Below are 144,179 nucleotides of genomic sequence, written 5' to 3'. Positions count from 1 at the left end.
GTAGAGTGCAGGTGGGAATGCCAAGAGCAGCATCAGGCATACCTAAAAATGAAGTGCCAACCTGGTGAAACTACAACACAGGACTACTTGCGTGCCAAACAGCGTAAGCAACATGCAATAGGCAGAGCTAAACGATTCCACAACTAACAGATCAGATCTAAGCTCTGCAGTCCTGTCACGTCCAGCCGTGATCAGTGGTGGACAATTATACAACTCACTGGAGGAGGTGGGTCCACAAATATCCCCATCCTGAATGATGGGGAAGCCCAGCACATCAGTGCAAAAGATAAGGCATTTACAAGAATCATCAGCCAGAAGTGCCGAGTGGATGATCCATCTCGGCCTCCTCCTCAAGCCCCCAGCATCACAGATGCCAGTCTTCGGCGAATTTGATTCACTCCACGTGATATCAAGAAAGGGCTGAAGGCACTGAATGCTGCAAAGGCTATGGGCCTTGACAATATTCCGGCAATAGTACTGAAGACTTGTTCTCCAGGACTTTCCGCACCCCTAGCTAAGCTGTTCCAGTACAGCTACAACACTGGCATCTACCCAGGAATGTGGGAAATTGCCCAGGTGTGTCCTGTACACAAAAAGCAGGACAAATCTAACCTGGCCAATTATCATCCTATCAGTCTACTCTTAATAATCAGTAAAGTAATGGAAGGGGTCATCAACAGTGCTATCAAGTGGCACTTGCTTAGAAATAACCTGCTCACTGATGCCCAGTTTGGGTTCCACCAGGGCCACTCAGCTCCCAACCTCATTATAGCCTTAGTTAAAACATGGACCAAAAAGCTGAATTCCAGAGGTGAGGTGAGAATGACTGCCCTTGACATCAAGGCAGCATTTGACCGAGTGTGGCATCACGGAGCCCTAGCAACACTGGAGTCAATGGGAATCAGGGGAAAAACTCTCTGATGGTTGGAGACATACCTAGCACAAAGGAAGATGGTTGTGGTTATTGGAGGTCAGTCATCTCATCTCCAGGACATCACTGCAGGAGTTCCTCAGGGTAGTGTCCTACGTTCAACCATCGTCAGCTGCTTCATTCTTCATTCTCTATTACCTTCTGTAATAGAGTTGATCTTCAGACAACTTTTCTTAGTGGAATCATTTAACTTTATTTACAAGACAGCAGCAGCAACTACACGTGTGCATCAAACTCCATAACCAAAGAAGAACTCTCCTCAAGACATTCCCTGCACTGCTAACACAGTGGTTTAGACAGATCATGTGATCTTATAACACAGGATTATTCTTAAAGCTATAGTTCTACATTTATCCAAACTATAATTACTAAACCTTCCTGCCATCAAAAGGTCAGGTGAGGATGTTCGCTGATGATTGCACAATGTTCAGCACCATTCGCGACTCCTCTGATACTGAAGCAGTCCATGTCCAAATGCAGCAGGACCTGGACAATATCCAGGCTTGGGCTGACAAGTGGCAAGTAACATTCATCCCACACAAGTGCCAGGCAATGGCCTTCTCCAACAAGAGAGAATCTAACCATTGCCCCTAGACATTCATTGGCATTACCTTCACTGAGTCCCCCACTATCAACATCCTGTGTGTTACCATTGACCAGAAACTGAACTGGACTAGCCATGTAAATACTGTGGCTACAAGAGCAGGTCAGGCGCTAGGAACCCTGTGGCGAGTAACTCACCTCCTGACTCCCCAAAGCCTGCCCACCATCTACAAGGCACAAGTCAGGAGTGTGATGGAATACTCCCCACTTGCCTGGATGAGTGCAGCTCCCACAACACTCAAGAAGCCCGACACCATCCAGGACAAAGCAGCCCACTTGATTGGCACCCCACCCACAAGCATTCACTTCCTCCAGCACCGACGCACAGTGGTAGCAGTGTGTAACATCTACAAGACGCACTGCAGGAACTCACCAAGGCTCTTTAGACAGCACTTTCCAAATTCACGACCACTACCACCAGAAGGACAAGGGTAGCAGATAGATGCGAATACCACCACCTGGAAGTTCCTCTCCAAGTCACTCACCGTCCTGACTTGGAAATATATCGCCGTTCCTTCACTGTCGCTGGGTCAAAACCCTGGAACACCCTCCCTAACAGCACTGTGGATGTACCTATACCACATGGACTGCAGCGGTTCAAGAAGGCAGCTCACCACCCACCTGCTCAAAGGCAATTAGGGATGGGCAATAAATGCTGGCCTATCCAGCAACACCCACATCCCGTGAGTGAATAAACAAAAAAAGAGCTTACTTAATGTTGGAGGTCAGTCATCTCTGTTCCAGGACATCACTGCAGGAGTTCCTCAGGGTAGTGTCCTCGGCCCAACCATCTTCAGCTGCTTCATCAATGACCTTCCTTCCATCATAAGGTCAGAAGTGCGGATGTTCGCAGATGATTGCACAATGTTCAGCACCAGTCGTGGCTCCTCAGACACTGAAGCAGCCTGTGTCCATAAGCAAGACCTGGACAATATTCAGGTCTGACTCAGCAGGTCTGGCAGCATCGGCGGAGAAGAAATCAGTTAACGTTTCGAGCCTTCATGGCCCTTCGGCAGAACATGAAGGCTCGAATCGTTAACTGATTTCTTCTCCGCCGATGCTGCCAGACCTGCTGAGTTTTTCCAGGTAATTCTATTTTTGTTTTGGATTTCCAGCATCCGCAGTAGCTTTTAGCTTTTTGTTTTAATATTCAGGTCTGGGCTGATAAGTGGCAAGAAACATTTGTGGCACACAAGTGCCAGGCAATGACCATCTCAAACAAAGAGAATCTTACAATTTCCCCTTGACATTCAATGGCATTACCATCTCTGCATCCCCTTCTATCAACATCCTGGGGTTAGCATTGACCAGAAACTGAACTGGACCAGCTATATAAATACTGTGGCTACAAGAGCAGGTCAGAGGCTGGGAATTCTATGACAAGTAACTCACCTCCTGACTCCCCAAAGCCTGTCCACAGTCTACAAGGCACAGGTCAGGAGTGTGATGGAATACTCCCCACTTACCTGGATGAGTGCAGCCCCAACAACACTCAAGAAGCTCAACACCATCCAAAACAAAGCAGCCCACTTGATTGGCACCCCACCCACAAACATTCACTCCCTCCAGCACCGATGCACATTGGCAACAGTGTGAACCATCTACAAGGTGCACCCTCCAAACACACGAAGGGGACAAGGGCAGCAGATGCATGGGAACACCACCACTGTAAGTTCCCCTCTAAGTCACACACCACCCTGCCTTGGAACTATGTCACCGTTCTTTCACTGTCGCTGAGTCAAAACCCTAGAACTCCCTCCCTAACAGCACCGTGTGTGTTCCTACAACACATGGACTGCAGCGGTTCAAGAAGGCAGCTCACCACCACCTTCTCAAGAGCAATTAGGGATGGGCAATAAATGCTGGCCCAGCCAATGATGCCCACATCCCATGAACAAATAAAAAATGTCTTCTGTCCTTTGTTATAAACTTTTCTTTTCAAATATTTATTGATTTCCCTTTAAATCTATTACACATTTTATGTCCTGACAACCTTCCATCTAGAAAATTCTCCAGAATTCTCACCTTGTTCCTTTACTGAATTTTACTTTATACCCTCCAGTAACCAATTCACCAACTAGCAGACATAATACTCCTCCCTTGACTTTGTCCAAATCCTTAACAAGGTTGTATGCCTCTATCAGGTCTCCTTTTCCCATTCTGTGTTCTAATTAAAAGAGCCCCAGTTTCTATAATCATTCTCCGTGAATAAAGCTTCTCAACACAACTATCATTCTTAGTCAATCAGTTCCATGCCCTCGCCAGATCCTTAAAAGCTTTTTAGGGTAGCCCAAAACTGGACGCAATATTATACATGCAACTATATCAATAATTTTTACAGGTTTACTCCTAACTCTTTTTGCCTCTGTACTCAACCTTCCTCTTCATAAGGCTCAGAATCCTATGAGCTTGTTTTTTAAGATTGCTTTATCAATTTGTGATGGGCGTGGAAAATTGCATGTAATTGAAATTTAAAAGAATGAGGTGAATGAAAGCAAAATTGGAGAATAGGAGGACAGAATTCTTAGAATTATTGAAAATGCTCAATAGTTGCTGTGAACCTTTGCCAGGATTAAAGGAAGAGAGTGAAGAAGAGACCAGCAAAAGTGGACAGAAAGAAAATCCAGGAGTCTGCTGGCAAGCAAGCCAGATGTCCCAGCACCTAATGCCTGCTGAAGCAGAGATGGTGCCACCTAACGCAGTTCCAAAGTGGGTGGTCCTGCAGGCCACTCTACCATCTCAATAGGTTAAGATAGTAACACACTTGTAAGCAGATGCAGGCCTGCTTGAGGCTACAGTTGAACAATATTGTCACCTGTTGTGCCAAGTCTATGCTGTAAGTTAGCAGTAGGCATCCTCACAGCAGATGATACAGCTCTGCATTTGGCTTTCTGCTGATCTGGATCTTGTGAAGACAGTTCTACGTAATCATTGACAGGTGGCAATGCCTGTTAGCCTGGTTGACAGCATTTTGGTGGGTGTGGCTAATAGGCTTGATGACTGATAATCACTCTGACATACCTTCTATCATGCAGTATCACTGAAAGCTTGACAGTGGTACAAACTGGGAACAATGTTATTCTCAGACAAGTTGGTGGAAGATAATTAAATTTGTGTCCAACATGGGGCCTAAGGGTATTCCTTGAGAAGGACAGTTGTAAGTCATGTTTCGTGATAAGGTAGGAATACTAAGCACAATATTAGTTGAAAGGTAGACTGGCATCCAAAGTTTAGTGCCAAAAGTTCCACTGAAGTTCAACTAAATCCAGATCAGGCACAAGAAAATTAAAATATCTTTCAAATGAGATCGCAGTAGAAGACATTCCAGACAACTTGAATTTGCATATATGTGTATTTTGCTTTCATTCATTCATGAGATGTGGGCCAGCATTTATTGCCCATCCCTAATTGCCCTTGTTCAGAGGGCATTTAAAAGTTAACCACATTGCTGTGGGACTGGAGTCACATATAGGCCCAGACCAGGTAAGGACAGCAGATTTCCTTCTCTAAGGGGCATTAGTGAACCAGATGGGTTTTGATTATAATCAGCAATGGCTTCATGATCACCAGACTTTTTAATTGAATTCAAATTTCATTACCTGCTGTGGTGGGATTTAAACCCAGGTCATTACTCTGAGGTTATGAGTTCAGTGACAATACCACTACACCACCACCTCTCCTTGTATATTCCAACTATCCCTCACACCTTGTGCTGTTCTATCTCAGGGCAAATTGATAAGCATCATGACTCAAAAAGTGTCATAGTCAAACCATGACAACTTCCACGGTCAGTGTCCAAGCTCACAAAATTTATGGACACCATTCAATCCAGAATCTGGTTGTCAAATTACTTTCAGAACAAGTCTGTCACCTTGTGACCCACTTTGTTTCTTGATTTTCTTGATGACTAGCAAGAACCCTTGGAAGTTCCTGAAAATTTGAAAGTGTATTGTAGTGTATGGTGTTTTAACTTTACTCTGAAGGTCACCCATGTGGTGTATCTGCAGTACGCTACTGAATTCGATTTATGACTTCGGCACAGGAAGTAAACACTGGGCTGTGATAAATTGACATTTGCTTTTTTATCTTGTCACTCACACAACATTGTGTTGGGTTCCACTCAGTTCCAAGTCTTTATCAAAGTCACTTCATCTAAGTCATAATTATTGTCATCAAAAGAAATATTTTCTCTCATGACGTTTTCTTCTGTAAAATGTTTTATTTCCCCAAGTGAAAGACAAACACCAACCAAATCACTGCTGGTAGCTATGTATAGAATTGCAATGACAAATTGTTTGCTATCTTCAGTGTTGAGAGGACCAAGTCAATAATTCTGTCTGTGATGTTTACCACCCAGGCCTCCTCTATGAGGCAACAAATTATCTCCAAACATAAGCATTGAGTTTTCTGTTTGGCCATTATATAGGAGCTATGCTAAGGTATTTGGATACCGAAGATAACTGGAAAGAGTGGCAAAAGAATGGGAAGTCTGTGAAAAACGTGGTGCTGTGCATGCCAGTCAGTAACTTGAAATCCAAAATTTAGTGATAAAAGTATCGTAGCCCTGATTGTCAGGTTGCAAAAGATCCACATCTCATTGCAGTCAGTTTACTTCACCTGAAGGCCTCTCCAACACTGGAGGAGCAAGGCTTCTAGTCCACTATAAAGCCAGGACTGGAAAACAATAGATGCATTGCATCTTATTCTGAAGTAAATCAAAATGTCTATTTGAAATTCTGTTCGGAATGCTTCAAACTTAATTGTTCATCTCCCTTCTGAAACTGCCAGAATAATGTTGTTGCCTAAAACACTAGGTATATGCAGAAAGTCAAATGCAAAGTTAAAAGTCACCTGTTGAGTTAAGATTACTGTAGCATATATGAGACAAGGCCCCTAGTTTGCCCACTGGCATCTTATACTATTTATTAAGATACCTCTTTGCTGTCAACAACTTCAATAGTCATTTTAGTGAGGTAATCATTTATGGCTTTTGCCTGTACCATTATCTAACTTCAATTTCAGATGAAAAAGTCTACATTAGGTGTCACATTTAGATGCAATGTATGTGTCCCACCCGATGGGTTCAATTTCCCTATTCAGGAAACAATGACAACAGAACAGGCATGAAAGCAAGAATAAACTTCCAAAAATATACAACTGAAATTATGAAGGCAATGGACCAAACATGAGCAATAGTAAAAGGTATCAGGAACAAATAGAAGCTCAAACACATTGCTCAAAAACTTTATTAAAAACTTTTTGCTTGCTAGTTGACCCACATTGGCTGTGCTCCTCCAATTTTGGCCTCTTTGTGCATCCCCGATTTTAATCACTCTCCCATTGGCGGCTGTACCTTCAAATGCTGAGGCTCTAAGCTCTGGAATTTCTCCCATAAACCTCTCTCCTTTAAGGCACTCTTTAAAATCTAACTCTTTGATCAAGCTTTCCGTCATTTGCCCTAACATTCCCTTATGCGGCTCGGTGTCAAATTTTGTTTGATAATGCTCCCGTGAAGCATCTTGTGGTGTTTTACTGCATTAAAGACGCTATATAAATGCAAGTTATTATTGTTGTTTCCTTTAGAATGAGCAAGGCCAGAGAAATTTTACCATGCGCATTTAAAGAGATCTTTTATCTAATACATTTTGGCCATCAATCATATATATATTTGTTCATTGGATGTGGGCATCCCCGACAAGACCAACATTTATTGCCTATACAAAAACAGAATTACCTGGAAAAACTCAGCAGGTCTGGCAGCATCGGTGGAGTAGAAAAGAGCCGACATTTCGAGTCCTCACGACCCTTCAACAGACCCTAATTGCCTTTAAGATGGTGGTGGTGAGCCACCTCCTTGCACTGCTGCAGTCCATGTAGTGTGCTACATGGAGACAGGGAGAGGGGCAAACCTGAATTCCTTTATTTTTCTCACCATGTCTGTAAACAGAGGTACTTTAATTTTTGAACTAGGCTGTGGCGTGTTTCCCCGACCCCTCCGTTTGTGAGATTACTTTTAAAGTGACTCACAGCAAACTCTCTTTAGGGTTAAATCAGAAGTATTGTTTATTCATACATTCAAACCTGGGGCACACAAACCTATGCCACAATGAGATATACACGTATAAGCACACAATAAGAAGATAGGAAAGAAGAGTTTCTACAATGATGAATAGCTTAAGAGAAAAATAACCACAGATGTGGATGTCAGTTCACATGATTGCCAGAGTCCAGAAAGTCAGAGTCCAGTGAGGACTCCTTCACGGAGGAGCTATGGTTCAGGCGGGTTCAGCTAGCTGAAGCAGGAGTTGCAGAATTCCTTTAAAGTTGACGGTGATGCAGTGGGATGAGGTTGGTGTGTAGAGACTTGGCCTGTTCAGCTCGCGATAGCAGGAATCTTTCAGACAAACAGGCCTTCCGAAGGCTTAGACTTGATGCAGGCTATTGCTTAGCCTGGAGTCCTGCTATGGTGTTTGCAGGCTGGAGGTTAAACAGCAGGCTGAGTTGTGAGTCTAGAAACGTAATATTAAAGCTTTCCAAAGGCCAGAAACTTAGGTCATGTGATGTTGCCCATTAATGAGTCAGTTGCAGGCTAACAAGCAGTTTCTATACCTCTGGTCAAAATCCATTGTTCACCTTAGGAGATAGATGGTGGCTATTAGTGCCTCTGCAGGTATAACAAATTTTGATGGCTCTCCCTTTGTTATAGGATCAGGTGGGGAGGCAGATTGGCTGCTGGTATCTGGTTTCGTTGATTGTAATGTGTCCTCACAATGAGAAGTGTGAGATCCCACAAGGATGAGGATTGATCTTTTGTCCTGTAACTGCTGTTAGAAGTTTCCAGAAACTGTAGCCTACTTGTGAATCATGGAAGACCATAAGACCATAAGACATAGGAGCAGAAGTAGGCCATTTGGCACATTGAGTCTGCACCGCCATTCAATCAGATCATGGCTGATCTGATAATCCTCAATTCCACTTTCCTGCCTTATTGATTAAAAATCTGTCTATCTCAGCCTTGAATATATTCAATGACCCAGCCTCTACAACCCTCTGCGGTAAAACATTCTACAGATTAACTACTCTCTGAGAGAAGAAATTTCTCCTCAATTCTGTTTTAAATGGGTGATACCTCACTCTAAGATTATGCTCTCTGGTCCTAGACTCTCCCACAAGGGGAAACAACCTCTCAGCATCTACCCTGTCAAGCCACCTCAGAATCTTATAAGTTTCAATAAGATCGCCTCTCATTCTTCTAAACTCCAATGAGTATAGGCCCTCTCCTCATAAGAAAGCCTCTTCATACCTGGGGTCAACCTAGTGTACCTTCTCTGGACTGCCTCCAGTGCCAGTATATCTTTCCTTAGATAAGGGAACCAAATTTGTTCACAGTATTCTAGGTGTGACCTAACTAGTGCCTTGTATAGTTTTGGCAATACTTCCCTATTTTTGTGCGCCATTCCCTTTGGAATAAAGGCCAACATTCCATTTGCCTTCCCCATTATCTGTTGAACTTTTATGTTAGTTTTTTGGGATTCATGCACAAGGGCTCCTAAATCCCTCTGTGCCGCAGCTTTCTGCAGTCTTTCTCCATTTAAATAATATTCAGCTCCTCTATACTTCCTGCCAAAGTGCATAACCTCAGATTTTACCACATTATATTCCATCTGTCACTTTTATGCCCACTCACTCATCCTGTCTATATCCCTCTTTGTGTCTTCCTCACCACTCACCTTCCCACCTATTTTTGTATCATTTGCAAACTTGGCGATAGTACATTCACTTCCCTCATCTAAGTCATTAATATATATTGTAAACAATTGAAGCCCCAGCACTGATCCCTGCGGCACTCCACTAGTTACAGGTTGCCATCCTGAAAATGCCCCCCTTATCCCAACTGTCTGTCTTCTATTAGTTAGCCAACCCTCTATCCATGCTAACATACTACCCCCAACATGATGGGCCCTTATCTTATCAAGTAACCTTATGTGCGTTACCTTATCAAACACCTTTTGGAAATCCAAATATATTACAACTACTGGCTCCCCTTTATTTATCCTGCTTGTTACCTCCTCAAAGAATTCCAATAAATTTGTCAGACATGATTTCCCCTTCATGAAGCCATGCTGACTCTGCTTGATTAGATTATATATTTCTAAATACTCTGCTATTACATCCTTGATAATAGACTCCAACATTTTCCCAATGACAGGTGTTAAGTTAATTGGCGATCTGATGCAGCCAACTTTTGGTTCAGCAAAGTCCACTTTTTAAGTAAGCAAAAAAGTAAGGTTTAATTTAAACAATTTATGATCCCTTTCGTGTCTTAGGGACATGACAAGTGTAGGTACACCCACAGTGCTGTTAGGATGGGAGTCCCAGGATTTTGACCCAGCGACGTGAAGGATATATATCCAAGTCAGACTTGTGTCTAATGTGCCTGTTGCCCTTTTTCTTATAGAGGGTGGAGTTGTGAGTTTGGAAGGAACATTTTGTCCCTTCAAAGGAACAATTTGTAGATGGTACACACTGCTGCCATTTGAGCACCGCTGGTGGAAGGAGTGAATGTTTAAGGCAGTGATGGGGTGCCAATTAAGTGGGCTGCTTTGTCTTGGATGGTACCAAGCTTCTTGAGTGTTGTTGGAGCTGTACTCATTCAGGCAAGTGGAGAGTATTCCATCACACTCCTGACTTGTGTCTTGTAGATGGTGGACAGGCTTTGGGGTGCCAGGAGGTGAGTTACTTTCCATAGGATTCCCAGCCTCTGACCTGCTGTTGTAGTCACAGTATTTACATAGCTGGTCCAGTTCAGTTTCTGGTCAATGGTAACCCCCAGAATTCTGATAATGGGGTTTCAGCGATGGTAATGCCATTGAATGTCTTGAGTAGTTAGATTCTCTCTTGTTGGGGATGGTCATTGCCTGGTACTTGTGTGGTATGAATGTTACTTGATTTGGAGATACTGCCACATTTGAGCATCAAGCTTCAGGCATCAGGCTCAAATTCCCTATTCATAAAACAGCAATAAATCGGACTAGAGGGACTGGGGGTCACCCTAGTCAAAAGTGAGGAAGAAGCTAATAAAACACTTTGGATACACAGGAGAAATGACTAAGGCGAGACCAGTCAGTCAACAATACAAATAAGGCAGATAACTATTATAATTACTCCAAAAAGACATGTTGACTGCCAATTTAATGTTCAGTAGCTGAGAATTTAGCATAGTACTAAAGGTTTTTCCCAAAGTGTGATTACCTTGTGGAATGCTGGATTCAGGAGAAGGTAATGGAGATCTATTTCTTACAACTCTAAGAAGGCATTAGACATCTCCCTGGAAAATAAATTGCTCATGGCATATGTAAAGTAAGAGAACATTTTTTATGGATAATAACTGGTGGATTGGTGCCTTGTGGAGCTCCCCCGATTATCTTTGGGTATCAGAGGATTTTTTGCTCCTGGATAAGCTGCAGCTCTGTGCGTTTTTTTCGTTTATCACAGGAGGTAGGGGAAGGGATGTATGGTGCCCAATAATGAAAGCAGTTGAAAGAAAGGGGTGAGAATGTTTGGATATATAAACCTAAACGCACACATTCTGCGTACCCTAGTCTGAATCCCCCAAATAATGGGCACCTAAATGCGAAGCCTGAGAACGGACTATTATAACAATGTCTAGCAGCTTGGTCCTCCTAAAGTTATCAAACAAAGTAAGGTTTGCAGTTTTGGGGCTATGTTACAATAGGAAAGCTATCTTTAAAGATGTTGTTTGTTTGCAGATTTGTGATAGGTGGACAGATTGTACGGAGGAATAAATAGTGCATAAAATATGTTGTGATGGAATCTATGGCTTGCGGGACCAATGGAGGAGTGTGCGTGAGTTATCTGAATAGATTACTTCTCAAGTGTTATATTGGTTGCACTGACCCTGGTTTCAAAGCTTGTATTTTTTGAAGGGGAAATTGAACCTTCAGGTTTCTGGGAAAACTGAAACTGGTTGAAACCAGACAATGAAACAGAGCTATCTGAGCTCATGTCATCCAGTGGTACAGTGCAGGCAGGCTGAAGAAAATGAAGGTGGGATCCAGGAGCTGACAGTAGGCAAATGCAAGGTTGCTGCAGCTGTATCTGTTACTTAAAGTAAATGACTGACCAGACTCATCCATACAGTGCACAGGGTTGTCACTAAGGGTTTGGATAAAGGTAATTCTGGTGGATCCATGCCATCAAGACCATCATGAGCAGATCTGGGGAGGTTTGCTATTTTGTTGAAGATTGTAGCTTTGAAGCTCAGGTTGATTGGGTGCTGCTGATGACAAGAATCAGTGACTAAATCTTTGAAGAAAAGGAATTGGAATTCTACCTGAGGAAGATCAGAAAGACTTTGTGCTGACATTGGTGTCATATATGCTGAGTGGACTGCCTAGTAAATCCATGAGGCCTATCTTTTTTGTATCTGCTATTTAATGTGTAATTTATAATATGTGTTGACCATGGTTTGTCTGTTAATTCATATTTAGTTTATGTGGATTTTGGTTTGATTGTTAAAGTAAACATCTCCACAGGGATCATAACGGTGTGAATATATGAGAGTACATGTGAAAAAAGGTTGTGGGAGAGAGACAGAGAGTGAGGCATATGGAGATGCACACAAAGAAATTCATAAACAGTGCATAAGGCAAAGTGGCAGAGAGTGTGAATGTGTGAGAGAGAAAGGGAAAGCTCTTGGATGAGATCAAGGGCTTGAATTTCTGCAGCAGTTCTCCTGATCTTCTGCTGTAACTTCAATGGAAAATCCATGAGTATCTCAACTACCTTCTCTTTCACTATGACTTGGGCAGCATCTTCATTCAGTACCTCACCCATGCCCCTTGTCTCCAAGTGTAAATTCCCTTTTAGGTCCCTAATCGTCCTCACTCCTCCTTTAGCACCCTTTTACCAGTAGGAGAGCTGGAAATAATTTAATCAACTTCATTTAAGTAGATCGAAATCTGTGTGACAACACATTCCTGCATGCAGTACCCAGTAAAAGCTAGCAACAATAATTAAAATATCAGCAGGCCAGTGCCTCTTTTCATCTGTCACTTCCTTGAAAGTTCTCTTTTAAAAGATCAAGCATATTATTGTACTCTATATTTTAAAGCAGCTAGGTCTGTGCCTGGTGAGCCCTTATTTAAATATCTACAATTGCAGGCGTTCCAAACACACAGAGGTTGATATGTGTCAGGTGCATTTTGTATTCAGCAAGCAAAGTGTTTTTTTTAAATTACATATTCTCTGTAGTATCTAATTATACCAATTTCAAAATCTTTTCACATAATCCTTTTGTTTACTGTCAGAACTACAATGATCTCAGGGTTTAGTCATCTTTCGATGTGTCAAATCAAAACCTTGGTTACTAATGCCTGTGTGTATACGGTGATGCTTGGGGATTTCAAACATATTGAAAAAGGATCTGATAACTGTTCAATAATAAACAGGATAATGTAATCTCTTGCTACTGCATAATCATAGAATACTAGTAAATCCATTACATAACTACCGATTTGCAGACCAGAATTTCCCATATGCCTGGAAGTGATTACAGGCTGATTCTATCCTCTTGCCAATTCACAAGGTAGTTTTGGATGAAGAAGGTTTTGGACAATTTGATTCCTTCTGAAATAAGTGTTTTAAATTAAGTACAGTTTGCCTAGCCAAACTTTCTGGCAACTCATTCAGACAGTTAATAATGCTCCAAGTAGCAGAATGTCTATCCTCAACCTGCTCTGCACAATTTTGAGACTGCATGCTTTTCTTGCTGGGTATATCAGAAAATATTGAGCCATAATTTGCACAAACAGAGCATCTAGCTACAGCATCTGCCATGAGTTTGACTTGCCATTGCATGGTCAGGTTTTTTAATTGTTTGAATGCAAATTGCTGAAAATGCAAGCTGATAATGTTGATCAAAGGAAACAGGGTATCTGGTCCTTGAGTGAACAGAGCAAGCAACTGCAATTTTCCTTAAACAATTACATTGAAAGATTGTGAAACAAATAGAGGAATAACACAAAAACAAGTATAGAGTGAGTGAATTCAGTGCCAAATCATTTACAGAAAGAGAGCAAAATAGACACGAAGAGGGAATTGATTAAGAGAGACAGAAAAAAAGTGATAGAAAGGAAAAGTTTAAAACATTTAGAATTTAAAATTTAACATTTATTTAAAAATCTCCATTAAAAATTGAAGGAATGATACTCCCAACTTGTAATAGTTAATTTTCGGTAAAAGAAAGGTGAATTGGCAATAATTAATGTGTATCTCATCATTATAAAAGATACTTAGACTTGAAATGACTTGACTTTACTCTCTGTAGCGAGTTTACTTTCTATCTACCACACAAGTACTGCAAATTCACACCACTCAATGCATTTCATTGGCCAGGTAGAAAGCAACGTGCTGTTTTCGTGAAACTAACAGGGGAGCGGTGCAACTTGGACAGCAAAAACTTGGTTTTTGCGTTTAACTGTGCATCTTCCCCATGCCTGAAGTTGATATACCATTTGCACATGAATAAGGAAATGCACCATTATCCTGACCATTGTTTTGACAGCAAAATCTGGGTCTACTTTCTCTATCTAATTAGGTAGTGTTAAACATCTCCATAAATGCTCCTCCAAACTATCTTGTTTCTGGGTCTGAGAAGGCCCAGTTTAAACTAACTATGTTTCATAGCTCATCCTTCTAACTCCAATGATCAGCTATATTATTGTCATCTGAACCACGTCTAAAGCCTCACTGGCCCTCATATGTGGCAATGAGAACTGTGTTCAGCACTCCTAATACACCCAGGAATGCTAAACAGCTTCTGTATGACTTCTGGGAACTAGAACTCAGCAGATCTGATAGTATAGCACCCTGTTCATATTGTTTAGTGCAATATCAAATTAATTAATGCTTCTAGGAAAGAGGTCTTGTGGCACAATGGGTAATGTCACTACCTCTGGGCTAGAAGCCCCAGGTTCCAATCCCACTCTAGGACTTGATGGCCATGGAAAGCACGTTTATAACGTGGCCAGACTGGTTGTCTGTCAACCTGTAAATCCTTCCAGTATGCCTATGGTAGTTGGTAAGGGCAGGAGAGTCTCCTGGTCAGCCATGCTTGATGTGGAGTGGTTTGCCTTAAGCTATAACCTCTAGCAACAGGCTTGTGGCCTATTCCAGGAAAAGCTAGCCATGGAACCACACATAAGTACATGCATTATCTGCCTCATGTGCCACTAGGCATGGGAGAGAGCAAAAGAAGAAATACTTCCAGGGCTCTTCCCACTTGTCAGACTGACGCTACATCTTTTTACAAGTGGAAATCAAGACTTGTTTATCTCGATGTACCCAACGAATTGTTAGTCTTTGGAATTCTCTACCCCAGAGAACAGTGGAGGCTGGATCACTGAATATATACAAGGTTGAATTAGAAAGATTTGTGGTCGACAATGGAATCAAGGGTTATAGAGGACAGTGGGGTCAATTCCACAATCAGATCAGCCATGATCTTATTGAATGGTGGAACAGGCTCGATGGGCTAAATGGCCTACTCCTGCTCCTATTTCTTATGATCTTATGGTCTGATAATGTAATGACAACACAATGCAAAACAGTAGCTGCTACTCCAATATAATAAAGGCTAAAAATGACAAAATAATTGGGGGAATTATATTAAAAAATGACATTACGTTTTTGAAGCAGCAGTATATCTAAACCTAAAGGAACCAACAAAAGCCACATGCATAATGACACACTGGGAATAAGAAAGGACACTGATGGACATTGTAGCACAGCTAAATAAGCACTATTGGATTAATAAATTAAGGGATGAATGGGTACCAATGATCAATACATTAATAGAAAAGTTGGCACCAGTAAGTTTATAAACTGATATTGCAGCAAGTGCATAAGAAAATTAACAAGATATAATGGAGCAGCAAGCATCAGTGGCTGATAAATGAATATAACTGGTTTGAGTGAATTAAATGGAGAAGTGGACAGCAATGAAATAGTAAATTAATACAGTGGTGGGCAACCAACAATTCAATAGATTAATGCTGCAATGGGCATTGCAAGAAATCAATGAACTAATGATGCAGCAGGCACTAGTGAATTAATGGAAGAGTGCAAACAACAAAAAATCAATAGGGGCACCACAAATCAATATGTTAATGAAGCAGTGGGCAGATCAAGAAATCAATAATTTAACGGCATGCTGGGCACCAGAAAACTAATACATTCACGAAACAGCAGGTACACAAACAAAACAATAAAATGAATAGAGCAGGAGGCCTTCAGTGAGGTATTGAAGTAAAGAAGCGACTAGCACCAATAGATCAGTGTTCATAGTAATCTTGGCAATCATAGAAAATTTACAACACAGAAGGAGGTCATTCAGCCCATGCCAGTACAGCAGGTGCCAGTGAATTAATAAATTAATGGAGGGCAGTCAATAGATAATGGAACATCTGACACACCAACAAATAAAGGGAGGAGTGAGCATATGTGAGCTCATCCTAGCTTGGCGAGCCCTAGATTTGACTTGTGTTGGCCATATCAACATTCTACTTTTCAAAGTGGTTTTCAAAATGCGATTGAAAGGATTCTTGCTGTTTAAAAATTCCATGTATGACTCAGCCGCCATGAAGGAACCTCACTGGAGGAAAACTCCTAGAGTTCTGCAGCTAAGCATGTTATAGTAGGGTCAGAGGTCATAGAGCTGAGGGCTGTTAAGTGGGCTGCAGACCTGAGGTAGTAACCTTGAAGGTGGTCACAAAGTTGGGTGGCCAGCCATTTACACCAACAGGGAAAACAGTCAGGGCTTGCAAGTCATAGATAGGCTGCAGGCCACAACTGAATAGCTGTGGAAAGGAAATCCTGGGGCTCCTTCATTTTGAGTGAAAAGCTGAAAATTTGGTTCCAAACTCTGATAAACAGGTGGGATATGTGGTGCGGGGAGGTGGTGGGGAGAGAGGAGGAAGACTGAAACAACTATGGAAAAACAAAATGGCTGTTGGAGTTGGGAGACAAAGCTAAGCAAGTGTGCCACTGCATCACCTAGTGGTTGGCGTCAGTAATTGCATTTTGGTAACAACTGTTGACATACTGATTGGCATTGCAATGTTTACATAGGCAGCTTCAACTTTAAATGTTGACATGTAAAGTGAAAATGAAGTTAAGAAAGAAATGTGGATAGAAAATGTGTGCCATAGGAAAACGTTTAACAATACTTCAAAGAACTCAATCAAGTTAACTGGACGTTATTTGTCTTTGACAAGTCTGTGCTGAAATATAATAATTATTATTAATTATTAATAGTTAATTATTTTCCAAATGCCAATTAATTTTGGCCCAGACTATTGTCTCTAAAAGTTTCCCCACCACTGATGTTTAGCTGATACGCCTGGAGCTGCTATGTTTCACCCTCTCCGCATCTTTCAATAACAGCGCAGAGGACTCCTTGTTGTTCGAGTGTGTACAAGCTGTAAGTGATTTTAAATGTCAGACTTTTAAGAGCTAAACCTACACTAAGGAATTTGATTATAGTGGAGGAAGGTTGTGTGCTGTTGCCCCCACTCTCTCAGCTGCTTTTGCATGATCCCAGAGGCGAGGAGGAGCCAAAGCTTTTGGGGAGAGCAGCTGCAATGGATGACCAGGCTTCTCGGCTTTCGCAACAGGGGTGTAACATTTAAAGTCTCCAGTCCTCTGGTACCACCCTGATTTCGAAGGAAGGCTGAAAGATGGTGCCCAGACTGCAATTTCAACTCTTACTTCCCTCAGAGCCTTAGAATGCATCCTATCTGTACCTGGTGACTTTTAAAAAAATTCATTCTTGGGATATGAACATCGCTTCTAAGGTCAGTGTTTTGTTGTCCATCCTTAATTGATCTCGAGAAGGTAATAGTGAGGCACCTTCTTGCACTGCTGCAGTCCATATAGTTTAGGTAACCTCATAATGATCTTAGGAAGGAAGTTCCAGGATTTTGACCCAGTCAAAGAACAGTGGCATAGTTTCAAGTCAGGATGGTGTGTGACTCCAATGGTAGCTTGCAGATGGTGATGTTCCAGTGTGTATGCTGCCCTTGATGGTGGACAGGCTTTGGGGAATCAGGAGGTGAGTTAATCATTCAGAGTTCCCAGCCTCTGACCTGCTCTTGTCACCACAGTATTTATATTTCTGATACAGTTAATGTTCTGGTCAAAGGTCACCCCCAGGATATTGATAGTATGGAATTCAGCAATGGTAATACCATTGAATGACAAGGAGAGGTGATTAGATTCTCTCTTGTTGGAGATGATCAGCGTCTGCCACTTGTGTGCAGCAAATATTACTTGCCACTTATCATCCCAAGCCTGAATGTGGTCCAGGTTTTACTGCATATGGACACAGAGTGCTTCATTAGCTGAGGAGTTGAGAATGGCATTGAACACTGTGCAATCATCAGCGAACATCCCCACTGCTGACCTGATGATGGAAGGAAGGTCATTGATGAAGCAGCTGAAGATGGTTGGACCTAAGACACTACCCTGAGGAACTCCTGCTGTGATGTCTAGGGGTGAGATGATTGGCCTCCGACAACCACAGCCATCTTCATTAGTGCAATGTGTGACTCCAACTGATGGAGATTTTTGCCCCCGACTCTCATTGACTTCAATTTTTCCAGGGCCACTTAATGCCACATTACTTTGACAAGTGCCAAGATTATGAGTACCTCCTCTTTATTTTTATTCTGTCTAATATCACTACTACCTCCTCGTTTACTGCTACATTTTTACATCCTTTTCTCTAGTGAAAACAGATGCAGAGCATCATTTAGTACCCCACCCATACCCATTGCTTCCATAACAACTTTTTGGTCCCTAACTCCATGCTCCCTTCCTTTGACCACCCTTTTACTATTTTCTTGTTTTTGAAAACATTTGGGTTCCCTATTGTGTCACATACATACTCATTCTCAAACTCTCAATTGGTTCCTTTTATTCCCTTTTTTAGATCTCCTCTGTACTTTCTATGTTCAACATGGTTCTCCATTGAATTCAGCATTTTACATTTGTTATAAGCCTCCTTTTACTGTTTCCTTTTAACCTCCATTTCTTTTGTCATCCTGGGGGCTCTAACTTTGGTTGTCATTCCTTTCACTAGCGTATCTATTCTGTACCCGAACCATCATCTCATTGAAGGCCTCCCATTGGTCAATTACTGATTTGCCCAACAATTTTTGAATCCAATCCACCTGGGCCAGATCCCTGTTCAACTCACTCAGGTTACCCCTCCGCCAGTTATATATTTTTACTCGATTGTTTCTTGTCCTTTTGCATGACTATTCTAAATCTGATAATGAAGACCAAAGACCTAACACACCAAATATTTAACCTTCATAACAGTAAAGTTGTGTTCTATAGGTGTTACATTAATCACAAATTATTTACAAATGATCCATAGGTATCTAGATCATGAAGTAGTAGCTGCCAAATTTTAATCTTTACACCTTAAATGATAAAGGATTTACAATATTCAAAGACTTCTGTAAAATTATATTTTCATTTTTAAACTATCAACCAGTTCAAGGAAATTCCTTTCCTCATGGTCTGATTGATTTTGTATGCTTTCTCCTCACAAACTGCTGTGGTGAAACAATGCTAATATTATGGTAATAAACTCAATTGTCAGGATTTTTATTACTGCATTAATGTTAAATCGTTCAAATGAAACACAATCTCAATTACAACACACTTAATTCTGCTGGTCCTCTTGTTTCTTACTCCCACCCTTCTATTTCATTCTTTCCTGTTCCTATTTTGTTTTTAATTTTAAGTTTACTTTTTAGTTGCCTTCCTCCTAGCTCTCATAATCTGGACTATCAACATCGATTGGTTGTGGCAAGTTTCAAAAAAATTTAGTATTGATTGGGTGAAACTGCCTTTCAGTTCAATCTCTTACACATAAAACACATCAGGGACATAGGACCATAAAGGACCAGAGAAGACCAGGGGCTCCATCTGGTCACTCCAATCATGGGAAATCATGTTTGACAAATTTGCGAGAGATCTTTGAGGATATAACAAGCAGAGTTGATAAAGGGGAACCGGTAGATGTAATGTATTTGGATTTACAGAAGGCATTCGATAAGATGCCACATAAAAGGTTATTGCGCAAGATAGGAGTTCATGGTATTGGGGGTAATGTATTAGCATGGATTGAGGATTGGTTAACATGCAGAAGACGGGGAGTCGGGATTAATGGGTCTTTTTCAGGTTGGAATGAGGTAACTAGCGGAGTGCCACAAGGATCAGTCCTAGGGCCTCAATTATTTACTATTTATATTAATGACTTGGAGGAGGGGCAGAGTGTAATGTATCCAAATTTGCTGATGGCACAAAGACAGATGGGAGGGAATGCTGTGATGAGGACATAAGGAATCTGCAAGGGGATATAGGCAGGTTGAGTGAGTGGGCAAAAAGTTGGCAGATGGAGTTTAATGTAGGAAAGTGTGAGGTTATGCACTTTGGTAGGAAAAATCAAAAGGCAGACTATTATTTAAATGGAGAGAGACTCCAAAAAAGTGCAGCACAGAGGGATCTGGGTGTTCTTGTGCATGAAACACAAAAAGTTACCATGCAGGTGCAGCAAGTAATTAAGAAGACAAATGGAATTTGTGCCTGTATTGCTAGGGGTTTGGAGTTTAATAATAGGGAAGTCTTGTTACAACTGTACAGGGTGTTGGTGAGGCCATGCCTGGAGTACTGTGTACAGTTTTGGTTCCTGTATTCCAGAAAGGATATACTGGCATTGGAGGCAGTTCAAAAGAGATTCACTAGGCTGATTCCTGGGATGAAGGGGTTGACTTAGCAAGAACAGCTAAACAGGTTAGACTTTTAGTCATTAGAGTTTAGAAGAATGAATGGAGATCTTATTGAAAAGTATAAGATTCTGAGGGGGCTTGACAGGGTAGTTGTTGAGAAGATACTTCCACTAGTGAGGGAATCTCGAACTAGGGGACATAGTTACAGAATAAGGGGGCACTCATTTAAAACTGAGATGCGAAGGAATTTCTTCTCTCAGAGGGTAGTGAATGTCTGAAATTCTCTACCCCAGAGAGTTGTGGAGGCTAGATCACTGAAAGTATTTAAAGAGGAGATAGATAGATTTTTGAAATATCGGCGAGTTGAGGGCTATGAGGAGCTGGCACGAAAGAGGAGTTGAGGCCATGGGCAGGTCAGCCATGATCTTATTGAATGGCGGGGCAGGCTTGAGGGGCTGGATGGTCTACTCCTGCTTCTATTTATGTTCTTACTTCCAGCCTCTAAGAAACACATCATATCCCACAATATGTCTTGTATTCCTCTATCAAATATTTAGCCAGGTACTTATCTAACTCAAAGTTTCTGATATAGCCAATCCCCAAGAGTAAACGCTTCTAAAAGGGTTAAGCAACCTTGACTTTCAGGTGCAATAGGAAAAAGAACTTGTATGTATGACTTAACAAAATTCCTAAGTGCTTCACACGCCAGGGAGTGCTTTTAACGTGTAGTCACTGTTCTAATATAGGGAAATGTAACCATTAATTTGCATGATCCCACAATAGTAACATGAGAAATGGCCAGATAATTTTTCTTTTTATTCATCATTCACAGATGTAAGCATTATTAGCAAAGCCAGCATTTATTGTCCATTCCTAATTGTCCTTGAGAAGATGGTGTTAAGCCAACTTCTTGACAACTGAATAGCTTGCTGGGTCACTTCAGTGGGCAGTTAAGAGTCAACCACATTACTGTGGAGTTACATATAGGCCAAACAGGTAAGGACTGCAGATTTCCTTCCCTAAAGGATGTTTTGTGACAATCGAGTAGTTTGATGGTCACCATTAGCTTTTCACCCCAGATTTATTTAATTGAATTTAAATTCCTCAGGTGCCATGATGGGATGAGAACTCATATCTCCAGCTCATTAGTCCAGGGCTCTGGGCTATTAATTCAACAAATTAACCACTATGCTACCATACCTTATGTGTATTTCAGTAATGTTGATTAAGGGATAAATGTTGAGTATTGCTGAAGATTTGAGCTAGCTATACAATAGCAACATGAGAGGCATTCACCACAAACAGGGTGCTGCCGTCAAGCCAAAAAGATGTCCTGCCTATCACACAAATGAGTAATGTGGTGTATGAATTTCAGTGTTGGTGTGATGCTAGGTATTTAGGCTGTAGGTCCTAAAGACTAGCTGATCGTACCAAACAACATGTCCCTTTGCCTGTTCACAACAGGCGAGGTACTGATTGTACCCAAACAGCCCGTGCTTGCAAAACTCAAAACATAGTTTCCGACATCAGATGTGATTCCATGCTTGGACAACATTCTCGAAACAATCCTGAGTGCGCTAAGAATTACGCTGACAACCAATTTAAGATTGTCAGTCAGGCTCTCAGTGTGGCTAACTTATGTCGGCTAGAAGTCACATATGTTAACATACAGAGCCCTATGCTTTGTAGACAGAAAGAACACACCGGGCCTTTTTCAACTAAACAAAATAGGCAACAGTCATTCTCTGGCTCATTCCCCAGGGCAATACCCTGACCAGAGTCAACTTGTCTGGTTTGAATTTAAATAAAGCTTGGCAGTTAACTGTCAGTCATCAGAATCCACTTGCCAACCAATCAGCACTCTCTTCTCATGCAGTATAAATTGTTGTTCCCTTTGGTATTCTTATAAATTGTCCTAATGAGTGCAGGATGTAAAGCTCCAACAACGTGTGTTTTTTCAGCAATACGCAAGTTTTGTACCACCAAACAACTATTTGGATAAGTGTTTGTCATGACACCAGGATACCTGCCACTCTTCTTACAATATCATTTGAAGATTTTATACACCTTTATCCAGTTTAACATCAGATTTTGTTTAACATCTATCTCATTCAAAATAAGGTCTTCAAAAGTGTGGCACTCTCTTAACACTGAAGTGACAGCCTAGGTATGGTTTCATCATATAGATGTGGGGATTACTAGATCATCAGTTACATAAAAGGCAATGTTGAAAGTGGTGCACATCGATTTAAACATCATGCTTGTCATTTATTATTGCACGATACATTTTGGAGCACACTTAATTCCTGGAAAATTCCAAGTAACAAGATAGGAGACCAAATACCACATCAGTTTAATTATTTTAGAAATATTCTTTGAAATATTCATGGTCCTGGGTATCTGTAAAACACTAACGAAGAGTGGAATCCAACACCATTTGTTGTTTCAGTTCATTAAATGATTTTTATTTTAACCTCAAAAATAATTACATCATACCACAAATCATCAGCTTTCATTGTCTTTGGCTAAATTTTATAGGCTTAATAATAATAAATCTATGCCTTGAAATAGTTTCTACAGATTATATCAATCAATCAAAATTCTGCAAACTTAAGAACTATTAATGCCATATAGCAATAACCCAAGCACTGCAGAAATCCATCTAAATCATCCATTATCACTGAAGATACACTTTAAGAGCCTTAAGATAAAAGCTGAAGCACAGAGGTTATATTACACAGCTATTTGTGTCACTCACTCAATCATACAGTTGAGTCACTGCAATGGTCAATCTTTTGCATTATCTGGAGACTATTAGCGGTGATAATTAGACAGACGACATGATGTCTGCGGAACTCATTTTCCTGCTGTACTGGACAGAACAGCATTTTTAGTGTGGAGAAATGCAGGCCAATTCTAACTGCACTGCCAGACTATTAGATTCAAACCCTGTCCACCTAATTTCCAAAAATCAAATTCTTGCGTATTATATAGCGTTATATACCTATTAATCCAATTCTGAAAATCCCATGACTGTAAAAAAATAGGAAGTTTGCAAAGCGCAATTAGTCAGAACGAGATGACATCATTGTATGACCAATCCTACTTGGATATCATGATTTTAATTAAAATGCAATTTTAGATATTCTGCATTTATTGCAGCACAATTTTTAAAAGAGATAGTGCTCCTAATTACATTAATGATTGAGTTGATCAGTAGACTCTCTGATGAGACATTCATGTGCCTTTAACGATACCGGCATTCACAAATCCTTTGACATCTCTTTCGCTGGTTAGGTTTGAGGTGATTTGCACAGATTGCAGGTGTACAAAATTATGAGGGGAATAGATAGAGTGGACAGGATAAAATTGTTTCCCTTGATGGAGAATTCTAGAACCAGAGGACATAGATTCAAGATAAGTGGCAGAAGGTGTAGGGGGGACATGAGGAAGAACTTCTTTTACGCAGAGGGCAGTGGGTGTCTGGAATTCGCTGCCCAAGTTGGTGGTAGAGGCAGAAACTTTAAACTCTTTTAAAAAGTACCTGGATCTGCACCTAAAGTGCTGTAAGAGGCAGGGCTATGGGCTGGGTGCAGGAAGGTGGGATTAGAAAGGGCACCTGGGTGTCCTCAGGCTGGCATGGACAAGATGGGCTGAATGGCCTCCTTCTGTGCTGTAACTTTTCTATGGTTCTAATGCAATTTGGATTTTAATTCACAGCTTTCGAATAAACCTGTTTATCTAATCCCCCAGCACAACACACAGAAGGACCAATGTTCAATTACAACTCTCTGAAATTAGGAAGACATTTCATATTTGCATGCAGAAATCTTTGGCTTTAGTTAGCATGTGAATTGCCTAGTCATAAGTATATTAGTTTATTAATTCATGGCATATGGACATTGCTGGCAAGGCCAGCATTTATTGCCCACTGCTGATTTCCTTCGAGAAGGTGAACCACCCTCTTGACAACTGAGTGGCTTGATCATACATTTCAGAGGGTAGTTAAGAGTCCACCACATTGATACAGGTCTGAAGTTACATGTAGGCCAGACCATGTAAGGATGTCAGATTTCCTTCCCAAAAGGACATTAATGAACAAGATGGGTTTTACAACAACCCCCAATTTCATGGTCACCATTATAAATACTAACTTCTTATTCCACATTTATTTAATTAAATTAATTTAATTCTCCAGCTGCTGTGGTGGGATTTTAGCTCATGTCTCACAGATCATTAATCCGGGTCTCTGGATTACTAGTCCATTAACATAACCACTATGCTAACCACTCAGCGGTAGTTGCAGATACAACATAGAATTAAAAGGAATGTTGCATGTCACTCAGCTATGGTCAAATTGTCATCTTTTTGAATATACAATTGAAAAACTATTACAGCGAGAAATGGGGAAAAATATGATGGGTTCAATATATAAACTTTAGAAAGAAGTGTCCAAAATCTTAACATTTCAAAGCCTGACAAATTCTGGACAAGCTCAGTAGCAAAGGAAAAATAAAAGAAGGAAAGTTCAAGAAATCAAAAGGTTGCACTACTACCAATAACTTATTCTTTGGTTCCTAGACACATGTTGGTGCTTATGGTAATACTTAAATCAATTCTGGAGGTTAACATTGACCAGAAACTGAACTGGACTAGCCATATAAATACTGTGGCTACAAGAGCAGGTCAGAGATGGGAATGCTGTGGAAAGTAACTCACATTCTGAGTCCCGAAAGCCTGTCCACAAGTCAGGAGTGTGATGGAATGCTCACCACTTGTCTGGATGAGTGCAGCTCCAACAACACTCAAGAAGCTTGACACCATCCAGGACAAAGCAGCTCACTTGATTGGCACCCCATCCACTACATTCAACATCCACTCCCTCCACCAGTGACGCACATTGACAGCAATGTGTACCATCTACAAGACGCACTGCAGCAACTCACCAAGACTCCTTCGACAGCACCTTCCAAATCCGCAACCTCTACCAGCTAGAAGGTAAAGGGCAGCAGACAAACAGGAACAGTGTCTCTCCAAGCCACTGACCATCCTGACTTGGAAATGTGTTGCCATTCATTCACTGTCGCTGGGTCAAAATCCGGAACTCCCTTCCTAACAGCACTGTGGGTGTCCCTACACATTGACTGCAGCTGTTCAAGAATGTGGAGCACCACCAACTTCTCAAGGGCAATTAGGGAGAGGGAATAAAATACTGGCCTAGCCAGCGACGCCCACATCCCATGACAGAATACTTAAAAAAATGATGTGCCTTCCTATGGAGAATGGGTGTTGATAATGCTGAGTGTTGAGAATGGACAGCAGCTCACCACCACCTTCTCAAGGGCAATTATAATTGCCTATAGAAATGAACAAGAAGATGCTGGCCTTGCCAGGGACACTCACATACCATGAAAGAATTAAAAAAATGATCTGGGCTAGCAATAGAGTGAAGCCTTCAGTACTGATGAGGGTGATAAAATTGGTGTAGCATTTGTCAGACTAAGATGATATAGCTACTCAGATGGAGCTGGTGCCAGGAGTTATTAACCAGTTTCTGGATTCAAAGTCTGGGTAAAATATCTGATGGTCACAAGACAAGGATGCAAATGCCGTAGCAAATTCACTAACCATGTTAGCTGGTGCATAAGGAATGCTGCTTGACCAGCACATCTGCATTTTAAAAAAAAAATGCTCCAGGCAAAACTTGCCGCTTATGCTCAAATGCCTATTTGAGTTTTAGGTACACTCAGCAGAACCAAAGATGCATCTGAGGAATGGAGAGCTGAGCTACATGTTGTAGCTTAACAGTGAATGAGTGAGTCATGCAAAGTCTTTGCGCTGAGTTTACAGTTTTATTTTGCTCTTCTGAAAAGCAACACAACCGTAGAAAACAACAATGACATAGCTGGGGGGTGCAAAAAGTTGGGGTCACTTCTGGTCCGCATTGTAAGCCCCGTTCACTATTCAGCTCCATTCACTTTAACTTGAACTGAATTTCAGTCAGGCAGTATAACTGGGGCTTACGTTCATGGGTCATTGAAAAGAAGATGTGATATTTGACTTTGAATGGGAAAAAAAGAATGAACTAGACTAAATGGTGATAGATTGGGAAACATTGATGTACAAAAGGGACCTGGGTGTCCTTGTACACCAATCACTGAAAGCAAGCCTGCAGGTGCAGCAAGCAGTTAAGAAGGCAAATGGTATGCTGGCCTTCATTGCGAGAGGACGTGAGTACAGGAGCAATGATGTCTTACTGCAGCTGTACAGGGCCTTGGTAAAACCACACCTAGAGTATTGTGTGCAGTTTTGATGTCCTTACCTAAGAAATTATATACATGCCATAGCGGGAGTGCAGCGAAGGTTCATCAGACTGATTCCTGGGATGGCACGATTATCATAGGAGGAGAGATTGGGTTGGCTAGGCCTGTATTCACTGGAGTTTAGAAGAACCCATGACCACTACCATCTAGGACAAGGGCAGCAGATAGATGGGAACACCACCACCCTCCAAGTTCCCCTCCAAATCACTCACATTCCTGACTTGGAAATATATTGCCATTCTTTCACTGTCACTGGGTCAAAATCCTGGAACTCCCTCCCTAACAGCACTGTGGATGTACCTACACCACAGCTCACCACCTTCTTCTGAAGGGCAATTAAGGATGGGCAGTTAGGGATGGGCAATAAAGCTGGCCCAGCCAGCGACACCCACATCCCGTAAATAAACAAAAAGAAATCTCACTGAGAAGTATAAAATTCCGACGGGGATGGACAGACGGGATGCAGGGATGATGTCTGTCTCAGGGGATCTAGAACAAGAGGTCATGGACTCAGGATACAGGGTAGGCCATTCAGAAGTGAGATGAGGAGAAACTTCTTCACTCAGAGGGTGGTGAACCTGTGGAATTCTCTACCACAGAACGCTGCGGAGGCCAAGTCACTGAACATATTTAAGGAGGAAATAGATTTCTAGACTCTAAAGGCGTAAAGGGGTATGGGGAGAGAACGGGAGTACGGCATTGAGATAGAGGATCAGCCATGATCATATTGAATGGGGGAGCAGGCTTGAAAGGCTGAATGGCCTACTCCTGCTCCTATTTTCTATGTTTCTATTAAAATAACAGCAACAGACCTGCATGAACCAAAATTAACGCATAGCAAGTGTCAGTGAGTTTAAAATGGAGTTAATGACTTTGCACTAATAAGCTGTGAACAGCCAATAACTCTATTCCCGGATTAAAGCTAAAATATTGGACCAAATATATTTTGTAACCTCTGAAGATGTTCGATGAGGTCTCACAAAAAAGATAATGTACTTTAAAGCAGGTGATATTAAAGGGAAATAGAGATGCATGGATTAAAGGATGATTAGGAGATAGAAAGCAGAATAGGAGTTAATACACTTTTTTTGGATTGACTGGATGTGGGCAGTGGTATACACCAGGGATCTGTGCTTGGATGTATTGATTTCTCTCTAATTTAAATGATTTGGACATTATATAATTATTAAAGTTTGGTGATTAAACCAAATCAGCCATCATGGCAAATTGTAAGGGGGAATGGAGGAGGATAGACGAATCAGCAAACTAAAACAATATGCATGTATTGCAGCAGGTAAAATGCCCCAAGGCATTATATCAGAGTGTAATCAGGCAAAAATTGACATAGCACCATTTGTGGGGTGGAAGAAGTAAATTGCTGTTTCACCGAGGAGTGGTGTTTGGGCTCTTTGACGGTAGGAAGGGAGGAGGTAGAACAGCAGCTGTTGCATCTCCTGCACTTGCATAAGTTAGTACTGTGGAAAGGGCACCTGGTGTTGTGGGTGATTAAAGAGTGAACCATAGGCAAGAACTTTCCTGTTGGCGAGCGGGGGCGGGGCCCGCTCACCGACGCGTAAAATGACGCGGAATGACGTAGAGCGGAATTCCCCAGGTCACCCCGCGTCATTTGCATTTTCAAGTCGGCGGGGGCACAGCTGAGTCAGCTGTGCGCCCGCCAACCTGTCAACGCCCTATTGAGGCCATTCAAAAAGCAAGGAAAGCAATTAGTGGATCTGCCCGTCCAACCTTAAGGTTGGCGGGAAGGTTGGGAGCCCTGGCGGCCACCTGAAAAAGCATGAAACCTCATCCACGGGTGGGATGAGGTTTCATGACCAAATTAAAAAATTAAGATTCACTGTGACATTGTCACTTGAGGGGACATGGATGGTAAATGAAATTTTTGAAAGAATAACTTCCTCACTTTGGGAACCAATCTCCCTGAGGCAGCACTTAGTCTCAGGGAGGTCAAAGTGCTCCTTCGCACGCATTCACGAAAGAGCGCACTTCTGCATTTGCCATTCCCCCCCTGCTCGCACAGGGAGCGCAGAGCGCTTCCGTACGGACGTCATGCTGGGTGGGTCTTAATTGGCCTGCCCACGAAAAATGGTGGCACGCCCCCAATTGCGGGCACCGATCGGAGGGCCGCCCCCCACCGCCCCCCACCCCCCATCCCACCCCACCAAGCCACCCCTCCCGCCTCCAAACGGGGAATGTTACCCATAGTTTCGCAGAGGAAACGGTCACTTCAGAATGCTAAAGGGGAGGGGAACAGATATTTAGTGAAGGATTATCTGTTGAATGTGGAGACTAGGGGAGTGGAAGTTGAGGCTAAGGCAAATTGTGTTGTGGTTCTGGAAGGAAGGAAAGGAAGGCTGGAAATGGGCAGACATATTCAGGAGTCCTGTCAACAATGGTTGAGGGGAATCCTCAGTTGAAGAAACGGGAGTACATGTCGGAAGCACTGGTATGGAAGGTGGTATCATTAGAATAGATTCAACAGACACAGAGAAACTTAGAGAATGGAAGTATGGTAAGAGGAAACATTATCAAGGTAGTTGAGGGAGTCAATGGGTTATAGCAGAAAACTTTCCAATGCTCTTCTGACCAACCTTCCTCTTTCCTCCCTGCATAAACTTGGACTCATTCAAAAATCTCGACTCACACCAAGGGAAGTTATAGTTGGGCACTTAGTAAAATACAAGGTAATCAGGAAAAGTTAGTATGGTTTATGAAGGGAAATCATGCTTAACTAATTTATTAGAGTTCTTTGCAGGAGTAACATGTGCGGTGGCTAGAGGGGAGCCTGTAGACGTACTGTACTTGGATTCCCAGGAAGCATTTGATAAAGTGCCACATCAAAGGTCATTGCAGAAAATAAAAGCTCAATGTAGGGGTACCATATTAGCCTGGATAGAAGTTTGGCTGGCTGGCAAAAAACAGAGAACATGCATAAATGGATCTTTGTCTGATTGGCAGGGTTTGTTGAGTGGGGACCCGCAGGGGTCTGTGCTGGGACCTCAACTTTTTACAATTTACATCAGTGACTTAGATGAGGGGAGATGACACAAAGATAGATAGGAAAGTATGTTGTGAAGAAGACATAAGGAGATTGCAGACGCATATAGAAAAGTTAAGTGACTGGACAAAAATCTCGCAGATGGAATATAATGTGGGAAAATGTGAAGTTGTTCACTTTGGCAGGAAAAATTAAAAAAGTAGAGTATTACTTAAACGGAGAACAACTGCAGGATTCTGAGGTGCAGAGGGGTTTAGGTGTTCTTGTGCATGAGTCTCAAAAAGTTAGTATGCAGTTACACATGTAATCAAGAAAGCTAATGGAATGCTAAACAAAAACAGAAATACCTGGAAAAACTCAGCAGGTCTGGCAGCATCGGCGGAGAAGAGCACAGCTGATGTTTCGAGTCCTCATGACCCTTCAAATGGAATACTATCCTTTATTAATAGAGGAATTGAACATAAAAGTAGGGATGTTATGCTTAAGTTATACAGGGTATTGTTGAGACCACATTTCGAATACTGTGTGCATTTTGGATCTCCTTATTTAAGGAAGGGTGTAAATGCATTGAAAGCAGTTGAGAGGTGGTTTACTAGATTGATATCTGGAATGAGTGGGTTGTCTTATGAGGATAGGTTAGACAGGCTGGGCTTTTTTTCACTGGAGTTTAGAAGTGTGAGAGGTGGCTTGATTGCAATATATAAGATCCTAAATGGTCTTGACAAGGTGGACATGGAAAGGATGTTTCCTCTTGTGGGTGAGTCCAGAACTAGGGGGCACTGTTTTAGAATTAGGGGGTCACCCTTATAGGTCAGAGATGGAGAGAATTTTTTCCTCTCAGAGGGTTGTGTGACTTTGGAACACTGCCTCTGAAGGCAGTGGAGGTGGGGTCACTGAATATTTTTAAGGCAGAGGTAGCTAGATTCTTGTTAGGCAAGGGAATCAAAGGTTATCGGGGGTGGATGGGAATGTGGAACTCGAAACACAAACAGATCAGCCATGATCTTATTGAAGGCGGAGCAGGCTCAAGGGGCTGAATGGCCTACTTCTGCTCCTATTTCATATGTTCATATGTGAAAGCTAACATACCATTTGCCTCCCTATTTACTTGCTGTACCTGTATGTTAACTTTCCATGATTCATTGGCAAAGGTAATCTGGAAGATGAGGAACTTATTTTTTTTTGTATGTAATTGGTAGGGTGGATAAAAGGGGGGTAGTAAATGTAATATACGTTGATTTCCAAAAAGCATTCAATAAGGTGCCACATGAAAGGTTAATACTCTAGATAAGGGCTCATGTGGTTTGGCAGGTGTAGAACAGTAGCATAGATGGAGAATTGGTTAACAGACAGGAAACAGAGAGTAGGGATAAAAGGGGCATTTAAGTTGGCAGGTTATAACTAGTGGAGTGCCAAAAGGATCAATGCTGGTGCCTCAGGTATTTACAATTTATATTAATGACTTGGAAGAAGAGACTGAGGCCAATGTATACAAGCTTGCAGAGCTAGGTGGGCATGTAAGCTGTGAGGAGGACACAAAGAGGCTGCAAAGAGATATAGACAGATTAAGTGTGTAGGCAACAAGGTGGCAAGTGGATTATAACATGGAAAGTGTGAGATTATTCACTTTGGTAGTAAGAGTAGAAAAGCAGAATTTTTTTTAAAAAAAGGCTTGAAACTTGTAAATGTTGATGTTCAGGGAAACTTGAAACATAGGAAGTTTGCATGCAGGTACAGCAAGCAGTTAGGAAAGCAAATGACATGTTGAGCTTTATTGCAATGGGATAAGGAAGTCTTGCTACAATTCTACAGTACTTTGGTGAGACCACATCTGGAGCAGTGTGTGTAGCTTTGGTCTCCATAGGTAAGGAAGTATGTTACTTACTTTGGCTGCAGTAAAGTGAAGTTTCACTGATTTTGTTCCTGGGATGAATGGGTTGTCCTATGATGAGAGGAATTATAAATGAGCTTATACTCTCTAGAATTTAGAAAAATGAGAGGCAGTTTCATTGAAACACAAGATTGTGAAAAGTCTCAACGGGGTAGACACAGAGGTTTTTTCCTTTAGCTAGGGAATCTGGCAGAGTCTTAAGATAAGAGGTCAATGATTTAGGATTGAGACGAGGAGACATTTCTTCACTTCGAGCTATGTGAATCCTTGGAATTCTCTACTCCACAGGGTTGGCCACTAAATGCAGCCTGACCAACAAATTATATAGGGTTAAAATAACATTTTTATTTAAAAAATGCCCTCAAGACCCAAGCTGGCATTTGGATTTGCCGCATTAATAGAACAGCTTTGTCAGAGTGAATAATTTTCCTTTTCCATTGTTGATATATACACTGTGTATATGCATATTGGAACAAAGAAGTGAAACGCATCACCTTGTATTTATAACTACATTAAAATCCATCTGCCATTTCTCAATTTACTCTGTTCAAATTCTTTGAAAGCTGTCATATTGTAATTAGGTTAGACTTTGCACATATGCTATCTTAAAAACTGAACATTTTTCTGGAGCTAAGAATTCTTCAAAGAGGAACAAAATAGGAAAAGTACTATGGTGTCACCATTTTAAGGAGCATAGAAACACGCCCTTAGAGTCTATTCCGTCATTCAATTAGATCATGGCTTCATATCTCAACTTCAGTTACCCAGCTTTATTTTATAGCCATTGATACCTGCACCCAACAAAATTCTATCAATCTCAGTCTTGAAAATTTCAAGAGACAAGCACCACAGTGTCTCAGGGGAACAAGTTCCAGATGTCCACTACCCAGTAAAAAAGTGCTGCCAGATTTCGTTCCTAAAATTACCTAGCTCTAATTTTATTATTCCCCCTTGTTCTGGATTCTTCCCACCAGAAATAATTTCTGTTATCTACCTTATCAGATTACTTAATCACATTAAATACTTTGATTATATCACCCCTCACCATCCAAACTCAAGGGAATTCAATTCAACTTTATGCAAACGATCCTTATAAATTAATCCTCAAAATCCTAATATAATTCCAGTGAATCAGCGCTGTTCCACTGCCTGTGCTTTGGTGCCCAAAACTTAACTCCACTCAGATGCAGTGTGACCAAGGCTTTGTACAATTGGAGTATTACTTGCTTTGCCTTGAATCGGGGAGGTGGTGGCATAATGGTATTGTCACTGGACTCGGGATCCACGTTTGAATCCTACCATGGCAGATGGTGAAATTTAAATTCAGTTAAAATCTGGAATTAAAAGTCTGATGATTACCATGAAACTATTGCCAATTGTTGTAAAAACTCATCTGGTTCACTAATTTAGGGAAGGAAATATGCCATCCTTACCTGGACCCAGAGCAATATTACTGATTCTTAAACACCCTCTTAACAAGAGCAGTTAGGGATGGGCAATAAATGCTGGCCTAGCCAGTGATGCCCATATCCCATGAACGAATAAAAAGAGAAATTCTTATTCCCTTAATTAAAAAACCTAATGGAATTTTATCTATGTTTTGTATGTGAACTAGCTTTTAGTAATTTGTTTCCATGGACACTTAAAATTCCATTGCTCCATCAGAATGTTTCTCATCATGAAAATATTCCATAGTGTCTTTCATTCCCCCCACATTCATCTGCCATAGTTTTACCTAATCATTTAGTCTATTTCCCTTTGTAACCTCCTCCTCCACTTATCCACAAACAACATATTGCATCTCCTAACTTGTCATCTGTAAACAATTCTAATTTCTTCATTGAGTCATGAAAAAAGCCATGGCCCCAAATCAGATTCTTGGGGAACACCATTCATCACTTCTTGCCCATCAAAGCAGGAACATTTTACTCCAATTCACAGTCTCCTATCTGCGTCAGACATAAACTACCCTCCACAAATCCATGCATACTCTCTTTGATCAACTAATACCTGTCTAAGAGCTGAGTCACTCTATCTTTGATGATAGATCCCACTAAGTTCCTGACGATTGATGTTAAATTACTGGTTTGTAGTTAGCTGGTTTCTCTTCCTCTTCCTTCTTAAATAATATTTAATTTTGAGGCTCAAACTATTATTCTGGGATGTGCAATGTTAATCCACCCATTCATATTTCAGTAGAACAGGACATTAAAAGTCAGTATTCCTAGTAAGGCCAAATACTGTATATGATTGGTTGATGGTTTCCAAGGAGGAATGTATATTGCAATAGCAGTTCAAGCTAATTAGGTAATGATATTTCCCAAGGATGTGATTAGGTGCCCATGGTTAATACCTATTGTAGAATTGATTACACACAGGTTAGGCTTTTGTGCAGATACATCACATCTACAATGGCTGCTAGGTGAGCAAGTTGCAAGCTGCATGAAATTTCTTTTCATTTGTAATCTCAAATACCATTAAAGGCCCTTCTTCAATGGTAACATAATACATTATACGAGCTGCCCATGAACATGTTTTAAATAAATCCATCCATTGCTGGTTGGATACTTTGGATGGCTCCAAAGTTTATTTATAGAAAAATAAAAGTATATAGTATGAGATGGGTATAGTAGCATAGGGGTTACGATACTGGATGAGTGATACAGATTCTTAGACTAGTGATCTGGAGATAGGAGTTCAAATCCTATTATGGCAGTTGGAGAATTTAAATTCAGTTAATTAAAGAAAGAAGGATCTGGAATTAAAAGCTAGAATCAGCAATAGTGACCACGCAGCTACAGGATTGCCGCAAAAACCTATCTGGTTCAGGAATGTCCTTTAGGAAAAGAAATCTGCTGTACTTACCCGGTCTGGCCTACGTGAGATTCCAGACCTGCAGCAATAAGGTTGGCTCTTAATTGTCCTCTGAAATAGCCTAGCTAGACACTCAGTTGTATCAAGCCATTACAGAAAGTAATAAAAAATAAAACCATTGGGCCATCCAGCGGGCACCAGAGATGGCAAAGACACACCCAATTCAGTCAACCCTGCAAAGTCCTAATCAATAACATTGGGGGACTTGACAAAATTGGGAGTTGTCCTACAAACTAGTCAAATAACACAATTACATTCTCAAAATCATATCCTTCATTCACAGTTCCAAACTATTCCATCACTATTCCTAGATATATGTCTTGTCCCACCAGCAGGGCAGACCCACAAAGGTGTCAGCACAGTGGTATATAGTCAGGAGAGAATTACTTTGAACCTCATGAAGTCTCATGGCATCAGGTCAAACATGGGCAAGGAAAGTTGATCCATCTACTGCCCTCATCAGCTGATGAGTCACCACTCTTCAATGTCAATCAGCATTTGCAAGAAACCAAGGGTAGAAAGGGTACAGAGTATATTGTGAATAAGCCACTTCAGCCCATCAAGGGTGGTTTGGCAGCACCAATACTGGCCGAGCTGGCTGAGTCCTGAAGGGCATAGCTGCCAAAACTAGGGTGTGGCAGTTGGTGAGAAGAAATGAAGGAAAAACCTACTTGATTTCGTCCTCACCAATCTACCCCTACATCTGCCCATGACAGTGTCACTAAGAGTGACCACTGCACAGTCCTTGTGGAGATGAAGGCCTGTTTTCACACTGAGGACACCCTCCATCATGATGTGCAACATTAGCACCTTGCTAAAAGAACAAGTCTAGAAGCTCAAAACTGGCATGCTTGAGGCGCTGTGGGCTATCACCAGTAGCGGAATTATGTTTTAAACCCACTCTGTAACCCTGATGGCCTGACATATCCCTCACTCCACCATTACATCAAGCCAGGGACAAACCCTGGTTCACTGAGAAGTGTAGCAGAGCATGCCAGGAGCAACAACAGGTGTACCTGAGAATGAGGTGCCAACCTAATGAAGCTACAACATAGGCTACATGCGTGGTAAACAGCAGAATCCTTATATTATAGATAGAGCAAGTGATTCCACAACCAATAGATCAGATCAAAGCTCTGAAGTCCTGCCACACACAGCCATGAATGGTGATGGATAATTAAATATCAGGGGGATGCTCCATTAATATCCCCATACTCAACGATGGCAGGAATTGCTCAGTGGATGATGCATCTTAGCCTCAAATCAAGATCCTTGCCATCAGAAGCCAGTCACTACACGTGATAGTAAGTGACAGCTGAGTGCACTGGAGATGGCAAAGGCAAAGGATGACAACATCCAGGCAAAAGTGCTGAAAATGTATGCCCCTAGTCTAGCTGTTCCAGTAGAGCTACAACACTGACATCTACCCAACAAATAGAAAATTGTCCAAGTATGTCCTGTTTACAAAAAACAGGACAAATCCAACCAGCCAATTACCTCCCCATCAGCCTACTCTCAAACATTGAAGTGATGGAATGTACTGCTGACTGTACCATTGAGTAGCATTTACAACCAATAACCAGCTCACTGGTACTTAGTTTGGATTCTGCCAGGACAGCTTGGCTCCAGGTTGAAACATAGGCAAATGAGCTGAATTTCAGAGGTGACGTGAGAGGGATTTGTCCTTGACATCAAGGCATCCTTTGACTGAGTGTGAAATCAAGGAGCCCTTATACAAATGAAGCTAATGAGAATCAGGGGAAAACTCTCCATTGATAGAGTCATACCTAGCACAAAGGAAGATGGTTGTTGTGGTTGAAGGTAAATCATCTCAGTCCTAGGACACCTGGAAGAGTTCCTTAGGGTGTTATCCTAGGCACAACCATCTGCAGCTGCTTCATCAGTGACCTTCCCTTCATTGTATGGTAAGTAAGAATGTTTGCTGATAATGGCAGTGTTAAGTTTAATTTGGAACCTCTCAAATAATGAAGCAATCTATGCCCACATGCAGCATTCAGACATGGGCTGATTACTGGCAAGTAATATTCATGCCACACACGGCAATGACCATCTCCAACAACAGTCCAACCACACCTCCTTAACGTATTACCACTGCCAAATGTCCATCAACATCCTAGGGGCCACCGTTGACTAGAAACTCAACTGGATCAGATGAGTGTTTACTGTAACTACAAGAGGTCAGAGGCTGGGTATTTTACATAGAGTGACTAATCTCTAAATCCCCAAAAACTTTGCACCATCTACAAGAAGCTAGTTAGGAGTGTAATGGAATATTCTCCACTTACCTGGATGGGTGCAACTCCACAACACTCAAGAAACTCAACACCATCCAGGACAAAGCACCTACATTCACTCTGCCACCAGCATACTGTGGCTGCTGTGTACACCATGTACAAGATGCACTGCAGTAACTCATCAAAGCTTCTTCAACAGCATCTTTCAAACTCTCAACCTCTACTACCTGGAATGGCAAGGACAGTACACACACCTGCAAGTTCACTGACTTGGAAATATATCACTGTTCCTTCATTGTTACTGGGACAAAATCCTGCAACTACCTAATAGCACTATGGGAATACCTTCGCCACATGGACTGCAGCGGTTTAAGGTTGTGTTCTTTAAGGGCAATTAAGGATGGGCAATAAATGCTGGCTTTGTCAGCAATACGCGCATCCCATGAACAAATAAAATGGGAAAGGGGCTGTTAGTAAAATTCAACGAGTCTAAAATGAAAGAAATGGTAATCTCATCGTTATGCAGTACCCGAACAACAGGGCCTTTAAAATAAAATACTTCTAACTCCAAAGCCATTTATGCATTCGCATGTGTGCAGTTACCAAGGATTTTTGTATCTAACAGGTTCTGTATGTCAATATCCATGGCAACCATACACTTATCTCAGTCATGGTTGCTTAAAATAACTATGCAGCTCATTACAAAATTCTGTAAGAATTATGTGCTGTATTTGCATGAAAACCAGCAGCAGGCCACAGTGGCTGTTAGAAATTCCAGATTACTTTGTTTTCAGATTTTCCTCCTCAGTTCCACACACACGTTTTTTTTCCAAATAAAACTTTATTCCTTATGATAGCCAAATACATGGATTATAGCAACTTCAAACGAGACAACTATATCAAACCTAGAGCTTAAGCATAGTTTTAAGAGGTTGTACTCGACAGTAATGGCGTTGCCTTCTCAGACAAGCTATATCTTGTCCGGCAACCCTCCCAATATTAAAAGAAAATAAAATAAGCAATAGGCTTTTTAAACAAAGCAATCTTGACTACTTTACAAACATTATTCAACTAATGGAGTTTTAGAATTTCTAAGGATTGAAAAATAGCAGCATATTGGGCAGCAACTGCAGTCTCATGGTGATGAATCATACAATATGAATGACTTTACCTGTGAACGTGCACAGCAGGGCTAATTTGTTTAAGTTGTATCTGATATCTTTTGGAAAGTAACTGGCCAAATAGAAGAAACTGAACAAGAGAATATTGTCTCACATGAGAACAACCAAGAGTTTTAGCCTGCACACTCTTTCCCCTTAGTGAATTTAGCCCAACCAGCACTCAAGGTACAGTCACTCTGGCGAATGTCATGCTTAGCAACCTGTGGAATAGAGATTTGGTATAGGTTGGTGGAGTCTTTTAAAACACCCAACATCAGCACAAATTCTGCAACTACATTTATTACTTCAAGAAATGAAATGGCTCATGAATAATTACAAGATTAATATCCTTTCAGATCAGTCTTGTTAAGATATGCATCTCCACATGAAAACCCATATGAATAGCCCACAAAAAAGGAACTTCCATAGAAATGCAACACTGAACAAAAATGGCACACAATGCATTCTTTTTTTAAAAAAGCACAACAGCAGTAGTACCATTAAAACAAAGAAGCATTACACACATTAAAGGAGCAAAGCTTCTTCAAAAACACAGCTACAGCAAAATACAGAGAACATATACAATAGAGACATAGAAACAAATGAATTTCAATACAGAAGAAAAATTCTGTGCGCATAACCAGTTCTTAACATCCAAACATTTAACAGTTGAATTAAATTTGTAAAGCTCATGATACCTTTGGAAGAGCTTAAATAAAGCATGCTAGTGGAACCATAATTATCCTGCTGCGGCCTCTTGTATCGAGATTGTTTCACACTACCAAATGCAAAAGCATTCTGAAGTTAGAAGTGTATGCAAAAGTGCAATAGAGTTAGTGGTGCGTACAATAGGACAGTAAACTGAATTATCCTAAACTCTAGCTCCTCTTTCATTGAAAGTCTAATACTTTACATTTAATAGCTTCATTATATATATCATGTACTTAAGTAAACAATGGTATTTCTCCTAGTATGCTGATAATAGGTTGAATAACTTTTTTGCATAGAGGATCTGCATTTTACTTGTAAATCAAACTAAAAAATGTGCATATGTTGTAAGCAAATCCTCATTACTTCTCAACGAGTCATCTTAGACCAACAATAATTAAATTGTTTGATCTGCAGGACGATTGAACAAATATTAAATTTTACTTGATTGTCTTTTAGCAGGGTTGGGTTCATGTTCTCTGTAACAACTCAAGTTGCATAGTTATGGATGCTCATATTTTTAAGTAATGCAATGTGCAGATTTCATTAAAAATTATATACTTCATGGTACAGTACTTTATTTGAGCCTCAAGAAAGATTAGCTACAAGATAATTGTTTTAAAACTAATTTTGTTTCTCCTCTGTGATCATGAATTTCTTCTACTCCCCACCCCCCCACTCATAAAAGGTTCTTGCATAATCTACCAATTCCCACTCCTTCAGTGGGGCAGCTGTAAGATTATCATGACCTAATTTCATGACTGCAGCCAATATTACCCTGCAGCTAGATGGTCCAAAATGTGCTTGTAGGTGGCAAGTGGCTTACTGGTATTTTACATTTGCACTGTGGAGGTGAAGTGAGATGAGGTACCCTCTAGCTCCCTGGACAAGAACAGCAAAAGATACAAGTAAATAGTAGCTGAGCTACAGTATTGACAATCCAGGGTTTTGAACCCATGGCCATCTAATTCAGAAGGCTAGCACGTTACCCACCTTGTGCTACTGGGCCACATTATGCAGCTGAAAATTTAGCACAGCACATGAGCATTTTGACTTCTTTTCAGGAGTCTCAAAATGTGCACCAAGTTACAAAACACTTCAGCTTTTGCGTTGTGTGAAACAATAAACTGAATTAAAGCGATGCAATGAGCTCTGGAGGATAAAGGATTTTGATATCAAGTATATAATTTTCCACTAGCATGGCCACCAGAAGTTCTGTTGCAGGGTTGCAATTACATCCATTACAAACCAAATTTTTTCTTTTTTACAATTGAGGTACTAAGTTAAAGGGCTAAGGCCCATCAGTACAGGACAATGGCAAAGTTGAAAATAAAGATGAGGAAAATTATAGAAAACAGCAAGTAGAATATATATAAAGCTTGGGTTTTAAAAGCCTGAAAATTTTAGGAAGGATGAAATTGGAGGGAGATGGGGAGCTCCAGTTTTCAAGCTGTTGCAAGAAAGTGTAATGTACATTAAAAATGTTAACTCATGGCCTGGCTATGGGAGTCCGATTTCTTTTTTTTTAAGATTTCCTTTAGTGTTTTCTGGATACATCATAATAAAAAAATGGTTGCATTGGCTAAAAGCAACATGGCTAAAATATATTTTTGAACTAGATGAAAAAACCATTGCCATTTAATGAAGAATATCTGAAACAAGTTTGAAGTCTTTTTTTAATTCTTGGCTTAATATAACCAAATATGCTATTCAGATAGCATTAATAAAGCTTCTGATGCATCAGTATTGTCCCACTCCCCTCCCAACTTTAGAAGTTGCATTCACAGGCACACTTTGTGTTTTGAAAACACACAACAGAAGATTATTATAACAACTGACAACACTTTTAGGCAACAAAACAAAGCTTATATTGTGGGTAATTTTTTCTGAAAATATGCAATATGATATGCAATATGCAGCCCCTGCATAGCGATGTCTGCAAAAACACATTAGCTTTAAAATAGGAAAACACAGAATGCAAAATCTGGTATGGTTAGGTTGATACCATTTTACTTAAATCAGACTCTCCCAGAGTGACATAATCCATACATATTATTTACAATGATTTTATATACCGTGTGCCACTTTTTGTTGAAGTCTTTTCCTTCAGGTTTGAAACAGTTTATAAAGCAGGCTCAAATGGCCTGAACTCTACAAATCTGGCACTTTGTTGTGAGCGTCCCATTCTTCCCCCGACCAAACAGAGCATTCCTTTCCTCATCTTAATTCAGGTACTGGTTTCCAAAGTGCCAGTTTGCTACACAAGATAAAGTCCCCATTTGTTTCTCAAACAAGTCGTTCCGCTTTGATATATTTCCTCAGTCAGGGTCAAAAAACACACATCACCACTGGATATAATTAACATTTCAATGTTCGTTCTTCAGCCTTTTTTATATCCCTGGATTTGCAGTATCCGACATTCCAGCTGGTAAATCATTTGAAGAATGTAAACAAGCACCAATAAAAATAGGCCCCGACATCCCCAAAAAGGAGATGGTTTAGCAGTCCTCAATTAACTTGTGCTTTCTTAAAAAGCACTTTAGGAATTTACATTCACAGCTCCAGACGGTTGCTTCTCCCAGTTAATTCTGTGGAAAGCTGAAGTCAGCTTTGCACACTGTTTTCTGAACAGGAGTCAAACTGAATCAGAGCAAAGGAGTAAGAGCCATTTCAATGACCTCATGTCCAGCAGTCAAAAACCAAGTGTTTAGCTCTCATCTTCTCTGATTAGCATGTACTGGATAGGCTAGTGTGACATTGAGGGAGTCATTATGCTGTACAAGCGATGTGTGCTGATAATGTAGCACCAGTTCTCTAAGTGAGTTGTACAAATTGTATGGCTCTGCAAATCCATATCCTGTGGGGGTTTTATTTATGACACAGTGTTTCACATCACCATCGACCCTACAAAGAAGGAAACAGACATTACCAACACTGAAATGCATCAGAAATAATAGCAAGCAAACTTTAAGAGCTTTCTTAGGGAAAAAAATACCTCCAATTTTGTTTTTGATCGAAAATATCACTGTACTTTATAGTTTTAGAAACATCACAGGCCATTACAGTATTTTGCTTTAATATTTGGTGCACTAAGGGATGAGGAATATTCTCCAACAAAAATAACAGTGATATTGCTATGAGAAAGGTTGCAACTTTAGACTAAACATTTGACCTTGGTTGAAAAGGCTGCCTTGAAAGTCAGTCTATGGGTTCACATACAAAGAATCATTACATTGGTGAAATACTGGAAGGGAAATGAGATGAGAAAATCGGGCGGAGACGACAATGGGAAAGGATAATAAAGATCTGGGGATATTAAAGATAGTTACAGAAATTGTCACAAGGGATCTGTTCAAATTGTTGGTTGAAAATTGTCATCTTGGTTCAGTTTGTAGCATTCTTGCCTCTGACTCACAAAATTGTGGGTTCAAGCCACAATCCAGGACATAACCTAGGCTGACTCTCCAATGTAACACTGAAAGACTGCTACGCTGTTGGACGTGGCCCTCAGATGTTAAATTGAGGTTTTGTGTCATCCAATGCCAAAATCTCATTGATATTTAGGTAATCTTGCTGTGTGCAAAATGGTTGCACGTTCACTTAAAAGCAACAATACTTCAAAAAATTATTTGTTGCATGAGAAGCACTTTGTTACAGGCTTAGTAGGGTGTTAAATTCCTTTACAAATGCAAGTTTTTTCCTTTAAATTTCTAGCATATCTGCTGCAAAGGATGAGTATACATACACAACAGAGCAAGCATAACATCCTGGCTTGCTGCTCTCTCGGACTAGGAATGTTCCATCCCGTTTTCCTCTCAGCAGACTCTCTGCACGAATCCTGTTAATATTCCCTACATTCCATGTTCGTTCTTCATGATGAGGTAGATCTTCATCATCATCTACCATAGAGTATTGGCTAAAAAAAATGGAATATTTTCAATTATAAAAGCAACAAAACACGTGGAAATGTGCGTAATCTTTTAGAAATATGAAATTGAAGCGACTTACTCTTCAGCGTTTTCATTTTTAATACCAAGCCACTCGTTGATCTTCTTTTGTCGAACACCCTTCTGTGTCAACCACCTTCAAAAATAAAATAAATGATATTACTTTGGGTGGGGGTGGGGATGAGTGTTATTGAACTTAAGTGCATTTTCTGGTGCTTAGAACACTTTTCTGACTTTCCATGCCTTGTTCCCTGACTCAATTAGCCATGACTGTAGATGTCTCCATTACCATAGTAAAAAAAATCTCCACACTGAACATGAAGAATTGTGTAGAGCTAAAACAAAATACTGCAAATCCGAAATCAACACAAAAAACTGCTAGAAATACTTATCGGGACAGGCAGCATCAGTGGAGCAGGAAGCAGAATTAATGTTTCTATTAACTGTTTCACCCGCTACAAGTACTGCCTGACCTGCTGAGCATTTCCAGCATTTACAGGTTTGAACACTCTTTAACTAGTCCTTTGCTTACGTAAGATACTGGTCTCTTGTCTTTCTTAATTGAATCAGGTCGGGTTTAATGCTGTTCATCCTTTTGTCAATTTCCCGATAATCAGCTGCTTGTTTCTTCAAGTCTTCTTCTAATCTCCGCTTGCTGTCAACAATTTCACTGATGCGAGACTTCAGCTTTTCATAATTTACCATAATTCTGGAGAGAAATAGTAAAACATTAGAAACACTGAATTTGAACAAAACCAGATACTTTGACATTAAACTGGTAACAACCAAATCTAGAGAATATACAACCTTGATAACCACAAAGAAACTGCCCCTCCACTACACTTTCTCAAACATATTCCACTAAAAATATGAACAGACAAACCTTAAAGAGACGAGTGCCAAGAAACATTGAATCCAAACAAAAAGGCATACACAAAGTTTTTATAAGTAAACGAAAGGGTATCAAGGGAATATGAACAGCTTAGAGAAGACATTTAGGAAAGCAAAGAGAAAGAATGAAATGAAAGCATTAAATCATCTTAAGAGTGAAATATTTTATATGCAGGTTAAGAACAAAAACAAAACGAAGATATGGATGGAGCCTCTAAGAGACAAGTTAGATAAACTCACTGGAGCTCATACTGAAATGGTATGAGTACTGAACAGATGGTTTGGCTCGGTTTTCACTTAAAAATTCTAATAAAGAAGGATGACAATCACAATAGCTAAGCTGAAAGAGAGATATTAGCGAAATGAGTCAAACTTGATGGAAAAATCCTCCACCCAGGAGGATCGCACCTGTGGCTACTCAAAAACTAGGGAGATTGCAGAATATCCATGTACAAAAATTCAACAGAATAGGGAATAGAGGGCTGGCATACAGGGTAATAATTTCTATTGTCAAAAAGGTGCTAGGCGTAATCCAGGAAACTAATATAGGCCAATTAGTTTAACAGCAGTGGTAGGAATGATACTAGAGTCTTTGCTAAAATATCAGATACAAAAAATATTCAATATGGATTTCTACAAAGGTCATGTTTAGTCAACCTTATTTAATTCTAAAAGGGTAGACAGGGCCATGCACTGGGTGTGATATACAATGACTGTCAGAAGGCTTTGATAATATGCCTCATAAGAAACTTGTAAACAAGGATTGTGCAGTCAGGAGTAAGTTAGCAGAATGGGTTGGAAAGTGACTACAAAATTTTAAAAATATCGAAGGTGGAGTTAAGGGAAATTTCTCAGACTGGCAGAAAAATCAATCTCTTCTTTGCCTCCACCTATCACTGGTCCTCTATCCAATTCTACCTGACCCACCCCCTTTCAACCAGCTTATATTCCACCTCATTTCTATATTTCTTAGTTCTGATGAAGAGTCATACGGACTCGAAACGTTAACTGTATTCCTCTCCGCAGATGCTGTCAGACCTGCTGAGGTTTTCCAGGTATTTTTGTTTTTGTTTCAGATTTCTAGCATCCACAGTATTCTGCTTTTATCTTAGAAAAATGGAAGGTGTGGTCTCACAAGGATCTGTGCTGGGACAACTTATTTACATATAATTATCTGGGCTCAGGAATTTGGTGTTCCGTATCAGAAATTGGGTGGGTTGTTTGGTGGGGGGCAAGTGGTGTTAACACAATCTGAAAGACCACCTCAACATACAGGGTGAATTAAACAGGTTTGCGTAATGGGTGGCTAAATGGAAAATAATATTCTATATAGCGAAGAAGCAATTTCTTTTGGTAGGGGAAATAAGGGAGTCCACTTATTCCTTGGAAGGTCACGAAATTAAATGGGCTAGAGAAGCAAAGACATGTGAATACAGATACATAAATCAAAAGAAGTAGCCACAGAAAATGATATGCCACAAAGTGTGCAAAGTAAATACTGCGATTCAATTTGAGAAGAACAGAATACAAAAAGTGCAAGGTAATGTTAAATTTATGTAGAACCTGGTTGGATAACATTTGAGTACTGCGTGCAGTTCTCGTCTCCATGCTACAGCAAAGATAATGAAGCAGATTTACAATGGTATTAACAGAATTTTGAGAATGCAACTAGCAGTTGTGCAAGTTGGGGGCTGGTTCTCTTCTCTGGAAAAGATGTTTTAGGAAATAATAAAGAGGTTTGATAGGGTGAATTGTGGGCAAGTCTAGAACAAGGGGGCATAAATACAAGATAGCTACCAATGGATCAAAGAAAGAATTTAGGAGGAATTTATTTTACATAGAATGATGAGAATGTGGAACTTGCTGCCACATGCAGTGGGTGAATCAGATGTCACTGATATATTTAAGAAATTCGATGCATATATGAAGGAGATGGAATAGAGGAATATAGGAGAGGATGGGAAAAAGTAACAAACCCAAGAGGCTTATATGGAGTATAAATGCTGGCATAGACCAGTGACCTGTTTCTGAGATTCTTACATAAAATCACACAGAACATACAAATAAAGGCTTTCATTTATATAGTGCTTCTCATGACCACCATATGTGTCAAAGTGCTTTATAGCCAATGAGGTGCTTTTGAAGTGTAGCCATTTTTGTAGGAAACAGCAGAAATGGGCCATTTGGTCCAACTTTCCATCCTGGAATTCATGCTTAATTCGAACCTCCTCCCACCCTTCATCTAATTTTATCAGCATACCCTTCTATTCCCTTCTCCCTCATACGCTTATCTAGCCTCTCCCTAAATGCATCTATACTATTTAATGCAGGGAATGGCTGTGGTAATGAGTTTCACATTCTTACTACTCTGAGTAAAGAAGTTTTCTTTGAATCCCCTACTTGATTTTAAGTATTATTTGGCATTTAATTTGCAAAATTAGAAACATAACATCTTTTACAAGACTCTGGAAATTAACCAAATAATGTAAAGTGTACACTTATGAAAATACTATTTTTTTTGATCCGTCTATGAAACTGAATAAGACTAAACCTCAACAAAATACAAACCTCTGGATCTCTTTTTCATTTCCTTCACGCCTGAATTTTTCAATATACTCCTTGCTGTACCTTTCCTGTGTTTGACACTGCTCCTCAAATATTTTGATTGTTTCATTAAATGCTTCAATAGCTGTCCTTTTCATTTGAATTTCCTAATTGAAGAAACAAATTAGCACATAAGAATACAATAACTTTTTAGTAAAGTGCAAAACGTTGTTTCATTTTACTGATAAAATGGATTGGATTTTAGTGAAGATAATTAAGAATTCAACCAAAAAACACAACAATGCATTCAAATGTTTCACGATGAAATGCCTTACAGAACTCACTTGAAGCAACCAGATTGGTGGCAAAAAAAACTCACTTGAGATGTTCTAGTACATTCTTCATAAAGTCTGTCGTACTCTCTACTCTTTTCCTGGTACTGAGTATGATACTCGTGCAATTTCTTGCCCACTGCATCAATGTTGTCCTCTTTTACCACCTGATCCTGAAGAAAATACAGGAAATGATGTGATACAAAATTATTGGCACTATGCAACAGTAAAAATCTAATTGATCCTGAAGATTATCTAATCTCAAATAGTATTATGTCTAGAATTCAATATTTATGTTTCCTTTATAACTTATAGTAAATCTAGGGCAACAAGTTGGTTATAATTTAAAAGAATAGGAAGCTCTCAAGCGAGTGCGGGCTTGAAAATCTCTGAGGCACAGAGCTGCCTCATGGAGATGAACAGTTTTAAAAATTAGAAATAAAGATTTTAAAAATGTTATAAAACATGACCCCTCATGTGACTCTGCCATCCACCCGTGCATGAGGTTTCCAAAATAATGCAATGGCTGCTTGGACTTTTCGCCTGCCCGCCAACCGTAAGGTTGGACGGGCAGCGAAAAATTTGTTTCCATAACCTTGTTAATGACCTTAATAGGCCTTTTAATTGTCGACGGTGAACTGCTGACTCTGGCACGTGCCTGCTGCTCGAAATATCATGCGACAGTGCATTGACGTTGGGACACTCGCCCGATGTCAATGCCTGTCATTTTACGCTCGAGCGGGTCAGGCGCACGCCTACCCACGTGCCGAGGTAAAAATCCTGCCCATAGTGTTCAGGAATCAGACTTTTCAACAATACACAAGGCCAACAGGCATATTTGCATTCAAAAAAAATTGATTCTTCCATTAATTAAACCAAAAACGCCAAAACATAACATACCTGTTGGAACTTGGAAACCGGGTACAGCAGTTTAACATCTAGCTTAGGGTTGTACTGTGCCAACGATTCATGACGATAGTGATTTATAAGCTCCACAACTGAATTGAAAGTCAACGGGTCTGAAAAGCCGTATTTGCCATCTCGATGAAAAATTTTGATTAATTTATTGTTGCCTCCTTTCCTGCAAAACAGTCACATTTTACAGTTCCAGGTGATAAATATTAGCATAACATTTATCAAGATTCTGCAAAGAATTCATAGCAAATGTTCATAAAATTTACCTCAGGGTAAGAGTATAGTCACCATGCATTTTTGTAGAAGCATCGCGAACTAAAAAGGTACCATCAGCAGTGTCCCGCAGTTTTTCATTGACCTCCTCTCTGGGGGGGAAGAAAAGGAAGGTGGTTCAATTAGACTACCTTCTACACAGCTCAATTCTGCATGAGGTAGTATCTAGCAAGATCATCTTCGAGTTCTCTGCCTGAAGGCAGGTCCTTGGCGATTATTTGCCGCATTACAGCAAAGTGCCATGCTTTTATTTACTACAATCTACCTCAGCTAGAACAGGGATCAAACCCTGTGCTGTTGGCATTAATCTGATCCACATGCTCGCCATCTAGTCAACTGAATCTAGCAAGATACTGGCTATGAACTTAGCAAGCAGAGGAAATACATTTAGCAGCATTTACATAAATCCTATTAGAAAGAAAACGCCAAATGCAAAGTTCCCATTTTGGAAATTAGTTTTTTTCCTGCTATAGTAGGTACTCTTCCTTCCCTTGGGAATACATTCTGAATCCAATTTATACTCCAAGGAAATTTTTGTATATATGTATAACTGCAAGCTACCAACTTTGTATTGCGTAGATTACTTAAGATTTCAGCTCAGAGATGGGCCATTTGGTCCAACCAGCCCATGCGACACTTAGCTCCACTTGAGCTTCCGCCCATCTTTCCTCATCTAAAATCGACCATTGTAACTCTCTATTCCTTTCGCCTGCATGTCTAGCTTCCCTTTAAAATGCATCCAACTTTTGCTTCAACCATTCCCTGCGGTAGCAAGTTCCACATTCTTACCACTCATTTTTTTAAGGAAAGAAGTTTCCTCTGAATTCCTTATTGGATTTCTTGGTGACTATCTCATATTGATGGCCTCTAGTGATGCTCTTCCTACAAGTGGAAACATTCGCCCTGTATCCACTCTGTCAAAAGCTTTCATAATTTTAAAGACCTCTATTAGGTCACCCCCTCAACCTTTTTTCTAGAGAAAAGAGAATCCAGCCTTGTCAATTCTTTCCTCATATGTATAGCCATGCATCAGTCCAATTCTGTTCTAACCTGACTCCAGCAGACATGAATGAAATCCTTTCAAAAGGTAACAATGAGTCGGTGAAAATTTCCTCTCCGATTTAAATATCTTTCAATTCTGTCCCTACTGACAACCACGCAGAAACTCCGCCCTCACTATTCAAATGATGAAATAGTTTCTGGTTTGCTGTTATTAGACTTCATGTTAAATAATTTTTCTGCCTTGCAACTCTGCTAGTTAGGTTAGGAACAAATGCAAACAATTAACTAGATATAGCTCTTGATTGGCTGTCTCAGGTGAACTGTCGTGCTTACTGTATTCTCTATACTCCTAAATGACAATAAAACTATCAAAGTTATAGACTTACCTTGAAATGTCTCCCCAGTACCATTCAGCATCCTGCAGAGACATGTTACTGTTTATTCCGTTATTAGTTACAGGTGTGGGTTTTGGTGGCTTTGGAGGCAAAGCTGCAGAGATTAAAAATAAAGAACACAATTTCAGAAAATGCCCAACATTTTCATGTTTTATCCTATACATGCTTTATAATTCTCTTTTGACATCATGTGAAAAATGTTTAGGTGAAACATCAAATAGAAGAGGGATTCAAAAGTTTCATCATCCATCAGGGAGCCAGAGAGAACTCACATTACTTCAACTGATTGCACTCAAAGGTCTAATTGCACATGCAGTAGTTAAAAGACTTTAGTGCATTGCAGTTGGCGGTAGCTAAAATCAGATTCTGTTCAACTTCACTAATGAAACATGTTATATTAACAGTACAAAGCTACATATTTTAGCAGCAAGCTAGAAATCTGGTTTTCTGGATTCAGTAGGTTGACCTAAAATACAATATAAATGCAGCAGCGGAACACATTCTTTCTGTAAGCATTCAATCTTAAGGAAATGCATCTTCACATAATATGGAGAAATAATCCATCTGCAATGAGGTCAACCATTCTGCCATCCCCACACCCACCTTTCCCTTAAGTTCTTCAGATCTGAAAAACTCTGAACACTGATGAGAATAAACCAAAAATACTGCAACCCCTGACAAATATATTTTAAAGATGTATGATGCTGTTGGTTGGTAATCAGCAATGTACCCAGTTGGACTTCAAGCACCAATCTAGCTTAATAAATGAAATATCCTGGATGATTATTACTAATCTAAAGGAATTTTCAAGTGGTGCACAAACTGGGTCAACCACAAGCATCTTTTTTTTAAAATTAGGTATTAATGAATACAGAGGTACCTAGATTGAAGGATCTTGCTCAGGCAAAAAGCACACTTTAACATAACCACTTTAACTGGTATTAGAAGACCAGCAGGAAATAAGGTCAATGATAATAATTATTAATTGGGTATTCAATTTACCACTATAATCAAAAGCAATCAAATCATAGCACATTTGGCAGATATATAATGGATATCTTAAAATCTGAAATTCTCAACATTTTTCAAATATTCTGATTTATCTTCGAGACAGCTTTGCAATTTCAAATTTATGGATATAATTTCCAAAAAGCTAGTTCAAAATATATTCAAAATCCATTTAAGTGCTGTAGTTGTGGGGGAGAAAATGACAATGAAAGGGTTAAGGCACTGCACTGAAAGCTTGCTCAAAATGCTGTTTAAATGAACCATACAGAACCAGATCCTACAGCCAATAAAAACAATACCGCAGGATTTTTTCAGCTTCAGTGGACATTAAACCTTCAAAGATTAGTCATTAATATAGACACATTACTAAGCATAGCCCAGCTCTTTACAGGATTTTAGCTGAAGCTTAAATATGGTCACTGGGATGTATCTCACACCAACCACAACCCTGGTCATTAAAAATGCACATTTAAAAAGTGATGGTGATTTCAGCTAATTCTGCTGAATGTGTATCTATAAAAAAATCACTTGCAAGTTTTCATAAATCAACTATTTGCACTCATTTCAACAATTTTTTATGCAAGTGATACTGATTAAAATCTAAATTTAACTCTTATTATTCCTGATTTGTAATAAAGCTAAATATTTAACTGAATAAGACTCTTCAAAAAATAATTCGTATTAATCAAACAGGTAAAACTAAAAGCAGACAGGGTAACCAAATATTCGAGCTTAAAGTGATGCAACATTTTGTCAATTTAGCTCCAGAAATATAAGATATACTTCAGGTCGTACTGCAGAAGTAATCCTGTATTGAACAACTTTCCTCTTAAAATTCACTCCTACAAACAAACTACAATTTCATTGCACAAGTGAACAGCAAATGCATATATACTGTTATAACAGTGTCAACTGGATCCTCCACTTGTCTCAATAAAATATCTTTATGATACTTTATCTAATAAAAGGTACAATTTTTCTGTGCAGACCTAGGGGCGTCATTAGAGTCAATACCAGGATCTAAAATCTGTTGACTCAGTATATAAATTCTTGAAAAATGCACAATTTTTACATTGCCACTTAACGTTTCAGGAAAATGCACTGTGATGTACCTTCCTGAATACCAGCCATTTACTACTAGCCCTATATAGCAAGGTAAAAATATCAAAATATTTATGGCAGCATTTATATAGATTTAAAGTTTTTGCCTCTATTGCAGATTTTCTTCGTCATCCGGCATGTTTGACGAGGATTTAAAAAAAAAGGCTAGTCCCATTTACTGTTAAATGGAGTTACAAGTAATGACTAAAGTACCCCCTACAGCTCTGAAGTTATCATATCCAGTACAAAGGGGGGGGAAAACGTTCCTCATCATGAACAAATGTGCTTTGTCTAGTCTGAAAATTTAAACGTTTAACAATTCTAGCCTTCAGCAATCACTAAAAAAAAAGGCAATTCATTGTCAGATTGCACACACAAATACCTACATTAAAACCAGTGCTGTTTTGATTTTGTTGTAGAATTACCTGGTGGATCCATTTCTATGTAAAACATCAAATCTGTGGCACAGTGAATTTCAGTTCTATGATAGTCTAATTCTAGTTCTTCCATATTCCAAACTGTGTTGCACATCAAGATTCAAACATTGCTGTTCAGGGTCAATCATAAGAAGAAATGCAGTCTTTTTATAATGGTGTCTTGGAATTCATTTTAAAACCTATGAAGGGCTGCACTGTAACCTCTTACATCATACACTACAGCCAATCCAATCAAGATAATGTCACCAGACCACTCCTGCTCATTTCCTATATTCAGTGGCTTTCAGTATCAATTTATGTATCAGTTCCAAAATTCAGTAAGTGGAAAAAAATTAAATTAAAACAAAAACAGATAACAGACTAAAATCCTGCAGAATAAGTTAACACTGATAATTTTCTATTTCATATCTAGTGCTTCCAGTTTGGTACATCCCACTTCTGGCAGCCTGACAAAAGCTTAACTGCAGCACGTAGGCTCCTCAATGCATCTGGCAATACACACAGCTAGTCCATTCCAAGAAGTTTTGACATTTAGAAAGATTTACACTATTTTAGGCCTATTTGAATCCTAGATGACATGTCTAATATGAACAAAATTACAGCACATTTAAACACACCCATGCATTGTTGAAAGAGTGTTAAAATATAAATTCCAGTTAAGCGAATAAAGATTTAGTCAAACAACATTTTTAAATGCACATCCACAATACTTTAAAGCTGCCATTATATCACAGATGCAGGTGAAACAGGCATCTAAATAGTATGATGCCCAACTGGAAGAGCTAGAAGAATAGAGCACCCTTGTCCCAACCAGCAGAAGGCTCTATACAAAAATGCTTGCATGTATGCAGAGCTCTGCTCTTGGAAGAACTAAACATTAGCGTTGAGTGGGTTGAAACATCCGCTTTCTCCTAATATTAAAAAGTTTACAAGAACATAGGAGGTCTAAACTAATGTGAAGCTTAAACAATAAGATGCACATGCCTTCATTTAACTCAACTCAGAAATTGGGTCAGAGACTTTCACTCTCATACTACCATTTTGTATCCCAAATCACCGTGGGTTAACAGGCAATATACCAACAGCCCAATATATTTATGAAGAACTTCCATGTAAAATCCAAGCATAACCAACTACACAAAATTGTGACATCATTTATAGCAATTAACAATAATTCAAAATATTTTTCTCGTAAAGAATCCTTTATAGATTATTTTCAAAAGTTTTCCAGCATTAATCATCTGTCTATTCTCAACAGTAAACAAAACACTACCTACACCACACAGACTGCAGTGGTTCAAGAAGGTGGCTCACCAGCACTTTCTCAAGAGCAATTAGGAATGCCCTGCTAATGACACCCACATCTCGAGCGAATAAAAAAAATTTGGAGCAAAACTCCAATGGGAGGAAAAGGAGGCATCCACTGCTGTTTGCACAATATGCAAAACTGAAACAAGTTTTTCCACTAAACGTGTAAATGAAGCACTTGATGCTTTCCTGCAAGTTTTCATATACACAGTATATTTAAAACAATTATTTTATTTAAAAATTTAAAGTTAAAAAACACCTATGTTTAAACTAAACTGTAATAAGCTAATTTGGAAAGGCACATTGTGATAAAATACTATGTACAAAATTAAGTCTCCTTACTTTTTACTATGCAGGTTAAAAAAAAGTTTTTAAAACTAGAAAAAATAGCTGGAGTTCCACAACTAGGGCAGGAAATTTTTATGCCTTCAGGGCTTTGCCAAAGGAGCCAAACCCTGGATCCATACACTTGTACAATCAGGTTAATGCTCAGCTCAAACCAGTCTAGCTTGCTGCGACACCATATGCTAAGCTAGCATAGACAGAACAAATGACGGACAGGTGATTTTCCACTGCATCTGCATGGTCTGGCCAAATGCCAGATATATGCTAAGCTAGGCACTGGGGACAGGGTCTGGGGGACAAAGAAAAATAAAAATCACATCTCATCTAAAAGTCATACTGTAATTCTGGAGGAGCAATTTAAAATAAATAAAATAAAGTACACATTCATAGACAAGCTTACATCTTGAACTATGCATCAATGTGTTTTTTCTGCTTCATTGGGTATTTTGATCATCTATTCTCAAGCAGATTCCTCGCGTTAGCTTGTGTAACTATGTAGCTCTGACAACTTGATATAATAACCAAAAGCTGATGGCCTTTTGCCTTCCCCAAGGCACGGTTTAGTGCTACAGAAGTACCACACTATCAACGTTGAAAACATGAAGGCCTGTATCTGAACATCGGGTTCTTGTGATTAGCTAGTCAAGAAATGCATGTGATTAATAAATGAACTCTTTGCATGAGTGTACAGATACCTTTGCAGAGCACAAAGTTAATCATTAAAAATGAACCCAAGTTCTGTACTCGCAGCACAGTCAGTGGTCTGCATTTAACTAATGATAAAGATCTCTCTTTAAACATTAACCTAGGCAAGCTCAAATATTTGCTGAGTTAGGGATTTCTATCGGGACAGGACGGGGGTGGCCGGGGGGGCGGGATGGTGGTGAAGAGGAGGAGGAGGACAACAAAGAGGAGGAAGACTGTAGATTAGAAATTTGGCTAACTTTCATTAATAAAAATCCAACTTGTATTTAAGAGGGAATTTCTAATACTGAAAATGTCAGGGCCTGTTTGAGAGGCACTGTAAACTTTCTTATAATAATCACTGTATCTGAACATAACATTACAGAAAGCAAACTACTTCAAGCTGCCAATGCAGGAAGCAGCTAAGCTGGTTCAGCGAAAATAGAATCAAAGCCTTCCTTGAGCTGCTTTCCTCCACTAGCAATCCAACTCAGAGCCTGACTCCATCTATCCCCTCAGGTCAGACTACAGGTGCAGAACAAAGGCGACTCTGCATTACATTAGACGGCTCATATTTCAGTCCTCAGTGTATTTCAATAATAAAAATGCCCACGTGGCAGGCAACCCAAAGTGCACAGACTGAAGAATACTTGCCAATCAAGAAATTAAACAGTTCTAAGTTGCCACACCAGAAAGGTTTTTTTTTTAAAAATTGCAGTTTTCAGTACAAAACTTCTTAATCTGTTTTAATGGCAAAACACAAATTGCCTGAGCATTTTACTCCCAACCAAAGACTAGTTTAAATTCCAGAGTCTCATTAGGAAAGTTTAACTAAGTCTCAATCTGCATAGAGATGGAGAATTAAACTGAATTTCTCAGGCTGGCTGACAGTAAGCTCATCAGCTTTAGCAAAGTTTAGGAAAAGTAACAAAACAGTGTTTAGGATTAATTTCTTTAATATTAAAATGTAACTATTAGAAACCAAAAAAGGCGGTTTATGGACTCATTACGCAATATGCACCTTTATAGTTTCTAATTGGATTCATCACTAACAATAATTAATGAATATTCACTTCTCAAACCATTAACATTTACTATCAAAAGATATGGCCTTTTATTCCACACAACACCACAGCTAAATGATTTTAATTCTAAAAGCACTACATTTGCTTTTCACAACAATTGAGGCCCATTCACGCAGGCTATTTGAATTCAATCTGAACTTGTGGGGATTCCTCTTCTGGTGAGTTCATGACTTCACAAGGCACAAAAACAAAGGCTTGTTCATTTAAAAAAAAATTAAATGCACATTCCTGGTACCAGCAGTCCATATTATGAGGAATAATTAAATTGGACTTATTCTCTTTAGAAAAACAGAAACATTGAAGTGACATACTTGACGATTTAAGGGAAATGGCAAATTTTACTGAAGGGAAATGTTGGGCAGAATTTTCACCTCGGCGGGCGCGCGCCCGACCCGCTCGAGCATGAAATGACGCGTGTTGATGCTGGGTGAGAGTGTCCAGACGTCAACGCGCACTCACGTGATAGTTCGGTCGGCGGGTGTGTGGGGAATCGGCAGTGCACCCGCCGACAATTAAAAGGCCTATTAGGGCCATTAAAGAATCAATTAACTTAAATTTTTTGCTGCCCATCCAACCAAGCGGTCTTTGCACTTTTTTGGAAACCTCATCCACTGGTGGGATGAGGTTTCCAACATCAAATAAAAATGAAATAAATTTTTTTCAAATTTCACTTATAACATGACCAGAGTCACATGAGGGGACATGTTTTGTAACATTTTTTGAATTTTTTTTTTGAAAACTCTTCATCTCCCTAAGCCAGCTCTGTGCCTCAGGGCGATTCTCATGCGCGCACTTGCGCGAAGCTCGCGCTCCCCACCCCCCCAGCCACTGAGTGCTGCCGCTCTTGTTTCATGCTGGGCGGGCCTTAATTGGCCCGCCAGCATGAAATCGCCTTCTGGCCTCAATCACAGGCGGCGGCGGCTGGCTTCCCGACTGCCCCCGCCAAGCCTGCCCGGCAAGGGCTAAACCCTGCCTGTTAACTCCAATGAATGGCTTAAATACAGCATTCTGGACTCAAGTTATAAGGTTTAGAGGAAGAAGCCTTCAAGCATCATAGTGGAGCAAGAATCTGTCTGCTTTTTCCCCTTGTTCAAAGACATCAAAGTAAATTCTAGCATTTTATTTCAATTTCAGCTGGCAACAGCTACTTTGGTAGACTAGGCATCAAACCAGGAATAATTAGAGAGCCACTCATAATTAAGTTTATTCAGAAAATATATTGCGAATTAAAGAACGTCCCAGAGCTCTATATATCACGTCAATCTTACTTTATGATTTCCACTAGAAAGCTTTAGAAAATATTTTTTATTTATATTAAAAAATGGCTTTAAAAGATAAATTTGTTTCCCCAGCATTCAAAGAGTAGGTGTTATGATGTACAAATAAAAACAATAGAAAGATAAATATAGTATCTGGGAAAGAGGTAGAAAGAATGGGAGTAAAATCCAAGATAGTGAATGAAATACACACAATATTTCATAGGGCTTAAGACCAAATTTCAGTTATGCATTTCAGAAATTATTCATTTACTGTAAAAAGGCTTTAGGATGTTTCAATGTGATAATTTAAAAACTCTCTACATCCCCATCCCCAAAAATGTAGGTTCTGTCCTAGATAGTGGAAATCCATTCACGTTTAAACTATTTTCTTTCTCTTGCAAGGTTCCTTATTGGATGCAATTCTTTAGCAACTTGCCAAAATTACCATTCCTCACTTCAGACTTGATGATGAATGTCAGCAGGCTCTCGAGCCATACACGATAGCCTGATCATGTCTTTGCTCAGTGTCCAAACTGACATATACTTCCTACAGGAAAATCACTGTATAACAATCAATCAGGAACTCTGGCAAATTTTCCCTCCCCTAAACTGGAGCAATGTATAGTCAGTTAACTCTGTACAGACCAGGTATCAAACTTCAGACATGGCTGGTTTGTATGGCTCAGACAGAAACCTGGCCTCAGAGCCATATGGAAGTCCTGAAGACATAACAATCACTTCAATTTTTTGTTCTGAATAAAATATCAAACATCTACACTACACAAGAACTCCCAATTGTTTTCCTACCATTATTGCAAATGACTTAACGCTTGGTGAGAAGTTTCATGCTTGAGCTTCATGCCCTTTAAAGTCGAATAGCCTGTGCTGGCCACTGACTAAGGTCAGACATGAAAAATGGCCCGATGGGTAAGGTTTCCAATAGGCTGTTCCTGGAATTGCAGCCAATAGAAATCAGCACCTTCCTGAGTGGTAGGAAAAATGCAAAGGACAAAAAAAACTACATATACATATTACCTCAAAGTCAACACATTTTTCTGCTTTAATATTCAGAGCCCTCTTCAGGATAAATATAAAACTTCATGTAAAATATAACAAGGTTCAAAGTTGCGTTTGTGTCCATAAATGTTGCCTGACCAGCACTTCCCATTTTCATTTCACATTTACAGCATCTGCAGTGTTTTATTTTTGTTCTAGGTTTGCCTAGAAGCTTTGGCTTTAAAGCTACAGGCCGTTATTGAACTTCTTTTGCATCTGCACAATCTCAGCCACTTCTACAATAATTCAGCTGTAGGCACCATGATAGCCATTCATTTTATTCTATTATTCCTTCCTATAGTAAATAGAACATAGAAGTTCACATTTATCCTTTAGGAATCTGAAGTTAAACATTTATTTGCAGAAAATCTAACATTGTTATACATCCTTTAGAATTCACACAACATGTTACAAGAGAAGGTACAAGCTATTAAGAGATGCCACCCTGAACTTCCTACAATGTTGACTATGCTTGGAAGGATTTGTAGTTGACAAGAAGTTTTTCTATATTCCACAAAATAAAAACTTACAAATGAATTATATCCTTAGTACTCTCCCAAGTACTTTACAGACAATGGGTTATTTTTTAAGTGCATTAGTTGTTACATGGCAGCCAAGTTAAATGAATGAATGAAACCAAAGAAGGTCAAATCTAGATACTAATGATCAATATGTTACTAATACTGGACACTTTGCTTGGGATAATGAGATTGATACATAAAATTGCTTGAAAGCCTATGTCTGATTGAGACCAACTACTTTAACGTGAACAAAATCTGATCTTCACAACAGGCTGACTAGAACGGGCACAGAAAGTCGCTTGCAGTTTAAAAAAATCCATCTCTCCTTGGACATCATTCTGACTTAACTCTAGCAAATCTTCTTTTCTCTCAACTTAGCTAAGGAGATTTCCCATGCAATACAAAAATCAAACTGTCAAAATGAATGAACTCTAATTATTCAGCATCTACTGTTGTGCTTTTGTTTAATGCACCGTACTAGATATCACCACAGGAACATGACATACCATAAATATTATGACATAGGCAATCAGTTGACCATTGCATATCTTACAGAACTGATTTAATAGGGGTTCTCTCTGTTCTAATCCAGAAACCCATCTAGAGTATAAAATGAGACGAAAGCAGAAGAAACATCTGTTGGAAACTAACTGATTATAACTGATGGCTCTGATCCTGGGCCTCAGCAAGTAAGGAGGGAAGAGATCAGATCACGCTTTGTGGTCTTAAAATTAGCAAACCTTACCTTATGTAGACCTCTACACAGTTACTAATTTAGTAAACAGGAATTCCAAACAGTTATAAACAAGTGCTTCAAAGAAGGCACAGTCACTACAAATCAACTTTCAAGCACAATACTGCCATGAACATTTATTTTTTAATATTCTCTTTATTGTGATGACTTTACAAGAAGATTGGGTAAATGAGTGGGTTAGCACACTAGTACACTGATTTTTTTTTTCTTTCACAGGATGCGAGTGTTGCTTGCAGGTCAGCACCTGTCACTCATCCCCTAGCTGTCCTCGAAAAGGCGGTGGTAAGCACTTCTTGAACCTCTGCAGTCCATATGGTGTAGGTACACCAACAGTGCTGTTATGGAGGGCATTCCAGGAAGTTGACCCAGCAACAGTGAAGGAACACAATTCCAAGTCAGGATGGCAAGTGGCATGGAGGGGAACCTGCAGGTGGTGGTGCTCTCATGCCTCTGCTGCCCTTGTCCTTTTAAGTGGGAGAGGTTTGGAAGGTGCTGTTGAAGGAACCTCGGGTGAGCTGCTACAGTTCATCTTGTAGATTGTACACAATGTTGCCACAGTGCATCAGTGATGGAGGGAATGAATGTTTAAGGTCATGGACGGGATGCCAATCAAGAGGACTGTTTTGTCCTGGCTGGTGTTGAGCTTCTTGAGTTATATTCATCCACACAAGTGCAGCATATTCCATCACACACCAGACTTGTGCTTTGTAGATGGCGGACAGGCTTTGGGGAATCAGGTGGTGAGTTACTCACTGCTTAATTTCCCAGCCTCTGATCTGCTCGTGTAGCCACAGTATTTGGATGGGATAAAAGTCTTATATGCTCTCTCTAGCCAAAAGTAAATTAAATTATTTTAAAGCTGTCTTTCCTAGCTCAGCACAACTGCAAACTCACTCAGGCCAAAGGGATAACTAATGTGGGAAATATGAAAGGGAACAAAAATACATCAATGCAGTGGCAAATGCTTTCCTGGGTTGGGGATTAAAACACATTTTTGGTGCAAGATTCAAACACTTACACCATACCAAATCCATGCGATGCCTGATGTAGTACTCCTTAATGCAGAAACAATGCCAATACTGGAAAACTGGCATACTAAAGGGAGGACGAGGCAACCATGGCTGACAAGGGAAGTCAGGGACAGCATAAAAGGTAAAGAGAAAGCATACAATGCGGCGAAGAGCAGTGTAGGGGATTGGGAAGTGACCAGGGGACTGGGAAGCCTACAAAGACCAACAGAGGACAACTAAAAAAATAAGGAGGGAGAAGATTAAATATGAGGGTAAACTACCCAGTAATATAAAAGAAGATTGCAAGAGTTTTTTAGATATATAAAGGGTAATAGAGAGGCAAAAGTGGACATTGGGCCGCTGGAAAATGATGCTGGAGAAGTAGTAGTGGGGAACAAAGAAATGGTGGAGGAACTGAATAGGTACTTTGTGTCAGTCTTCACAGTGGAAGATACGAGTAACATCCCCAAAGTTCAAGAGAGTTGGGAGGCAGAAGTGAGTATGGTGGCCATTACCAAGGAGAAGGTGCTAGGAAAACTGAAAGGTCTGAAAGTGGATAAATCACCTGGACCAGATGGATTACACCCCAGAGTTCTGAACGAGAGAGCTGAAGAGATCGTGGAGGCGTTAGTGGTGATCTTTCAGGAATCACAGGAGTTAGGGAGGGTCCCAGAGGACTGGAAAATCGCTAATGTAACCCCCCTGTTTAAGAAGGGAGTGAGGCAAAAGACGGGAAATTACAGACCGATTAGCCTGACCTCGATCGTTGGTAAGATTTTAGAGTCCATTATTAAGGATGAGATTTCAGAATACTTGGAAGTGCATGGTAAAATAGGGCAAAGTCAGCATGGTTTCATCAAGGGGAGGTCATGCCTGACAAATCTGTTAGGATTCTTTCAGGAGGTAACGAGTAGGTTAGACAAAGGAGAGCCAATGGATGTTATCTACTTGGACTTCCAGAAGGCCTTTGACAAGGTGCCGCACAGGAGGCTGCTCAGTAAGATAAGAGCCCATGGCATTAGAGGCAAGGTACTAGCATGGATAGAAGATTGGCTGTCTGGCAGGAGGCAGAGAGTGGGGATAAGGGGGTCCTTCTCAGGATGGCGGTTGGTGACTAGTGGAGTTCCGCAGGGGTCAGTGTTGGGACCACAACTTTTCACTTTATACATTAATGATCTAGATGAAGGAACTGAAGGCATCCTGGCTAATTTTGCAGATGATACAACGATAGGTGGAGGGACAGGTAGTATTGAGGAGGTGGGGAGACTGCAGAAGGATTTGGACAGGTTCGGAGAATGGGCAAAGAAGTGGCAGATGGAATACAATGTGGGGAAGTGTGAGGTCATGCACTTTGGTAGGAAGAATAGAGGCATAAACTATTTTCTAAATGGGGAGAGAATTCAGAAATCTGGAGTGCAAAGGGACTTGGGAGTCCTAGTCCAGGATTCTCTTAAGGTTAACTTGCAGGTTGAGTCGGTAGTTAGGAAGGCAAATGCAATGTTGGTATTTATTTCGAGAGAACTAGAATATAAAAGGAGGGATGTGCTGCTGAGGCTTTATAAGGCTTTGGTCAGACCACATTTAGAATATTGTGAGCAATTTTGGGTCCCGTATCTCAGGAAGGATGTTCTGGCCCTGGAAAGGGTCCAGAGGAGGTTCACCAGAACGATCCCAGGAATGAAAGGCTTAACATGAGGAACGTTTGAGGACTCTGGGTCTATACTTGATGGAGTTTAGAAGGATGAGGGGGGATCTGATTGAAACGTACAGAATACTGAAAGGCCTGGATAGAGTGGACGTGGGGAAGATGTTTCGATTAGTAGGAGAGACTAGGACCCGAGGGCACAGCCTTAAAGTAATGGGAAGACCTTTTAGAACAGAGATGAGGAGAAACTTCTTTAGCCAGAGAGTGGTGAATCTATGGAACTCATTGTCACAGAAGGCTGTGGAGGCCAGGTCATTGAGTGTATTTAAGACCAAGATAGATAGGTTCTTGATTGGTAAGGGGATCAAAGGTTACGGGGAGAAGGTGAGAGAATGGGGTTGAGAAACTTATCAGCCATGATTGAATGGCGGAGCAGACTCGAATGGCCTAATTTCTGCTCCTATGGTCTTAATACTGCTTCTCCTCATATGAATTAAAACAATAATAATCTGCTATCTTTAAGCAGAACTAGAGGCTTTTGCATACATGTACATTTTTATATTATAGGCACCAATATGAACTTAAAAACAGTATAGTACATCCTGCCCATTTTCAACTCACGACAGCAAACGTATTTTAAAAAACACGTTTAAGTGGACATTCCCATAAAATTGCAGAGCTATTAAAAAGATAAGCTTATCACAATCTGCAGCATGCCAAATCAGAGAATCAAAATTAATTCTGTTTTTGCTAAACATTGCCTTTTTTATAAATCATTTTTGGGATAAAGTAATCGTTAACAATTGTGGCATTTACTGCCCATCTTTAGTTGCTTTGAGAAAGTTATGACACAATGGGCTGGCTTGCTAGGGCACAGAGGGCCATTAATAGTCAATCATCTTACATGTGGGGCTGGAGTTACATGTAGGCTGCAGCCAGATAAGGTCAGCAGATTTCCATGATAATCCAACAGCTTCATGGTCATCTTTATTGATAGCTACTTTTTGTTTCCAGGTTTTTTGCCTCAAACTGCCCTGATGGCATTTGGACTCCCCTTGGGTTATTCTCCAGGACCTTTGATCACTAGCGCAGTAACATTACCATTATGCTACCATATCCTCTGAAAGCCTCCCAATGCAAAACTTCTATCCAAAATGTTATCATTTTAGTTAACAGCTAAGTTTAGTTAGATCTATTGCTTTATTTATACCATTTCTCAAACTAGATTTTATGGCGAAGTCCAAGAAGATGATATTGATAAAGTATTGCAAACTCAAGTGAAATTTAACACTGCCATTACACCACCACTTCCACATCAATGCAAGGTGATTTCAAGGATGCACAAATGCAACAGTGGTAGTACAAGGTTAGTGTGGTGCAGCAAGAGATATAATCATTTTGAGCAGGTAATTTCACATTGCTTAGACTTTGCACCAAGCAAAAATATAACTCCAGCCTAATAGGAAGCCACATTTTAACAGAACTTGGGCATTCCAACAGCTGTTCTAGGAATGTTATAAACCTGCCTTTTAAAATGTCATTATAAAAGTGAGGCTCCCACCTGTGGGGGGGCAGCTTCCCACAACAGCACAGCCAAAGTGGGAACTTGACAAGGGCCTTGAACCTATATCTTACTACCTACACAATCATGTTTTAGAAACTATCCAGCCCTTGATTCAACTGTTTGATTTTCAATTTAGTTCTTTCAATAAAGATTTGGGACAATTAGAGACGATAGATGCCATAGCGCATTCATCCAGAAGTACTTCAGTATGACCACATCAGTATCTAAATCAACTTATAAAACCTGAAATCATTTAGTAGTAAATTTCAATGCACTGATTGAAAATGCAGAGGGTTAAGAACATAAGAATAAGAGCATGAGAAATAGGAGCAGCAGTAGGGCGTATGACCTCTTGAGCCTGTTCCACCATTCAATAAGGTCATGGCCCTAACTCCACTTTCCTGTCTGCGCCCCATAACCCTAGACTCCCTTACAGATCAGTTATGAGTGATTTCAACATATCTACAAGTCTGTGGCCTTCACCCTGACAAGAAAAAAATCAAGAAAAATTCATAGGTGCCTTCCCACTCCACCCCTGATCAAAAATTAATAAGCAGTTGAACTCGTAAACCTCATGACTCCACGAGTTCGAATTTGGATCAAGATGCAAAACTTTATTCATCATCCAAAACTGAACAACTTTAAAGAAGTCAAAGGCTTCTCCTCTCCCACCTCTTCATGAAAAAAGAGGAGGGCTGAAGAAAAAAGGAATGGCAAAGCCCAGTAAGGGTTGTCCAGTTAGAGACAAGTTGTAAAGGACTAAACTACATGACTGAAATTCGAGGTCAGCAACTAGCTAATTAAAACACCTCGGCAAGAGTTTCTTAATGGAAGTCATGAAATAATTTTTCCCTCACTTTATACAGGTTAATTTATAAAAAGAAATGTACAAGAGAATATAGCATTGATATTTAGGGACTCCTGCATCTTCAAGAATGAAAGCAAACACTTAAGAATGCAATATCCCATATTTTAGGCAACTGATCATTTTTTAAAAAGCCGTATGGTATGCTGCATTTTTAATTTTATTACATAATCTCATAACTGAAGAATCAGTAGGCAAAAAAAATGGCAGTGAGCAAATAGGTTCTGCAGGATGTGCTATATTATACTTACAAGACTGAATCTAAATGAGACAGCTAGGAAGAGACCTAATCTTGGTGAGCCTTACTGGCCAGGTTCACATTCAAACCTTTATTCAAGGACACATTTAAAAAGTTATTTAAAAACCTGATCTTGCATTTAGTTCTTCACCAAAGGCATGAATAGAATGTTAGACAGCACACATGCATTAAAGAGTTGCTGCAAAACTGACTGAACCCAGTGCGGCAAAGCAAAATTTGTCCAGTATCAGTTCAGTGATGTTACTACATATGTTTGAATATAAAGCTTTCATTTTACAAAATATACCTGAACTTCAACAGTCATCTCATTTAAATGATATTTTGCAACTAAATAATTGCACACTTTAAAAAGAAAAAAAAATCTCGCTGGTACAAATAAAAGATAAATAATAATTCCAAGCAACGGTTCAGGAAGGGAAACCATTGCAGCTTACATAAACAGTCTAATTTCTTTAAGAACTGAATGATTTACATTTTGTAACTTCATTTGCTCTTATACTAAAGGGGAAAAGTAATCCTGCCTAGTTAGAAAACCACTCAAGCCAACATAAACTGCAAGTTATTTTTAACATTTAGTCAAGATGCATAGCTAGGTGGGATCTTACCTGGTGCTGGTGCTTGTGTAGTTTGTGTTTCTTGGCATTCACTGGCTATAAGTACTTCTATAATTTTAATGTGGTATTCGGGATTTGTATCTGAGCTAGATAAGCAAAGGTAAAAATTAATCCACAATCCAAATCATAAAGTTAAATAATGCAAATCTGAACCAAAAACATTTCCATTTTAAAAAACATATATTTCGAAAAGCTAAAAAATGTTATTTAGGCTATTTGGAAAAAGTACGTTAATTGTCCTATGTTTTACAAAATACACGAGTGCGCGCTTTAGGGAACAGTCTTACTGGTTGCATACATACCTTGCTGCCTGTTGTCTGAAAAGCAAAGGACTGAAGATTTCTGCCAATGTTCTTGCACTCAGGTTGTTCTTCCCAGAGCTTTGGCAAAGTTTGCAGAAATGCTTGATCAAATAATGAAGTGTAAGCCAATACTGGTGAGGCACATTATGGGACCGGATAGCTCTCCTTAGCAACTGTGCACACTCCTCTGTATTGAGTACCTCTACATTTAGAGAAATTAAAAATCATGGCTGTCAAGAGTGGAGCAACAGAACACCAACATTCAGCACTCTTGATCAAAATCCAGTACAGCTCAACATGCTACTTTTAAAGAAAAAATTAGACTACTGACAGTTAACAATCTGTGTCCGGTATAAGAAAACCCTTAAAAATGGTATTGTGGGCAGCTAGTGGAAAACTGTACGCATTGTGATGTTGACCACAAATACTTAGTATGTACTATACTATAGGTCTGCTACTTCTTGTGATGCAGGTGATTGGACAATTTATAGATACAGCAGATAAGAACACCAGCCACATCCTCCGTCTGCATAGTGCATTCATATAAAAGGTTAATACTTTGTGCAGGTTAATAGTCCTGTAGACTGTGCAACAAGTCTTCTGTGTTTTTAATCTTTGTAACTTAATCACACCCAAAATTTACAAACCACATAGTACAAATGGTGGTTATGTCTCAGTACTTTGTGTGTCACATTCAAGATCATGTCAGAGGGTTACAGCACTGAGTATTGTTGCTTCTTGGTCACAAATGCAATTGTGACATCTGCAGACAACCTATTACCATCATAGGATATAACATTTATCCCAGTTTGCACACTTAATGATTTTAACTTGAAGTTTTCACAAATGAGAGCAGAGTTCAAAACATAAAACAAAAATCACAGGTTCTAACCACAATGTGTGATGTCACCTGAACTATCTCAATACTTAAAACAAAGACATTTAGTCAGAGGATAAGCAAACATTAAAGCAGATATGAAGCAAACTGAAGATGATGGACTGGGTGTTGTGGGGGCGGGCGGGGGGGGGGGGTGTGAGGGTGTGCAAGAGAATAGGGAACATAAAAAAAAACTTTATCTGAACTTTTCAAAATGTCCAATCAATGCTATAGTATTAAATAAAACACTGTGGCACTTTGCTCGCATTGTGTTTTTTTACTTGATTGTTCTGGTGGGTTCGTTCTCTGACAAAATATTTAAAAAATACATCAGCATTTGTTAGCTGAAACTACTTGTTTTATTATCCGGCTTGAAATTTTGGGTCTTATTTTGGAGAATTTGTACTTAGATTAAAAAAAAGCAAAAACAGTTTGAAAACAACTACTAAAATCATGTAAACGTTCAAAGAACTTGGGCATGCAGCTGATCAAAAGCATGCAAACTTCTACTTTTTTTAAAAAAAAACAATCTGACCAAGATTTTCTGCTTAGCTAGCTTAGGGATAGTACTCTCTCCTCTGAATAAGAAGGTCATGGGTTCAAGACTAAACCCCAGGACTTGAGCGCACAATCTCAGCTGACGTGGCAATGTAACATTTGTCCCTCCACTGTAAGAACAAGAGTTTAATTGGTCATTTATCTAATCACTGTGGGACTATGCTGCACACAAATTGGCTTCTTCATTTCCCTACATTACAACAAACTATACTTCTAAAGTATTTCATTAGCTTTGTGATGTTCTGAGGTTGCAAAAGGCACTATATAAATGAAAATTGTCTCTTTCTTACCTTGAGCTATATAAACCATATCACTGTAGATGGATGCTGGAATGACAGGATTTGGCAGTTCCTGAAGATATTGCCTTAACGCATCAGCCAGTGACTGCAGATCAAACTGCTCAATGTCCACTGAAGTTGCATCTAGTAAATTGAGAAATGCACCTGACTACAGAAATATTTTCAAAACAAGCTGGTTGTTGAGAGTTTTACTGCACCCTCATCTCTATAAAGAACACAGAGTTACAAGTATGCAGAAATCTGTTTACAAAAAGCAGTGGCATTGTTATGGGATATACTTTCAGAAGAGCTTACGTGCTGGGCAGATTTTCAACACAATTTAAAGAAGCACATTTAGGAGTAGTCCAATTAGAGCTGGAGGGGATGGGACATTTATTAGACTCTGAACAGTAATGCAGGTCTGAAGAATGCACACTGATTTCACATGGCTGCTCCCACCTTTCACCAATTGTCCCTACAATTTTACCCAGTGTTGTTTGGAGCTAGAACATACCTAGACTGGAAGTTGCAGAAACACAAGTAGGATTATGACTTCCTTATTGTAATAGTTGTATTTGGAAACTGTCCTATTTGGAGAGCTCTGCCACCATTTGCTCCCCTGGGCAACTAGACCTTGACCCTTCTCCCCCACCCCGCTCTCCACCCTCCGAGATTAAACCTTCTTTTGAGTCCTCGGCCACTCTGCCTGAGTTGAGACGTACCTACTTTCACCACGTATATGGGAGAAATCAAATGCAAGATAGAGCACCTACTTTCCTTCTGCTCAAATGCTTAAAGCCATCCTTTGAACTTAACAGCCAGCTCGAATGTGAAAGAATTTAAATGGAGGAACTGCTAAATAGTCATAAGTTACTGTAAAATTGCATAGCTTGGATCATCTCAGGTTCTCAAATTAAAAACACAAGGGTTCCCCAATGGTTAGGTTAATAGAACAGTGCTGCACCCTCCTAACCAGTATGGGACAAGGTTCAATCTCTCACCCATTCTGAGGTTACCAATCTCAGTCAGAGCAGTACTAATAGAGCTATTAATAATACTGCCCTGCTTTTAAGCTAGGAAGAGAAATAGACAGCCATTTCCTTGGGAAGTGCATTTCTGTGGTCTTTAAGCGAAGAAAGAGCTAGGCAAAATTGTGATAGTCTGACTATCAGCAGGCTGGTTCACCAATGTCTAATTGATCATTTCAATTCAGAACCAGAAAGCATCTGTGCTCCCACAGCCAATATAAGCATCTTCTGAAATGGGAAGAAAAATTGGGAGTGGAAAAACTAGCTGTGTAGGAATTTCTTCTGTCAAATTTTGAATATAGACTAAATGTCAAAAAAAAAAGATAATTGATATCCTGGCTTATAGGGACAACATTTGCCTTGTAGCAGAATGTACACCATAAGTGTAAATGCACAGTCCACTCATAAGTAACAAACTCATCACAATGCACTGAGCAGAATTAAAATTGGGTGCAAAAAAATTTAGGGCAGGATAGGTAGCAACAATTTTGATTTCTTCGCCTCCACTCCCCCCACCCCGCAATGGGTACATTAGCTGATTTTTTTTCCCCACAGGTGACTCTAAAGCTTATGCCAATTTTTGTAACACTATCAACACAATATGTAGAATTAAGAAGCCCCCTAGTGGTACTGTAGCATTCATACAAAGCAGTTCTGCACTGAGAACAAATCCAATGCTACCTAGATCAACTTGCGTTTCAGAAACTACACCCTGAGGTTATGCAAAAGATGGGAATTTACAGACTGAAAATTGACAACAAATCCCTTCCCCCACCCCAATTATTTTAATGCTGGTGAGGTATAAATAGGAGAAGGGAGTAAAAGTTCATTGAAGTGGCGATACACTTAAACCACAAATAGAAAAGGACTCAGTATATACATTGTACCAAGCAACTTGGAAAATATCCAAATGTGGTGTATATTTACCATAATCCAACAACTGTTTTAATTCAGCACCACCACATGAACCAGACATCCGGTATAAATTGGCACACTCTATACCTGTAAAATAAATATCAAAATGTTTACATTCGGTAAACTGCATGTTCCCAGTCATACAAGAATAAAGTTAAGAACTGTGAAGATGTGGTCTGAAGTTGATCAGCTACACCATTTAGAGAGCTACAAAGAGTCAAACACCACCCTTTTGAAGCATTACTAGGTAAATGCAGTTAAGTTCAAAGGTACAGTAGCTTCTACACTTTTCAGTTATTCCATGAGACATGATACTCTGATTATAAGAATACAATGAAGAGTAACTCGCATTACAAAAGAATCGACATTATCAAAGGGATACTGCTAAAAGATGGCTTAGAATTAAATCTGCTGTACGGTTTTGAAGTTACTATGGTTTAATTTTTAAATCTAGGAAACCTTTAACATATGCTAGCTTGATTGATTAAAGGTGGTAGAGACAAATTTATTGGCTGTTCTTCATGTTGCCAGTAACTCTTGCATTGAAAATTCCAATCCAGATATACGAATATTTAAAACAAAAATCAATAAATAACTAGAAACATTTGCAATCTGAGACAATAATTTCCAAATCAGTTGCATAATGGATAGTTATTGAGCACTCGCAATTAAGAATACTTATTTGGCAAATGCCATATATTACTCCAGTGCAAATTAATATTTACCAGTCTCCAGACCTGAATTACATCAATACTTGCAACCAAACAAAATTCACATTTTTACAAAAACTATAGTTACAAGATAAACAATTTTATCCATACCATGTTTAAGACTTCGGCAGTCTTTTTTATTCGAACGTCTATCAGGACTAAAAGTACTATTTCGGAAACTCACGGAATGAATTCAGATTATTAACCTTACCTGTTTTTTCAATCGCCTCTACTAACTTCACTAGGGTTGTTGGCGCAATGTCTGGGGGCGAGAACTGCTCAGTTAAATCTAGTAGAACAGAAGCTGCAAAAGTAAAAAAAATGAATTAAGTTAATGTTCTAACAGTCTAAAAATAAATGCATGACTGTTTAAATTTTAAATCCTAAATAAATGTTCTTATTGACTCTGTCAATATTGCAGACACATCCCCTCTACAAAGTCTGGCACTCACATACAGATTGTACTCACAAGCTACCTTTATTCTGATTACCAGAACATCACGAGAAACTTTTCTGGCTTAATGTTTGACTTAGTTCTAAAAGATATGGGACTTGAAGTAATTTATTACCATATATATCAAAGACCTTCAAAGGTTATTCTGATTTGTTGAGCTGGTTACTCCTCCCAATTTCTACTTTAAATAACTCCCAGCTTGTAATTTAACAAGGGTTTAAAAAAAGTCTCTTGGCATGTGTTTTCTTTGAGCCTAAAATGTTATTGGAAAGCTGATAGATGTATGAATGTAGTTCTAATTGGCAACCCCATAGATTGCTTTAGTGATAGCAGTTAGATACTGATTTTCAGACCCAATTCACCTTACATATATTTGAAAATGCTAAAGGAGTTTCAAATATATAACTTGGATTGGGTCTGAAATCGAGTGGGGGAAGAGAGAAGAAAATTCGCTTAAAAATTAAAATGCTTTGCTTGATTTCTTTGCTTTTGTATTTCAATCCTAGCAATTTGCTAACATTTTTAATTTTTAAACTGTGCTGCTCTATTGTCACCAAATGAGGGTGCTGCTGCCATACTCCTGCGGTCAGAGGGGGCTACGCTGTAACACAGCATTAAGCAGATCGGATACTTCACAAGTCCTCCAATAACTGACATGTTGAACAGAATTAAAAAGGAAGCCAAATTTCAGTGAGTCGATGCTATGGGGATAACCGAATTCATAGGAAAATATAAAGAAGTCCGCAGTCCATCTGGCAGATTCCAAAATGTAATGCTGTAGTTGCTTAATTCTTCACATAACTATGCTAATTTTTTCACACCATTCACAAGCAGTTTATTCCACATGTTCACCACCTTCAGCATAAAATAATTAAATCAAAACTAACAGCACCACCCTAAGTTTGGCCTGGTTCTACAGCCTGCGGAACTCTCAAAACAGATTGAGCTTCAACTTAAGTATTCCCTTAATATTCATAAGTATATACTACAATGGGCTGAATAGCCTCCATCTGTACTGTAGACTATGATTTTAATATTGCATTTGAGTCCTTAATTCTTTAGAGTAAATTATCCCAAGAAAATCTCTCCATTACTGCAAGCCATAGAATACTGACTGAAACTTGATGTCTTTCTCTACACGTACTTTTTCCCTCCCAAAAATGCAAAAGAATGTGAAGACAACATGCCCCATATTTTACAAGCTCTCATTTTGTATTATCTGCTGAATTCAGCTGTTGACTAAAGTTTGCAAGCAATAAAGTTTCAAAAATACAAGCATTTTCAAAGATAAATTAGAAATGCTAACGGGGAACAAGAAATTACAAAGACCTCTATCAAAAAAAAAGGAAATTCTCCACTATTTCAATTCTTTCCACCCAGTCTTCAATATAGCAGGGGAGGGGGTGAAAAGTGGAAAAAGCACTCTGAATGTTACAGCTTTTCAATAAATTTCCTTTCCAGTTCTGGGAAGTGCAAGGTTTCCTGCTTTATAAGTCCTTCAAATCTGAACCTTCACATAATAGCAGTAGCTCTACATTAAGTTAGTTAGCTATTTGCTTCAGTTTCTACTCTTTGGAATTAATGCACTCTGAAGGTTGTGGGATCAAGCCCCACTCCAGAGACTTGAACATGACATTTCAGTGCAGTACTGAGGATGTGTTGCACCGTCAGAGGTGCTGCTCTTTAGTTGAGATATTAAACTGAGGCCCTGCCTTGCCTCTTCAGTTGAATGTAAAAGGATCCCATTACGCTATTTGAACAAGAGCAGAGATTCTCCCATTTCCTGGCTAATACTTAACTCTCAAACATAATTGTGTCCGATTAATCTCATTGCTAATTGTGAGACATTGCTGTGTACAAACTGAGTGGTGCATTTCCTTGCATTACAACAGTGACTACAATGCAAAACACACCTAATTGGCTATGACACACTCTGGGATATCACATTAATTAGTTCTTTTTTTTTTCCAAATGTCCTATTTATAAAATTCTTGGTCTCATTGTGCTAACAAAACACATACAGAATCTGCTGAGGTAAAGAGAGTGTTAATTTCATTGGAGCTTCACTTACTGTAGCTTCACCTTGCCATGAGGACTACGAGAGCAAGGTCATGTGACACTGCATCATTTCCTGCGATGTATACTGTCTCATTAGCATATCAGTTAGAATTAACCCCTTATACTACACTATTATTTTAGTATTCACCTGCTCTCAGAAATTAGCCTTTGCTTATTTCTATATCAAATATTCAATGCTTTTTGTTGTATGAAGTGGTGGAACACAAGCTTTTTTTCATTATTTTTTAAAACCAACATAAGCTTGTAGCATTCAAACTCCGTGGATTTTTCCAGCAAATGCCAGGTTGAAGAGACATACTGAAATCATTCAGAAAAAGATTGCCCATCAAGTGCCATTCATACAGATGATACTAAAACCACAATAAATTTAATTCAGATTTGAACTTTATTTGATCCACCGAATGCAACACTAGCACAACTATCCATTTGATTTTAACAGTTAAATATGGGGACACCATATTTAGTTCCAAACTGCTGATTTAGAACATAAGAACTAGGGGCAGGAATAGGCAATTCAGCCCCTCGAGCTTGCCCCGCCATTCAATACAATCGTGGCTGACCTCATTTCGGCCTCAACTCCAATTTTCTGCCCTCACTCCATAATCTTTCAACCTGTTACTAATTAAAAATCTGTCTATTTCCTCCTTAGATTTATTCAGCATCCCGGCATCCACTGCACTCTGAGGTAGTGAATTCCACAGATTCACGACCCTTTGAAAAAAGTAATTCCTCATCTCTGATCTAAATCTCCCACCCTTTAGCCTAAAACTATGGCCTCTCGTTCTAGAATGCCCCACAAGGGGAAACATCCGCTCCACGTCTACTTTGTTTATCCCCTTTAGCATCTTATATACCTCAATGAGATTGCCTCATATCCTTCTAAACTCTAGCGAGTATAGGCCCAAACTGCTCAATCTCTCCTCATAAGACAAGCCCCGCATCTCTGGAATCAATCTAGTAAACCTCCTCTGAACTGCCTCCAATGCAACTACATCCTTCCTCAAGGGGACCAAAACTGTGCACAGTACTCCAGGTGCGGTCTCAACAATGACTTGAACAGTTGCAACAATACCTCCCTATTTTTATACTCTATTCCTTTAGCAATAAATGCCAAAACTCCATTTGCCTTCCTTATTACCTGCTGTACCTGCATACTAGCTTTCAGCGATTCATGCATGAGGGCACCTAAGTCTCTCTGCACTGATGCATTCTGAAGTTTCTCTCCATTAAGTACTAAGTCCCTTTTTATTCTTCCGACCAAAATGGATAACATCACGCTTATCCACGTTAAACTCCGTCTGCCAAATTTTGGTCCATTCACCTAACCTGTCCATATCCATTTGTAAATTTCTTATTTCTTCATTGCAACTTACTTTCCCGCTTATTTTGGTGTCATCTGCAAATTAATATAGATTGTAAATCATTGGGGCCCAAGGGCCGAACCCTGTGGCACCCCACTAGTTACAGCTTGCCATCCAGGAAAAGACCCATTTATCCTGACTCTTATTTACAATTATTTACAATCTATATTAATTTGCAGATGACACCAAAATAAGCGGGAAAGTAAGTTGCAATGAAGAAATAAGAAATTTACAAATGGATATGGACAGGTTAGGTGAATGGGCCAAAATTTGGCAGACGGAGTTTAACGTGGATAAGCGTGATGTTATCCATTTTGGTCAGAAGAATAAAAAGGGACTTATTACTTAAATGGAGAGAAACTTCAGAATGCATCAGTGCAGAGAGACCTGGGTGCCCTCATGCATGTGATCTTATCTTGTGTATTAATCTTTTGTGCGGCACCTTATCAAAGGCCTTCTGGAAGTCCAGATATACTACATCTACAGGATCCCCATTATCCACTTTGCTTGTCACATCTTCAAAGAACTCTAGCAAATTAGTCAAACACGATTTACTCTTCATAAAACCATGCTGACTCTGATGGATTGCATTTAGACTTTCCAAATGCCCCATTACTACTTCCTTAATAATGGATTCCAACAATTTCCCAACGACAGAGGTTAAACTAACTGGTCTATAGTTTCCTACTTTCTGCCTCCCCCACTTTTTGAATAAGGGCGTTATATTAGCATTTTTCAACTCCACTGGAACCTTTCCAGAATCCAGGGAATTTTAGAATATTATAGCCAATACATCCACTATCTCCGCTACCACTTCCTTTAAGACCCTGGGATGTAGGCCATCAGGTCCTGGGGACTTATCACCCTTTAATTCCAACAGTTGCTCAGTGCTTTTTCTCTAGTGATGGTGATTGTTCTAAGTTCCTCCTTCTCTACACCCTCTGCACTACCTGTTACTAATGGGGTGGTACTAGTGTCCTCCACCATGAAAATTGAGGCAAAACATTGATTAAACGTCTCTGCCATTTCTGCGTTCCCCACTATTAACTCCCCAATCTTATCTTCCAAGGGACCAACATTCACTTTAGCTACTCTCTTTCCTTTTATATACTTGTAGAAGCTTTTGCTCTCAGTTTTTACATTTTGTGCTAGTTTTCTTTCATAATTTACCATTGCTCTTTTTGTCATTTTTTTTTAGTAACCCTTTGTTGATCTTTAAAAATTTCCCAATTTTCCAGCCTGCCACTGACCGTTGCAATTTGATATGCCTTAGTTTTTGCCTTTATGTTATCTTTAACTTCCTTGCTTAGCCATGGATGTTTTTTCCCTCTCTTACCATCTTTCTTCCTCTTTGGGATATATTTTACTTGGGAGGGATTGAATATCTGCCACTGTACATCAACTGTCCTACCTTATAGTCCTCCTGCCCAGTCTACTAGAGCCAAATCTGCCCTCATGCCTATGTAGTTACCTTTGTTTAACTCCAGAACACTAGTGTGGGACTCAAGTTTCTCGCTCTCAAACTGAACTTGAAATTCTATCATGCTATGGTCATTCTTCCCTAGAGGATCCTTTACAATGAGATCATTAATTAATCCCATCTCATTACACAAAACCAAATCCAGAATAGCCTGTTCCCTGGTTGGTTCCACAACATATTGCTCCAAGAAACAATCTCTAATACACTCTATGAACTCTCCCTCGAGGCTACCCTTCCCAATTTGATTAGTCCAGTCTATATGCACATTAAAATCACCCATGATTATTGCTGTGCCTTTCTTACATGCTCCCAGTATTTTCTGGTTTATACTGTGCCCTACGGCTGAACTACTGTTTGGGGACCTATTGATTACTCCCACCAGGGACTTCTTCCCCTTGCTATTTCTTATTTCTACCCAGACTGACTCTATGTCTTGTTCTCCAGAGCCTATCATTCCTCATTATAGCACTAATCTCTTCCTTTACTAACAAAGCTGCACCACCTCCTTTTCATTCCTGCCTATCCTTCCGAAACACTGAGTACCCTTGGATATTCAACTCCCAAACCTGTTCTCCCTGTAACCACGTCTCAGTAATCGCCACCAAATCATACCTATTTATCTCTATTTGCGCTGTTAACTCATTAGTTTTATTCCAAATGCTATGCGTATTCAGATGCAAAGCCTTTAAGTTTGCCCTATTGTCAATTTTCCCTACTCTTATGATTCTTTGGTGCAATATGGCGTTCACACACTCTGTCCCTTCCTTTCACTTTTTGGTAACAATCAGCCTCGTCACTAACCTGCACTCTTACCCTCTCCTTAAACTTTGATTTTTTATATTTCAATGCAACCGAACCCTCCCCTCCACTATTTAGTTTAAAGCCCTATCTACAACCCTAGTTATGTGATTCGCCAGGACATTGGTCCCAGCATGATTCGAGTGGAGCCCGTCTGAATGGAATAGCTCCCTCTTTCCCCAGTACTGGTGCCAATGTCCCATGAATTCGAACCCATTTCTCCCACACCAATCTTTGAGCCACGCATTTACCTCTTTAATCTCACTGATCCTGTGCCAACTGGCTCGTGGCTCAGGTAGTAATCTGGAGATTAACACCTTTTTGGTTCTGCTTTTTAATTTATCCCCTAGCTGCTCATATTCCCTCAGCAGAACCTCTTTCCTCGTTCTACCTATATCGTTGGTACCTACGTGGACCACGACAACTGGATCTTTCCCCTCCCACTCCAAGTTCTTCTGCAGCCCAGATGAGATATCCTTAACCTTGGCACCAGGTAAGCAATACAGCCTTCGAGACTCTCGATCCTGGCTACAGAAAACAGTATCTATTCCCCCAACTATACTAGATTAGACACTTACGTCCATCCTCTCCCTCTACCCAAGTCCATTAACTATTTTCTGTATTTAAAGAACACACTTCTCTTTTAAAACCTTACACCAGGACAGAGAGTGCATTTAAAGGACAACTGCAGATAGGTGAAAACGTGGTTTCACTTCATGTCAACACTGCAGATAGTGGGTTGTAACTTCCGATGGAAATTGAGTCGGATTGCCACTGCACTCAAAGTTCTTATATGAAAATCCAGCCGATCCTATGTCGCCCGACCTTCCAACTCAGGCCAGGTGAGATCTGGGCAGTGCAGCGCATCTGGCCTAACGTCATGGGTTGTAGAGTTGAAGGCAAATAAGCCATGCCCTCTTTTTTGTTTTAAACGGCACTCACTGCTGTAAACGAGGTAAGTTTAAAGGTCCAGCCAGGATTAAAGGTCTTTGACAAGCCAGGGAGAAGATGAGTGTATAAGGTAATAGGTAGGATAGGATTGGGGGTGGGGGAGGGGGGGACGCCTCGGAGCTCGGAAGTTACAGCCCAATTTCTCCTTTGGCTCAATGGCAATTTTTGCCTGATTATGCTCCAATGAAGCATCTTGGGATATTTTAGTTGCTGACTACAACTGATTAACAGAAAATTGGGGATAAAGCAGTTGCTCACATCCGATGCCTACGCTTGAAATTGGAGAACTATACACAAACTTAAGATAATCTCTTCAATCCAAAGATTTAAAGCAATAAAAACTAATTAAGATTTTAAGAAAAAAAAGTATTAGCATAAATTAAAGACAACAAACTCTTTACACCTTGCTATGAATAGTGGTATTAAAGGAAGTTCACTTCTGAGCATTTTTTTTTCTTCACAGGGTATAGAAGTCACAGGTTGAGCTAGCATTTATTGCCCATCCCTAATTGCCCTTGAGGTGATGGTTGTGGGTCACCTGCTTGAACTGCTACAGTCCATGTGGCGTAGGTATACCCACAGTGCTGTTAGGGAGCAAGTTCCAGAATTTTGACCCAGTGACAGTGAAGGAACAGAAATATAGTTCCAAGCCAGGATAGTGTGTGGCTTGGAGGGAAACTTGCAGGTGGCGGTGTTCCCATGCGTCTGCTGCCCTTGTCCTTCTAGATGGTAGAGATTGGAAGGTGCTGTCAAAGTAGTCTTGTTGCTGCAGTGAATCTTGCAGATGGTGCACACATGCTGTCACTGTGCATCGGTGGTGGAGGGAGTGAATGTTGAAGGTGGTGAATGGGCTGATCAAGTGGGTTGTTGTTTTGTCCTGGATGGTGTCCAGCTTCTTGAGCGTTGATGAAGTTGCGCTCATCTAGGCAAATGCAGTATATTCCATCACACTTCTGACTTGTGCTTTGTGGATGTTGGGCAGGCTTTGGGAGTCAGGGCATGAGTTACACATCACAGAATTCCCAGCTTCTTGACCTGTTCTTGATGTCACAGTATTTACATGGCTGTTCCAGTTCAGTTTCTGGTCAATGGTAACTCCCAGGATGTTCATAGAGGGAGTTTCATCAATGGTAATGCCATTGAATGACATGGGGAGATGGTCATTGCCTGGCACTTAAGTGGCGAGTAACATTCGTGTCACATATCAGCCCAAGCCTGAATATTGTCCAAGTCTTGCTGCACATGGACACAGACTGCTTTGGTGTTTGAGAAGTCGCGATTGGTGCTGAACATTGTGCAGTCAGTAGTGAACATCCTCATTGCTGACCTTAATGATGGAGGGAAGGCCATTGATGAAGCGAAGGCCATTGATGAAGCACATGAAGATGGCTGGGCTAGAACATAACCCTGAGAAACTCCTGTAGTGATGTCCCAGGATTAAGATAATTGACCTTCGTCTTCATTTGTGCTAGATACGATTCCAACTAGTGGAGAGTTTTCTCCTGATTCCCATTGACTCCAGTTTTGCTTGGTCAAATGCTGCCTTGATGTCAAGAACAGTCACTTCACTCATCTCTGGAGTTCAGCTCTTTTGTCCGTGTCTGGACAAAGGCTGTAATGAGGTCAGGGGCTAAGTGGCCCTAGCGGAGCCCAAACTGAGGTTATTGCTGAGTAAGTGCTGCTTGATAGCAGTAACGACGATCCCTTCCATCACTTTGCTCATGATTGAGAGTAGACTGATGGGGGGCAATTGACCAGGTTGGATCAGTCCTGTATTTTGTGGACATGACATACCTGGGCAATTTACCACATTGTCAGGTAGATGCCAGTGTTTTGGTGTACTGGAACAGCTTGGCTAAGGGCAAGGCTCGTTCTGGAGCACAAGTCTTCAGTACTATTGCTGGAATGTTGTCAGGGCCCATAGCCTTTGCAGTATCCAGTGCCTTCAGCCGTTTCTTGATATCACATGGAGTGAATTGAATCGGCTGAAGGCTGGCATCTGTGATGCTGGGGACCTCAGGAGGCCGAGAGTGGATCATGCACTCAGCACTTCTGGCTGAAGATAGTTCCAAATGCTTCAGCCTTGTCTTTTGCACTGATGTTCTGAAATTTGTGGAGCATCCTCCTCCAGTTTGTTGTTCAACTGTCTACCATGACTGGACGTGGCAGGGCTGCACAATTTAGATCTGATTTGTTGGTTGTGGGATCACTTAGCTCTGTCTATTGCATGCTGCTTCCACTGTTTGGTATGCAAGTAGTCCTGTGATGTAGCTTCACCAGGTCGACACCTCACTTTTAGGTATGCCTGGTGCTGCTCCTCACATGCCCTCCTCCATTCTTCTTTGAGCCAGGGTTGATCCCCTGGTTTGGAGGTAATGGTTGGTGGGGGGGGATATGCTGGGACATGAGGTTACAAATTGTACTTAAATACAATTCTGCTGCTGATGGCCTGGATTTGTTCGAAATCAATCCCATTTAGTACAGTGGTAGTGCCACATAACATGATGGAGGGTATCCTCAATGTGAAGACAGGACTTTGTCTCCACAAGGACAGTGCAGTGGTCACTCCTACTGATACTGTAATGGACAGATGCATCTGTGCCAGGTAGATTGGCGAAGACGAAGTCAAGAAGACTTTTCTACTCTTGTTGGTTTTCTCACCACCTGAAGACCCAGTCCTAGCAGTTATGTCATTTAAGACTGCCAGCTCGATCGGTATCACCACTCATGGTGATGGACATTGAAGTCCCCCCCACCCAGAGTTCATTCTGTGTCCTTGCCACCTCCAAGTGGTCTTCAACAGAGGAGTACTGATTCAACAATTAAGTTGGCGGGCGGGGGGGGGGGGGCAAGGGAAGCGGTAGGTGGTAATCAGCAGGAGGTTTCCTTGCCCATGTTTGCCCTGATGCCTTGAGATTTCATGAGCTCTGGAGTCAATGTTGAGGACTCCAAAGGCAACTCCCAATGCACAGCTGTGTCACTGAAACAATCTCTGGGAAATGTAGCTGAATTTCGATCCCAATACCACTGTTTACAGGCATCATTTGTGCCAATTCAGAGAAAATAGGAACCTTTAATATACAGCTACTAGTCAATCACAACCAAAAACATAATAATACAAAAATTGATTTTCTGTTTGTTTTTGGCATCCAATTTAAAAGTAGTGATGCAATGCTAGCATGTTGCAACTGTGCAGAAATGGTTCCATGCATCAATATTCTTGTAGCAGGTGCTGCTTCTAATCAATTTAACTACAACAATACCAGGATATCCTAGTTAATCCAACCGGTACAATACTTCCTTTCAAACATTCAAGTTTATTTTTATCAAAAGTACAGCATTGTAACTGAAGCTTGTTTCAATGTGTTTAACCCCTTGCTTCAAATATGAAAAGCTAAAATAGTTCTAACACATCTGGATGTTGTAATTTGTATCCATTAGCACAAGACTAAGCAAACTTAAAAATCAATTAATGTAAACTACAGCGATGTTCTGAGTTATGTCCAGCTAAATTTTATGGGATTAAAAAAAATGTAAATACTGATTGCATCGATGAAGATTTGATACAGATAAGTGATTCCATCATGGTGGTCATTGCTCACACCCAATGCACACAGTAGCATCTTTTTTTGGCATTCTATGAAAGTAGTAGCATGTATTATGAAAGATAGTGTGTACTGGGCTGATTGCATGGCCCAATGGGTTTTTTTTTTACATAAAGTGCTTTATAACTACAAATAATATCATGTAATGTCATCTCAGCATGTGAACTCCAACAACTTATATAAATATAGTGCCTTTAAGTAAGAAACCGTCCTAAGGTTATGGGAGCATTATAAAACATATGACACAGAGTCACAAAAAAATTTCAGTTTTTAAACTGATCAAACTTTGCTCTCCCACACCCATTAGACCAAACAACTTGTTTCGAGTACTTCCCTGTAATGTTTTCAAATTATACATGCATCTCCATAACATATTAAAAGATTTCTACATCGTGCACAATGCCTACAAGTGTTATACTTTACCACCATTCCGATTTATGATCTATAGCTAACTTCTTAAGCATATATAACCTCAAAATAGGCTTTCCCAATTCTGGTTACACAGCAGGTGCACTGCAGTCAGTCTCAAACAGATTGAAATTAAGACAACAGTCCACCAAGCTAACTTTACCTCATGTCTCCTCTTCCAGGTGTGGCCTTTCCTGCTCCCTGCCCCAACACTATTTCCAGCACAACAATGTGAAAGCCACATTCTCTGACATGAAAGGGGACGGGCCTCAAGTACAAATTTATTTATTTGATCTTTTCTCCATTATGCATCCAACTATTCTATCAAGTCAGGCAGGCGATAAAACTATTAGAGCCATATATTTGACAGTAATGACAGTATTTGACAGCATATCTGCAGATACCTCGAGAGGCCAACATCCACACTACACACAAACCTTTTGTCTCTAACTGTAATTTTCTGCATTTTTAATAACCATAGTTGGAGCACAGAAAGCTCCAAATTGTTTATTTATGGTGGTTGGATTCCTAAAAGGGCTTCCCCACCACTGCACTAAGAAAACCTATACAAACAGTGCTTTTGCTGTTCAATCTGTTCAAACTGAATGTTGTGGGTTCAAGTCCATCCCAGGACTTGAGTACACAATCTCTCTGAACACTTCAGTGAAGTACTAAGGAAGTGCTGTGATATCAGTGGTGATGTCTTTTGGATAAAACATTAAACCTGCCTGTTCAGGTGGATGCAAAGGATCTCATGGTGCTATTCAAAGAAGAGCATAAGAGTTTCCCTGGTATCATGTCCAACATTGATCCCAAATGCACCAGTCTGGCATTTCTATATTCCCAAACCAGCCATTGTTATTGCTTAAGTGATGTAGATAATTTAATGCTGTATACTAATGCTTACTAGGAATACTGCTGACACTGGCAGAACGTCTTTCACTTATTGATCTTAATAACCACTAGAGCTAAAGGATCTGTGCATCGCATCATTCTGTTCCAGACTCTAACATTTTAAAATTCAGAACTATCCTCCAATACTGCAGTGCTGAATAGATCTAAACTTCAAATAAATCTATAGTAGGTTGTTTATACAATTTACTAATTCATCATACTGAGTTGTGCATATAGCTGCTTGTTTACTACTTGACTGTGACAATGTAAACCAACTGGCCCTAAACTTATTTCTGATTTCTAAATTATTTCAGGGCGTCATCTACTATGGTAGGGAAAACGTTTCCACTTATAGTTTAAGCATTTCACATTTAAGTTTCTTTTTAATGAATGCTTAGGTTCTAACCCAATAACATGAACTCAATTATTAATGGGATCAATAGATCTCTTAACCATTGGCAAAGACAATCCATGTTAATAAGTTCCCTCTTTTACCCAACAATACAGGATAGATATGATTGCATTCAAATCTGATAGCATCCGATGACTGTTCATTTATCCCCGAAAAGGTTGCAGCTAATTGATGAAAATATTCCTCCACACAGGCTATACATGTGCACATGCATACACGTATACACACACACAATTCTAATGCATCGCCATCAGATTGTAATTTCAAAAGCATCAACTTAGTTATCAAATTCTCCTCATGGCCTCATCCTCTCTCTAGAAACTTCTCTAGCTTCCAATCTCTACCCTGATTCAGACAAACCTTTTCTCTCTACACCATAATCATAAGCTAGGCTTCGGTCTCAGCCTCGTAACCATGCAGCTTAATACACACACATGCATACATGCATGCACGCATGCGTGGAAGACAAACATGAAAAGGGTGAAAGAGATGAGGACGCTGGATAGGTAGAGTTCAAGGTAGAGAGCAAGAACTGCCTGTAATAGCTTTGTCCATAAGTACTACCATGGTGGGGAGACCATAAGACATAGGAGCAGAAATTAGGTCATTCGGTCCATCGAGTCTGCTCCGCCATTCAATCATGGCTGATAAGTTTCTCAACCCTATTCTCCCTCCTTCACCCCATAACCTTTGATCCTCTTACCAATCAAGAACCTATCTATCTCGGTCTTAAATACACTCAATAACCTGGCCTCCACAGCCTTCTGTGGCAATGAATTCCATAGATTCACCACTCTCTGGCTAAAGAAGTTTCTCCTCATCTCTGAAGGTCTTCCCTTTACTCTGAGGCTGTGCCCTCGGGTCCTAGTGTCTCCTACTAATGGAAACATCTTCCCTACGTCCACTCTATCCAGGCCTTTCAGTATTCTGTAAGTTTCAATCAAATCCCCCCTCATCTTTCTAAACTCCATTGAGTATAGGCCCAGAGTCCTCAAACGTTCCTCATATGTTAAGCCTTTCATTCCTGGGATCGTTCTCGTGAACCTCTTCTGGACCCTCTCCAAAGCCAGAACATCCTTCCTGAGGTACGGGGCCCAAAATTGCTCACAATATTCTAAATGTGGTCTGACCAAAGCCTTATAAAGCCTCAGCAGCACATCCCTCCTTTTATATTTTAGTCCTCTCGAAATAAATGCCAACATTGCATTTGCCTTCCGAACTACCGACTCAACCTGCAAGTTAACCTTAAGAGAATCCTCGACTAGGACTCCCAAGTCCCTTTGCACTCCAGATTTCTGAATTCTCTCCCCATTTAGAAAATAGTCTATGTCTCTATTCTTCCTACCAAAGTGCATGACCTCACATTGTATTCCATCTGCCACTTCTTTGCCCATTCTCCTAACCTGTCCAAATCCTTCTGCAGCCTCCCCGCCTCCTCAATACTACCTGTCCCTCCACCTATCTTTGTATCATCTGCAAACTTAGCCAGAATGCCCTCAGTTCCTTCATCTAGATCATTAATGTAAAAAGTTAAAAGTTGTGGTCCCAACACTGACCCCTGCGGAACTCCACTAGTCACCGGGCGCCATCCTGAGAAGGACCCCCTCATCCCCACTCTCTGCCTCCTGCCAGACAGCCAATCTTCAATCCATGTTAGTACCTTGCCTCTAACACCATGGGCTCTTATCTTACTGAGCAGCCTCCTGTGCGGCACCTTGTCAAAGGCCTTCTGGAAGTCCAGGTAAATAACATCCATTGGCTCTCCTTTGTCTAACCTACTCGTTATCTCCTGAAAGAATTCTAACAGATTTGTCAGGCATGACCTCCCCTTGATGAAACCATGCTGACGTTGCTCTATTTTACCATGCACTTCCAAGTATTCTGAAATCTCATCCTTAATAATGGACTCTATAATCTTACCAAAGACCGAGGTCAGGCTAATTGGCCTGTAATTTCCCGTCTTTTGCCTCACTCCCTTCTTAAACAGGGGGGTTACATTAGCGATTTTCCAGTCCTCTGGGACCCTCCCTAACTCCTGTGAATCCTGAAAGATCATCACTAACGCCTCCACGATCTCTTCAGCTATCTCGTTCAGAACTCTGGGGTGTAATCCATCTGGTCCATGTGATTTATCCACCTTCAGACCTTTCAGTTTTCCTCGCACCTTCTCCTTGGTAATGGCCACCATACTCACCTCTGCCCCCCGGCTCTCTTGAACTTTGGGGCTGTTACTCATGTCTTCCACCATGAAGACTGACGCAAAGTACCTATTCAGTTCCTCCGCCATTTCTTTGTTCCCCACTACTACTTCTCCAGCGTCAGTTTCCAGCGGCCCAATGTCCACTTTTGCCTCTCTCTTACCCTTTATATATCTAAAAAAACTCTTGCAATCTTCTTTTATATTACTGGCTAGTTTACCCTCATATTTAATCTTCTCCCTCCTTATTTCTTTTCTAGTTGTCCTCTGTTGGTCTTTGTAAGCTTCCCAATCACCTGGTTTCCCACTGCTCTTCGCCGCATTGTATGCTTTCTCTTTAGCTTTTATGTTGTCCCTGACTTCCCTTGTCAGCCAAGGTTGCCTCGTCCTCCCTTTAGTATGCTTCTTCTTCCAAGGGATGAATTTTTGCTGTGTCTCCCAAATTACTCCCAGAAACTCCTGCCATTGCTGTTCCACTGTCTTTCCCGCTAGGCTCATCTCCCAGTCAATTCTGGACAGCTCCTCCCTCATGCCTCTGTAGTTGCCTTTATTCAACTGTAATACCGTTACATCTGATTCCAGCTTTTTCCTCTCAAATTGCAGGGTAAATTCCATCATATTATGGTCACTTCCTCATAAGGGTTCCTTCACCTTAAGCTCCCTTATAAAATCTGCCTCATTACACATCACTAAATCTAGAATTTCCTGTTCCCTAGTGGGCTTCAACACAAGCTGCTCCAAAAAGCCATCTCGTAGACATTCTACAAATTCCTTTTCTTGGGATCCACTACCAGCCTGATTTTCCCTGTCTACCTGCATATTGAAGTCCCCCATGATCACTGTAACCTTGCCTTTCTTACATGCCTTTTCCATCTCCTGATGTATCTTGTGCCTCACATCCTGACTACTGTTTGGAGGCCTGTACATAACTCCCATTATGGTTTTTTTACCTTTGCGGTCCTCAACTCTACACACACAGATTCTACATCATCTGACCCTACGTCTTTTCTTGCTATCGATTCAATTTCATTTCTTACTAATAAAGCAACCCCACCCCCTCTGCCAACCTGCCTATCTTTTTGATAGGATGTATATCCTTGGATATTTAGCTCCTGGTCCTGATCCCCTTGCAGCCATGTCTCCGTGATGCCCACCACATCACACCTGCCAATTTCAATCTGCGGCACAAGCTCATTTACCTTATTTCGTACACTGCGTGCATTCAGATACAACACCTTCAGTCCTGTATTTCCCGTCCCCTTTCTCATTGTCGTCCCTTTATCTGATGTGCTTGAAGTTAGATTCCTAGTCCTTTCCAAACACTCTGTCCTATTTTGTGTTCTGGAGACTTTAGAATCAACCACTGGTATAAATACAAAAAAGCTGCCAAACCTTTCAGCAGTACTTCTCAAACTAAATAATTGTGGGATGTTGAAGCTTGAAAATGTATTTCCCAACTTTGTAAACTGTCATGTCAACATCTACAGGGGATGAAAATTGCAACTGTTCACAATGATGTTTCATTCGTATGATTAACAAACTAGTAATAGAATTAGAATAATCACATTCACAGCTTTTATGGCCGGCATACTATTACAAGGAAGTCATTCACAACAACAATTTTCAGCTTAGTATGGCTTCAAAAGACATTAGTTCTCTAAACTGTTCCCCCATTCCACGGAGATCTTTCCTATTAACAGCTTATAGCTTCAGTAATACAAGTAGTAAATTATTTAGCCAATAAATATTCACAGGCTACACAAATCTATTGTGGCAACTTAGAACGCTTTCAGCCTGGTGAAAAAATACATAAGTATTTTGTTGCAATATTACCTCGATTTTCATGATTTTGACAAATAATAAAAGCCACTTGACAGCATACCTCAGACAAGTATTTATGAATTACAAACTTAAGCAGTCAAATCCAGATAACTATGCTCTATACCATACCCTGCTTACAATGAAGAGGTTGTTTTCGTAAATATAGCAATGAAGCAGAAGAACAACGCGAAACAAGCCTGTCCTTCAGGATTTGTGTAACTTTATAGATTCCTTTACTGCTGTTTTCAATCAACTTCTCACTTAAAGTCATCATCTTTGTCGAATGCAGACAGCACAGACCAGCTACAGGATGTCAAAGCACTTGTATTTAGCTTGCAAAGAAATTGGTAGCCCAACTAAATGTAGTGCACATATTTATAATACCATTCAACTGTCTGCGCTCTAGGTCATAAAGTTTGCTATGGACTTGATGTCAGTCAGGTCAATGCTAGACTTCTGATGACACATCACTACGGTCAGATTCCATATGTTCTATTTTTTACTAGACTAGGCTGAGCAACAACCAATCATATAAATCCATCCCAAGAAAACCTTTCTATCTACAGTTCTTGGCAACAAACTCTAATCTAAGCAGAAACAGGCAATACTGCCTTGCGTGAGAACACACTCAGATATAGTAATAGTTTCCAAATCATCTAGAGTTTCAAAGGGCAGCTTTTGGTAATTCTTTTATTGCCATAAGGTTAGTAAACTAAACATGAGTCCATAATATCTTACTAATTCTAAGCTGGTTGAAGAGAGAAGCGTATGATGTGTGGTTAATTTGTCAAATCAGATTCAGATTACAATTGATATATCTCAGCTTGTACTTATATAGCTGTTATGCACAAAATGCAGCATTATTCCATCAACCATATTTCAATATAGTTCCTGTAAATTATTAAAAATATTCTTGCCAATCAGTTTAAGAATATTCTAGAAAGGTTACTTGCGAGCAATGTTTTGCAAGGCGGAGATTCAAGCATTTCAAGGGATTTCTGTAGCTCAAAACAAAAATTAATTATTTGTCATAGTGCAAGGCGGTATGAGGACAACTAAAACTAAATTGCAATTAATCTTAGTTACTTGGGTCATATACTAGACAAATAAGTCAGTTTTCTTCAAAAAAATCCTGCAACTCTGTGGCAAGTCCACAAGAGTACAAACGTTCCTTTATTTGATCTTCTCTCCATTACACATCCAACTATTCTATTAAGTCGGGCAGGAGATAAAACTATTAAAGCTCTATATTTGACAGTAATGCTCAACAGGCTGCAGCATATCTGCAGATACCGCGAGAAACCAACATCCACACCACACACAAACCTTCTGTCTGTAACTGTAATTTTATATTTCTTCAGTGATGCTACAACTTGAATAGCCCTTAAATGTAAATTTCCATGTAGAATTCTAGGCTTCTTTCATTACTCACAAGTTTTTTTTTTAAGAACAAAAAGGCAAATCAAACAATGCAAGAGAAGCTGAAAGAAATTGACCCCTTATTCTCAGGTTTCAGAAGCAGAATTGGAAATAGCACCCAACATGAACCATTTCTAAATAGTTAGAAAATCGCATTAAACAGAACAAATACTTTCCCAGACTTCTCTGTGAGGCAATCTTCAAAACAGCCTCAGATGCTGGCACAAAAACATGCAAGAAGCTAATTTAAGTGGAGGTATCCTATTACAATTGCTCAACTTACCTTTCATATTGTAAAAGTTAAGCCAAGATCTGGAAGAAAAAAAATCACTCACAAGAAAGGGGAAGTAACTCTCAAAATGTAAAGAAACACTTCCAGGTATGCAGGGTTTGGTATTTCTACATATGTACATTGTTCAAATAAGTTTACCTGCTTGACCAAAGTCCAACATTAGATAAGGAATTGCTTTGAGAAACAAAACTTACACTACGGAGGGTATGATTCCCAAAAATCAACAAAACTACAAACCTGGAAGTTCAGCTAAATGTGATTTTTTTATTTAAAAAGTGAAATGGAGATTCTGGGGTTTTATGGGTTAATGAACAGCGCACTGTGAATTTATTTTGAGCTCCTAGTAATGCATCCAATTTCTACAGCATATATTCTAAGAAAAGTATGCTATAAATAATGACAGATGGTTTTTGTGAGGTCTATTAGTACTTACTGCAGCTCCCTAATGCAGGCCAAAGGTTCATCAGTATGAAAGAATTAGGTGTTCCTCAACAGCCAGTTCATTTTGTAGCTTGGTGAACTATATATTCTTCACAAATAACCTGGCTAGGACATGCCTTTTATATGTCAGCAATGCAAAATGACAAATTCAATCAATGCATTTGGTTTTTCAGGCAAATCTATTTGTAGAATTGCATGTTACCAATGGCTTGATCTTTCCCTTTGCAAGCATACATAAATCTATCAGTAACTCCAAGTTCTCATTATAGAAAAGAGAACTCAAGGAGCGTTTTTCATATCTTAGGAAGGTGACTTTTAAAGCTTGCCACATCTATCCCCAATACTTTTCTTCTGTACATGGCTAAAAAGCAGCTGACCGAGTTACCTACAAACAGAAAACCTGAGGCATAAAAAGTGCTTTATGCAGGTCGGCTTGCATAGGTTTAACAATTTTAAATCTTAGTCGCACAAAATAGAATTTACAGCGCACAAACAGGTCTTTCAGTTCAATACATTTATGCTATTTTTTTTGCTCCACTTACAGATGGTGTTCCCATGTGTCTCTACCCTTGTCCTTCTAGGTGATAGAGGTCGTGGGTTTGGAAGATGTTGTCAAAGGAGATGCTGCAGTGCATCTCGTCACTATGCATCGGTGGTGGAGGGAGTGAATGCTTAGGTTGGTGGATGGAGTGCCAATCAAGAGGATTGCTGTGTCCTGGATGGTGTTGAGCTTCGAGTGTTAGGGGAGCCACACATCCAGGCAAGTGAAGAGTATTCCATCACACTCCCAACTTACACCTTGTAGATGATAGGCAAGCTTTGGGGAGTCAGGTGGTGAGTTGCTCGTCTCAGAATTTCCAGTCACTGACCTGCTCTTGTAGCCACAATAGTTATACGGCTGGTCCAGTTAAGTTTCTGGTCAATGGCAACCCCCCCAGGATGTTGTTAGTGAGGATTCAATTATGCCATTGAAAATCAAGAGGAGATGGTTGATTCTACCTTGTTAGAGATGGCCATTGCCTAGCACTTGTGCGGTGCAAATATTACTTGCCACTTATCAGCCCAAGCCCGAATGTTGTCTAGGTCTTGCTGCAGATGGACATGGACTGTTTCAGTATCGGAGGTGTCAAGGGTGGTAATGAACATCGTGCAATCAGCAAACATCCCCAATTCTGACCCTGTGATGGAGATGAAGATGGTAGGGCCTGAGACACAACCCTGAGGAACTCCTGCAAAAACATCCTGGGACTGAGATGATTGGCTTCCAACAACCACAACCATCTTCCTTTGTACTTAGTATGATTCTAACCAGTGAAGAGTACCCCGCTCCCTCCCAGATTCTCACTGATACCAATTTTGCCATGGCTCTTTGATGCCGCAGTCAAATGCTGCCTTGATGTCAAGGACAGTCACTCTCACCTCCTTTCTTGCATTCAGCTCCTCTGTCCATGTTGGACCAAGACTGTAATGAGGTCTGAAGCAAAGTGTCCCTGGCAGAACCCAAACTGAGCATCAGTTAGCCAATCAATAAGGCCATTAAAAAAAAAGAGCAAAAACAAACAATGGAGTTCATTTCTAGAGGGACAGAATTGAAAAGGGAGAGAAGTTGTCAAATTTGTGTTACGTTGATTAAACTATTCTGAGTACAGTGCAGTTTTGATCTCCATGTTATAAAAATGATGGAGAGGCACCAGAGAAAATGTGAAAATGATTCAAATGGGAAATTCAGGCTCTTTACCGAGAGTGACAAATATGTGGAACTCGCGAATACAAGCAGTTGCAGAAAATAGCATAGATGCATTTAATTTAAGCTAGATCAACTCATAAGGGAGAAAAAAATGGAAAGTTATGCTGTTAGGGTTAGATGAAGAAAAATGGGAGGAAGCTTGTGTGCAGCATAAACAGCAGCATTGACCAATTGGGTTGGATAGCCTGTTTCTGTGCTGCAGATGTGATGCAACTGTATAAAGAGAATCTCACGACAAGTGATCTTTTCCATTTGCTTGTCCTCACAGGCAATATTACTTGGTGAGCTTCTAGTACCCTTCCATCTACAAAATGCATTGCAGAACATGGTCATGAATTATAAACAACTGCTCTAGAAGGCAAGGAAAATACTTTCTTTGCACAGGTTGCTATTCAATTAGCCGATGTAGTTCAATGGCACTTTTTTGCTCACTGATCGTGATTCAAATTTCCTCAGCTATTGGAGAAAGTAGACAGCCAGAAACAAAGCTACAACTCAATTAGTTATTTAATTTTAAAAATCCACTTGCATGTTTCTGGTAGCTGCAGAATTCTTTGGCTATAAGATAGTTGGTACAGCACCTAGACCCACTCATAATAATGAACAAGTGCTTTTTGAAGCAATTCTTAAATAGAAATATGACATTAAATTCTGCATGTGACCTTAACCACTGCGATATATGCTGTAAAAAGCCCAAGAGCATTTCCTCAATGCCAGTGAAGATTAACTGGCCCATAATTACCCAGTTCATATTTTCTTTTGAATAATTAGAACAACATTCACCTTTATATTCCACTCCCATTGAAGGTTCTGTAAAAGTAATTACAGACTTGACCATTTTCTCAAAGATTGTTTGACACAAGTCACCTAGTCCCCATAATCGACATGTTAAATGGTTTTTCTTCATAATACATGCTTTCCCACTCAAGCATTCATGAACTTTGACTGGACACAGAATTTGTTCTGAGTTTTCATTACGAGGAACGACATGAAGAATGAATTTAATGCACTGGCCATTTCCTGATTCCCAAAGTATCTCAACTTATCCCTTAAAAATGTCTTAATATTCCATCTACTTAGAACAGAATTACATAAACAATTTTTCTGGATCACTCGTGGTACTTCCTAGAATCTGCTTTTTATTTCCTCATTCCTTCCTATATTTACAAAAGCAAAATACTCCTTAAAATATTTAACTTGGTTACCTTCAATTGACTTGAACATCTCTAAGCCTATATAACATTGTTTCTTATGAAACATAAACAAATGCTGGAAATACTCAGCAGGTCAGGCAACATCTGTGGTGAAAAGCAGAGTTAATGTTTCAGATCAATGATCTTAGACCATTTCTATCTTCAGAACTGATGAGAGTTTTTAAGCCAGTGGCGGGTGGGGCACAAAGAAGAAAATGGAAGATCTGTGATAGGGTGGAGGGCTAGGCAGATTAACTAGCTTCAGATTTAATGATGAAAAAGCCAACTAAAGTGATAACCGGGTATAGTAAACGGACAAAGGTTGTTTTCAGAGGAGGTGTGAAGGCTATATGGCAGCCATCTGAATTCCACATGAAAGAATAAAGAAGGAATCAAGCCAGAAAAAAAAAATGAAGGCAGAGCTTATGATATAAAGTTGTTCAACTCAATAGAGCCTGGAGGCTTAGTGCTGGGACAAAGGGGTGCTGTTCCCGAGCTTGCGTCGAGCTTCATTGGAATATTATAACAGGCCATGGACAGAAAGGTCAGCGTGGAAGAATTATAATGGCAAGCGACAAGAAGCTCTGGGTCATGCCTGCAGAGTGAACGGAGGTGTTCTGCAAAGCAGTCACCCAGTCTACGTTTGGTCTCTCCAAGTTAGAGGAGACCAAATCATGAACAGCAAATATAGCATCTTAAATTGTAAGACGTACAAGTAAATCACTGTTTCATTTGGGTGGAGTGTTTGAGGCCTTGTATGGTGAGAAGGGTGGAGGTGAAAGGACAAGTGTTGCATCTCCTGCATTTGCACAGAAAGGTGCCATAGGGAAGGGAGGCGGTGTTAGGGGTGACTCAGGAGTGGACAAGGGTGTCATGGAGGGAACAGTCCCTTCGGAAAGCTGAAAGGGGAGGGCAGGGGAAGATGTGTTTGGTAATGGCATCACACCGGAGCTGGTGAAAAATGGCAGAGGACAATCCATTGAATATGGAGTCTGGTGGGGTGGAAGGTGAAAGCATAAGTGTGTGGAGGGCCCAGGGGTGGTGTAATCTTCGTTTGAGGAGAAAGGAAGACATACCAGAAGTGCTGTTGTGGAAAGTTGCATAATAAGAGCCGATGTGAGATGGAGAAACTAGGAGAATGGAATGGAGTCCTTACAGGAAGCAGGGTGTAAGGAAGTGTAGTTGAGATAGCTGTGGGAGTTGGAGAGTTTGTAGCGAATATCAGCTGATAGCCTATCTCCAGCACTTTGTTTTTATTTCAGATTGCCAGCATTCACAGTATTTTGCTTTTGCATTATCGTTTCCTATGTTTAAGCCTTCAACTTTCTTCTTGCTTCCTTATTCTGCCATCTGATCTTGACTCTTCTATTCTATCACAAAGATTTTTATCCATCTCTAAAAGGTAGCCTTAAGAATTATGTGGTATCCATTTGTGCCTTGTGTGACTTGCGAGGATTCAATAACACTCAAGTTTCAAAAAGTATAAAGCAGTAATTTTTGCTGTTTTTCTCTTAACTGGAGCAAGAAATTTAAGCACCTACCAATGTACAATATTTCTTCACCAATGGCCTACCTACAGCAATTAAAGAATATGCCTGCTTAAACACATCTACATAGGAGGACTGAGCGCCTAGTGCACATTATGTTACTACCGTGTTATTTAAAACCAAGGCACCACTCAACACCACGAGCAATGAATGCCATCAGAGGTAAAGGAATACAGCACAATAAATGCTTTCAATCATCTGAATTTCAAGTTGCTGTTGCACCATTTGCCCTCCCCCACCTTCAGATTGATTAGACACAAACATTCAAAAGACACTAGCCACTTCTTGAGCTGAGCCAGAACATAACTAACCTCCATTGAAATTGTTATGGGATAAGAAGTTTAACTATATTTTTGCAGTACCATTTTCTCACTACTAGGTGGCACTGTGTAGAAACCAAGAACTTGCTGCAGCAGTCAGCCTCCACACAGCACCATCTGGCCAGAGTAGAGAAAAACACAGCAAATACAAATTTTTCACTTAAAAGAAAATGCTGGAAACACACAAGGGGTCTGTCAGCATCTGTAAAGAAAACTAGTCCATATAAATATTAACCTATCTTTTCTCATTTCAGATCCTGACACAATTGTGCTTTTTCTAGTTTTTATATAACACCTGGCAAGAATCAACTTCTGCAGCAATTATTAGCCTGTTAATCTTTAAAAGAGAACTGATGAAAAGCAGCAAAACAAAATGGGACTTAAAATATAAAATTGGGATAAAAAGAATAAGAAAAAGTTATACATTTATAGTTATTATAATGAATGCAGTGCATAAAGGGATAATAATTAAAAAGAACACAATTTCAACCTTTTTTTGGTATTACTCTTTTGGAAGGGGTTAAACTAAAACTAGTTTTTGTACCAAATAATTATAGATGGCCCAGAAAGCACATTGCCTTTTTGTTGCAACTTAGCATCAAAAGTTCACAATCCAATCAAATTTTCTCAGAACGATACCAAAGCACACCACCCCTACCGCCCCAGCCAAAAAATTATATATTTTCTTTCAACAGTTCAAAAGCTATTAATGTTGTGCTGCTTTAGGCTAAACTGCTTAACCCTTTAAACTTGAAAGTGCATTCTTTGAGGTTACTTTAAAGTCCTCATGAAAAGGCTGTAGTATTTCATCAGATGCATCTCTGCGAACATGCTTAAACTAATTATTGTAGGCTCCAGGGAACGGGCAACATTTTTGCACTGACAGAATTCAACTTAATACAAGTTTAAAGGCTGGCTAAGTGACAGTCAAACTGAGGACATGTTAAATACTAACATTCCACAAACTTAAATTACTGGTTTTAATGATACTTTTGCCAGGTTAAATATTCCAAATACATTGGTAGTTTGCAGGAATATTTAAACTAAAATGTTCATATGTCCATTTTCAACTGCAAAATGCTTTGGAACAATTTTGATGTTACGTTTACAAAAAAATCACTTCTGTAGGTCATTAAAATTCAAAGGATAACTGATGACAAACATTAAAGTGCACCACACCAGGATACAAGATGAGCCACATCCACCTTTGAAACCTATGCCAATCAGCTTTTCTGTATCTGTTCCATAAATATTCAATTCAATTCAAGAAAACATGTCAAACTTTGGGCTGATTCAATTTGAAATTGACTTTTTTTTACAACAGCAAGTTTAATTAAAAGTAGCTATGGTTTCTGGGTGCCAAACATATTTTTCCATAGGGAAAAACAATTTCTTATGGACATTGGATTTATTGTCATTGTTAATAAGTGAAAACTTGCATATTTAGGAATGGGCTTCTCAAACTAATTTTATATTTTCATGTTTTCTACAAATATGAAGTTTCCTCCACAATGGAAACGCAAATAAAAAGGAAACAAAAATGTACACATTAATACCATATTTTAAGGAAGCCACAGAGGGATATAGACACGTTAAGTGAGTTGGCAAAATGTGGGAAAGTGTTAGGTTATGCACTTTGGCAGGAAGAAGAGGAGCTGAATATTATTTAAATGGAGAAAGGCTGAAGAAAGCAGCAGCCAGAGGGATTTGGGTATCCTCGTGCATGAATCCCAAAAAGCTAGCATATAAGTTCAGCTGGTAATAGGTAAAACAAAGAATGTTGGCCTTTATTTCAAAGGGAATGGAGTATAAAAATAGGGAAGTTTTGCTAGAACTATGCAAGGCACTAGTTAGACTACACCTAGAATACTGTGAACAGTTTTGGTCCCCTTATCTAAGGAAAGATATACTGGCATTGGAGGCAGTCCAGAGAAGGTTCACTAGGTTGATCCTGGGTATGGAGGGATTTTTTTTTTAATGAGGAGAGGTTGAGTCGGCCGGGCCTGTACTCATTGGAGTTTAGAATAATGAGGCGACCTTATTGAAACATAAAAGATTCTTAGGGGGCTTGACAGGGTAGATGCCGAGAGGTTGTTTACCCTTGTGGGAGAGTCTCAGGCCAGAGGGCATAATCTCAAAAAAAGGGGTTGCCCATTTAAAACAGAGATGGAGGAATTTCTTCTCTCAGAGGGTAGTCAATCTGTGGAATTCTTTACTGCAGAGGGCTGTAGGGGCTGGGTCGTTAAGTATATTCAAGGCTGAGATAAACATATTTATAATCAGTAAGGGAACCAAGGGTTATGGGGAAAAGGCAGGAAAGTGGAGTTGAGAATTATCAGGTCAACCATGATCTCATTTAATGGTGGAGCAGACTTGATGGGCCGAATGGCCTATTTCTGCTCCTACGTTTTATGGTCTTATATCATCAGGCTCACAAATATCGTACTCCAAGTTTCTTGAAATTCCCTAATAACACCAAAAGAGCACCTTCACTTCAGACTTCAATGATTCAAGGCAGCTCACCATCACCTCAAGGGCAACTATAGATGGGCACCACCCATATCCCAAAGATGAAGAAATAAAAATTGCTGCTTCTGGCATTTCCTTAAATAACAATTTCAAAACTTGACTGCAGGAACTTTTTAAAAACTCCTTCTGATATGTTTGCTATTGGAATGTTTGCAGCTAGTCACTTCCTGTACTAATTTCCACAGCAACTGATGCAGGTTGAGTTGGAGGTATTAGAGGCCAAGTCCAGCAGTTCCTCAAACAAGCTCAGACTGTAAGAGAAATGGAAACAAATATATTGATCTTCTGGTGCTTCTACTTTATTTGACTTAGCACTGTAATTTTAGACTTAGTGCTCATCACTTGCATAGTACTTCACTTTTCTCTACAATTGCACAATGAGGGACCCAGTGGCTATAAGCACCAATTTATATCAGGTAGCTATTTGTATAATAAAGATTATTTGCTTACTTCAATGTTCAGCGCTTAAGAAAGTTAAGAATCTCAAAATCCTTTTGTAAGTTCTTTTATAAAGTATTCTTTGCTAAATGAAATTAGCCTTGTACTATTTTTAACTGATTGTGCCCATTCCCAAAGTTGTATCACAGGGGGTGGCATGGTGGCGCAGTGGTTAGCGCTACTGCCTCAACTGTAGGGACCTGGATTCGATCCTGACCTCGGGTGTCTGTGTGGAGTTTGCACTTTCCCCCTGTATGTTTCCACTGGGTGCTCCGGTTTCGTCTCACTGTCCAAAGAAATTAGGTGGATTGGCTATGGTAAATTGTCCCCCAGTGTGTGTGTGTGCCTGTATGTGCCCCATGAGGAGCTGGAAATTGTCCCCCAGTGTGTGCGCGCACCCTATGACGGACTGGCGTCCTGTCCTGAGTGTACCTCACCCATTGCCTGTTGGGATAGGCTCCGACTCTCCACCACCCTTACTTGGATGAAGCGGTTCTGGAAAAGTGAGTGAGTTGTATCACAATTAGAATCACCAATAAAAGATACACAGTGTCTTTAAAGAATTCTCTCCGTGGACATTGATATTTCAGCTAACCACACAAAGCAATATCTTCTGATTCGGTTTCACCCTACCTGCTACTGCAATTAAAATGTTCCAAGCTATTTTTAGCAGATCTGTTGCGATCATAGCTCAAGCTAACATCAAAATAGGACGAACTGAAGTCTCATGTTTTATCACGTTGGCCTGGTGCCCCATTCCATGTTGTGAGGGGAGGAAGGAAACCGATAAAGCCAGACATAAATTTTCGCTGCAAACTATAACTGGAGGCTTACCACCTACAAATCTGAGAATTATAATGCTTATAATCCTGGGAAGATTTCTCCATTCTTCTCCCCCCTTTTTGTGTCTCCCTGGGCCATGCAACAAACCTTCCAAATATGTTGCTGTGAACCAATTGCTAGGTGGTGTGCCTGAACAACCTAAGATGACAACCTAGTACAGAACTTGAATATTGCTGAAAAAGAGAGGCATGTTGAAGCTTTTCATCTTGCACTCATCAGGACACTTTGTTAGAATACCAATACAAGAGGAAAACAATAATTTATATTGCATGTGAAGAGAGTGCTGATTTGTTGGCAAGCGGACTCCGATTGGTAGAGGCAATGCCTCTAAAATGATCTAAATAAAATGGTTTGTTTAAACAGATGGAGTGACTTGTAACCAGAAGAAATTTAGCTGCAACTAAAAAGCATAAAATAAAATGCAGCGAGTGAGATCTGCTTACCTAGGTACTCCATAAAGAATTGTCTAGGACCAAGAGGATTCAAAGCCTGAAGAGATTTTTTAAAAAGTGGCTAGTTTAAATTAAATCCATATTACCCAAGAAGCCAGTTGCAAAAAACAAATTTAATTTCAGCCACCCTCAGTAAAACAAATTGAAAAAGGAAGCAGCTGAGAGAGAGCATGAAGCACAGATAGAGGCTATGAAATGTGTTGTAGGGTAAAAATGATATTTGATCAAAAAAGCTAAAGGAAATGGTTTTGGCCTGAGAGTAAGTGGTACAGGAACTGACAAGGTCAGATGCAAGTATGTTACTGAGGGCAGTTCCTACTCAATATGCCACAAGTTTATTAAATGACTGGCATACCATAAGTGTTAATCATCAGGAATCAGTGGTGAAGAATGGTACAGCCAAGAACAGAGATGCCATGAAATGCTGAGCATGTGGGATATGTAAATACTTAAAATCTGCAAGTTCAGAGTGAGTAGGTGTGCCTCTAAGTGGATTGTTAAACATATTGAAGATTAAAGATTGGGGAAAAACCTTCTGTGAAGAAAAGGGGATAGTGTTCACTAGGATAAACAGAAGAACATGCACAAGCGTGGCAAAAGGGTGCTTGGATAGGCTAAAAGGGGACCAAAGAGAAGAACCAAAGCTATAGGCATAAAACTATTTCTGTCCATTAATTTTTAGCGCTACACATTGAGAGAAGTGGGGATGTTCACTGCTGATTGCACCATGTTCAGCACCATTTGCGACTCCTCAGATACTGAAGCAGATACTGAACCAGAGATGCAAAAGAGTTGGAAAGAGGGTGAGCGCAAGATGATATATATGCCAAAAGACTGCTTCTGACTAGTAATCATATGAACATGCCTTCCCCAAAATTACCACAGGCAAAAAATTAATTACCAATATAAAACAAATCCTATGCGTTCTAAGAGTGATCAAAGGAAATGAATCCCCTGGCATATATATTTATCCTATACTCTGTCAGTCTCAGTAATGGTGACCATGAAACTATCACAGATTGTCATAAAAAACCATCAGATTCACTAATGTACTTTAGGGAAGGAAATCTGCCAGCCTTACCTGATCTGGCCTACACATGACTCCAGGTTCAACAGCCATGTGGCTAACTTTTAACTGCTCTCTGAAATGGCCTAGCAAGCCACTCAGTTTAAGGGTAATTTGGCATGAGCAACAAATGCTGGCCTTGCCACATCCCTTGAAAGAATTTAAAAAAAACAACCCCTTTCTCAAACTGCTGTCACCTTCAACAATTTGTGTACATATACCTCTCCAGGTCTCCGTTCCTGCGCTCCCTTTAGAATTATACCCTTTATTTTCTATTACTACTCCTCATTCTTACTATCTAAATGTATCACTTCATACTTCTCAGCATTAAATTTCATCTGTCGCATGTCCACTCACTCTTACAGCCCATGTCATCGAAATTTATCACTTCTCCTCTCTCAGTTCACAATGCTTCCAGGTTTTGTGTCATTTGCAAATGTGGGAGTATGGATTAATATATATCAAAAGCAGTGGCCAAAGTAAGCACTATTAATCTCAGTTCCAGGACATCACTGCAGGAGTTCCTCAGGATAGTGTCCTAAGCCCAATCATCTTCAGCTGCTTCATCAATGACCTTCCTTCCATCATAAGGTCAGAAGTGGGGATGTTCACTGATGATTGCACCATGTTCAGCACCATTCGCAACTCCTCAGATACCGAAGCAGTCCATGTCCAAGTGCAGCACGACCTGGACAATATCCAGACTTGGATGGACAAGTGGCAAGTAACATTTGCACCACACAAGTGCCAGACAACGACCATCTCCAACAAAAGGTAATCTAACTATCACCCTTGACATTCAATGGCTTTACCATCACTGAATCCCCCACTATTAACATCCTGGAGGTTACCATTGACCAGAAACTGAACTGGACTAGCCATATAAATACTGTGGCTACAATAGCAGGTCAGAGGCTAGGAATCCTGCAGCGAGTAACTCACCTCCTGACTCCTCAAAGCCTGTCCACCATCTACAAGGCATAAGTCAGGAGTGTGATGGAATACTCTTTACTTGCCTGGATGAGTGCAGCTCCAACGATACTGAAGAAGCCTGAAACCATCCAGGGCAAAGCAGCCCACTTGATTGGCACCCCTTCCACAAACATTCACTCCCTCCACCACAGATGAACAGTGGCAGCAGTGCGTACCATCTACAAAATGCACCGTAGAAACTTACCAAGGCTCCTTAGCACCTTTCAAACCCATGACTGCTACCATCTAAAAGGACAAGGGCAGATACATGGGATCACCACCACCAGGAAGTTCCCCTCCAAGCCACTCACCAACCAGACTTGGAAATATATCACTGTTCCTTCAATGTCGCTGGGTAAAAATCTTGGAACTCCCTCCCTAACAGCACTGTGAATGTACCAACAACACAGGAACTGCAGCGGTTCAAGGCAGCAGCTCAACTCCCTTTCTCAAGGACAATTAGGGATGGGCAATAAATTCTGGCCTAGCCAATGACGCCCACATCCCGTAAATGAATAAAAAAGCTATTACCTTAACACTATCATTTATAAAGACTTGCACTATAAAATCAGTTCTATGTTTTACTTAGTATCTCCTCTCTTCTATTTTTACTTAGTTCTGCTGAAGGGTCATTCGGACTCGAAACGTTAACTGTGCTCCTCTCCGCAGATGCTGCCAGACCTGCTGAGTTTTTCCAGGTATTTTTGTTTTAGTCTATGTTTTACTTCCTCCCCTCCCCCTCACCCCCCCATAAGAGTTCCCTTATCTTACAAAATCTTGATGGTTCATTCACTTTTCCTGGGATCAAGCCAAAAGGTATGCCATAGCCCTCTGGAATTTATTTTAATTCTCCTTAGTATTCGAGGTGTTCCTAAGATTCAATCAGGGTCCTTTTGTTAGCTTTCTTGGCTACACGACCCTCCATCTTTCCTTTTAATGACCTTGTGACAGCGGATGCATCATCTCCTTGTTTGGGTTGCTGGCAGAGACCCCACTGCTTCCCAAGCTAACTCTTGATGACTGGTTTCTGCCGCAAGGCTCTGAGGACCACTGTAGACTTTTACTTGCTGCAAACTAGGTACATCTTCCAACTGCCTTTCCCTCACAAAACCCAAAACTGAGACCTGCATTCCATGAGGTGATTGATAAAGTTAGCATTTTCTCTGCTTGAAATGCAGGCCTAATTATCACCTCCTGTTGGCTCTCTTGATTCAGTGAGATGCAGTCTTTACTAAAGCAAAGCTGCAACTGCCCCGTCTGGTCCAAAACTGAACTGCTTGCTTCTGTTAGCAAACACAGATAAATCAAACAAAAGAACCTTTTAACCAAGGTACCACCCTGAGCCATTATCACATTTGTGGAAGTGGCATGCTTTGGGATGACAAACAGAAATGCAAACAAATTATTTTAACTTCAACATAACACTTCGATTCTGTAACCCATATGAATAATTCCTATCTCTAATGAAATTTGACTGCCCCCTTTCCCAGAATTGCTAGCTTTTAGCTTCTTTTTACGGAGATAACGACAGGCACCCCAGCTCTATCCAGGGGTCCTGAAATAGGTCATTCATTGTTCAAGTATTTACACCTTTTCCTCTAACCTTGTAAGATAGCTGTTTAACTGCAATTAATTTCCAGCTTGTTTGAATTGCATTCACTTCAGGATTATTACCAGTTTCTCAATCAGGATTTTCCATGTATCTAATTAAATTAATTTAAATACAAACCCTTAACAAAAAACAGCAAATGAGCTATTCATAAACACATATTCAAAAGTGTACTTTTGAAAAGGGGACGTGCAAGCAAATATTCTTTACACTGGTGAAAAGATCAAAACAGATGCTCCACAACATTAGGTGTTGAGCAGATACAGTTCTTAATAAATTCTAAGTCTACACTTATCAAAACTCTGGATTACAGTAAATTAAAGACAATGCTACACGGCCAAAGAAGGAATACTTCATAATTTAAAATGCTGACAATTTAATTGGACAAGATTTGCAACATAAAAGGGAGCAAATGCATTAAACCGAATGCTCAAGAATAAATATTCCACATCACTAAGTTTATACATTTGATAGTCCTTGCTCATATTCAGGGTGACATATTCAAACAGTGTTCCTATCTTATCCATGACATGTAAAGCTTTTTCAAACAAAAATAACCAGAACTTTCTCTCTGTTGCACATGGCCCTTTTTCCCTGGCATGCAGTTAATCCTGCCAGAAGATGAACTATGCTTCCACGAACTAGCTTTGCCAATTTAAACAAAAGGCTCCTCAAGCAAGTAATGAAACACACATGTACACACTTGCACGCACATTTTGGAGAAATGCAGCCTAAAATATTTCCAAATTAAATCAAAACCCTAACTTGGTACAATTAAGAAGAAAAAACATCACTAGTTTACAATGCTAGTTTATGAGCTCACTTAACAGCAGTTAATATATGAATGAATGAGATATGAATAAAGCCACTATTTGTAAAAAGCAGCATTTTTTTGAAAAAAAAGTTTGAAAATGGTATCATTGTTTCTCTAATAATCTGTGATCTGGGATCCAGTTAAACCACTGCCTGGGATCCACTGAAACCATTAGCACAAGTAAGCTAAAGTAACTTAGTTATCAGGAACAGTGTTAAAAAAACATAACTGTAATCCAAAATAAACAGGGCTGAAACTTGATGGCACCATGTCATGCTATGACAGGGAATACAGCAGGTTTATAAGGTCTAAGTGCACAGTCAGGAATCTTAATACTTCCAAATGCTAGGCCTAGATTTTTTTCCCCTTGTTAACGCTCCTGCAATTTCACAATGTTGTTGGTTGCATTTTGTACAAGCAAAACCTTTCTCTTAACACCAATGTGCAGTAAGTGTTTGTGTAGTCTGGCCCTTGGGGGAAGTTACTTTTCTTTCTCCCAGGAGATGCAAGACTAGAACTAGCATCAGCACATATAAACACTTAGTGGAAAATTGAGCCTATTGCACCATTGTCCAATACATTAGCCACATGTGGCTAAAAAAGTGTAATAGGTATAGTGATAATACTTCACACAGTATATGCATGTGTACTTTAACCTTTTTGTGTTGTTTGGCAAAATTGTAGGATGAAAAGCAGAGAAAGCGAGCGCTTCGAGATTGTCGCGTCTGCTTTCCTCCTTTGAATTTTAAGTAAATGCACACGTAAAGAACACTTTCCTGTATTCTGAGATGTATGGAGGATGTTTTCTGCTAAGATTAATGCAGGTGGCTAAAATGGTATTTCTGTAGAAACGCCTGTGGTCAGTCAGCAATTTCTGTTGGACAACACTGGTATATTGTGGTTCCCAATCAAAAATGTTCATGCCACTGCTATATTGGTATTGCACAACCCTCAACTACAACATTCATTAGTATATAAGAGTCAGCAGATTAATAAAAAAACTCCTAAATCAAGATAACTAGTATAAGTATTAAAAAAAATACTAAAATCGCAAAAAACAGAAAATGCAGGAAATGAATATCAAGTCCGTGAGCATCTATAAAGAGAAAATGCAGGTCAATGTTGGATTTGTATCCTTTAACAGAACTGAAAAATAAAAGATATGCAAGTTTTATATTAAAAGGTGGAAGAGAGAGTAACAAAAAGGAAGAACAGGTTCTCCAATAACAGGGAATTAATGGGTTGAATAACCTCCAAATTGTTTTAAAGAGACATGATAATGTAAAAGATCATCTCCTTAAACCAATGAAAATATATCAAAAGAATATTCAATGAGTTAGAATGATGTTTTTCATGCTTTTAATTACTTAGATATTCTTTTAATTGAATATTTGGGGAACTTTCCATCTAGCTCCTTTTCTTTTGCCATTGTTATTAATCTCGTCAGCAGAACAGAACATTCACACAATGGCCATTTTTTTCTCAAATCCAATTACAGAAGTGAGATGAAGTGATCAAAGGAAAGGCTATAAAATGATTATGTGACATGTTCTTGGTTAAAGCTGGCTTTGTGCAAGTAAATGTGCATTTACTTCACTATGGCAAAAGGAAAAGCAATGCATGTTGCTTCTGAATCAAACTTGACTTAAAAATTTAAAGTTAACTCTTCCTTAGTATACACAACATAAACCACTTGAATAAATGTTTATGAAAATATAGTTACATGAAAAACTGGAACAAATGCATTGTCTCACTGCATTCCATCTGCCTTCTACAAAAAAGTATGGTACAAAAGGTCAAGAGGCCATGTTTCGAAAGCTGGCAAATGTACCATGTGTACTATGAATATGGAGATCAAATCCTTCGCATTAGCTACATTTTCATCAGTGTGTGTACAAAGACATTTTCAGGATTAACAAAGGGAAATATTTAAAAATCCACCAGGCAAAAGTCAAATTATAGTGCTCAAACTGCACACAGTATAAATGAAACTTCTCATTTCTAAATACAACTGCAACACACATTTCATTAATTCCTTGCTAAGTAAGCAGGGAATGGGCGACAGCATCTTAGTTAATGGCTGCACACCAGTTTACTTTATTTTATTTCCAGAGCCATTAGTTGGCACCAAGTATTTCTCCATTTTAGCCAACAACTTCCTCTGTCCCAAATCAGTCACTAAAATAAACAAGGCTGTAAAGAAAATCACAAAGAATAAAAATGAGTGTTTAATACATTAAAAATTGAAATTACTGTTACCTATATGACCTCAGTAGCTTTTCCAAAAATATCTTAAACAATATTTTACCAAGCACATTGATAAACTTCTTGTAAGGCTATCATGGTACTGGACTTTTTAATTATTGTAAATTTGCATCTAATGTTGTGGAATAGAGCCATAACATTGACAAACACATTTTACCCATCTTGCCAGTGTTAGATTTTTTTTCTTACCTAAATCTACTGATATTTTCCCCAAATCCTTTTTAAGTTCTTCCTCTTCAAATAATTATTCACATTCCTTTAAATGGGAAGAGTCTCTGCCTCAAAGGTCACTTCTGGTCATTTTTCCACAATATACAAAAACATTTCCCCCAAATGTCTGTCTTTATCTTTCCAGTGATAATTACAAGTCTAAACCCACTCATTACCAATTCACTATCCAGTAGAAACAATTTTTTTTTACTAGTTACCTTCTCAAAACTTTTCATACTTTTGATCACTTCTATTAGCTCTCCAATTAACCTTTATTCAGTGAAATAGCTACAACTTTGAGCAAAACTTCATATTACGAAGTCTAATTTCTGGTATCATTCTAAAGAATCTTTGCTGTAACTTGTCCATGGTTTAAAATTCTTTGCTTTTACATTTAATGCCATGTATAAAACCCAGAATCCATTTGGCATTTTATGGCCTTTTTAACCATACTACCACATTTAAAGATCTATATATGGTTGCACACCTAGATATGTTTTTTTCCCAACACCCCTTTGTCCTTTTGTTTATGACATCTTTGGCAATCTCTCCCTTGCCTCCACCTATCACTGGCCCTCTATCCAGCTCCACCTGTCCCGCCCCCTTTAAACAGCTTATATTTCACCTCATTTCTATTTCTTGCTAGTTCTGATGAAGAGTCATACAGGCTCGAAACGTTAACTCTGTCTTCCTCTCCACAGATGCTGTCAGGCCTGTTGAGTTTCTCCAGCTATTTTTGTTTTTGTTACAGATCCCACCAATCTGGAACACAACCATGTAACTCTTATTCTCTGCTTTCGGTCCATGATCCATGCCTCTTGTCCACAATCACAGAATCATTACAGCGCAGGAGGCGTCATGTCTACACCGGCTCTCCAATTGAGCAACTCACCTTGTTCCACTTCCCTGCCATTTCAGATAACAGCTACATTCCCTTTAACATCTCAATTTTTGTAACAAGTCTCTGTACCACCTTATCAAAGAGCTTATGAAAACCCATATAGAAGATTAATTAAACCATAATTTCTCACCTTATCCATTTGTCTCTTCTGAACGGTGGTGTTAGATTTACCACCTGCCAAGCCTTTAACACAATTCCAGGTTCCAAACATTTATAGAAATGTATGGTTAATACATCTATTGTTTCTTTCCCGACTTGCATTATTCTCGGATGCATGCATCAGGGTCTGTAGACTTCTGTTTCTGCTTTTTCTTGCATTGACTTTCTAAATACTTTTCTCTTTAACACACTCTTCAATCCTACAATCTTGACTTCCACCTTGTTCTGTAAAAACTGATGCAGAATACATCGCCACTTAAATCTTAAAATTTTGCTAGCAAATGCTACTTACTATACTATACTCCTTGATACATATACAGAGTGGGCAAAACTGAAATACCAATTTTCTTAAGTATTAGTGGTCAAAATGGAGAGGAGCTTCAGCATTTTGGAACAAATATTAAAGGCTACACATAACTATGACAGTAGAATCAGAGAGCTGCAGCACAGATGACAATTTGGTCCATCAAGTCTACATCTGCTCTTTCGAAGAGCGACCAAGTTGGCTCCACTCCCCTTGTTCTTTCCCCATAACCCTGCAACCTTTTCTCAAGTATTGCTCCAATTCCCTTTTGAAGGGTATTGAATGTGTAGCCATCAGGCAGAGCATTCCATGTCCTAATCACTCATTAAATCTGTGTATACTAGTTATCGATCCTTCAAATGGTGGAAACAAGTTTCTCTCATTTTCTTAAACTCTTCTTCCCTATCTCCTCCACCCTCACCTTGAACAAGTGCAGGGAGCTTGTGGACTTCTTTGCCACAAAGTTTAAGACCATCGATCAACTGCCTCCATCTCCCCTTCCTTTCCCTAGTCTACTGAGCCAAACTTGACACCTTCAACCCATGACTCCTTTCTTGCAAACTACTGTCCCAGCTCCAACCTCACTTTCTCTCCGAAGTCCTTGAATGTATTATTGCTTTCCAAATCCATGCCCATTTTTCCTGGAACTCCAACTGCACCATCACCAAGACTGCCTATTTTCACTTCTTATAACATCACCAGATATCCCTCTCACAGATTATCTTCTGCAGAAATTCTCATCTATACTTCTGTTACCTCTAGATTTCAATTTCTAAGCACACCTGGTTGGCTCTCCATGTTTTACCCCTGCAAACTTGAGGTCATCCAAAACTCTGATAACATGCTGAGAGTTAAGACATGGGTATGTTAATCTATCACCTCAGTTCACTGACCTAAAATGGTTCCTGATTAAGCAATGCCTCGATTTTAAAATTCTGATCCTTGATTTCAAATCCCTCGATGGCCTTGCCCCTGCTCAACTCTGTAATCTTTCAGTTCCACAACGCTCAGGAGATATCTGCACTCCTCTAACTGGTCTCTTCTGCACCTCCAATTTAAATCTGTTGACCATTGGTGGCTATGCCTTCAGCTGCCAAAGCCCTAAGTTCTGGAATTCCCTCCCTAAACCTCTCCACTTTTCTATCTGTATTTCCTCCTTAAGGATGGGATTCCTTTAAACCTACCTTTTTTGACTCTGTTTTTGGGCATGTGCCCTAACATTTCCTTATGCGGCTCAGTTTCAAAAAGTATGGGTTATGAACACTCCTGCCTTCGGGTGTTTTATGTTAAAAGGTGCTATACAAGTCATTGTTTATTCCAGCTAAACCCTTCATGATTTTAATCACCTCAATTAAATTTCCCATTAGCCTTCTTTACTCCAACTTCTCCATTCTTTCCATGTAACTGTAATCCAATATCCCGGTACCAATCTAATACATTTATGTACATGCTTCAGGTCGATTCTGAAGTTTAGTGCCGAGATTTGGACACAATACTCCCAACTGGAGCTGAACTAATGTTTTATGTAAGTTTAGCAATAGTTTGTCAATTTTGCAACAGTAACAGACTTTCCTGAATTTTGCACAGAAATTCAGCTGTGCTCAAGTTAAGAAATATGATCTAATCTGGAGGAACATCAAGTATTAGCCTTCTCCCTCAGCCTTTCCTTGGACTTTATGTCCCTCACACACTCAAGGGGAAGGCAGTTCAGAAATAAAATGAGGTAATGTTTAAGTAACAAAACTGTTGACTTGATTAACTGGGACACATTAGGATTCCTTATTCAACCTACAAAGGAGAAAGCTAACAGGCCTAGGTCTATTTACAGCAGTAATACACACAGTGTCAGTTTAACACACACATGGAAGATTTAACAGCAATTTAATGGAAAATAATGAAAATTAACAATGCACTGCACTTTTACAGAAATTCAAAATAAATACGTACAACATGAAAACTTTGTGGCATAGTGTCCAAAGATTAAACAGCCTGACCCAGCCACTGTTTACAATGGGCAGGGTACAGACTGTACCCGGCCAGCCTGTGCTTGCAAAGCTCAAAACAGGGTGTGCAACATTAGATGTGATTCTGTGGTTGAGGATTATTCAGCAAATGTTGTCCAATGTGCTAAGAATTAAGCTGACAACCAATTTAAGAGAGTCAGTGGGCTGGCAATGTAGCAGATTGCGTGTACTAGAAGCTGGATGTATTAATACATAAGGCCCTGCTCTTTGCAGACAGAAAGAACATATACACACATTGCACCTGTTTCAGCTAAACAAAATAAGTGACAGCCATTCGCAGACTCATTTCTCAGGGCAATGCCTCGACCAATCAGGGTCAAGCTGTCTGGCTTAAAATTCAAACAATGCTTGACAATTAATTGTCAGTCACCATCTGTGGTGCATTCTCCATGGCAATGCCACTTGCCAACTAATCAGCACTCTCTTCACAGACAGTATAAATTGTTGTTTTCCCCTTATATTGGTATTCTTGCATGTGTCCTGATGAGTGCAAGACAAAAAACTTCGATTTGTCTCTTTTCTCAGCAATAGCAGAGTTTTAACGGCATGGAAGGAGGCCATTCGGCCCGTGTCTGCACCGGTTCTCCAAAGGAGCATTATGACCTAGTGCCATTGCCCTACCTTTTCCCCATACCCCTGCACATTATTTGAATAGAAACAATCATCTAATGCCCTCTCGAATGCCTCAATTGAACCTGCCTCCACCACACTTCCAGGCAGTACATTCCAGACCTGAACGACTCGTTGTGTGAAAAAGTTTTTTTCTCACGTCACATTTGCTTCTTTTGCAAATCACTTTAAAATCTGTATCCTCTTGTTCTTGATCCTTTTATGAGCGAGAACAGCTTCTGCCTATCTACTCTGTCCAGCCCCCTCACAATTTTGAACATCTCTACTCAAGTGTCCAAAGTGTTGATTTACAAGCAGCTTCCAAACCTGCAGCTCTACCACCCAGAAGGACAAGGGAAGCAAACACATCACCCGAAAGTTCTTTCCAAATCACACACAATCCTGGTTTGGAATTATAACACCATTCTTTCCTGGATAAAGGTGGATGTATTATACTTCGATTTCCAAAAGGCATTTGATAAGGTGCCACATCAAAGGTTACTGCGGAAAATAAAAGTAGGTGTAGGTGGCAACATATTGGCGTAGATAGAAAATTAGCTAGCTAATAGGACAGAGTTTGCAAAAGTGGGTATTTTTCTGGTTGGCAGGATGTGCCACAGAGATCAGTGCTGGGGCCTCATCTTTTTACAATTTACATAAATGACTTGGATGAAGGGACTGAAGGTATAGTTGCTTAGTATGCTGATGACACAAAGATAGGTAGGAAAGTAAGTTTTAAAGAGGATGCAAGGAGGCTACAAGGGGGCATAGATAGGTTAAGGGAGGGGGCAAAGATTTGGCACATGGAGCAAATGTGAAATTGTCCATTTTGGCAGGAATAAAAAGAAAAAAGCGTTATCTAAATGGCGAGAGACTGCAGAGCTCTGAGATTCAGAGGGATCTGGGTGTCCTAGTGCATGAATCACAAAAGGCTCCTATTCAGGTACAGCAAGCAACTAAGAAAGCTAATACAATGTACCATTCATTGTGAGGGGAATTGATTACAAAAGTAGGGAGATTATGCTTCAGTTGTACAAGGTACTGGTGAGACCACATCTGGAGTATCATGTGTACCGTGTGCCGGTCTCCTTATTTCAGGAAGGATGTAAATACATTGGAAGCAGTCCAGAGAAAGTTTACTAGACAACTATCTGGAATGGGCGGGTCTTAGGAGGGCATGTTGGACAGGTTAGGCTTCTATCTCCTGGAATTTAGAAGAGTAAGAGGTGAATTGATTGAAATATAAGATCTTGAAGGATTTTGATAAGGTGGATGTGGAGAGAATGTTTCTTTTTGTGGGAACATCTAAAACTAGGGGTCACTGTTTAAAAATAAAGGGTTGGTTATTTAAGGCAGAGAAATTAGGAGAATTTTTTTTTCTTTCAAGAGGTTTGAGTCTCTCTGGAATTCTCTTCCTCAAAAGGCAGTGGAAGCAGATTCTGAATATTTTTAAGGCAGAGTTAGATGGATTCTTGATAAGCAAGAGGGTGAAAGGCTCTCAGGGGTAGGCAGAAATGTGGAGTTGAGGTTGCAATCAGATCAGCCATGATCTTACTGAATGGCGGTGCAGGCTTGAGGGGCTGCTCCTGCTCCTAATGCATATGTTCATATGTTCATCGTTGCTAGGTCAAAATCCTGGAACTCCCTTCTTAACAGCACTGTGGGTGTACCTTCACTACATGAACTGAAGCAGTTCAAGAAGGTGGCTCACCACCATCTTCTCTTGGGCAATTAGGGATTGGCAATATATGCTGTCCTTGCCAGTGAAATGCAGATCCCATGAATGAAAAAATTCATGCCAATTCATTGATTGTGTTGGATGCATCAGTGAAGACTGCAGGAGCGCATCTGTGGAGGAGCAAGCTATTGCTGACAGAATTTCTGCATTTAACTGTGCATGTACAGACACTGGAGGTTCTTGTCTGTTTTACACAATAATGATAGTGATTGCTGATGGTTCTGTTGTCATTAGAACTGCAAATTCCAGGCCAAAGCGACCAAAGACAAAAGAGGAACCTTGCTCGTGACATTGGGCTGACATATTTTCTTATTTTTGTATTCCCTTTCTCCCAAAACATGGTTTGACTTTCCTTCTATTTTATTTATATTTTAATGAAAATATTTATTACACATAATATATACATTGTGCCACACTGACATTTTTATATTTCAATTTTGACTGGATGATGACTCATTTTCACAATCTACACTACAATGCAGACACACGAGTTAGTTTTAACCACAATCAAGGCGTTGGTAAATTATCCTAAGATCACTCAAGGCAAGTTGCCTCCTTCAAAGTTGGATCAGTGACTATATACCTTCATCAGGAGACTTTGCTTGAGAGCACATAATTTGCACCATTGGAAGGAGCAGGCTTGACAAACTAAACTGCTTTTGCACCATAAGTTACCATTAGAATTTAAGTCAGTGTTTCTATGGATGACAGTAGCAGATAACAAACAGTCTTCCCCAATTAATCAAGGACTCAGCATTGGTAAGATGCGTTGCAACGTTACAGTTCCACGTTTTCATTGAAATTAAAGGAAGTGGCTGCATAATCACAGACTGCATGAAGCAAGGTATAATTTCTAAGCTATTGCCATTCTCCTTTTGGGTCTGTTTCTCTCCCCCCTCACCTCAAAGTTGCCAAAGTGCAGATAAATTTGCCTACTTCTTTGCAAGGTAACTTGTCACTTGTCCCACTTTCATGAGTGCATTGTTAATCACTAAATGCATGTAAATGAGCATCTATTAATGTAACATTGTGTAAATCATTAGGTCAGGTGACCCTATCAATTACATTCAGTATTATGTAAACAATTCAAAAGTACTTCTGTAATTGCTGCAGTACAGGTACAGGGCAACCATTCTACCCTCCATGTTGATGTCCAACAATGCATATGGAATAACTTAATTATTTCCGCTTGGAAACTAACAAGTCAAAACAATTATGGGAGGAATGAAATTTAAACAGCTGCACATGTTGATTTTTTTTAAAAAATGCACTATTGGCTGTTACTGAAAATCTCTTGCAAATGGCATACTACTTTTACAGCTAGTATCATTATTCAAAAATACACCAGATGTTGATCATGGCATGAAGAGCTGAAAAACAGTGCATTATCTCAAACCATAAATATGCAGTATAACCCAACAATACAGCTCATATTCATCGAGGCAAATAAACTCCACACAGTGGAGCACTTGAGACACCCACCAACACTTGCAAATCTAAAACGTTCACATTAAATCTAGCAGTCCAGTTCACAAAGATGGGAAAGTGCATATTTTCTAAGTGTGTAAAAGATTGAACAAGGCTGTCCAATTTCGTCTCATCCACCATGTTATTTTATTGACAAATCCAATATAAAATTGGCTGCAGTTTGCTGCTGAACAGCACTTTCACATGGATAACTGGCATGGAAATGGACACGGAAGAATTCACATTGCTGTAATAGAATGCAATCTTCTGAGATTAAGACATAGGCAGGTCGCTGATCTAAAGCAGCGAGTGCTTTATTTTGAATATGGTCCATGACTCAACTGACCAAGAATTGGCTGATAGGATCATAGAATACCAAAAGTTATCACACTGTTGTTCTTAAAATGACTTAATCACATTCATTTGACTTATTAGGGAATAATCTAAATTGTTTAAGTCTGTACACTTAACATAAAATGCACAACTAATCATATATCAAGTTATCAGAACATGCTCAAATGGGGAGATTGAGTTTTATTAGCGAGGCAAAGACAGTGTGGCAGTACTGAACACCATTATCATAAATAAAAGCAAAATTACTGCAGCTGCTGGAAATCCAAAATAAAAACAGAAAATGCTGGAAAAACTCAGCAGTCTGGCAGCATCTGTGCAGGTGAAACAGTTAATGTTTCGAGTCTGTATGACTGCTTCAGAGCATCATCGTAAAGCAGGCGACAAACACAAGTTGAATTCATGCTCTACTTAGTTCTTCATCCAATCAAATAAAGACTTGAGTGGTTTCAGAGAGGGAGAAAAACAAACAGGCGACATACCTGGTGACCTCTTCTCTAATGGCTATATAGTTTGTATTACTAGCACTCAGAACGCCTTTCTCTCTCAGCAAATGGTGGTTAGGTCAGATATACCAAAATGAGTAATAAATTACATTGAAAATTATATTAAAAAGGGATCATTGTTCAGATGGTTAAAATGCTGAAAAGCATACATAATGTAGATAAAAGCAAATTAATTTAACTTACTGTAAGAAATGAATTGGAGCAACAATTCAAATGTGACTAGATATCAAAAGTACCTTTTGCTTCTAGAAAGTCGAAATACCAATCCCTAGTAATTCCTTTAAAAAGCTGTATAAATGGCTGGTTAATGAGGCTGAAGATTAAAGATCTACAAATGTAATTATTTAATCCTTTATGAAAAGCTATGGTTTCATTCATATGATCTGTGGAATGTAACCAGATCAGACATACATGCCCTATGTTCATGCTCTGGATATACAGACTATTAATTATTACAGATGAAGCAGACATTTCATTTTCATATGTTTTATCCATGAAAGTAAGCAATACTTGGGCTCATGGCCAATTTTTCAGTTTACATATGAATGGCAGAAGTTGATCAGCATCACACCTATTGGTTACTTATTAAGTTCCAATGTATAAGAACATAAGATCAGAAGAAACTATAGTGTAGACAGCTGAAAAAAAAAAGAGGCATGTCTAAGCTTTTCATCCTGCACTCATCAGGACACCTCGCAAGAATACCAATATAAGGGGAAAACAACAATTTATACTATATGTGAAGAGAGCGCTGATTGGTTGGCTAGTGACATTGCCATGAAGAATGCACCATTGATAGTGAATGACAGTTAACTGCAAAGCATTGTTTGAAATTTAAACCAGGCAGCTTGGCAGGCAGCTTGGCCCTGATTGGTCAAGGCATTGCCCTGAGGAATGCATCAGTGAATGGCTATCACTTATTTTGTTTAGCTGAAACAGATGTAATGTGTGTTCTTTCCGTCTGCAAAGAACAGGGCCCTGTATATTAATATACGTAGCTTCTAGTACATGCACTCTTCACATACAGTATAAATTGTTATTTTCCCCTTATATTGGTATTCTTTTGAGGTATCCTGATGAGTGCAAGATGAAAAGCTTAGACATGTCTCTTTTTTCAGCAATCTACATTATAATTTCTTCTGACCTTACGTTCCTATACATTGGAACTTAATAAGTAACCAAAACGAAATAGGTGTGATGCTGATCAGCTTTTAGTACTTCCAAACACTGACTCAGGAACAAATATATGTCATAACAAAGCTTGTGCATACTAGGGCATAACAATTAATAACTGCTTTGAATATTTTATATCTGCTTAAGTTTAATTGCTACAGTTACTCAATGAGCTTACTGTGCTTTAAATGAAAATGGTTTGATCTGTTTTAACAGAAACTGTGTATTTAACCCAACAGTGAAGTAGTGAATGACCACATTTACTTGCATCTTTCTACTTTTCAGGGGTTATTTGACCATCAGTGATACAGATAGTATGGTAATCTTATGCATGCCTCTAACTGTAGTAACTTTCAGCTTTCTGGCCCTTATTTACATTACAGAACCACCCTAGAACACTAACTTTGGAACAAATTGTCAAACATAAGCTTGTGGAGACAAGATTTTACATCTCGTATGTAGCCAGACTGCAGTTCCACATGGCTGCACTATAAACAATGGGCATTCTGCTCGAGATCATTCATCAAGCAAAATATTTAAGCCATGTCTGTTCATGCTTCCCATCAAAACAAAACTAGCATGATAGGTTGTTAAGTTATTTTATATAAAAACCCATAGGGAGGAGAATATCATTGCAAGTTTGCAGCATAAAGTACAAAATACATTTTATATATACCAACAATTCATTTCAACATTAATTCTGTTGAGTATGTGTATTTTTAGCCATTTGGGAAAGTGGCTATAATGTGGTGTTACAATCATATATATCTAGTATAAAATCTGTAATAAACCAGGCTAGGCAAACATCTATTTGCTAATCACACTTAACATTCCCAAAAAAATTAGGTGCATTTGACAAAATCCCCAAATATTTTATTTGTCCCAAGTGAAAACCAACCAAAAAAAAACCCAGTTACCATAAATGAATAAATAAATTTGGATCTCAGCATTACCCTCCTTTATGTCTAGTTGCAAGTAGATGGAAAATGTGAATTAAGGGGCACTCATTTCAGGCCAAAGCAAAGCAAACTTCCCTATAAATTAAAGTGCAGGGACTGCATACTTACTGTGTTCTTCATGTGGTGACCCAATAAGTCACCAACAAAACATAAAAGGAACTGGAGAGCCAAATCCTTCAACAAGAGAACAATAAATACCACAAGCAAATAAATTTAGCTTCCCCCATTGTCCCCATTTGACAAACAGAGGGTTTTTCTTTCTAGAACTTTTTAACACTGCGTTTTAAGATACACTTCTTTGGTTTTGAATAAACATAGCATGTGATAAATGTTGTGGTCATTATAAAGAGTAAAGCAACTAAAAAAAATTAGAAGCCATTGTGTTCTACACTATACTTAGTCACTGTTTGGAGAGAAGAAACAAAATACCTCAAATTGAACAGAAATGTTTTGCGTAAATATTAAATTTGAAATTAAATAAAAAACCTGTATTCATTAGCAAATTTTGGCATACAGTTGTATATTTGTGGCTTATCAGTCATATACAGTAATGATGTGAATATTTTCCATGTAGATTGCAGGAGTATTTTAAAACGGCTGTTCAACTGTATACACAAGCACATTTTGACAAAAGGTATTAGACTTCCACTCTTAACTAATGAGTGTTTAGCTAGTAACACACTTCATTTCCATGGTTTGCCTACAGACCAACTCATTTCACTCATCTGGCTTATATTAGGAATAGTATAATACTTGTTAATCATAGCTGTGTCACAACATAAAATATAAAATATTTTCAACATTTAGAGTGGGGTTTTCAAGCCTATTAGCGAATATTATAGGTGTGCATCATGCAGCTTTGGGGATCAAATCGGAGTCTAAATCCATCGATTTGCATACATCTCAAACTGCGAGACTTGGTGTTCTGATTCAGAATTTGTCTATCAATGAGGCAACCACACTAAGAGCCTTTTCTAAACCTCCAACTCTCAAAATGCAGAATAAGTTGACAACTGTGACATGTAAGCACAAGCAGAATTCAGTTGCCTCAGAAGGGAGTGCCAGAGCTTCAAGGTCAGATTTTGGCCATTCATACTTCAGAGTAATAACTTAGTAACTGTGTACAGTATAAAGATTTCTGACATTAAACAAAATAGATTTAATAAATCTGAAACCTGCCCCATTTAATGTCATAATATTAAGGCTAATGTGAGTACCACTTTGTGGGTTTGCTGTAGCAGATATGCCAAGCTTTTTTGATGGTGCTGATTGACAGTTCTTTGTCCCAGAGAAAAATATTTATCAGCTCTTAGCCGAGTGGTTCGTTCTATTCTACTGTGCTGCAGCTAATGAGCAAGCATGTATGTGAAGACTTGTAGGCTAGAATCAGCCTCGTAAACAAAGAAATAAAAACAGAAAACGCTGGAAATAGTCAACAGGTTAGACAGCATCAGTGGAGAGAAAAGGAATCAAGTTTCAAGTAGTCAGCCATGGCTCAGTCATCATAACTAAACTTGAGCATAGAAAATGACTGTATATGATTACTCATAAGACCACCACTACAAATGCCACATGGAGAAAATAAATTCTAAAGAAAAAATAAACAAACTGAAAAAATTTGCATTCATATAGCTAATTCATATTCTCAGGACATCCCCTAAACTTTCACAGCCAATAAAGTTCTGTCACTGTTAGCAGACAAATGCAGTAGCCAATTTGCATACAAGAAAGTCCCACAAACAGCAAGGAGATAAATAACCAGTTAATATAAAATGCCACAAATGTTGGAAATTTGAAATAGAAAGAAATACTAAGTACGTCTGGCAGTATCTGTGGAGAAAGAGACTGAATTAACGTTGAGTCGAATAAGACTCTAAGCTAAACTGATTTATTGAAGAACACGTTGGCCTAAACACCAAAAGCTCTTCTTTGCTCTTTTTTGCTATGATTTGCATTCACTTGAATACGTACTTTAATGTTTGATCTGAAAAGATGATATTTCTAACAATGCTGTGTATTCACTCAGTGTGGCACTGAAATGCCAATGTTAACAAGCTTTGTGGGCTGGATTTTCATCCTCGAGGCAGGTACAGTCAGGAAATTTCCTGGTTGGCGTGCTTGCAAAGGCAGGATTTTTATTTGGGGGTGGGGGGGGGGGGCGGGATGCGGTTGCAGATACTGACTGGAGTGAGTCAGGTCCACTGCCCTGGAAACAGTTCAGAGGCAGCCAAATACAGAGGCGGGCTGGTTTAAAGGCCACCTTGGTATTCGGACTTCATTCCAGTTATTTCATTCTACTATTAGGCCCTCTAGCCCTTAGCCCTCACACTGCCTCCACACAATCCCCATGCATGCCTGGGCTCTCAACCAAGAATGCATAACGAGGATTGGCTGAGAGCTCAAACATCCATTATTTTGCTGAAACAGCTGTGCCCAAGAGAAAGCATTGCCTGATTGACAAAATTAATCCAAGAGAAAGAGCTGTCAATTGCACAATGTTTATTTATACATGATAACTGTGCCTAGTGCATGTTGTTGCTGCTATTGATTCCTTAAAGTTTGGATGATTCACACTTTTACAGGGCTATAGAAAAAGTATTTTATTTAAAGAAAGTTATGAACAAATTACTTTTTCTAAAAGCTTTTCCACACATGCCATTATTTCTAAGGGGTTCACTGGTTCTGCAGAGTGTGTATACTGGGTGAATGGGCATAAGTTGATATGGGAGGAATTGGGAAGACCCCTGAACTTAACTTTCAAAAAGGGTCCCTCATCCTGGCTATGGTTCACAACACCTCAGAGTGCCATAAACCACAACTCCCTGAAAAGCAGGTCAAACGCCACGAAAACTGCAGGGGGTTAGGATATGCCTACCACTGCAATGGAGCCAGCCAATCAGGAGTGCAGGGTGGGGTTTGTGACCCACACCTTTATCCCATGCTAATGAAAATTGGGAGCGCCAGGAATCCTGGAATTGGGCCCCGTCTGATATTTTTACAAGGTCTGCGGAGTTTCCCCTACTTCGCTAAAATCCATCCCAAATGTTCAGCTGCTTATGGCTACAATCCTGTACAACTGTAACCAGTGTTCTGCTCAAAACATCTCATTCAATAGGATAGTGGAATTTGACATTCTATAAATGTAAATAGCTAGTTATTAACCTTATAAACCTTTTCTATCATTAAAATTGAAAAGAGACAATGCTCATCTGGTCAATGATCTAGATTTATTTTCTGATAAGCTGTAATATGTGCCTTGGATAATGTAAATCAAGATTTACATTAATGTGGAACAAGGGGTTGGCTTTGTCTTACTGCTATTAAACACGCGTACAAAAATAACATTGCTGCTAATGGACATAGCTTCTACATAGATGCGATTTATTATTTGCAAAAATTATACTAAGGATACTAAGAAAAGTATATATGTTTTTGTTCGAAAAAATCTTCTTGTCATGTCGCCAGGGTTGGATAGAAATCATTAAAAGGCAACTTTTGTAAAATATTTATTTGTTCTAGGAATGTGAACAATATTGATTTGTTGGTCTGGAGTTATCAAGAGTCCACCATATAACATGGCCCGAAGTCATGGGTAGGCCAGACTGGGTACAGACTTCCTTCCCAGAGGGCATTTTAAAAAAAAATTCTGACATCTTCCATGGGTCATTTGCTTTACTGGCATTAGCCCACAAGTTACCAGAGTTATTGAATTAATTTTCATAACTTACCACGCTCAAATCAACCTCTTAACTCAGTAGTCCTATACTGTAACAATACCATTCCCTGTGAAGGCTAGCAATTACCAAGCACAGCTTTAACGTTTATATGATTTAGTAATATCACTAAACACTTTCAAAGTGATTAAGATTTCAATGTGAGCCTGACTTGATGATTGCTTCTAATGCAAGTATATCCTTGCTTAAGTAAGGAAGCCATAAGGTGCAGACTCACCAATGCCCTGCACAGTTGTAGCAAAGCTTCCCCCTTGTAAGAAGTCCAACATTCCATATGCCTTCCTATTACTTGCTGTGCCTGCACACTATCCTTTTGTGATTCATGTACAAGGACATCAAGGTCCCTCTGTAATGCAGCATCCTATAGTCTGTCTCCATTTAAATAATATTCTGCCTTTTCTTCCAGCCAAAGTAGACAACCTCACATTTTCCCACATTATACACCTTCTGTCAAATTCTTGACCATTCACTTAACCCAATTCCCTTTGCAGAAACTCACCCTGATAGCTACCTCAAGTTATCAGGTAAATATCATGCTCAGGCCCGAGTACTCATGGGGAATGCCAAAAGAATATAAACACATCTTTCCTGAAAATAATACAGGGATCACTGAGAAGTCAGGCTGCAGATCAAAATCCTTGGATTGATTAGCAGGCTTATTAAATTGGGAAGGCAGTTATCCTTTGCTTCTTACTCCCTAAAAAAGACTCTGTACTTTTAAGATTTGTTAGCACTTGTAAAGGTGGCAGAGATAGCAAATGTAAATTATGCTTTAAAATAAAAGTTAAATTTTTCCTGCATTTACATCTAATTTCAAATTGTCCAATAGTTTTAAACTTGACAATACTCTACTGCAGCATTGAGAAAGTATTTCAAATCTGAAGGGCTGGTATGATCAAGCTTCAGAGTCAATCACATGGGAAGAATGATGCAATAAAAATGAACTTGAGTAGGTTTAGATCAGGTAGAAATATTATAAAATGATCCAACATAAAAAGGGGTTTGTAAAGTGCTTGATGACAAACATTATGCACATGTTACTATCTGCCCATCACACTTCAGGAATTGCATGGCATAATATTCCCATTTGCATAAAACAGCTAAACCTCCAACTCATGAGCAAATCCACTAACATTAATAATAAAAATATGGGTTGTAGTAATGCTATAGCTGGCAGTGCCACCTCTTCTCAAAGATCCAAGTGATAGCGAGCCTCTTGAGTCTCTGACATTCATGTAACAAACAGGCCTTTTTGTGTTGGAAACTTAAATGGAAGTGTAGCAAAGAATAGTGGGATAAGAAGGTTCAATTAAAAACACAAACCTACAAGGATTATTACAGCATAGTTTGAGCAGCAGATTTAAGAGACATTAATTTGTATTCTCCTGCTACCCAGATTCCAGCAATTGGTTTCTTTTTTATTCTTCAAGCTCCAGTTTAGAAAAGGAGTATGGAAGCAGAGCTATCCATAAAGAAAAACTGATTTAAGAAGTTTCATGCCAATAATTCTAACAAATTACTCTTACTGTCCCTTACTGTTGCTGTGGCTGTTGGAGTTCAGCATTTAAACAGTATTCTCCACCTTGCTCATCAAAAAGCAGAAGGAAAAAAATTCCAAATACTTCCAATACATTTAACAATCATTGATGGTAAACAGAAATATAAGAATATCCAGTGGGAAGACCTGCAGAGGAAAGAGCCCTGCATATGAATATACATAGCTTCTAGCAAGTGTAAGCAAGCCACATTGCGAACCCAACTGATAATCTTAAATTGGTTGTTAGTGTAATTCTTAGCACACTCAAGATTGTTCAGCAAGTGCTGTCCAGGAAGAACATGTCCAGGCATTGTGCCTTTAGCAACTAAACAAAAGTATGGAGAACAACTGTTCCCTGGTGTATTCCCCAGGGCAACACCTTGACCAGAGTCCACTTGCCAGCCAATCAACGCCCTTTTCTCATGCAGTAGAAATTGTTGATCCCTTTGAAATTTGGTATTCTTGTATTGTCCTGATGAGTGCAAGACAAAAAGAATTGACAGCACATAAATGAATTTAGTATTCATTCTTACTAAAATGAATAAGTAAAATATAAGCAGCAAAATAAACTTATAGCCAACAGCTGAAGTAACTCACTCAGAGGATCCTAGGGAACAGCAAAATTCGCTAAGCTTACTTTATAACTGAGCCACACGATTAAGAACACCCATTAATTATGATCTTTCCATCCCACTGATGCACTCAACTTTGTAGTTTTGGCCAGAGCAGTCCTCTGTACACACCAAGTAGAGAGTATCACATGCAGTATTGATAAAAATAACCATGCCAAGGGGAGTCATTCACAGTACAGAACAATAACCAATGTCACATTCAATATTGAAGTTTTGCTTAGAGAAAGTATTGCAGTTATTCAGGCAAACAGACATTTATATGCACATATAGCAAGTTTCAAGAAAGGTAACAACAGTTTACGGCAAATACTGGAGGTGGAACTATTCTATCCCCACAAGCTGCTGTTGGACCTTCAGTCCCTTTTTCCTTCCAGACCGATTGAAGGCCAAACAATTTTCACCATCAAGGATTACTGCCTAAAACAGAACTCATTTACAGGAATTGACACTGAAGTCAGTTTGCCAAAAGGAATCTCCACTCTGCTTACAGGTGGAATGGATGTGGCAATATGGAAAACAAGTTCAACTTCACATCCTACAGTAATCATGTCAACATTTCCTTTTACATTTATTTTTAAATTAAGTGAGAAGAACTTTTTTCATACTATGATCACTTGTTAAACAGGTTTAATACCACCACCCACACGAGAATGCATTTTAAATACAGCGGCCAAGGACTCTGAAGTAATATGAATGGTTTAGAAGGCTATCAAAATGCTGACATTCAATTGCTACCTTTCATCACACATTTTGCTCTTCATTTTTTGACAAGAATATTAGTTGATAGTCTTCAAAGGACTAAATAGGCAACAGAAGAATTATGTCAAGATCGGAAGTATGAAATATTAGAGAAATGCTGGGTCTGTATTAGATCCGCTCTGAAGAAGAGTCATACGGACTTGTAATGTTAAATGTTTTTCTCACCACAGATGCTGTTAGGCCTGCTGAACTTTTCCAGCAACATCTATAGTAGAAGGTTTTATTCTTTTCTTTATTCTTTCATGGGTGCGGGCATCGCTGACATTTGTTGCCCATCCCTAACTGCCCTTGAACTGAGTGGCCTCCTAGGCAATTTCAGGGTCAGTTCAGAGTTAACCACATTCCTGCAGATCTGGAGTCACGTGCAGGCCAGACCAGGTAAGATTGGCAGATTTCCTTTCCTAAAGGGACATTAGTAATCCAAATGGATTTTACGAAAATCAATGATAAGTTTCATGGTCACCATTACCGAGACTAGCTTTCAATTCCAGACTTTATTAATTGAATTTGAATTCCATGGTATTGAACCCATGTCCCCAGCGAATCAGCCTGAGCCTCTGGATTTATATTATCTGACATTATCACTATGCAACCATCTCCCCATGTTACTGAACCATTTGAATTTTATTTCAATCAACAAGAAGCCAAACAAAGTCACATGCAAAGAGATTTAGCAACCCTTATACATTCAATAATTTGCAATGCACAAAAGACAAATAATTTTCTTCTTTTATAATCTAGTCTACAATGAAGGGATTTAAATGCAATAAGAGAAATTTGCAGCCAAAGTTTTGGGATTCCAACATTTCACCTACAAAAAAGTGATTAAAAATGTACTTTATGCAGTATGAAATGATAGGCATGAAACAGCAGCACTTCAGCAATATCTGAAATGAATCACTATGAGAATCTTACGATTTCATGAAAACCTTTAGCAATCTACAACGGTTACAATTGCAGACATGCCACCATTTCAAATAGAAATTAAACAGCATTCTACATATATGCAAACACAATTGGAAAGCACATCAACAATTCAGAATTGCATGTATAGACTAATTTACCACCAAATGATGGCTGCAGTGCTTATATGGCAGCATTTCTAGCATATCTGGGGAGACTAAACTTGTCCATGCCTGAAGCTGCTCATGGAAGAATTTTGCTTCCAGACACAGGCTCTTTAGACAAAGAAAATTAAATCAGTCAAAAAGCAGTATACCACTTTATAATGTCTTAAATCGGAGGAATATCATTTTCTTCCCTTCAATACTAGGCAAATTGCCACTGAAAGCAGATTTTCTGCATCAAATATAGCTAGATAAGTACCCCATTGGAGAAAGGATCAAAACTCATAAGGAGCAATAATAGGAGCCAAATCATTTGGTGGTAACTTAGTCTGTACATGCAATTCAGAGTTCATAATGTACTTCTCAATGGTATTAGCATTTTCCAAAAAATATGCAAAGTATGGTGTTCAAGGGTCAATGCTGGGACCACTGTTGTTCACCATTTACATAAAGAATTTAGATTCTGGGGTCGTATTTACAATTCCAAAATATGAAGATGATCCCAAACTGGGGTGTAGTTAATACAGGAGGACTGCAACAAAATACAGGAAGACATTAATAAACTCTCAGAATGGGGATGGAATTTGGAAATGACCTTTAAGTGTGAGGTAGTACATTTTGACATTAAGTATAAGAAGGTCACATATTCCTTGGAAAATAAGTGTCTAAATGGGTTAGAGAATGGAGGGATCTCAGGATACAGATAGACAAATCACTAAAAGTTGCAACAGAGACTAGTAAGGCAGTAAAAAGAGCAGCAAACCAAATTCTGCAGTTCATTTCTGAAGAGCAAATTGAAAAAAATACAGAATTTATGCTAATTCTGTAAAGACCCTTGGTTAAACCACACTTGAGATATTTGTGAACAGTTCTAGTCTCTATATTGCAAAAAAAAGAGGCACCAGGGAGGTGGACAAAGGATGATACCAGAACTGAGAAGTTAAATCTATCAGGAAAGGCTGATCAGGCCAGGGCTCTTTTCTCTAGAAAACAGGTGAACGAAGGGCAGCATAATAGAAATTGTCAAGTCTATGAAAGGGTTTGATGGGGAAGTCAAAAAGATGTTTTCACTTGCAGCCACGATGAAAACTTGGGCCCATACATATAAGATAACATGTGAGAACCTCGCACAGGATTGCTCTATATTGTGCAGTCTTATCAGGAAAGGCAGCACTTCCAACAAACCGAAGATTTGCACTGGCCAACAGGAAATGTAAAGCTTCACAAGCACCTCTTCCGCACCAGAATGCATGTGTCAAACATGCACCAGATCTTTTTGTGCTCAAATTGGACTGATGAGGCACCGTCAAACACATTGCACCTGAAACTTAACTTCCTGACTTCTAGTTGATGTGAAGGTCATATTCAACTACAAAGGACAAGCACACAACTAAAATATAAAGAGTAAAAGGTGGGGCTGATTAGAGATCAAAACTGAAATCTTGTGGAGACAGAGGACACAGCTGAGGTACTAAATAATTACTTTTAATACATGTTCACAAAAGAGGATGCTATGGTCAACTGAATGAGCTCCCTCTGTGAGGTATTATGCTATGATTCCAAATCTAGTAAGGAATCCAGGAAAAGCTTATTTACTCAGAAAGCGGTTATGTTGGTTTTAGATGAAGGGTGGGACGAGGCTTGTGTGGAACACCATCGGACCGGTGCTTAAATACTTTGTAACACTTTGTAATCAGATACTCCATAGAATGCAAAGATCTCTTTGCTCCTCGAACCAAGAAAATATCAGTCTTCGGAATGTGGGCATTATTGGCTGAAGTCACATTTATTAGTCATCACCAGATGCCCTTACGAGGTAGTGGTAGCTTTCTCATTGAAGTGCTGCAGCTTTTGCATTGACGACACTTCGGGAATGGTGTTAGGTAAGGAATTCCAAGATGTTGACTCAATGGTGATGAAGGAACGATGGCATATTTCCAAGTCCAAGAAGCTATGTGACTTGAAGATGATGTTGTTCTTTTCAATGGTACAGTTGAGAATGGGAGATATTGTCAGAATAATCTTGATGAGTTGCTCCAGTGCATCCTTTAGATCATGCTCTTGTCAGTGTGCCAATGGTGGAAATTGAGTTTAATGGCAAGGCTATAGGTTGAGCAAATTGCTTTACCCTGAAATGTGCCTAGTTTTCCTTAAGGAGTCTTCCAAATAATAGCAGTTCATTAGTGAGAAGGGAGGGGGCTAGATATAAATAGTGAACATGGATGAGTGTTCTTGAATTTGCTCCATTAGCCTTTCACGGCAAGCAAAAAAATTTAAATTTCCTATGGGTAACAAGTTCTCACACAGGGTCTGTGGAAACAGACATGTCTGGACAAAGAGCCTTTTCCCATTCCTTAATTTCTTATGCTGCTATGTAAAGGAATTTAGAACTTATAATTTTAATGCTAGAACCAATCATGTTGCATGTGACGCCATTCAGCCCATCATGCCTGTGTCAGCTCTTTGAAAGGGGTATTCAATTAGCTGCCCTGCTCTTTGTCCCATATTGCAATTCAATCCATACCCTGAAAATGTCCTATAAAAGTTTGAGAGAAAAATTGGCAAGTGTCACAGGGAAGGGGAAGGAAAACAGGAGGAGCTCAATGAGAAAGAAATAGATTGGCACAGCAGCAACATCTGTTCTTGGGTTGAGATTAGGAACACTGCTCGACTGCCGGGCACGCCCAACCCATGGTGTTTCTTGTATGGCAGCTGGAGCTACATCTCAATATAAATTCAAACACTAAAATGACAGACAACCTATTTCACTTTGTCAACTGACTCCAATACATAGACAGGTTAAAAGACACTGTTAATGCAATTGAGGGGTTAATTTATTCAGAGTAGCAATGGTCAGAGGCTAGGAACCCTGTGGTGAGTAACTCATCTCCTGATTCCCCAAAGCCTGTTGTCCATCTACAATGCACAAGTCAGGAGTGTGATGGAATACTCCCCACTTGCCTGGATGAGTGCAGCTCCCACAACACTGAAGAAGCTTGGCATCATCCAGGACAAAGAAGCCTGTTTGATTGGCACCACATCCACAAAGATTCACTTCCTCCACCACCAACGCATACTGGCAGCAGTGTGTACCATCTACAAGATGCACTGCAGGAACTCCTTAGGCAGCACCTTCCAAACCCACAACCTCTATCATCTTGAAGGACAAGGGCAGCAGATACATGAGAACACCAACGCCTGGAAGTTCCCCTCCAAACCACTCACCAACCTGACTTGGAAATATAACACCATTCCTTCACTGTCGCTGAGTCAAAATCCTGGAACTCCCTTCCTAACAGCACTGTGGGTGTACCTACACCACAGGGACTGCTGTGGTTCAAGAAGGCAGCTCACCACCACCTTCTCAAGGGCAATTAGGGATGGGCAATAATGCTGGCTTAGCCAGCGACATCCAAATCCCATAAATGAATAATAAAAAAGGAAAATTTGAGGATGCAGGAAAGCATGTCTTAACCAAGACCCTTTGCAGATACCTGGTTGAGACAGGCCAAACTGGTTTTTGGAAGAAATTTTGTTTCAGTTAGAGATTCAATAATCTAGTGCTGTGGTTAAATCCGGCCTCCAAGTTTAAACATTTCCAGCTCTTTGCTACAATTCTACCTTAGCCAGAGTGACTGCTAATTTTAAGGCACTTGATTGCCACTGTTCACCTAAAGGGAGAAGGATTCCTTGGAGGCAAGAACACATAACCTTACGTTTTCCTCCCCTAGACTGGGTACAACCAACAAGGGAAAAATTTGGTTGTAATTTTCACCTACTACCTATCTACCTGCTTGTCAGCAACATCAGCCAAAAAAATTTCAGCTTTCACATGTACACTGACAACACTCAGCTCTAGCTCACCACCACCTCTCAAATGTCATTCTACTTGTTCAACATCCAGTACTGGATAAAGAGAAATTTCCTCCATTAACTATTAGGAAGGTCAAAGTCATTGCTTTTGGTCTTCGCTGCCAACTCTGTTCCCTAGGCACCGACTCCATCCCTCTCACTGGCCACTGTCTTTGTCTGAACCAAACCAAACCTTGGTCTTATATTTCACCAAGATGAGTTCTCAACTATTTAGCTTTGCTAAATAGACCACTTACACCCTCCTCTAACATCGCCCAACATTCCTGTCTCAGCTCATCTGCTACTCAAACTGTCATCCTTGCCTTTGTACCTCTAGATTTGACTATTCTAACACACTCCTTGCTGGCATCCCAGATTCCACCCACCGTAAACTTCATCTCATCCAAAACTCCATTGCCAGTGTTCTAACTTGCACAAAGACCCACTGATCCATCACCCTTGCTTGTACTTGCTGACTTACAATGGCTCCTGGTTACAACCTCAAATTTTAAAATTGTCGTCCTAGTTTTCAAATCCCTCCATTGCCTCACCCCCCTCCAGTCCATATCTCTAACTGTGGCCTTGAGAATTCCCAATTTTAATTGCTCCATAATTAGTGGCCATGTCTTCAGCTGCAAAAGCCCCAAGTTCTGGAATTCCCTCCCTAAAGCTCTCCCCTTCTCTTCCCTCTTATAAGCCTCACCTAAAACCAACTTCTGACCAAGCTTTTGATCATTTGCCCTAACATCTCCTTACATGGCTTGGTGTCAAATTTTGCTTTATATGATCCTGCAGGATGTTTTGCATGGTAAAGTTGCTATATAAATGCACACCATTGCAATATAAACTCATTCATTCTTGTACGGCTATGCCTCATTTAGCACTTATAATGTGTTCCAAAAAAGCGGCATACTAAACGAAAATCACTTACCCATAAGAAAGCAAGTAATTAACGGTGGGTATGTTCCCGACCTGTAATTTTTACATTAAAAACCTATTGGCTGCTCTGAAATCTAGCTGGCCCAAAATACTACTCCTTTACTTACTACATACCGCTTACCTCCCACTTCACTCTTCCCACTTGCCATCCCTTCCTCCTGCTGCTTCCCTCTCCCAGCCCTTTGCTCCTTCCCTCCTATCACTTGCCAGCCCCCTTGTTCCCTCCCACTCGCCACTTTCCTCTCCCGACTCCCTCGCTCCCTTTCATTTGCTACTCCTCTTGCCACCTTACTCACCACCCATCACTCCCTCCCTGCCATTTGTCCCAGCCCTTGCTCACAATCTAGGAGCCAGCTATTTACTTGTCCTCCCATTTGCAAACTCCATAAAAAATTATAACATCAAAGGATAGAAAGTTAGCTAATAATCCGTCAACAATATGAGGAAAGTCCATGAATTACACCCAAAATATGTACACAAGTATTCAATTTATAAAATAAGTACAGTGGCTTCACATTACTGTGAAGAAGATAGAAACATAAGGGAAAGGGGAACGAGGAAAGAAAGACAAAAATACACTACATCTGGCACACCATGGATATAGGGCATCTTTAGTTCAAAACTTAGCACCTTCAAGAGCCAAGTATTATGCTTGTTTAAACAAGGTGTGCTCCATTCTAAATGCCCCAAAACTTCAAGAGTCAAGATTGAATTTTCTATGAGAGCACTTTTGTAAGTGTAATGCACACAGTTCTTCCTGTCATAAATATGATAAAACTTATACACCACTAAAACTGCTTTGCCAAATATTCCAGCTTGGCTGGATATTACACCTTAGCATGTAGATAAAATATCAAACCCAACATACACCCTACTCATGTTATAAAGCTCTCATTTTGAACAACACTACCAAACCTTAGCTTAGAACTTTGCAAAATCATGGATCATGCAGTGAAGCATTTTATTGCAATATACTAAAATCTCTGCCTCTCAAGGGCCATGCTATGAAGAGGAGAAAGTTGACAAAATCATCAGATACAAGGTGCAGGGAGAAGACTGGAGAACATTATTAAAAATGTAGATAACTTCCATCCATCCCCACAGGCAGTGCATACATCACTAGGGGAATAAAGATGCTTTTTCCCTTCCAAATGTCTATCCTCATCATGCTCCCCTTCACCAACTCAACAGTACCAATGAGTTTGCTAAATGGGACAGGTTTGTGAAGTCCCAAAAGAATGCTCATCTACCAGGAGATACTGATTCTAGAAGACTAGGCCAGATCATAACACTGTCCTGTAGTACATAGCCAAGGTTTAACTTTTAAGCAGTGGATGCAAAATTGATTCTTCATATAAAAAACTGATCACCACTGCCTTATGTTTGATACCAACAGAAAAACACAGTTGAAAATAAACTTAAGACTAACATACAGAGCCTCTCAATTGCCTTACTATAACAATTTTTTGAGTCTCATTTAAATGTTAGGAAGACTGAACACACTGTTTTTAGTCCTGGTTCCAAACTCCATTCCCTAGCTACTGATGCCATTGCTCTCACTGACAACAATCTGAGACGAAGATGGTTTGTTCATAACCTTGGTGTCACAGTGATCTTGAAACAAGGTTTTGACTTCATATTCGTGTCATCACTAAGCCCACCCATTTCCACCTCCAAAGACTTTGCCCTTCTCAACTCATCTGCTGCCGAAACCCTCATCCATGCCTCCATTACTCTAGACGAGACTATCCCAATGCGCTCCTGGCTCATCTCCCACCTTTCACTCTCCATAAACTGAAAGTCATCCCAATCTCTCCATCTCGTGTCCCATTCCCCGATCACTCCTGTGCTCGCTGACCTACATTGGCTCCCGGTCAAGCCATGTCTTGATTTTAAAATTCTCATGTTTTTTCAAATCCCTCCATAGTCTTGCCATCGTCTCCCCATCTCTGGAATCTCCTCCAGCCCCACAACCCTTCGGGATTTCTGCACTCCTCTAATTCTGGCCTCTTGTGCGCCCCAAATTTAATTGTTCTACCACTGGTGACTGTGCCTTCAGTTGCTTAGACCCCAAACTTTGAAATACCCTCCCTATACCTCTGCATCTCTCTTTACTCCTTGAAGAAACTCCTTAAAACCTACTTCTTTGGCCAAACTTTTGGTTATCTGACCTCATATTTCCATTTGTGGCTCAGTGTCATATTTTGTTTCGTAATGTTCCTGTGAAGTGCCTTACGTTAAAGTCACTATAAGTTGTTGAAGTTCTTGTTCATAATTAACTGCCAGGCTGCCATCAGTTCAACTGTATTTAATGTCTCAATAACATCTTTCCCTTGAACCTCTCCCATCCTAATGCTTATCATCAGCCTGGAATCCACAGCCACACAACTAAAGAATCTTCCAATGATTACCTTTAAAAATGGCTCTGAAGGTCACTTTTCTGGGTTAGCTCGGAGATTGAACATTAAGATTTGATCCAGATGCAACATTATGACCATGTCAAAAATCATATGCTAGCAAAATGAATCAGCAGTAGGCCAAGGAGGGGTAATATTGAATTATATCACTGCCACCTCAAGATCACTTTGGACTTTTTAAAAAACAATTAAACATTTCAAATCCAATTCCTCACAAACTTCACTATTAAAACAAAGCAGGGAAATTAGGTTAAGCCTGTATCGAACCTTGGTTGGACCGCAATTAAGAGTACTGTGTGCAGTTCTGGTCACCATGTTATAAAAAGGATAGAGAGGCACTGGAGAGGATGCAGAGAAGATTTAAGGATATCAGAAATGGATGGAGTGACATTTCAGGAAAGGATTAACAGACTGGGTCTCTGCTTTCTTGAAAAAAGGATGAGATAATAGAGACCTTTAAAATTATGAAAGGTTTTGATAGAGTGGATAGAGAATGTCTCCTCTTGTGGGGAGGAGCATTACCAGATATAACTATCAATATAAGATAGTCACCACGAAATCCAAAAGGGGATTCAGAGAAACTTCATCACCCAAAGAGTGATGTGAACGTGGAACTCCGCTACATCAGCAAATGTATCTAGGGGAAGCTAAACAAGGATGAGGAAAATAGGAAAAGATCATGGTAGGTAGGTACATGGTAGGTTTAGATGAGAAAAATGGGAGGAGGCTTAAATGGAGCATAAACATCAGCATGAAGTGATTGGGCCAAGTGGCCTGTTTTTGTGCCATATATCATATGTAATGAAATTGATAAGCTGTTCTGAATCCAATTTTGTATCTTTATTTTCTTCCATCTTAGCATCTCAAGAACTGTCTAAATGGACTTATGGATATCTTTGAAGAACATAATTGCATTTATATAGCATATCATCACATCCTCAGCACACAAAGTCTATTGTAATTGATGAATTAGTTTTGAAGTGCAGAATCCCATTGTTGTGCAAGCAGAAAAAGGTCAAACGATGAAAAAAAGTGAGAGAAAATCCAAAAATTGGAAGGGAAGTAACTCTGGATTTAATGAAACTTTTACAAGTTTTTTTTTGCTGGTGCAATCCGCTTCACTTACACAAATACATATTGTGGGGAATTATACTCCTCAATTCTATGTATGTAGTAAGCGAACCTAATCAATGACTTAGTTAGCTGATCTCAACCATTGTACCAATTGATTCTACTGCAGGACTGATAGGAGATGGAGAAGACTAAAATAATAATGTATCTGTCCCAATTCTCTATCTAGTGAGATCTGCCTCAAAATCTCCATACATGCATGGTTGTCAAGAATGTTAACATTCAGATACGACACCCATGACTATAAAACTTGTGTCCAAGAAGGCTACTGATACCCATGTAACTGCACCCCAGCAGAACTCATCACCTTCAGGCGAGGGGGAACAAAGAATATTGAAACATAAATATACACAAGCAATTTTCTGTTAACTGATTTTTTTCAACCCACAGTTCTACAAATAACAATTTGGTCATTTTTCATGAACCAGAGGTTAATGTGTAAATATTCTGCAAGCAGAAGTAGTGTTTAAAAATATATATGAATGAGCCAGGCTTTATAACTCACCAATGTCAATAGTAAAGTATAATTCCTAAGTTATTCCTTCAGTTTTTTAATTCGACAAGTACAGTAAATTAAGTGTTACTTCTAAAAGCATTGTCATTCTTATCTGATGCATGTTATACTACAATTCCACAATACTACAATTCTTTCATTATTCCTGGACTCTCATCATGAATGTAACTGAAAGGACTGACCTTGCTGGTCAGGATCTTCTGGTCTTGATGGATTTGGAGCCACAGGCAGTGGTCTAGGAGGCCGTGGCTTGGGTGTTGGAGGCGAAATTTTCCTGAAACCATGAAACTCTACGTAAGTTCCTGGGAAATCTCCCCTTTCCTGTGTTGTTTCATTTAAGCCAGTGAGCCAGCCAATCTCATCTGGTCTTGCCTCATCTCCCTCGCTGAAACCCAGGGCTAATAGAGTATTTTTAGTGACAATCAATATATCACCAGTGTGTAAATCAATGTCTTCTTCTCGCTCCTTTTTGTACTCGTATAGAGCTCTATATTGATATCCATCGGCACTCATTTTCTCTATTGTTATAGATGTAAAACATACAAGCAGAAGAATGTTTGCCTTTTATCTGCTTAACAGGTGAGAAACTTTAAACTTCAGATAAGCTTTTCATACAATAAAGCACTTGCCAATTGTGAACAGTGCTTGCTTAGTCAAAAAGCTTCCAAAAAGCTTTGTACCATTTCCTGCAAAATATGCAATGTCACGCTTCAAAAATAAGAAAAAAGTACTCCTGTGTTCTTCTTGATCGTGTCAGCACATTCTAAAAAAAGCAAGATTCCACAGCTGAGCAGTTTGTCGTATCTTTCTGATGTTTCATCCACAAACTATCCGTCAGTCAACAACAAACTATTATTGGCCTCTGTGAGCAGTCCCAACCTAAAAGAAAAGAGAAAATTTCTTTTTATTAAACAATGTAAAATCATTTCCTACAAAACATAGCCAATTTGACAATAATTCATTCTCATATCCAGATGACAGCTCTAAATCAACATTTACAGATACTTCAAATTTGTTCCAAAAAACATAGATATTATAATTCACAACCTTACAAACCAGTTTAATACCAAGCTCTAGCTTTCTATAAATGGAACTTCCAAGGTTGACCAGTTATACAAAAAAAGGGAACAAACTGGCATGCAAACATAGGCAAGCATATACACTAACAGGAACCAGCTGAAACCATTGCAAAACTACTTGGAATTGGCCTCATACTACCACTGAGTTTGAAGTAATTCTAATGATCATATCTTTGAGACATTCTGTATGTCTGTATGTGAACGCTCCAAGTAGTTGGACCTTTAATGCACTTTTGCAAGGGATATTATTCCACCTGGAAACTGCAAATGTTGCTCCTTTTGATGCATAGAATTTCAAAAACGTAGAATAAGCAGTTAAATAGGAATTCTGCACTTCTCTTGAGCTGCCGGACAGAAATTTGATACTACCCCAAAAAACACTAAGCTTAAAAGTGCCTTCTTGACACTGTAGCACGGTTACAAACGTGAACAAGGTCAGTGTGTTAACAAAGAAAATGACTCCGTTGTGACAATCCATGAGTTAAACTGAAAGAATAATGCCAATCCAATATAGCATTATAACTGGAGCTGGAGATGCCCTAGGATTAACAATTCAACAATCCATCAGATCAGAATGATGAAATCAAATGCAAACTGTTGATCTTTGCTTACTGGGATGAATTATAAACTAGTGTAAATATTATAAAAGAAAATCTTAAAATAAAATTAAAAATTCCCACCGTCAAGTCCTTTTAAAAAGGGACCAAGAGGGTAACTGCAACCTGGAAATGGAAGTTTAGGAAGAATGGCAAATGTCTCCCAGAGTGCTGCAGCATGTGGATTTGATTACTCGCACTGAAGCTCAAAAATTCAGTGGATTGTACATTTCTGGGGAAAAGAAAGCTCTCTTCAAATCTGGCCGAAGTTACTTTTACAAAATCAATTTTCAGGAAATAAAAAAAGTAAACAATTTTAAAATAGCAACATGGAGTTGGATTATTTTGCAAATTAGTATACAAGTGCAACGAAGCAGCACTGGAGACGCATGCAAACCAAAGTCAATTCCAGTCAACTGGAACTAGGCATATTAAGTTTTAAAAGGAAATTTCAAATTCAAATCTTCACGCCCACTACTCAGTGATCCAAAGGCTTCAGGTTGCCCCCCCCCCCCCGCTCCCCTCACCAGGAAAAACCACCGCGTGTACACTGCACACTCTTTGGGGGGGAAAAAAAAAAGTTTGTCCAAAAAAAAAAGCAGCAAAAGTGGCTTTCAGGTCCAAAGCGTACAGTAATTTGAAGCGCCGCAGCAAAAATCCATATGGACTGCATTAATGCCGATACGTGGTCAGCATATGTTCGCGGAAAAAGGCTTTCGGGTTTTCTTTTCCGTTATAAATTTCACCCCCCCCCCCAAAAAAAAATCAAATCTTAAAAGACAGCAATGCAACACGACCCTTGCAAGAGAATGTATAATCAAAGCAAATAAATAAACGCTGAGCGAGGACGGTTTTAGCTCTTCAGCCCTGGACAATAAAACATTATTCAATGGTTTAAGAACGGGATAAGCCAGGGAGATGACTGCGCTGCTCACAGCCTTTTTAAAAATATATATAACTTTCTGCTCGCTTTGAATTCTCAGGAATGCGGATGATTCCCCCCCCCCCCAAAAACATTAAGAAGTTGTCCCCCACCCCCCCCCCCTCTTTCTTCCTCGTAATGGGGAGGAGCACCCCTTTTTGCTCCGGTCACGAAAAGCCCTTTGAACCAGGCCGGGGTCTGACAAGAGAGTCTGACACAGGAGGGAGGAAGGAAGGAAGGAAGGAAGGATCGGGACAGGCCGCGCTTCCAGCCCGCACGGGAAAAAGATGCCGTGAATAAGGAGCGGGGTCTCCGAGCTCGAGCTGGAGCTGCTGCTGCTCCCCCCCTTCCCCTCTTTCTGTGATCGGCCAACTCGAGCCGCGCTCTCGAACTTGCCCCCCACCCCCCCCCCCCCCGACCGGCGCCCTTTAAATGAAACCAACCGCCGTTTTACCTGATTGCCAATACTGACGAGGCCCGGTGCCAGCTCGCTCGCGCGCTCTCTCTCTCTTTTTCTCTCTCCCTCTCTCTCTCTGTCGCCAGCTAGTCAGCCGGCTGGCCCGGGGTGACTCCCTTCCTCGCGCCCTCCGCTCCGCACTCGCTAATGGCCTCGCGCCGCTCCTACTCAGCCTCAAGATCCAGTATTGTTCCGAGGGACACGCCCCCCCTTCCGTTTTCCTGACCGCCTATTGGTCCGCTTCATCACGATAGCGGCCCTATGCCTGTCACTCACCGAGTCGCCAAAAAATGCTGGCAAGTAGTGGCCGCTCGCCACTCTGGGAAGAACGCATTACTCAACCCCCCCACCTCTGAGATGCAGTTACTGCACTGCAATCAAGCAAACCTATTTGCATTGTGCCATGCAGCCATTAATGCACACTCATGTACTTTAATTTTAGTTTCTCCACTCCCCCCCCCCCTCTGACTTCTTTCGGGGGGCCCCCTTTAAATATGACATTTTTGATGGAGAGCGCCCAAGGCTCTGCGGTTCTGCCCTTTGACAACCACATTATAGATTTATACAGTGCCTTTATGGTAGCAAACCATTCCAAAGCACTTCAAAAAGAAGGTGCGATCCAGGAAATGGTTTGGGAACAATATTAAGGGAAGAGTTGAAGGCTTATGCTTTGAGGAAGTTTTTATTTTAAAGTGAAAAGCAGAATGGAAGGTTTTATGTAGCAAAAACAGAAAATGCTGGAAAAACTCAGCAGGTCTAACAGCATCTGTGGAGAGAGAAACAGAGTTAACGTTTCGAATCCGTATGGCTCTCCTTCAGAGCTGAAGAAGATGGATTTATGGATTGAGTACCAGGATGATTGAGACCATTCAGCCCATTCTGGTCATGCTGGCTCTCTGTAACAGCTGAACAGTGAATCCCACTCCCCCTGCCCTTTCCCCATAGCCCTTCATTATTTTTCTATTCAGGTGATTATCCAATTCCCTTTGAAAGATATGATTGAACCTGTTTCCCTCTCTCAGGCAGGCATTCGCAAGTCCTAACCACACTGCATAAGAAAGATTTTCCTCACGTTGTCTTTGGTTCTTTTACCATTCAGCTTAAATCGGTGTCCACTGGTTCTCAAGCCTTCCACAATAGAACCATAGAATGGACACAGCTCAAGAGGCTATTTGGCCTGTCGTGAATATGCCTGGTCTCTGCAAGAGCAACTCAGCTAGGTCCCATTCCCCTGTCTTTTCCCTGTAGCCCTACAATTTTTGTCTCTTCAGATAATTATCCAGTTCCTTTTTGAAAGCCATAATCGAGTTTTCTTCCACCACACTCGCATGCAGTACATTCCATATTCTAACCACTCACTCTGTGAAAAGTTTATCCTCATCTCCCCTCTAGTTCTTTTGCCAATCACTTTAAATTAGTGTCTGCTGGTTCTCAAACGTTCCACCAATCAGAACAATTTCTCTCAATCTACTCTGTCCAGACCCCCTCATGATTTTGAACCCCCTCCATCAAATCTCCTCTAAAAATTATTTTCTGGAAGGAGAACAGAACCAGATTCATCTATCTATCCAAGTAATTGAAGCCCCTCTCTCTCGGACCATTCTTGTAAATCTTTTCTGCACTCTCTTTTGCTTTCACATCTTCCTAAAGTGTAATGTCCAGAATTAGGTACAACACATAGTTGAGGCTGAACCAGTGTTTTATAAAGGTTCACCATAACTTCTTTGCTTTTATATCCTGTGCCCCTATTTATAAAGCGCAGGATCCCATAAGTCTTATTAATCACTTTCTCCACCTGCCCTGCCATCTTCAATGATTTGTGTACATATACCCAAAGACCCACTGCTCCTACACACCCTTTAGAATTGTATCTTTCTTTTTCAATTGCCTCTCCTCATTCTTCCCACTAAAAGTTATCAATTCACACTTCTCTGCATTAAATTTCATCTGCCACATGTCTGCCCATTCCATTGGCTTGTCCATGTCCTCTTGAATTATCATTATCCTCCTCACAGTTCACAATGCTTCTAAGTTTTGTGTCATCTACACATTTTGAAATTGTGCCCTGTTTACCTACGTCTAGGCTATTAGTATAGAGCAAGAAAAGCAATATTCCTAACACTGGCCCCTGGGGGACCCCACTGTGTATCTTCTTCAGTTTGAAAGTCAAGCATTTGCCGCTACTTTCTGTTTCCTGTCACTCAGTAAACTTCATATCCATGCTGCCACGGTTGAAAGTTCTAATTGTGGCCTAGAAGGAAGGAGAGTCACAGAAGACTTAGGAGTTGAATTTCTGGGATTCACATTCAGATACTCTTTTTCTAGAGTTACTGCACAATGTTTTTCTGAGCAATTGCACTTCAAAGTACTATGTTTCTTGCTAACAGATCAGTGCAAAAACTGCCTTTAATTCTATTTATTGGGTACATACATGGGAACATAAGACATTTTGCTTTATCTGGAGGTCGAGAATGGATTGTGTCCGCAGGATGCGATGTACAAGCCTCTAGATAAGGGGGGAAAAAAACGTGCCCAACATCGCCCTCATCCTGATGGCCACCTTTGGGTGCGGCCACATCAAGCTGAGCATAGATCCTCAGTATGCAAACACCAAGCGTCACTATGTGCTGAGGTTCTACCTGTCCCCGGTGTTGCGAAGGATGGGTCTGGCCACGCTGCCGCGGAACGCTCCAAGTAGTTGGACCGTGTCGTACCACCTGTCCCTCATGGAAAAATTTATGCAGAGAAACACCTTTGACCACAAGTCCATCAGGCAGTGGTCGGCACGTAACGTCTTAGAGGCCCTGAGGGTAAAGGAGATGGTGGATCCTGTCAGATGGTTCCCTGAGCAGACTGTCAAAGTCAATTGGCAGAATGCCTCATCACCAGAACTTTCCAACAAGTACCAAGATGTAGCTTGGCTGGTGGTGAGAAAGGCCCTCCCTGTCAGATCCTTCCAACACGCCAGGAGTCTCACCCCCCTCCCCTCGAGGTGGCTGTGGTGGGGACGAGACCGTTGTTAACCTCCTTGTAGATTGTGCCTTTGCAAAGAAGGCCTGGAGAGAGATGCAGTGGTTTCTGTCGAGGTTCATCCCGAGCAGTTCTGTGACACAGGACTCTGTGCTCTACGGGCTGTTCACAGGGACACACACCGAGACAAACATCAACTGCAGCTGGAGGATCATCAGCTCGGTGAAAGACGCTCTTTGGTCTGCCTGAAACTTGTTGGTCTTCCAGTGCAAAGAGTTGTCCCCGACCAAGTGTTGCAGACTGGCACATTCCAGAGTCCAGGACTACGTGCTGAGGGACGCACTAAAGCTTGGGGCAGCCGCCGCAAAGGCGCATTGGGGAAAGGTCGCTGTCTAAGACCTTTCTGCCACAGTGCACCGAGGGGCTGGGAACTGTATAAACCCCTTGGGCTGTACGGCTCAAAACGAATGTATGCATGGAATACTAATTGTATTATAATTGTATTGAAGCACCTCAGAGTGCAACATGATGTATGTTGATAACTCCAAAACCATTGCACTGTCTGATTGTCTGTAATGACCATATTGAAATGATTGTATTGAAGCACCTCGTGATCCACGTGTAAAAGTTGAATCTGTTTGTACTTTTTGTGTTGGTGATTTAGAAATGTTTGTAATGTTCTTCCAGATATTTTATGAATAAAGTATTTTTTCAAAAAAAAATTATCAATTGCAGAAAAAAATGGCACTGAGAATAGTCCACCTGGCTCATCAAAGCTCATTTCTGTAGTACGTTCCAAGGCCTCTTCTGTCAACTTCGCTGGGTGTATAGAAAATGTACAAAATATTCTCTGAGTGCCCCGATCAACATTTTTCCAACTGATATTCCCAGAAACAAAGTTATTTGGCAGTTCATTCATTCGCTGCCTGAGGGACTTTTTATATGTAAATTAATTACGTAACAATAATGACTGCTCTTCAAAAATAAACAATTGACTGCGTGACATCCTGAGGAAGTATTAAGCCATCGTTTAAATACAATTACTTGCTTACATTCATTCTTCTACCATGGCTTCTAATTTGCACTTTAAGCAATCTCAATCTTTTGCTTCAATTACTTAGCCCAGTTGTTTTTTTATTGTTTGGATGAGGAGCCAGGTGGCTGGGATTTGGTTGCTTTCTTGACAGCATTAGTTCACAGATTTTCAAGTTAGGAAAATTGCTTTAACAGGAGGGCCACATGAAGGTTTCTGCCTACTTCCCGGGGCAGCAGAACCACACACTACGCACTGCTTCACTCATCCTGATCTACCCTATAGCAGAGTACTGCTGCGCAAGCTGATTCAGGGGCCGTCATACAGATGTGCTGGTTATCCACCTCTGGCAAGGCATGAAAATTATGTCTGGAACATTGAGACCAAATGGCTTCATGTGCTAGCATACATTGAACCTCCTGATGTCTTCAGGGGATACATCCTCCTCAAAGAACGCCATTGGTTGACAACTAACAAAGCATTCCTTTTGGCACAGGACCTCAAAAAAAAATCTGTGCACCCATCTGTAATCCTGCAACCCCAACACACTCCACACCCTACAAACTGATGACAGCCCCGCCTCTTGATGGACCACCTCCTAATTGACTGCAAACATCACCAACTGCAACCTGGAGCGGAATTTTCCATTCCCACCTGCAGCGGGAACCATGGCGTGTGGGGGAGCAAGATTTGAGGGGAGGCCAAAAATCAGTTTCTGCACATTGGGAAATTAGGTTGGAATTTGTCCTCCTGACTTTCATGGAAGCTTAAAGGTGGGTCGAGTGTCCCGCTGATCTATGTCCGGAACCCCATTTGCATCTCATGAATGCTCATTAAAAGCCTAATTGGAACCTTGTCCGCCCTCCAAATGGCCCAGTGGGAATTTAGAACATTCTGTTTCACTACTGTACGTAAGTGTCATGCACCTGGTGAGATAGACCTCTTCCTGGACTTTCAGGTCACTAGATGCTGCTTTTGCCTTCCTTTCACACCATCACGGAGAGATGTCAGCTGCCTGCCACACAAGCTGTGCCAAGGCTGGGCAGAGGGGAGGGATGAGATCAAGGCAGGACTGGGGGGCAGTCAAGGAGCAGAGTGGAAGGGTGAATGGCTGTCCAGATGCCGTTCAAATATGGTGCCTGGACTTTGGAGCCTAGGAAGTGATGACAGAGTGGGCTACTTCCTGCCCACCCAACACGAGAGTCGACGTGCTCCTCGCGGCTGCATATTTAATGAACTGAACTGCATAAGATCCCGCATGATCTGCCGTCGTGTTCTCCAGCGGGAGTCACTTCAACTTTCACTTCCACCACCAGACTTAGCCTCTGGAACAGGAAATTACGCCCATGGTGACTGATCTGAGTGGTGAAGTCCCAGATTTCAACCTCCTATGAATAATGTGGGCAAAGTTCAACTGCTTGACGACAGGCCAGGGAAGCTGTGGCCACTTGCTCCACAAGTGGAACATGAGAAACAGCTCAAATTGTGACTGTGGCCATTCAAGTCAGACCATCGCCCACATACGGAACTTCTGCCCTGAGAGATCGATTCCTGGTGGCATCACAGCCATCAGCACTGCGTCAGCTGAAGCCGTTGAATGGATTATTAACCTCGACATCGAACTGTAACTGCTTCCCCAGGCATACGACCCGTTTACTTAGCAACGTTCTAAACATTTGTCACAAGTACAACTGTTCTAAATGTACTTTTCATTCATATGCTGTTTTGACCAATGGTTTTACTTTCTCTCTGCAGTTTGAAGTAATAATCCATGTTTAATTTATCTATGTCATTAAATGTTTTCCTAGCAGATCTCCTATGAAATTGCTATTGTAAATTGGAGTAAATGGGGAGGTGATGGCATAGTGGCATTGTCACTGGACTAGTAATCCAGAGACCCAGGGGACCTGGATTAGAATCCCGCCAAGGCAGAATTCAATAAAGTCTAACGATGACTATGAAACCATTGTTAATTGTTGTAGAAACCCATCCGGTTCACTAATGTCCTTTAGGGAAGGAAATCTGCTGCCCTTACCTGGTCTGGCCTAAATGTGACTCTAGATCCACAGCAATGTGGTTGACTCTTAAATGCCCTCTGGCTATGGACAACAAATGCTGGCCTAGCCAGCTAGTGATGCCCACACCCCATGAATGAATAAAAAAAAATGCTGATTGGTAACAATAGGGCTGTTTGTAGTATGCATGGGGATTAAACCACTTATTTGTGGTGACTGAATTATTTAAATTCCATTTTTTGTTAAGTAGGATTTTTTCTGATGCTTTGGGAAATGAATTCCATGACTCGCCATTATTCTATGCAAACTACAAATAAGTGGTTCACTTTATATTCACTTATCTGTGTTTTTAATTTTGCTCTTTTACCAGTTTTAAAACTGAGAATATACTGCAAGATGGTATGCAATATTTGCATCTGGTATACATCTGGTATTTAGTAGTACTGATTAAAGGAGGAGGCTGTACTGTGGCAGTCCTGTGCTTTGGTATCACTGCTGCATGATCAGTGGTGATGATCCTAGAGTTTGATAATACTGCAGTGGGACTGCTGGACATTGGCTGCATGGGTGGGATCCTTTGATTTGTCACCAGTGTGGGGCTTGGCAGAGTTATGTCAGTGGAGCCTTACGTTGCGCAGATCTGGCAGGTGCAATGTGGGGTTTGACTCGATGAATTTGTAATGTCTATCAGCAGTGGAGAACAGTGAGATATTGGGAATGGTTGTACAAACACAGTATAGCAACACTGGTCTTTAACTTGCTAATAAATCTCTGAAAATACTAAAGTTGACTTATCGTGACAGTTTCCAGGAAATAGATTCCTATGTCTGTGTATGTGTCTCGCTCCATCTCTGTCTCTGTCTCACATGTGTCAGTAATTAGAATGCTTATATTTTGTAACCATTGACAAAACACAGGTGATAAGTGGAGGTTTTCTCTTGCTTATATTTAAATTGTTAAAAAAACTCAATGTAGGCGTTCTGTATATAGACTATTCTTTTTCAAAAAGCACTTTGAGTGATTTGATTAACCAATATATTGGATGGCAAGATGTTTACCCATGTTTTTCCAATTACAGCAGTTTTTTAAATGTTTACATGCAGCCATCCCATTATAAACGTCAACATGTAAAGATTCCATCATAAATGTTGAGTACAAAGTATTGAAGTAACACTTATGGATTAAAAATGTACATCATACTCAATAAATATATAGATGAATTTCATTATGTAACCATTGTTTATGGACTATATATCTTAAATCTCTTTAATCTTGCTCATAGCCCATAATGTTACCCTTGGAATCAGACTTGCTTTTCTTCTGGGCATTGAAGCCAACTGAACTGATTTATTATATAATATATAAATAAAACCAGAAAATGCTGGAAGAACTCAACAGGTCTGGCAGCATCTGTGCAGAGAGAAACAGAGTTAATGTTTCAAGTCTGTATGACTCTTCTCAGAGCTAGAACTGATTTATTGGCAGCTAACTTACCTTCTGAATCCCTAAGGTCTGTCCGCCATCTACAAGGCTCAAGTCAGGAGTGTGATGGAATATTCTCCACTTGCCTGGGTGAGTGCAGCTCCAACACCACTCCACAATACAGGACAAATGCAGCCCACTTGATCGGCACATATCCACTACCTTGAAAATTCACTCCATCTACGACGGATGCACAGTGGCGCAATTTAAATATAAGCGGTGTGTACCACATACAAGATGCAGTTCATCAATTCGCCAAGGCTCCTTCGGTGGCATGTTCCAAATCCGCAAATCTTACCACCTACAAGTCAAAGGCAGCAGATGCATGGAAGCACCATGACCTGCAAGTTCCCTTCTAAGTCACACACCATCCCGACTTGGAACTATATTGCCGTTCATTCACTGTCGCTGGGCCAAAATCTTGGAGCTTTCTTCCTAACAGCACTGTTGGTGTACCTACACCAGATGAACTGCAGCGGTTCAAGGAAGTGTCTCATCACCACCTTCTCAAGGGCAATTGGTGATGAACAATAAATGCTGATCTTGCCAGCGATGCCCACATCATATGAAAGAATAAAAAGAAACAGCTAAACATAAGGAAAAGAAAGCAGCAAACTATTACATAATCATCAATATTCTGAGTTCTGATGAAATGTCATCGAGCTGAAACATTAACTCTGTTTCTCTGCACAGATGCTGCCTGACCTGCAGAGTTTTTCCAGTTTTTCTTGTTCTTATTTCAGATTTCCATCATCTGCAGTATTTTGCTTTTGTACTACATAATTATTATGGAGAAACTTTTTTATTCATGTGTTCTGTCAAAATCTGTCAGCATCCTCGGGTATCATAATAGAAAGCAAATTGTATTCAGAAATCAGTGGAAACTAGGAGCTGAAAATTCATCCAGGCAGCACCTGATTTTCAGGCAGAAACCAGCAGATGGGAAACACATGCATATTTCCATGTGGAAGTTTGTCACTTGACATTTTCTTTTCTTTATTCTTTCAGGGGATGTGAGTGCCACTGGCAAGGCTAGGATTTGTTGCCTTAATTGCCCTTGAATTTGTTTATTAATATTTGTTCATGCTGGCTAGGCCAGCATTTATTGCCCATCCCCAATTGCCCTTGTTCACAGGGCATTTAAGAGTCAGCCACATTGCTGTGGATCTGGAGTCGCATGCAGGCCAGACCATGTAAGGATAGCAGATTTCCTTTCCCAAGGGCATTAGTGAAGCAGATGGGTTTTTACAACAATCAGTGATAGCTTCCTGGTCTGAAACTAGCTTTCAACTGCAGATTTTTTATTAATTTGAATTTCATCAACAGCCATGGTGGGATTTGAACCCATGTCCACAGAGTATTAGCCTGGGCCTCTGGATTACTAGCCCAGTGACATTACCACTGTGCTACCATCCCCCCATTAAATACGATGGATGCACTGACTGTTAATACACAGTTAAAAGGTCAGAATAATTTATTCAAATTACAGTCTGGTGTGTCTCAAAATCTTTCTATTTTTGAATGTTCCAGTGTTTCACACACCATATGCTGAACTCGCATAGTACAATATGATACTAACCAGCAGAAAGGCCTGCCCCAACCCCCTCACCTCACTTATCTGAATGTGATGCAGGGGGGAGAAGGGGTGTTCCTCTCAGACCCCACATAAGACATCACAGGGTAAACCTTGTCCCCCCCAGCTGTTAATCCCCCTGACCCAGGCACCAATTGCTTCAATCCCATGCAGACACCTAGTGTAGTGTAGTGTATTTGGATTTCCAGAAGGCATTCGACAAGGTGCCACGTAAAAGGTTATTGCACAAGATAAGAACTTATGGTATTGGGGGTAATGTATTAGTATGGATTGAGGATTGGCTAACATACAGAAGACCGCGATTTGGGATTAATGGATCTTTTTCAGGTTGGAAAGATGTAACTAGTGGAGTGCCACAAGGTTCAGTCCTAGGGCCTCAATTATTTACCATCTATATTAATGAATTGGAGGAGGGGGCAGAGTGTAATGTATCCAAATTTGTTGATGGTACAAAAATAGATGGGAGGGAATGTTGTGAAGAGGACATAAGGAGATATAGACAGGTTGAGTGAATGGGCAAAAACTTGGCAGATGTTTAACGTTGGAAAGTGTGAGGTCATGCACTTTGGCAGGAAAAATTAAATGGAGAGAGACTCCAAAAAATTGCAGCACAGAGGGATCTGGGTGTTCTTGTGCATGAAACACAAAAGGTTAGCATGCAGGTGCAGCAAGTAATTAAGAAGGCAAATGGAATTTTGGCCTGTATTGCTAGGGTTTTGGAGTTTAAAAATAGGGAAGTCTTGTTACAACTGTACAGGGTGTTGGTGAGGCTGCTCCTGGAGTACTGTGTGCAGTTTGGTCCCCGTATTTAAGAAAGGATATACTGGCATTGGAGGCAGTTCAGAGGAGATTCATTAGGCTGATTCCTGGGGTGAAGGGGTTGACTTATCAAGAACGGCTAAACAGGTTAGACCTTTATTCATTAGAGTTTAGAAGAATGAGGGGTAGTCTTATTGAAACGTACAAGATTCTGAGGGGGCTTGATGGGGTGAATGTTGATAAGATGTTTCCACGAGTCGAACTAGGGGACATAGTTACAGAATAAAAGGACACTCATTTAAAACTGAGATGTGAAGGAATTTCTTCTCTCAGAGAGTAGTGAATGTCTGGAATTCTCTACCTCAGAGAGTAGTGGAGGTTAGATTACTGAAAGTATTTAAAGAGGAGGTAGATAGATTTTTGAAATATCGGTGAGTTGAGGGTTATGAGGAGCTGGCACAAAAGAGGAGTTGAGGACTGGGGCATATCAGCCATGATCTTATTGAATGGCGGGGAAGGCTTGAGGGGCCTAATGGCCTACTCCTGCTCCTATTTCTTATGCTCTTATGTTCTTATCACACATTCCCAACTACCAATCCTTCCTCTCTGACTACTGATCCACCTGACCCAGCCACTAAACTCTCCCCTCCAAACACTATTCACTCCCCCACAGCCACTGATCACTCCACAACAACCCCCTCACCAGCCCACAACCACAAATTGACCACTTTTCCTAGCCCATAAGCCAAAATGCTACCTTTCCTAGTGCTGACCCAATCATCAATTGGACCTTTCAGTGGAAGTTCTGTGTAGCTCGC

General features: G+C 40.0%; 1 protein-coding gene across 3 annotated transcripts; it reads right to left on the bottom strand.

Annotated features, from left to right (window-relative positions):
- Positions 1–40,240: 40,240 nt before the first annotated feature.
- pik3r1 (phosphoinositide-3-kinase, regulatory subunit 1 (alpha)) lies at positions 40,241–133,684 on the bottom strand. Of its 3 annotated transcripts, XM_078563206.1 has the most exons (16): positions 133,506–133,684; positions 130,637–131,333; positions 69,276–69,368; positions 68,367–68,441; positions 66,424–66,555; positions 64,699–64,900; positions 64,388–64,482; positions 48,873–48,975; positions 47,478–47,576; positions 47,197–47,377; positions 46,344–46,469; positions 45,989–46,131; positions 43,062–43,238; positions 42,591–42,665; positions 42,328–42,498; positions 40,241–41,486 (listed from the first exon to the last, which is right to left on the bottom strand). In XM_078563206.1, exons 2-16 carry the CDS (start codon positions 130,965–130,967, stop codon positions 41,297–41,299), a joined length of 2,193 nt encoding a protein of 730 aa, XP_078419332.1. In that variant the 5' UTR covers positions 130,968–131,333; positions 133,506–133,684; the 3' UTR covers positions 40,241–41,296. The 3 variants fall into 3 exon arrangements, with proteins under 3 accessions (XP_078419332.1, XP_078419342.1, XP_078419352.1); XM_078563216.1 differs by lacking the exons at positions 64,388–64,482; positions 64,699–64,900; positions 66,424–66,555; ... (2 more) ...; positions 130,637–131,333; positions 133,506–133,684 and adding an exon at positions 51,416–51,638; XM_078563226.1 differs by lacking the exons at positions 64,388–64,482; positions 64,699–64,900; positions 66,424–66,555; ... (2 more) ...; positions 130,637–131,333; positions 133,506–133,684 and adding an exon at positions 51,377–51,398.
- Between the last annotated feature and the right edge of the window lie 10,495 nt (positions 133,685–144,179).

The sequence above is a fragment of the Cetorhinus maximus genome, chromosome 2 (assembly GCF_964194155.1).
Source record: "Cetorhinus maximus chromosome 2, sCetMax3.hap1.1, whole genome shotgun sequence".
In the NCBI taxonomy this organism is placed as follows: Eukaryota; Metazoa; Chordata; class Chondrichthyes; order Lamniformes; family Cetorhinidae; genus Cetorhinus; species Cetorhinus maximus.
The sequence above is the reverse complement of the archived record's forward strand: the minus strand, read 5'-3'. Positions and strand labels throughout refer to the sequence as shown.

What these genes read in the sequence shown, in the direction of transcription:
- pik3r1 (XM_078563206.1), bottom strand. Translation starts at nt 130,967, where the DNA reads ATGAGTGCCGATGGATATCAATATAGAGCTCTATACGAGTACAAAAAG. An exon ending in AGAGGCGATTGAAAAAACAG is followed by an intron (nt 68,442 to 69,275) that starts GTAAGGTTAATA and finishes TTTATTTTACAG; the next exon opens with GTATAGAGTGTGCCAATTTA. An exon ending in TATGGTTTATATAGCTCAAG is followed by an intron (nt 64,901 to 66,423) that starts GTAAGAAAGAGA and finishes CTCTAAATGTAG; the next exon opens with AGGTACTCAATACAGAGGAG.